Source organism: Schistocerca piceifrons, chromosome 2 (assembly GCF_021461385.2).
Source record: "Schistocerca piceifrons isolate TAMUIC-IGC-003096 chromosome 2, iqSchPice1.1, whole genome shotgun sequence".
NCBI lineage: Eukaryota > Metazoa > Arthropoda > Insecta > Orthoptera > Acrididae > Schistocerca > Schistocerca piceifrons.
In genome coordinates this window covers 887,488,320-887,623,152 of record NC_060139.1, presented here as the reverse complement: position 1 = coordinate 887,623,152, position 134,833 = coordinate 887,488,320, and the positions used below count along the sequence as shown (strand labels likewise).

The 134,833-nt window shown below is 42.4% G+C and overlaps 1 protein-coding gene across 1 annotated transcript; it reads left to right on the top strand.

Annotated features, from left to right (window-relative positions):
* The first annotated feature begins 13,359 nt into the window (after positions 1–13,359).
* On the top strand, positions 13,360–81,365 carry LOC124775967. The gene is made up of 5 exons (XM_047250808.1): positions 13,360–13,397; positions 30,309–30,510; positions 55,756–56,075; positions 63,954–64,164; positions 81,087–81,365. The coding sequence occupies exons 1-5, from the start codon at positions 13,360–13,362 to the stop codon at positions 81,363–81,365; spliced, it is 1,050 nt and encodes a 349-aa protein (XP_047106764.1).
* The last annotated feature ends 53,468 nt before the right edge of the window (positions 81,366–134,833 follow it).

The window sequence follows — 134,833 nt, the reverse complement described above, 5'->3', positions numbered from 1 at the left end:
CTCACAAACTGAGATCTATGGTCCTTTGGCAGTGTAAGAAATTTAAGCTCCTAAGCCAATGCAATAAAAAGATACGACCATATATGTCACATATTTTGATACTCTCAAACTCCTCTTCTAAAGCAATAAAGTTCTTTAGCGTTGACCTAGAATCATAAAATTTGACAGGAAGCAACGTCTCACAGTGGAAATTTTTGTAAAGGCTTCGTCTCTACTGCTGTGGAGGCCGAATTGCCACTGCCGTTACGATGGGCCGAGTTTGTGAGTTCGTGAAACGACTTCTGATGCAGTACGCTCCTAAGACAATTTCTCCTTGCCACTATTACACAGCTGTGCCCAAGAGTCAGGTAACAGCATAGAAGAACGAAGGTTCTACAACAATCCAACAAATTAGTAACAAAGTTACACAAATGAGGTAAAAAGGTTTACTTCTCTTTCTGACTTGTCGAATAATGAAGTCTGCAACACTGCATGTAATATAACACATAAAAGGCCCTCAATGGTCAAGTGCAAATAATTGTAGGTAAATTTCATAGTACATACCAAATGCAATTTACAACTGTCTGTTCACTTCTAAGAGTTCACTAAAGGACGTTCCCTGTCTAAGTGAGCTCTGGAGATGATCTATAACCAAGTGGGCGAGAACTGCTCTACTATCTTTCAAGTAGGCTTCCGTCCGTTCTCGTCCGTCATTGGCGGATTGTAATCTGCCGGGAATTGGCCAAGGCGAAGTCGCTAACTAAATCCTCAGCGCGTCCCGTGGCGCTGGTGGATCTCGCGCAAGTGGCGAGTGTCTATGGCATTCGCACCAGCTCGCATCTTTGCGCCTGTGGTGCTTTTCCCTGGCTGTGTCTTGTTCGGACGACACAGCAGAAGTGAAGCGGGAAATCTGAAAATTATTAATTTGCAATTGTGTCGTATAATTTTTTTTCCAGTTTCTGTCCGTCTGTTTGTGTGCCCGTCTGTTAAGATCGCTTTTCCTCAGGAACGGGTATAGCTGTAGAGGTTAAAATTAATAAGTACCAAGGTATATGGTCCTTTGGCTACATAAATAATTAAGCTTCTAACTCAATGTAATCGAAAGATAGGGCCATATGTGCCACATATTTTGATATTCTCAGACTCACTAATCGACACCTATACATGGCCTGGTGTTCAAGCAGTAAATCGCGCGACTGGAAACAGAGAGATCATGGGATGGAATATTTATCGGTACACGGTACACGCGTGTCTGTTGTTCATGCATTAAAGCCAGCAGATGTGCCTCAGCGCCTCCAGTTTTGTGAATGGCTGTTCGCTGATGTAACAATGAATAGCTTGGACATGGATCTGTTCTTTATGTCTAATAAAGTCTGGTTTCATCTGAGTGCCTATGTCCACTTACAGAATCTCAGGTTCTGGACAGTGAAGAATCCGCATGACTTCCACTCAACACCACTGCAAGATCAGAAGGTGCATGCCGCATTATTGATCCCATCTTCTTTCATCAGACGCTGATTTTGGCACGTGCAACAGACAACATTTTGAAACTATTTGTGGGAGCATTAATGGAGGAGGAAAAGACCTACGGTTACTTCCAACAGGATGGAGCGACTGTCCATACAGCCGGCCAAACCGTGGAGCACATTTACGCGACCTTCACCTGACAGAGTTGTTAGCAGAGCTCAGTCTGGTCGCGACCCTAGCTGGCCAACCAGGTCACCTGATCTGTCAGTGTGCGATTACTTTAAGTGGTTAGCTCTCAAGTCTAAGTTATACTGCAGCAACCCTCATAGTCTTCAAGAACTACAACAGAAGATCTTGATGAGACTACAGCAATTCGAGGTGTCCAGCTTCGGTCCGCCTTCAGCAACTTGCTGACCAGGGCCCAGAAGTGCCAAGAGATGAATGGTGGTCACTTTCAACATATACTGTATTCCCTTTCCTCTGCTCTGTTTCTTTGTACCATGGAACTCTGTATTACGGGCCGCTTTTTATTTGTCCAACCCTGCATTATGCTCGCTACTGCATTCCGGACAGGACTGAAGGTTCTTCGACGTGCTTGACGTATGTCGCAACGCAGAGGAGCCAGAGCGTTTCTCATCCGCCTGAACATTACAGCAGGCAGCAGTCTTACCGAAGCACTTAAGACACCCACGAGACGCCGGTGATCTGGGCACCTGTACACTCGAGTGAGACTCAGGAACAGAACTACACAGTGTCCCAGTTTCGTTAGGACTACTTGTGTAAAATTACAAACTGCAATACTATCTCGTAGCGAGTTGCGGCGTTACGATCCTTGAGACTTCAATAACAGTCTTGTGGAAGACCAGCAGGAATCCTCGTCGTGAATGTGATGGTACGTGTCTGACATTCGTCGGATAAATATCGGTGGAGCAGCGAGGCGGCATCAAGTTTTGTGTAAAGTTTTGTGTTTGTGGTCTAGAATTCATCGAATTTAACCCAAATACCGAGAGGCAGCTACCTGGTAGGCCTTCACGACAACAACCCCAGCCCACATAGTGAATATCGTGCGCGACGTTTTTCCCAGCAAACGGATCACAGTCCTGGACCACACGCCACATGCGTGGGATCTGGGCCCAGCCCACTTCTGATTGTACCGCAGACTCAAGTTGGCTATGAAATGACACCATTAAGATGCAGTTAAGGATATCCAAGAAAACTATACTGCCATATTAAATGCAGTTCCAAAACAGGGCCACAGCGACTGCTTCAAAACACCTTTAAAACAATTTCAGTTGTGTATTGATTCAGCAGGAGACTATTTTGAACAAATACAGTGGTTTTTTGAATATAATCCATGACTTATATTTTCCATAGCCACAGTCTTCATGGAGCTCTCTATGTTCCTCCCTACGAGTCCTAATTTATCGTATCTTATCTTCGTGGTCCTTACGCTCAATATATGTTGGCCGCAGTAGAATCGTTCGGCAGTCAGCTTCAGATCGCGGTTCTCTAAATTTTCTCGAAAGTGTTTCTCGAAAAGAATGTCGCCTTCTGTCCAGAGACACCCATTTGAGTTCCCGCAGCATCTACGTACACTTGCGTGTTGTACGGACCTACGGGTAACAAATATCTAGCAGCCCGTCTGTGAATTGCTTCGTCTTCCTTCAATCCGACCTGGTACGGATTCCAAACACTCGCGCAGTACTCAAGAATAGGTCGCACCAGCGTCATATATGCGATCTGATTTACAGGTGAACTACTCTTCCCCAACCGAAATCGACCATTCGCCTTCCCTACCATAGTTCGCACATGCTCCTTCCACCTCATATTGCTTTACAACGCTACGCCCAGATATTTAAACGGCTTGACTGTGTCAAGCAGGATCCTGGTAATACTGCAACCGAACATTACAGGTTTGATCTTCCTACTAACCCCCATTAACTTACATTTTTCCACATTTATGGCTAACTGCCTTTTGTCACACCAAATGGAAATTTTGTCTAATTCATCTTGTATCTTCCTACAGTCACTCAACTTCGACACCTCACCGTAAACCACGGCATCATCAGCAAATAACCGCAGGTTGCTGCCCACCCTGTCCGCCAAATCGTTTATGCGTATAGAGAACAACAGTGCCCCTGCCACACTTCCCTGGGGCACTCCTGACGATACCCTTGTCTTTAGTGAACATTCGCCGTCGAAGACAACACACTGTGTTCCACTATTTAAAAGTCCTCGAGCCACTCATATCTGTGAACTTATTCCATATGCTCGTACCTTCGTTAACTGCCTGCTATGGGGCACCGTGTCTAATGCTTTCCGGAAATCTAGAAATATGGAGTCTGCCTGCTGCCCGTCGTCAATAGTTCTCAGTATATCACGTGAGAAAAGGGCAAGCGATGTTTTTTTTAAAACCATGCTGATTCGTAGACGTAATCTTCTCAGTCTCAATAAAGTTTATTATACCTGAGCTGAGAATATATTCAAGGACTCTGCAGCAAATAAAAGTTAAGGATACTGGTCTGTAACTTTGCGAGTCCGTTCTCTTACCCTACTTATGGACTGGAGTCACCTGCGCTTTTTTCCCGTCGCTTGGGACCTTGTGCTGGGCGAGAGATTCACTTTAAATGCGAGCTAAATAAGGGGACAATACCGTATAGTGCTATTTGTAATATCTAACTGCGATGTATATATGCAGATGGTGGTGGTTTCGGTACACAAGGTATAAACGGGCAGTGCATTGGTGGAGCTGTCATCTGGACTCATGTGATTCATATGAAAAGGTGTCAAAAAATGGTTCAAATGGCTCTGAGCACTATGGGACTTAACATCTGAGGTCATCACATCAGTCCCCTAGAACTCAGAACTACTTAAACCTAACTAACCTAAGGACATCACACACATCCATGCCCAAGACAGGATTCGAACCTGCGACCGTAGCAGTCGCGCGGTTCCGGACTGAAGCGCCTAGAACCGCTCGGCCACCACGGCCGGCTGAAAAGCTGTGCGATGCGCTTATGGGTGCACGACGGGAATTGACAGACATTCAACGCCGAATGGTAGTTGGATGTAGACGCATGGGACATTCCATTTCGGAAATCGTTAGGAAGTTTAATCTGAGATCCACAGTATCAAGAGAGTGCCGAGAATACCAAATTTCAGGTATTACCTCTCCCGGCGGACAACGTAGTGCCGAACGGCCTTCACTTAGCTACCGAGTGGAATGACGTTTCCGTAGAGTTGTCGGTAATAGGAAACAAGCAACACTTCTTGAAATGACAGCAGAAATCGATGTGGGACGCACGACAAGCGGCGAAATTTTGCGTGTAGCGGCTATGGCAACAGACGACCGACGGGATTGCCTTTGCTAACAGCACGACATCGCCTGCAGGTGCCTCTCCAGGGCTCGTCACCATATCGGTTGAATCCTAGACCTGGAAAACCGTGGCCTGGTCAGATGAACCCCGATTTCGGTGAGCAAGAGCTGTCAGTAGGTTTCGAGTGTGGCGCAGACCTCACGAGGCAATGGACCCAAGTTGTCAACAAGGCAGTGTGCAAGCTGGTGGTGGTTCCATAATGGTGTGGACTGTTTTTACATGGAATGATCTGGCTCCTCTGTTCCAACTGAATCCATCACTGACTGGAAATATTTGTGTTCGGCTACGTGGAGACCATTTGCAGTCATTCATGGACCTCATGTTCTCAAACCACAATGCAATTTTTATGGATTACAATGCGCCATGTCACTGGGCCACAGTTGTTCGCTATTGTTCTGAAGAACATTCTGGATAATTCAAGTGAGATCGTCCGGCGTAAATCCCATCAACATTTATGAGAAAAAATCCTGCACCGGCAACACTTCCGCAATTATGGATGGTTGTAGAGGCAGCACGGGTTAGTACTTCTGCAGGGGACTTCCGACGACTTGTTGGGTTCGTACTGCGTCAAGTTGCTTCTCTATGCTGGGCAAAAGGAAGTCAGGTACGGCATTAGGAGGTATCTCACGACTTTTGTCATCTCAGTGTATTGCATTCAGCTGTACTGTGAAGATGTTTCTTTGGCGGTGTGATCATCAACATGATGTTCAAAAATGATTATACCATCTAAATGAATAACTAAATCTTGTTCTCATTCCTACACAATTTCCTATTAGTGCATGATATTATGCTGCTCAGTGTCTCCACTCTGTGCATGTCCTCAGTCACAGAGGCGAGTTCACTACATTTAATAATTTAGAAATAATCATGGAGAAAGCAAATTGTTTTGCGAATTTAGAAACACTCGATAGTACATACGGTACTCATGATGAAATGATCTTGAAAAAAAATACACTCCTGGAAATGGAAAAAAGAACACATTGACACCGGTGTGTCAGACCCACCATACTTGCTCCGGACACTGCGAGAGGGCTGTACAAGCAATGATCACACGCACGGCACAGCGGACACACCAGGAACCGCGGTGTTGGCCGTCGAATGGCGCTAGCTGCGCAGCATTTGTGCACCGCCGCCGTCAGTGTCAGCCAGTTTGCCGTGGCATACGGAGCTCCATCGCAGTCTTTAACACTGGTAGCATGCCGCGACAGCGTGGACGTGAACCGTATGTGCAGCTGACGGACTTTGAGCGAGGGCGTATAGTGGGCATGCGGGAGGCCGGGTGGACGTACCGCCGAATTGCTCAACACGTGGGGCGTGAGGTCTCCACAGTACATCGATGTTGTCGCCAGTGTGCAGCGGAAGGTGCACGTGCCCGTCGACCTGGGACCGGACCGCAGCGACGCACGGATGCACGCCAAGACCGTAGGATCCTACGCAGTGCCGTAGGGGACCGCACCGCCACTTCCCAGCAAATTAGGGACACTGTTGCTCCTGGGGTATCGGCGAGGACCATTCGCAACCGTCTCCATGAAGCTGGGCTACGGTCCCGCACACCGTTAGGCCGTCTTCCGCTCACGCCCCAACATCGTGCAGCCCGCCTCCAGTGGTGTCGCGACAGGCGTGAATGGAGGGACGAATGGAGACGTGTCGTCTTCAGCGATGAGAGTCGCTTCTGCCTTGGTGCCAATGATGGTCGTATACCTGTTTGGCGCCGTGCAGGTGAGCGCCACAATCAGGACTGCATACGACCGAGGCACACAGGGCCAACGCCCGGCATCATGGTGTGGGGAGCGATCTCCTACACTGGCCGTACACCACTGGTGATCGTCGAGGGGACACTGAATAGTGCACGGTACATCCAAACCGTCATTGAACCCATCGTTCTACCATTCCTAGACCGGCAAGGGAACTTACTGTTCCAACAGGACAATGCACGTCCGCATGTATCCCATGCCACCCAACGTGCTCTAGAAGGTGTAAGTCAACTACCCTGGCCAGCAAGATCTCCGGATCTGTCCCCCATTGAGCATGTTTGGGACTGGATGAAGCGTCGTCTCACGCGGTCTGCACGTCCAGCACGAACGCTGGTCCAACTGAGGCGCCAGGTGGAAATGGCATGGCAAGCCGTTCCACAGGACTACATCCAGCATCTCTACGATCGTCTCCATGGGAGAATAGCAGCCTGCATTGCTGCGAAAGGTGGATATACACTGTACTAGTGCCGACATTGTGCATGCTCTGTTGCCTGTGTCTATGTGCCTGTGGTTCTGTCAGTGTGATCATGTGATGTATCTGACCCCAGGAATGTGTCAATAAAGTTTCCCCTTCCTGGGACAATGAATTCACGGTGTTCTTATTTCAATTTCCAGGAGTGTAGTTTAATAACTATAATTATACAATTATGAAAATGTGATGTTTTTCTTCGTTTCTCGCAAGTCTCTTTTAACAGGTAACCTGTAAACCACTACGGCAGGAATTTACAGACTGTTTCCGATACCTACCGATCAGAACCAGGGTGGCAGGGGATTTAAAACATTATACAGATTGTTTCCTTATACTGATCATGAATTTACGGACTTCACGCCCTCTGCGTGCTGGCACTGACCTGAGATAAGAGATTTACTATCATTGCAATATTCTAGTGGCGCTCGACAGAAGTCTTTTCGCGTCATTGTTTGCTATTGATAAGCGGAAGAGAAATAATACATACAGCAACTTGGCGCACCACTGGTCACAGAACCAGAGCTGAATGTGGAGCAGGCATTCCCCAGATAACGCTATGGATATACTCGCATCTTGCATCATAAAATTACACTGAAGCGCCAAAGAAACTGGTATAGGCGTGGGTATTAAAATACAGAGATATGTAAACAGGAAGAATACGGCGCTGCGGTCGCCAACGCCTGTATGAGACAACAACGTCTGACGCAGTTGTTAGACCAGTTACTGCTGCTACAGTGGCAGGTTATCAAGATTTAAATAAGTTTGAACGTGGTGTTATAGCCGAAGCAAGAGCGATGGGACACAGCATCTCCGAGGTGGCAATGAAGTGGGGAATTTCCCATATGACCATTTCACAAGTGTACCACGAATATCAGGAATCCGGTAAAACATCAAATCTCCGATATCGCTGCGGCCGGTTCAGATCCTGCAAGAACGGGACCAACGACGACTGAAGAGAATCGTCCTGCTTGACAGAAATGCAACCCTTCCGCAAATTGCTGCTGATTTCAATGCTGGGGCATCAACAAGTGTCAGCGTGCGAACTATTCAACGGAACATCATCGATATGGGCTTTCGGAGCCGAAGGTCTACTCGCGTATCCTTGATGACTGCACGACACAATGTTTCACGCTTCGCCTGGGCCCGTCAACACCAACATTGGACTACTGATGACTGGAAACAATGTTGCCTGGTCGGTCGATTCTCGTTTCAATTTGTATCGAGCGGATGGAAGCGTACGGCTATGGAAACAGCCTCATGAATTCATGGACCTGCATGTCAGCAGGGGACTGTTCAAGCTGGGGGAGGCTCTGTGTTAGTGTGGGGCGTGTGCAGTTGGAGTGATACGGGACCCCTGACACGTCTAGATACGACTCTGACAGGTGACACGTACGCAAGCATCCTGTCTGATCACCTGCATCCGTTCATGTCATTGTGCATCCCGATGGACTTGGGCAATTCCAGCAGAACAATGCGACACTCCAAAGGTCCAGAATTGCTACAGAGTGGCCACAGAAACATTTTTCTGAGTTTAAACACTACCGCTGGCCCCCAAATTCCCCACACATGAACATTATTGAACGTATCTGGGATGCCTTTTAACGTGCTGTTCAGAAGAGATCTCCTCCCCTGATACTCTTACGGATTTATGGACAGTCCTGCAGGATTCATGGTGTCATTTCAGATTCATGGTGTCATTTCCGTCTAGCACCACTTCAGACATTAATCGGGTCCATGCCGCCTCGTGTTGCGCTGCTTCTGCTTGCTCGCTGGAGCCCTACACGATATTAGCCAGGTGCGTCAGTTTCTTTGGCTCTTCAGTGTAGAATACACATGCTGCAGCACACGATCAGTAGAACGATCTGGGGACTATAGTAAGTCCTATGGTGATAAAAAGATGCGAAACTGACTGACACGCCGTAAGTTCAAGCCGTTCGACTAAAATTGTCTTCCCGGCCGGAGTGGCCGATCGGTTCTAGGCGCTACAGTCTGGAACCGCGCGACCGCTACGGTCGCAGGTTTGAATCCTGACTCGGGCATGGATGTGGGTGATGTCCTTAGGTTAGTTAGGTTTAAGTAGTTCTAAGTTCTAGGGGACTGATGACCTCAGAAGATAAGTCCCATAGTGCTCAGAGCCATTTTAAAATTGTCTTGGGTTCTATCATTTCAAAAGTGATGATGGAATGATACTCCACTTACAACCTTCAGCCTGTTTCATTGTGGATATATATCACAGACTAGGTGCGTATTTAACACAGAAAAATGAAAGAAAACTATCGTCTTTGTGGTTACTTGAAATGGTTTTGAACATAGCACCAGCCTGCTTCACAACAATGAATGGAAACACAAAATGTATTACAAACTTTGAGGCATGCTTCCAGTTTAGTTTTTCAATAGGTTATAAATTAGAGGTCAATATTTACTATTGCAAAACAGGAAAATATGGGTGATTCAAGTTACACCCTTCTGTGGGATTTCTTGAAACACTTCCGTTTCTGTCGTTACATCAGATGGTAAAACCCTCAGGCTACATCTATATCTGCATGGTTACTCTGCAATTCACACTTAAGAGAATGGCAGAGGATTCATCTAACCATTTTCATACTACATCTCTACCATTCCACTCTCGAATGGCGCGTGGGAAAAAGGAACACCTACATCTTTCCGTTCGAGCTCTGATTTCTCTTACTTTATTATGATGATTATTTCTCCCTGCGTAGGTGGGTGTCAACAAAATATTTTCGCATTCTAAAGAGAAAGTTGGTGATTGAAATTTCGTAAATACACTCCTGGAAATTGAAATAAGAACACCGTGAATTCATTGTCCCAGGAAGGGGAAACTTTATTGACACATTCCTGGGGTCAGATACATCACATGATCACACTGACAGAACCACAGGCACATAGACACAGGCAACAGAGCATGCACAATGTCGGCACTAGTACAGTGTATATCCACCTTTCGCAGCAATGCAGGCTGCTATTCTCCCATGGAGACGATCGTAGAGATGCTGGATGTAGTCCTGTGGAACGGCTTGCCATGCCATTTCCACCTGGCGCCTCAGTTGGACCAGCGTTCGTGCTGGACGTGCAGACCGCGTGAGACGACGCTTCATCCAGTCCCAAACATGCTCAATGGGGGACAGATCCGGAGATCTTGCTGGCCAGGGTAGTTGACTTACACCTTCTACAGCACGTTGGGTGGCACGGGATACATGCGGACGTACATTGTCCTGTTGGAACAGCAAGTTCCCTTGCCGGTCTAGGAATGGTAGAACGATGGGTTCGATGACGGTTTGGATGTACCGTGCACTATTCAGTGTCCCCTCGACGATCACCAGTGGTGTACGGCCAGTGTAGGAGATCGCTCCCCACACCATGATGCCGGGTGTTGGCCCTGTGTGCCTCGGTCGTATGCAGTCCTGATTGTGGCGCTCACCTGCACGGCGCCAAACACGCATACGACCATCATTGGCACCAAGGCAGAAGCGACTCTCATCGCTGAAGACGACACGTCTCCATTCGTCCCTCCATTCACGCCTGTCGCGACACCACTGGAGGCGGGCTGCACGATGTTGGGGCGTGAGAGGAAGACGGCCTAACGGTGTGCGGGACCGTAGCCCAGCTTCATGGAGACGGTTGCGAATGGTCCTCGCCGATACCCCAGGAGCAACAGTGTCCCTAATTTGCTGGGAAGTGGCGGTGCGGTCCCCTACGGCACTGCGTAGGATCCTACGGTCTTGGCGTGCATCCGTGCGTCGCTGCGGTCCGGTCCCAGGTCGACGGGCACGTGCACCTTCCGCCGACCACTGGTGACAACATCGATGTACTGTGGAGACCTCACGCCCCACGTGTTGAGCAATTCGGCGGTACGTCCACCCGGCCTCCCGCATGCCCACTATATGCCCTCGCTCAAAGTCCGTCAACTGCACATACGGTTCACGTCCACGCTGTCGCGGCATGCTACCAGTGTTAAAAACTGCGATGGAGCTCCGTATGCCACGGCAAACTGGCTGACACTGACGGCGGCGGTGCACAAATGCTGCGCAGCTAGCGCCATTCGACGGCCAACACCGCGGTTCCTGGTGTGTTCGCTGTGCCGTGCGTGTGATCATTGCTTGTACAGCCCTCTCGCAGTGTCCGGAGCAAGTATGGTGGGTCTGACACACCGGTGTCAATGTGTTCTTTTTTCCATTTCCAGGAGTGTAGATCTCGCCGCTAAGAAAACCGCCTTTGTTTCAGTGACTGCCATCCCGGCTCGCGTATCATATCGGTGACACTCTCACCCCTACTGCGCGATAACACGAAACTGTCTGCCCTTCTTTGCACTTTTTCGATGTCCTCCGTCAATCCTACCTGGTAAGGATCCTACACCGCGCAGCAAAATTCCAGCAGAGGACGGACAAGTGTAATGTAGCCTGTCACTTTAGTGGGTTTGTCGCATCTTCTAAGTGTTTTGCCAACAAAGCGCAATCTCTGTTCCGTCTTCCCCGCAATATTATCTATTTGGACTTTCCAATTTAAGTTGCTCGTAATTGTAATTCCTGGGTATTTAGTAGAACTGACAGCCATTAGACTTATGCGATTTATCGTACACCCAAAATTTATCGGATTTCTTTTAGTACCCATGTGGATAACCTCGCACTTTTATTTGTGTAGTGCCAATTGCCACTTTTCGCGCCATACAGAAATTCTCTCTAGATGATTTTGTAATTGGAATTGATCGGCTGATGATTTTACTGGACGGTAAATTACAGCATCATCTGCAAACAATCTAAGGGGGCTGCTCAGATTATCACCTAGATCATTTATGCAAATCAGGAACAGCAGAGGGCCTATGATACTACCTTTCGGAACGCCAGATATCACTTCTGTTCTGAAACCACGAATCCAGACACACAACTGAGACGATACTCCATATGCACGCAGTTTGATTGATAGTCGCTTGTGAGGAACGGTATCAAAAGCCTTCTGGATATCTAGGAATATGGAATCGATCTGAGATCCCTTGACGACAGCACTCATTACTTCATGGGAATAAAGTTGCACAAGAACGATATTTTCTGAATCCGCGTTGGTTATGTATCAATAAGTCATTTTCTTCAAGTTTCAAGTAGTAGAGACTTTTTAAGTACCTACAATAATAATTTATCTGTCAAATTATTAATTACTGTACTAGAGAGTTTGAGGAATCTAAGAATGTAGCGAATGGACGCTTTGGTAATTCCGTCACACGTGGTGACAGCTATGGTGCATTAAACTGCTTCATACCGTTGAAGACTGAAGAATGCCTCTGGCCACGAACGTTTTCAAATTTGAGCAACAGACCTGTCTGAAGCTTCTTTCTTTGAACATACAACGCACATTAGGGACATTACAACAAAATCATTCACATTCAGATTGTGAAATTCTGAGAAACTGTATTTTCTGACATTTTTTTTCTCAGTGGTCTTTAAACTCAATTGTAAACTATTATTGTACTGTAGTCGTCAACGCAACGGTGATCATCATCATTGCTGGCCTCAGTTGTCTTTGAGTGAATATGAAATGCAGTTGTTCCAAATTACCCAACTTTAGACATAAACTCATAAAAAAAAAAGAAATCAAAACAAACCAGATAAGATAACAAAGAATTATTAATGTGACATAATGAGCAACAAGGTAGGCTATGCTTATCTTTTCATGTAATTACCAGGTATTTCAAACGTTGGTTCATAGAAAAGAAGTTTTCATATACAAATTCTCAGGTCTAAAATCGTCAGCTACATAAACGATATGTAGAGGATAGTTAACTTCATACATTTTCTCGTTTCTTGCTGAAACTACGTACTTCACCTCAGGTCAGTGTCAGCAGGCACAAGGTGTGAAATCCGTAAATTCATGATCAGTATAAGGAAAGAATCTGTATAATGTTTTAAATACCCTGTCACCGTGATTCTGATCGATAGATGTTGGAAGAAGTTTCTAAATTCGTGCCGTTGCCGTTTACAGATTTTCTGTTAGAACAGACTGCGATAAACAAAGCAAAACATCACATTTTCATAATTTTATAATTTTCGTTTTTAAACGATTTTTTCAAAATCATCAGATCCTATATAGCCTAAGTACTACCGACTGTTTGTGAATACACAAAATAGTCTAGTTTCTCTATGATTATTTCTTAATTGTTGAGTATAATGAACCCGTCACCATGGCCGATGATGCGCACAAGGTAGAAATATCCATGTGACGCTATTGGCAGTCGAGTGGCAATATCAACTGCCTCCTTTCGTTTGTGGATCAGAGTGTTTTAACACGATGGCGCCCAAGCAAGATGGCACACTCAGATAACTTGATACAAGGAATGATAAAGTTTGTAGTAAAAATAAAAGCGAGAGAACTGAATTACAGGCAGTACATTATCACCGAACACAAGAAAATTGTTTTACAGCCCTGCAGGGATGTTCGAATCCTCAGCTGCAAAATTTCAGTTTCCAAGTGGAAGAAACATCGTTTCAATTGGTTCAAATGGCTCTGAGCATTATGGGACCCAACTTCTGAGGTAATCAGTCCCCTAGAACTTAGAAATACTTAAACCTAACTAACCCAAGGACATCACACACATCCATGCCCGAGGCAGGATTCGAGTCTGCGACCGTAGCGGTTGCGCGGTTCCAGACTGTAGAACCTAGAACCGCTCGGCCACCCTGGCTGGCACATCGTTTTCCCAACTCTAAATTATGACTGAGGGAAAAACTATGTTCTTATACTTCGAGAGAAGGTTACATCTTTGAATTTACAATATCGCAAAGTGAGACAAAATAAGGAACGATGGTATAATTAGCTTCCGATCAGTTACATACAAGCAACCTATGAGTTCCCATTTCACTGTCGGCAAGCACACAACCTGATACCTATTCGCAGAATGATCGTAAGTAAGCAGTACCTATCTACTTTCAGCGCGAGAACAAAACTTAATGCAGCAAATAAAATGTAATGGGACCTACCAGTTCTTTACTCACTGTAGTATCTGCATAACAGCATGGACCTCCGTGAGACAAAAGCAACCTTCTCTCAAGAACATGGTTCCAAGTCAAGCACCCGACCCACCCAAAACAGTTTACGGACTCGAAAGTATCATCGTCATCAACAGAATTAGAATCGTGGAATGGTGGATTCTCTTTCAAACATGGAGGAGCGTATGGGCGACAATTCGCAAATGGTTGCCACTGATCGAAAGCAGCTAACTCCAAAGACTTAAAATTGCTACAGGGACCAAGCAAATAGGTTGCTGCAGTGCACATATCGGTTAATCGAAATTGATTATAGCAGTTTCGCACAGACTATATCAAAGACAAACAATGCGATGTACTAGAAACGAGATATAATGGCCAGAAATGAAAGTGCCGAATAAAGAGACAGCTTTCAACTCGAACGCCATGCACTCCATGATGCCTCTAAAGCCGGCTTTGCCTTTCTCTTTCCTTCCCCCACGTGACAATTTTAATATCTCGCCGAAATTCTTCTCGTCCTGGCCCACATCGAACGACTCAGTATATGCTAAATCTGCAAATTTTGTTCACATAACTCCACTGTTTCGTTTCTCATATCTAATCCTAACAAACTGTTGCATGTATACCGAGTCATCCCATCAAACCTACTCTCTTCATCCACTCCCAATGGACTCTGACTGTCTCCCAGACAGTCAAATCTGCATTGATATTTATTCAATCTTTCAGACGTAACATTCCCTACTTTATCCTATTAATATAATCTACATCTATATACTCTGCAAGCCACCGTATTGAGCTTTGTGGAGGGTGCCTTGTGCTACTACTAGCTATTTCCTTTTCTCTTCTACTCGCAAACAGAACGACGTCAAAACGACTATCTGTTTGTCTCCATACAAACCCTAATTTCTCTTGTCTTATCTTTGTGGTCCTTACACGAAATGGATACTGACGTCAATAGAATCATTCTGCAGTCAGCTGGTTCAAGTGGTTCAAATGGCTCTGAGCACTATGGGACTCAACTGCTGTGGTCATCAGTCCCCAAGAACTTAGAACTACTTAAACACCTAAGGACATCACATACACCCATGCCCGAGGCAGGATTCGAACCTGCGACCGTAGCAACAGCGCAGCTCCGGACTGGAGCGCCTAGAACCGCACGGCCACCGCGGCCGGCTCTGCAGTTAGCTCCAAATTCCAGTCCACTAAATTTTCTCAATACTGTTCCGTGAAAACAACTTCGTCTTCCCTCCAGGGATTCCCACTTGCTTTCACGAAGCATCTTCGTAATGTTCACCTGCTGTTCGGATCTACCCATAACAAATCTGGCAGCCTACTGCTGAACTTCTTCGATGGGATCCCAAACACTCGAGCAGTACTAACGAATGGGTCGTTCTACACGGTCTCCTTTAGTAACAAGCCACACTTTTCTAAATTTCTCACAATAAACTGAAGTCGACCATTCGCCTTCCGTACTACCATCCTTATATGCTCACTCCATTTCATATATTTTTGCAACGTTACACCTAGATATATAATCGACATGACTGCGTCAGGCAGTAAAAACTAATACTATGTTCTAAAATAATAGGATTCTTTTTTCTCCTCAGCTGCATTAACTCACATTTGTGCACACTTATAGCAAGCAGTCATTCATCACACCACTTAGAAATTTTGTTCCAGTCATCTTTTATCCTCCTCCCGTCACTCAACTATGACACCCTCCAGTGCACCACGACATCATCAGCAAACAGGAGCATATTGTTGCTCACCCAGTCCGTCGGATCACAGCTCCCCATCTTGATCTCCTTCTAACCTGTACTCCTTTCCTCTTCATACCACAGCCCAGTTTGCATCTTAGCCTCCTAGTCTATTTCTTCTCGAATCTTGCCACTCAATCTACCCCCATAGCTTTAGATTACAACCAACTGGATTTCCTTTGCTTATACCCATACCCTACTTCAGCATATAACGTCTAAATATTCTTTGCTTTTACAGCCATCTCTTAATCAGTTTAAAAAAAACTATGTTAATGTCTCGCCTTTTTAATTACGTTATTTCGATTTTATATATTTGCAATTCATTTAACTGGAGGGTGGAACACTTGTCAAGCTGATAGCTCACCCGTCATCCATATGGGGACAAAGTAATGAAACAGCCAAGACCAGTTCGAGAACATTTTCTCAAACATGTGACATATCACCTTTTGGATATTAATTGTCTTTCTTAGAGCTCTTCGTAATAAATTTAAAAATAAAGTCTGCGTCTAGTCGTCATGGAAATGGGTATTTTTCTTTCAAAAATAAGTACTACAGAGACATTCCTCAGTAACAGAAATAAATTTCTGAATCTTATTCCAGTGCTAAATATTAACAGTAGAAACAATATGCGTAAGGTAGTTCCTGAGATGTAGGAAAGCATTTAGTGAAAACAGAAAAACCTATTGTGTTTTTCTAGGTTTCATAAAAATGTACTTTCTATTACACCAAATGGAAAGAATGACAATAAATTTTCACTTTTTTTAATTTATTAAATATTTTAGTTTAATGATGCGATTTTATAATTCCTTAATTTGGAAATTCCGTTACAAAAACAGAGGGACAGAAATACAAAATTATAATCTAATTTTATATTGAGGACTGGCCTGGTATAAATTTTCATATGTCAAAAACAAATGATGTGAACCCAGATTCATAAGGCACTGTTTAGCTACAGTGTGTTACATGTAAATAACTTAATTTCAGAAAACTGGCAATGAAAGTATTTGAAAATTGAATGATGCTTACAATATCTGTGTTTATACGGCGTCTGTATCATCACATTACAATGCCCTCCAGTCATTCATGCATTTCTGAAGGAACCGACATTGTTGTGACGATTACAGCTGTGGTAATTATCACGAGATTAATTCGCATTTTCAGAGTAACTCGGATTTCCCGCTTATCGCGAGCGACTCCCTCAACAACTTCGGATATCTGAGCACTCCTCCAGAACAGACCCAAAAATTCCATGTCACAGAATCCACTATCCTCACTCCTGCATTTCGTGGTTCCCACACAGGGAGAAAAAAATATTTTATGGTCGTTTTTGCCCGTCGAGGCATGGATAAGTCAATGATGGTTACAATGTCTGTTTTTATACAGTGTCTGTACATTCACATTAGAGTGGAGGAGTGCTCCGATAGCCGAAGTGGTTGCCGGCACGGTAACTCAGCGTGTTCGGTCAGAGGGTTAGCTGCCCTCTGTAATAAAAAAAAAAACTGAGTTAATGGAACATCAACGAACGTAAACGGATGTCTTACGACGTCCGCCCCGAGCAGACGTAACGAACAAAAGCGAACAAGATGAGACTTAAAAAAAAAAAAAAAAAAAAAAGTGGTTAAGGCGACCGCTCGCGATAAGCGGGGTATCTGGGTTGGAGGCCCGGCCTGGTATAAATTTTCATGTGTCAAAAACAAATGATGTGAACCCAGATTCATAAAAATTGGAATCTATTTAGTACATATGAAAACTGATACGCGGTCAAAATTTCAATGTATGCAACTGAAAAGGAAAACACAAATTTCTGTATGGTATGAAAGAGAAATATTCTATTAAAAAAATCTGTGCTGGAGCAGCATTACATTTCTTGGCAAGTCAGGCCTTGAGTGAAATTTGAGTTCAATTAAACAGGTGCTTGATCGAGAAGATGGTTAGACTAACCAGGACACCTCTTGATCTGAAGTCACTCGTGGCTGATAGCCACACATTCGTAACTATCTCAGTAACATTTAGTTTGTGGACCCATTTTCCCTGAACGTTTTTGCTTCTACTATTGTATACTTTCAGTTTTCCCTACCAATTACGATGCATCCCCTACTCAAATTTTGCACTTGAACACCTCTGGCCCTCTTCTCAGCTTGGAATCTCAAGTGGCTGCTTGTGTCACTTGATCATTAAACTGGCAACGGAAACAGCAGTAAAGAAAAAGAAAGGAGAGCACAAAAACTTCTAAGCGTGGACATCAGATTCCTTGTAAATGTGTATCTTGAAGTAGCGAACCTACTTAAGTCACATGAACTGAAAGAATCTTTTTTCACAAACCGCAAATTACAACAGAAATTAGTCCACGTCTTAAACAATAAAAACGATAAGTTCTTGGGCTTATATGTATGCAAAATAACACGTAAAACTTGCTAAAACTATTTTATACGGCAACTTGGCAAGTATTTTCAAATGAGGTACGCTGAACACATCATTGTTACATAACCAATTTACAAAATCAGCAATAGCATCAGACATAAAAAACATTGGACACTCATTCACAAACGTAGAAGATCTTAAGATTCTCTACTATTTTCAAAAATCAAATACAATGGATTTAATGGAGGAGCTTGCGCTTTGCACACTACGAAAAGCGAAGAGAAAAAATCCTCAATGGAAAACCAGACAGTGAATCACTTACCCTTCTCCAATGTCCCTCCTGCATAAGATAGTAAATCAGAAATATGTACATTTCCTTACACATACTCGGGCGTCGACAGCACCGCCTGACTCGCGCAGAGCGCCACCGGCATGCAGAAGCGCGCTGCTCGATCGCTGCTGGAGTACTGATTATTCTTCGTGTTTCACTGCCCCAGTCAATACATATGGGTAAAAAGAATGTCGTACTAAACTAATTTGGGACCGCTCCGTCGAATGGAGACATAAAATTCCGATTTAAGAATCATTTTGTTTGTAACGGGAAACAAACCGACGCTTTCCATCGAAACTGAGCGTCGCTTGAGAGACATAATGGGCAGTGTTTGTTTGGGCTGACTTCAGTTAAACAGTGGCAGAACAAAATTCAAATATCGGTAGAAACACCGGAGAGAATGCGTTTGACAAAACATAGGAGGGACACTCCGTATATATATAAATATATATTCGACTTTTTAGTGGTCAGCAGCTTGATTTGTGATGGCCTGTGCCGGTACTTCCTACCGGTACCTATGACGAAAAACATCAGAACCATAGATTGTGAGATGTAAGACAGAACTTTATTCTTCGCCAGTACAAATGTTGTATTGGCACTTTAAAAATGCGCAGAAAAGCCCTAAGCTAACATTTAAAAGAACCCCTTGAAGGTCAGACTACCGGAACTTCTATCTTTCTTTAGTATACAAATCAAGCAATAACATATATAATGAGGTGACAAAAGTCATGGTGTACCTCCAAATATAGCGTCGGACTCTCTTTTGCCTGGTATAGTGCAGAATTTCGACGTGGCATGGACTCAACAAGTATCCTGCAGAAATGTTGAGCCATGCTGCCTCTCTAGCCGTTCATGATTCCGAAAGTGTTGCCTTTGCATGATTTTCTGCGTGAACTGACCTCTTGATTCACGTTGGGCGATGTGGGTGGCCAAATCAAGCGTTCGTATTGTCCAGAATATTATTCAAAGCAATTGCGAGTAACTGTGGGTCGATGACATGGCGTTTTTGCCATCCATAAAAATGAAGTCCACGAATGACTGGTCTCCAAGTAACCGAACAAACATTTTCAATCAATGGTCGTTTCAATTGCACCAGAAGACCCAGTCCATTCCATGTAAATGTAGTGTCGATAGTTACGATGCCACAACGTAGGTGCACGCTCTCGTAAGTTGGCACTACGAGAGAGGACTAACTACGCCGACCACAGCGCCCTCTGGCCGAAGCTGTGGAGCTCAGCGAGTGCCGTCTTGATTTCAGTCAGTTTCATCAAGAGCAGACCGTCTGGAAACATCGCTTCGACTACGAGTGGGGTAGCTTGCTACTGAGATTTTGATAAGACATGGACTACGGCCTCACACCTACGTGCTCATCCTAGCCAAAGTTATGTATGCATTTATTTACTTGCGTTTTCGACTTTAGTAAAAGGGATGAAGTTACATGCAGTAACGAAGTGCTTCACCTTTCCTGCTCCTACTCGCTTCCTTCACTCTCGGCCTATATTACAGAAGCAGTTCACAGGAGTAGACCCACGCGCCGCCTATCCAGGCGGGATACAAAAGTAAACACAGCCCAAACCATCATGGAGCCACCACCAGCTTGCACAGTGCCTTGTTGACAACTTGGATCCATGGTTTCGTGGGATCTGCGCCACACTTGCACCCTATTATGAGCTCCTACCAACTAAAATAGGGACTCACTGACCAGGTCATGGTTTTCCAGTCGTCTAGCGTCCAACCGAAATGGTCACGATCCCAGGAGAGGCGCTCCAGGCGATATCGTTCTGTTAGCAAAGGCACTCCCGTAGGTTGTTTACTGTCAAAGTCCTTTGACGCCAAATTTCACCGCACTGTGACAACGGATATGTTCGTCGTACGTTCCACATTGATTTCTGCGCTTGTCTTTTATCTCTGACAACTCTACGCTAACTCCTCAGCTCTCGGTCGTTACGTGAAGGCCGTCGCTACACTCCTCTGCTCTCGGTCGTTACGTGAAGGCCCTCGCTCACAGCGCTGTCCGTGGTTAGAGGCAGCCTCAAATTTGGTATTTTCGGCACACTCTTGACGCTATGTATCTCGGAATATTGAATTTCCCAGCGATTTCAAAAATGGGAAGTACAAGTCTGTTAATTCCCGTCTTGCGGCCATGATCAAGTCGGAAATTTTTCCGCATGTATCACCTGAGTGCAAATGACAGCTCTGCCGTTTTATAACTTGTAAACCCGAAACTAGCGCCATCTGTATATGAGCATGTCGCTACCCCATGATTTTATCATCTTAGTGTAATGTAATCAAAAAACACTGTAACACTTCTGACTTGGTACAAACTCTTTGTGAATCCGTGGAGTCAAAATACGTGTGTAGCATGTTTTGATTATTGAAACAAATAGTCTAAGTAATAATTCATGTGTGTGTGTGTGTGTGTGTGAGAGAGAGAGAGAGAGAGAGAGAGAGAGAGAGAGAGAGAGTGTGTGTGTGTGTGTGTGTGTGTGTGTGTGTGTGAGTGAGAGAGAGAGAGAGAGAGAGAGAGAGAGAGAGAGAGAGAGAGAGAATTTTGTGTAATAGAGGTGGCAAAATATCTGTAAGCAGACTAACAAAAATATCATTTCCAATTTTATCAGACTAAAAGGCTCGAAGATTCATTTTGTTCGATTTTCCGATTGCGACATAACCTCAAAGAGTTATGTACAATGCAAGAGAGGCAGAAAATCACGCATGGAAACATTCCCAAAATATTCAATTAAACAAATGCACCTGAAAATGAGAATAAATTCTCCAAACGCGTTGTGCTAAGTATGAAAAAGTAATTGTTGCAGTTTTTCATTATTTAAATAATGAAAGACACACAAGACTTTTAGGCTTTCCTGACAGATCTGTCGCAAATACACTTCTCTCGTCTGCCGCCGGCTGATATTGTGCAAATCCCACAATATTTCGTCGATACAACTGTTTGACATCTTCAGGTGATGGTAGTTACACTGTTTTCACTGCTGCAAGATGCGACTGATGATAATCGCGCGGCGGCGTCGAGCTACAACAGACCGGGATCGGGCAATACGCTTCCGCGGGAAGACGTTCGCAGTTTGAGGAAAGCGGCGTTCGTAGTGCCCCCCGACGGGAGCCGCAGACGAGCCTTCGGTGTGTGCTCTGTGGACACTGTGCTGCCGGACGCTGCTGTGGATGAAAACTGAGTTAAATCTCAGTAGTGAGCAGCGTCGACTCACGAACCGGAACTTCTTTCTTCTGTTTTAAATTAAATGCAGCCAGTGCGGCACTTAATTGAAAATCTGCATCCGTGTTGATCAGATTGTCCGCCGCACGGATATGTGTGGCCTCATTAAGAAAACTCTGAGGGTAAAACTACGGTCTTCCCGTAAAACATGCGATGTCCCGTGTCCAGGCATTGCTCCGCCACCGCTGATTTATCGAGTTGCCCCAGGCGTTTATGACGGTGGTGTTCAATACAACGTTCGAGCACGGCAATAACGCCGTTTCATTTTGACGGTGTGTCTTCAAGAATAGAAAGAATCCTCAAGAGACACCACATCAAGTCTGTTTTCGGCTATCAGCAAAACTGAGGAAGTTGTTATGTTGGTCAAAGACGATTTCGGCCTTAGGAAACATGGCGTAAATAAGGTCCCAATTGTGTGGGACATATTATATAGGGCAGATATGCCGAACCGTGCAAGAACGTTGTGCTGTACACCATCGTCACACACGCTGGGCAACCTGATAAATCAGCAGTAGTGGAACATTGCCTGGATATGGGGCATCGAATTTTTTTTTTGTTTTCTTTTTTTTTCCTTTATTGAGTTTCGATTTCCCCCGAAGGGGGCAGGCTGCCAGTAGCTTAGTACGCCGCTCTTCAGCCTACAAAATTCTTAAAACGGAAGAAGATAATAAACAATAAAAGCAGGCGATAAAAACGGTGACATAAATTGTAAAATGGCGGAAAGTTGCGGAAGTTAAAGCATAAAACAAAGGGTTGGCGATGATAATTAAACACACAGGATGCAGACAGTTAAAATAGTAGACAGACAATTAAAAAAAACATGGCGACAGTCTGGTTTCTGTTCGCATGAGATAAAAAAACACAACTAGTGACAGTATGGAGGCTGTTCACAACACTGACAGGGGGCGCACAACACTGAACACTCACTGGAAACAGCACTATACAGGCGACACGGCGACAAATTAGGGGGGGAGGGAGGGGGAGGACCCGGACCGATGAAGCGGAAAAAAGGGGGGAGGAGAGGAAAGGAAAAAAGGGGGGAGCAGACGGAGTGAGGGGACATAGAAAAATAGGGGGGCTGGGTGGAGGCAAGAAGAAGTGGGAAAGGCGGTGGAGGGGAGAGCAAAAAGGACTCAGGGGAGAGAAGGGAGGCAGACAGGGGGTAGTCGGGGAAAAAACAGGATGGAAGGGGTGAGAGGGAGCCCAGGAAAGGACAGTGAAAGGGAGGAGGGGGGTGAGGATGAAAGTTGATAGGAGGGATAAATGGAGGGAGAGAGGGCATCATCTGGGAGGGGGAGTCGATGGAAACTACTTTGGGAAAGGAGATGAAGGGTGTAGAGGTGAAGGGTAGGAGGGACACAACGGTGAAGGTGTGGCAGAGGTCGGGGGTCGGAGAGGAGAGGAGAGGAGAGGAGAGGAGAGGAGCAACCAGGGTATGAGGGGGATCAAGGAAGCAGGTTGAAGTTTTATCCTCAGTATCATCTATCTGCGAGTCTGTTGTTAAGGAGGCGATATATATCCGTAAGGTGGACACGCTTATCAACAGGGATGCAGGTTTCCAAGTAAGCGCTGCCTGTAATCCAGCCCTGGGTGCCATTAAATTAGAACCGGAGAAACAAGACCTTCCGATTTTTGAGTCGACGCAGCTCACTGTTGAGATTTAATTCAGTTTTTAACCACAGGAGCGTCCGGCAGCACAGTCTTTGCCCACAGCACATATGCAGGAGGCCTTTCTGTGGCTCCCGGCAGGGGGCACTATAAGCACCACTTTCCTCCAACTCCAGCGTCTTTCCGCGCACGCGTATTGCCTGCTCCTGGCCTGATGATGAAGTTCGACACCACCGCCAAGAGATTATCATCAGTCGTGTCTTGCCGCAGTGTCAGCAGCAGTTACTACCACCTGAAGATGTCGAACAGTTGTATCTACAAAATATATGGAGTATCAAAAATAATCATCCGATTTCGCACGTTTATATTTCTGAAACTAATAAATATATACAATGAATTTTGTTTTTTGATGAATGGAAAACTCAAAAAGTTTTTTTCATATTTTTGCATAGGCGTTCAATATGGAACCCCTTGAGATACATGGCATATTTCAATGCGGTATTCAAGTTGTTCCCACACTGCAGCGAGTATGTCTTGAGTTACAGCTGATGTTATGCGATGTCTCAGTTCATTCATTGTTGTTGGTTACGGAGGCACATAAACAGAGTTTTATATAAACGCCCGCAATAAATAGTCAGAGACAGTCAGGTCCGGTGGTCTTGGAGGCCAGTAATGCGAGGCTGAATCATTTGGTCCAGTGCGACCGATCCATATTCAGTAATACTTCGATTTAAAAATTGCCACACTTCCAGATGCCACTGTGGCGGTGCCCCATCCTGTTGGTAAATGAAGTCGTTCGAATCAGTCTCCAACTGTGGGAAAAGAAAGTTCTCAATCATATCGAGATATGAGCTTTATGTAACAGTGTTCTCGGCAAAGAAAAATGGACCATGCACATTCTCCCTTGAAATGCACAAAACACATTATATTTTGGAGAGTCCCTCTCATGTTGTACAACTTCATGTGGTTATTCTGTACCCCAGATTCTCAGATTATGACGATTCACCTTCGTATTTAAATGGATTGTTGCCTCTTCGCTAAACACTAAGCGTAGAGGAAATATATCATCCTCCATCTTTCCAAGGACGAAATTACGGAACTCCACGAGATGTTGCTTGTCACCTTTGTAGCGAACTAAGATTTCTTCTCCTTGCTGTCGAACATGAAATGACGAGCAGATGACTGATGAGATTGCCCCACGTTAGGAACCAATAATTAATTGATTTCAATAATTAAATGAAATCAAACACAAAGGGTACGAAATTAAGGGGTTAATGTATGAATGTAAAAGGTTACTTTTGTGATTAAAACAAAAAGAAATGTATTTATTTTCTTCCTGTTTACACAAACCAAAACAAAATTATAAATCCAAGGACGATTTGACTGGGCGTGCACACGACTCGGTTATTAAGGGGAAGGAGGAGGGTACGAACCGTGTCACCATTATTCGTTATCGTTCGTTGTGTATTGCTGTCGGCGGCAGGCGCTGCGTCGTTTCGGCGCGTCGCCTTGGAGCTGTGTGGCGCGAGTCGACTGTCCCCATGAGCAATCGCGGCTTTGCGGCGAGACCCAGCTATGATCTCCGCGTTATCTGCTCGTTGCCGGTTGCGTGGCCGAAGCTGTGTTATCACGGTGTCGGAAGGCGGATGTTAGCAATGGGTGCAAGAGCACCGATGTCCTCTCGCTTCCGAGATGTCTCCATGACTCTCTCCCTCGCTTTTCCTCCCTCTCTCAGCTCAACTCCTCTTCGCAATACTCTTCCATTCGGCGTTGTCATTTGCGAACAAAATTTTCGATGCAGCCCAATGACAGATCGCCGTTAATTAGCCACGCCTCTCCGAGCGGGGTGGAAATTTCCTGGCGTGGCTGGCGTGTGCCTCGTGAATCGGCATCTTTCTCACGATTTCACATTCTTAAGCTGTCTTCCTGCATTCCGAGGCTGTAGTGAGAGCAGCTAGAACACTTCTTTTTAATCGCCCTCTCTGCGTCCGGCTTGGACAGACTCATGTCTGCCTTTGTCTCAAAATTTGACGGCATCCATGATTTATAAGAAATGTCCTTAGTGTCGGGAAAAGCATCTTCTTATGAATGCTGACTTCTTTCGCACGCTTCCCTGCCCCAATTCCCCGCACTTTGTGTGTGTCCTCGCTGTGCCCTTGGGGTGCTGGAATCGTTGTCACATTCCTGCTTTCCAAGTCAGGTCGGAAGAACTCACATGCTTTCTCGCGTACATTCTTGGCGTTCCATCTACGACTACATCTACATCTACATTTATACTCCGCAAGCCACCCAACGGTGCGTGGCGGAGGACGCTTTACGTGCCACTGTCATTACCTCCCTTTCCTGTTCCAGTAGCGTATGGTTCGCGGGAAGAACGACTGCCGGAAAGCCTCCGTGCGAGCTCGAATCTCTCTGATTTTACACTCGTGATCTCCTCAGGAGGTATAAGTAGGAGGAAGCAATACATTCGATACCTCAACCAGAAACGCACCCTCCCGAAACCTGGACAGCAAGCTACACCGCGATGCAGAGCGCCCTCTCTTGCAGTCTGCCACTTGTGTTTGCTAAACATCTCCGTAACGCTATCACGCTTACCAAATAACCCTGTGACGAAACGCGCCGCTCTTCTTTGGATCTTCTCTATCTCCTCTGTCAACCCGTCCTAGTACGGATCCCACACTGATGAGCAATACTCAAGTATAGGTCGACCGAGTGTTTTGCAAGCCACCTCCTTTGTTGGTGGACTACATTTTCTAAGGACTCTCCCAATGAATTTCAACCCGACACCCGCTTTACCAACAATTAATTTTATGTGATCATTCCACTTCAGATAGTTCCGTACGCATAATCCCAGATATTTTACAGAAGTAACTGCTACCAGAGTTTGTTCCGCTATCATATAATCATACAATAAAGGATCCTTCTTTCTATGTATTCACAATACATTACAATTGTCTATGTTAAGGGTCAGTTTCCAGTCCCTGCACCAAGTGCCTATCCGCTGCAGATCTTCTTGCATTTCGCTGCAAGTTTCTAATGCTGCAACTTCTCTGTGTACTACAGCACTATCCGCGAAAAGCCGCATAGAACTTCCGACACTATCTACTAGGTCATTTATATATATTGTGAAAAGCAATAGTCTTATAACACTCCCCTGTGGCACGCCAGAGGTTACTTTAACGTATGTAGACGTCTCTCCATTGAGAACAACATGCTGTGTTCTGTTTGCTAAAAATTCTTCAATCCAGCCACACAGCTGGTCTGATATTCCGTAGGCTCTTACTTTGTTTATCAGGCGACAGTGCGGTACTGTATCGAAGGCCTTCCGGAAGCCAAGGAAAATGGCATCTACCTGGGAGCCTGTATCTAATATTTTCTGGGTCTCATGAACAAATGAAGCGATTTGGGTCTCACACGATCGCTGTTTCCGGAATCCATGTTGATTCCTACAGAGTAGATTCTGGGTTTCCGGAAATGATATGATACGCGAGCAAGAAGCATGTTCCAAAATTCTACAAGAGACCGACGTCAGAGATACAGGCCTATAGTTCTGCGCATCTGCTCGACGACCCTTCTTGAAAACTGGAACTACCTGTGCTCTTTTCCAATCATTTGGAACCTTCCGTTCCTCTAGAGACTTGCGGTACACGGCTGTTATAAGTGGGGCAAGTTCTTTCGCGTACTCTGTGTTGAATCGAATTGGTATCCCGTCAGGTCCAGTGGACTTTCCTCTGTTGAGTGATTTCAGTTGCTTTTCTATTCCTTGGACACTTACTTCGATGTCAGCCATTTTTTCGTTCGTACGAAGATTTGGAGAAGGAACTGCAGTGCGGTCTTCCTCTGTGAAACAGCTTTGAGAAAAGGTGTTTAGTATTTCAGCTTTATGCGTGTCATCCTCTGTTTCAATGCCATTTTCATCCCGGAGTGTCTGGATATGCTGTTTCGAGCCACTTACTGATTTAACGTAAGACCAGAACTTCCTAGGATTTTCTGTGAAGTCGGTATATAGAATTTTAGTTTCAAATTCACTGAACGCTTCACGCATAGCCCTCCTTACGCTAACTTTGACATTGTTTGGCTTCTGTTTGTCTGAGAGGTTTTGGCTGCGTTTAAACTCGCAGTGAAGCTCTCTTTGCTTTCACAGTAGTTTCCTAACTTTGTTGTTGAACCACAGTGGGTTTTTCCCGTCCCTCAGAGTTTTACTCGGCACGTACCTGGCTAAAACGCATTTTACGATTGCTTTGAACTTTTTCCATAAACACTCAACATTGTCAGTGTCGGAACAGAAATTTTCGTTTTGATCTGTTAGGTAGTCTGACATCTGCCTCTTGTTACTCTTGCTGAACAGATAAACCTTCCTCCCTTTTTTTATATTCCTATTTACTTCCATATTCAGGGATGCTGCAACGACCTTATGATCAGTGATTCCCTGTTCTGCGCTTACAGAGTCGAAAAGTTCGGGTCTGTTTGTTATCAGTAGGTCCAAGATGTTATCTCCTCGAGTCGGTTCTCTGTTTAATTGCTCGAGGTAATTTTCGGATAGTGCACTCAGTATAATTCTAATGGCTGCAGGTGTCCATCAGTTCTCGGCCCGCTTCTCATTCTGAGACAGGCCCTTCGCAACGTGTCCGTCCTCGAGCGAGGCGAGGGCGTCCACCCGGCTTCTCGCTGTAGCTTGCAGAATGTCTGCAGTGTCCTCTCTTCGGGGGCTCGCCCCAGCCTGTCGGTTTCCCTGGCCGTGGTCCGTCGTATTACCCGTTCATGAAGAGCTTGCAGTAACTGAATGTTGTATGGTTTCATGTGTAAACGTCGACGCAACGCATGCCAGACAGTCATCAGGGGCATGTTGAACTGTCGAGCTGCACAGCGAATGGATTTCTGCGAACTCCTTGTGAAACTATGGCGGAAGTGTTCGACGTCTGTGTCAGACACTCGGGGACGGCCCGGCGATTTCCCTTCTCACAAACAACTGTTCCTTGCAATTGTTCATGCCATCGTCTAATGCTCTGTGCTGTAGGAGAATACCCACCATACCTAGTACGAAAGTCACGCTGAACAGTTATTGCTGACCCGCACTGCGCGAAACGTGGAACACACAATGCTTTCTGTTGTCCCGACATCATTTTTACTAGAACTGAAATGGGCGCTCACTGCTGCTGCCTAGTGGTGACCATGTAAAACACGAGAGTTTGCTCTTTCCAACAATACATTGTTCACGCACATGTCTCAAATAACATCTACATTTACATCTACATACATACTCCGCAATCTACCATACGGTGCGTGGCGGAGGGTACCTCGAACAACTAGCATCTTCTCTCCCTGTTCCATTCCCAAACAGAAGGAGGGAAAATGACTGCCTATATGACTCTGTACGAGCCCTAATCTCTCTTATCTTATCTTTGTGGTCTTTCCGCGAAATGTAAGTTGGCGGCAGTAAAATTGTTCTGCAGTGAGCCTCAAATGCTGATTCTCTAAATTTCCTCAGAAGCGATTCACGAAAAGAACGCCTCCTTTCCTCTATAGACTCCCACCCAAGTTACTGAAGCATTTCCGTGACACTCACGTGATGATGAAACCTACCAGTAACAAATCTAGCAGCCCGCCTCTGAATTGCTTCTATGTCCTCCCCCAATCCGAGGTGATAGAGATCCCAAACGCTGGAGCAGTACTCAAGAATACGTCATATTAGTGTTCTATAAGCGGTCTCCTTTACAGATGAACCACACCTTCCCAAAATTCTACCAATGAACTTAAGACGACTATCCGCCTTCCCCACAACTGCCATTACATGCTTGTCCCACTTCATGTCGCTCTGCAATGTTACGCCCAAATATTTAATCGACGTGACTGTGTCAAGCGCTACACTAATGATGGAGTATTCAAACATTACGGGATTCTTTTTCCTATTCATCTACATTAATTTACATTTATCTATATTTAGAGTTAGCTGCCATTCTTTACACCAATCACAAACCCTGTCCAAGTCATCTTGTATCCTTCTGCAGTCACTCAACGACGACACCTTCCCGTACACCACAGCATCATCAGCAAAAAGCCGCACATTACTATCCACCCTATCCAAAAGATCATTTATGTAGATAGAAAACAACAGCGAACCTACCACACTTCCCTGGGGCACTCGTGATGATACCCTCACCTCCGATGAACACTCACCATCGATCACAACGTACTGGGTTCTATTACTTAAGAAGTCTTAGAGCCACTCACATACTTGGGAACCAATCCCATTTGCTCGTACCTTAGTTAGGAGTCTGCAGTGGGGCACCGAGTCAAACGCTTTCCGGAAGTCAAGGAATATGGCATCCGTCTGATACCCTTCATCCATGGTTCGCAAGATATCATGTGAAAAAAGGGCGAGTTTGAGTTTCGCAGGAGCGATGCTTTCTAAAGCTGTGCTGATGCATGGACACCAACTTCTCTGCCTCAAGGAAATTCGTTATATTCAAACTGAGAATATCTTCGAGAGTCCTGCAACAAACCGATGTTAAGGATATTGGTCTGTAATTTTGAGGATCCGTCCTTCTGCCCATCTTATATACAGGCGTCACCTGCGCTTTTTTCCAGTCGCTCGGGACTTTGCGTTGGGCAAGAGATTCGCGATAAATGGAAGCTAAGTAAGGAGCCAATGCAGTAGAGTACTCTCTGTAAAACCGAACTGGAATCCCATCAGGACCTGGCGAATTATTTATTTTCAACCCACTCAGCTGCTTCACAACCTCAGGGATGTCTATCACTATGTCCTCCATACGAGAATCTGTAAGAGACTTTTAAAATCGGAAGATTCTTTTTGATACACCCTGCATTGAGGGATACGCACCATATGATCCCGTGGCAAACCCGAGCAATGTATTTGCATGAATGAGACAGTTGCAGGCTTTCGTAAAACATCGAATACGATGAACGATATCGAGTTCCTTGTTGTGCAGCCGAGATGTAACGCCGCTCTCGCCTGTTGGGCAGGGTGTTCTGGCGGGTGGTGCTGGTGGTGGCGCTGCTGGCGGTCGTCCTGTGGGCCGAGCTGCTGCTGATCGAGCTGTCCCACTCACGGCCGCAGCCCATGATGCTGCCGCCGCTCTACGCGTCTGACTCGGGTGGCGCTACCCAGCGGCCAGTCAGTGGGGACACCAACATCTTCTTCATAGAGCCCACGTGCATCTTCGAGGTGCGTCGCCTCCGATGTCCGTAGGCAAGCTAATTTGTGTTGATTCTTCCATGTTTCCCAACACTGCAGAATATTTATTTATTTATTTAACCTGATCAGATTAGGGTCATCAGGCCCTCTCTTACATCGGACCACTGTTCCATACATTCAGCATTTCGCACATCAGAGTTACATCATGACAATAGTTAAAATAAGAAAATTAGATTTCTCTAGTGACAATATGAATAAAGAGTAATGACTAAGACCTAATAAAGTAAATGCTGGCAGTATTTTTACAACAGGTGCTATACATACAAATAATGATAAAAGCAATAATAATAACAGTAAAAAAATCAAATAATAATGATAAACATGAGAAAAATTGGCAATAGTAATGAAGATTTGTGCAGATGTACATTAATATCTTGGTGTATAAAGTAGATGTTTACTAGTATAGCGAGTTTTGGGGAAGGGAGATTTAAGGAGGGGCAAAGATGGAAGTAATGAGGTGAAGTGCATTCACGTACAGAGGGAGGCATTACTGTTGCTTAAGTTGATACGTCACTAACTGTTATTTGAAGCTGGACATGTAATAAGTTCCTTAACATAACGAGGGAGGTTATTCCAGAGTCGGGTTCCCGCTACTGTAAAGGACTTGGAGAAGGTGACTGAGCGATGCAGTGGAACATAGAGGATTTTATTATGATGGGAACGTGTGTTTCTGTCATGTTGTTCCGACATAAACGTTAAGGACGAGGAGAGATATGAGCGACAGTGTACATTTATAAGGCAGTAGATGAGACAGAGTGTATGGAAATCTCTGCGTTTGTCTGCACGCAGCCAGGACAATTTTGCATATGCTGGTAAAATGTGACCAAAAAGTCGAACGTCAAAGATATATCGGACGCAGGCATTCATAACCAGTTCCAGACGTCGCGAATTTTCCTGAGAGAGGCCTTGTAGGATAATATCGCCGTAGTCAACGATTGGGAGTATAAGCGTTTGTACTAATTTCTTTTTCAGATCGAAAGAGAAGAGATTTTTATACTTTTGTAAGACGTGAAGGGATGGTGATGCTTTTTTGCACACTGCAGTTACGTGCTCTATCCAATTTAGATTTTCATCTATTATTACTCCCAAACTCTTTGCTGAGGGAGAGAAGTTAATGTTTGTTCCAGAGATTTGCGCTTAGGGACATTTACAGTTTCTATTTATGTACAAACATAGATGTCCGTTTCTTCAAAATCTCAAATCTCCGAAAGTTCTTCATGGATTGCTTTGAAATTTTGATGCAACATTGCATTCGAATACGCAAGTGTTTTATATACCTACTGGAACGCCATCTGGTATATATGTAATATGTATGTAATAAAATGGGAAATGTTATGAAACGTAAATGTTGGTTTCTTCAAAATCGTTAGTCTCCAAATGTTCTTAATCGATTGCTTTGACATTCTGGCACAATGTTGAATTCTGATACGGGCGTGTTTTTAGGTACCTAGCTCTTTAAGATATGTTTATTTTTAATACATGTACTTAATAAATATATGTGTGTAGCACGTAAAGGGAAACATTGTTACCGAACATCTCAAAATGCACCTTTCCAATTTACGTCAAATTTTGACAAATTACTGTTATAAACGTTTAGGCACATATAGATTATCCACTTTGTAATATATAAATTTGTATATAAAATGTACACTAGCGTAGCGGTGTGACCGAACAGGAAGTTGTATTTACGGCTCATTGATTTATTATTAGAATACTACTACGAAATCTGAAATTACAATAACAATAAACAAGGCTCAAGTTCAGAGAGAAGGAGGGAAAAGAAGATGCACAGTGGTGTGGAAGGAAATCGACAACGAAAAGAGAAGGAAGAGATGTACAGAGAGAGAGCGCAGGAGGAGATGGAGAGAGAGAGAGAGAGAGACAGAGAGAGAGAGAGAGAGAGAATGGGAGGAGGAGATGGACAGAGAGAGGGTGAGGAGGTGATGGGCAGAGAGAGGTTGAGGAGGTGACGGACAGACAGAGGGGGAAGGAGCAGGAGATAGACAAAGGAAGGAGGAGAGTGAGATGGACAGACACAGGGGAGAGAAGGAGATTAGGATGTATATCTAATTACCATACATATTAGGAACGTGTGCTTTCTCTTTTCTCTTTTTTCAGTTTTAGTATACTGAGCTACAACAAAGAGTGGCCAGGTTCAGCTAATGTATATAAGTAACAATGTAAATATTCATTTCTTCAAAATCGCATATCTCCGAAAGTTCTTCACCGATTGCTTTGAAATTTTGACACAACGTTGCATTCGAATATTATTGTGTTTCTGTATACATATTGGAGCGCCGTGTGATATATAAATACGCGTATACTGTATGTAAAGAGGATACGTTGTTAACAAAAATCTCAGATTCGTTTATTCAAAATATTAAATCTTCGGAGGTTCTTCACCAATTCCTTTGAAATTTTGACACAACGTCGCATTCGGATATGCGCCTGTTTCATATACCAACTGGAACGCCATATGCTATAGAACTATATCTATTAGAGATAAAATAAGTAATAATGTTATATATGTATATATAAATATAATATGGCGTTCTTGTAGGTATATAGAAACATGTGTGTATCCAGTATAACGTTGAATCAAAATTTAAAAGAGATCGGTGAAGAGCTTTCGGAGAATTAAGATTTTGAACTAACGAACATGTGATTGTTTCCAACAATTTACCCCCTTTAAATATTATATACATATTTATGTACAATATGACGCTTCAGTAGGCATATAAAAACATGTGCGTAGTCGGATGCAGTGTTATGTCAAAATTTCAAAGCAATTGGTGAAGAACTTTTTGATACTTAAGATTTTGAACAAACAAATATTTACACCTAAATAAACAAAAATGTAAGTGTTCATGTGTTGAAAATCTTAAACCTCCGAAAATTCTCTACCGATTGCTTCGAAATTTTGACTCAACGTTACGTTCTAATACTTGCGGGTTTTTATATACCTGAATTTCAAAATATATGTGATATATAAATAAATATGTAATGTATCTACATCTACATCTACATGGATACTCTGCAAATCACACTTAAGTGCCTGGCACAGGGTTCATTGTGCCACCTTCACAATTCTCTATTATTCGAATCTCGTATAGCGCGCGGAAAGAACGAACATCTATATCTTTCCGTACGAGCTCTGATTTCCCTTATTTTATCGTGCTGATTGTTTCTCCCTATGTAGGTCGGTGTCAACAAAATATTTTCACATTCAGAGGCGAAAGTTTGTGTTTGGAATTTCGTGAGAAGATTCCGTCGCAACGAAAAACGCCTTTCTTTTAATAATGTACAGCCCAAATCCTGTATCATTTATTGACACTCTCTCCCATATTTCGCGATAATACAAAACGTGCTGCCTTTCTTTGAACTTTTTCGATGTACTCCGTCAGTCCTACCTGCTAAGGGTCCCACACCGCGCAGCAGTATTTTCAAAGAGGACGGGCAAGCGTAGTGTAGGCAGTCTCTTTAGTAGGTCTGTTACATTTTCTAAGTGTCCTGCCAATAAAACGCGGTCTTTGGTTAGCCTTCCCCACAACATTTTCTATGTGTTCCTTTCAATTTAAGTTGTTCGTAATTGTAATACCCAGGTATTTAATCAGAGGCTCGGCTATGTACCAGAGGTCCGCAATCGGTTCTGTCGACCATGCTGCAAATTGTCAGCTCTTCTTTCATCTTGCAAGCAAGTCTGGCAGCCTTTACCACTTCTGTTCGCCGCTCGAAACCAGATAGAATTTCTGATCCAAAGTGACACACATCACTGGTACCGACGCGAGCAACCACCTGCAGCTGGTTGCACCCTGTGCTCTTCATGGCATCTGGGAGGACCATTTACACATCTGGGATGACCCAACCAGGTATGCAAACGGCGTTCGTATTGGTTTTCTTTCCCTTCTTGTCAGCCAAGTCTCTAAGGGGCCCCATAACGCACCTAACGTTGGAGCTCCCAACTATCAATAATCCCACGCTCTGTGATTGCCCGGATCTTGCAGTGTGCGTGTTTTCCTCTGAATCAGGACAGGCGACAGCGTCTGGCTCAGCGACAGTGTCAGCCACAGACAGCACCTGGAACCTGTTTGTCAGACAAACCGGGGAGGCCTTGCGTGCGGCAGCCTGGGAAGTCTTTCGCCGCCTGCTTCGCCCTGGATGGCCTCCCACTCGACCACAGGTGAGGGGACAACCTCAGTGCGAACAGTAACTGGATTGGCCACCGCTGAGGACCGATCGGAGGACTCGGACGTGCTGGACGTCCTTTGGATCCTCACGGCCGGCCCACAACAGTGGTGCCCATCCACTGCAGCCTCAAGCTGTGTAACCGAAGCCATCGCAGCCTGAAGCTGAGAGCGAAGTGTCACACAACAATCGCAGTCCCTGTCCATACTAAAGACCGTGGAAAACTAAACTACGCAGATAACGGAATATCGGCACGTGCTGCGCAACTCTAATGTAGACCCTGACAAAATCGCAGGAACTGTATCTAATAATATGCAGATATTCATAAACCTAACCACCGAAGCACTCGCGTGAAACTAAATAACTCGCCCCCGTCACAAAATCGGTTTACTTTCCGACACAAACGAAAATGCGAGAACTGTGGCTATTAGATATTAAATTTACGCACAGAAACTCAAGAAACTAAACTATTAAAGCGCACAGATGATATAATAAAATTCGCTCCTGGTTAGGAACTCGTAAATGTCACAAAAGCGGTTACTTCCGTGTTGCTGCGTATGTCTCGGTCGGCTACTACTGCCTGACACCTTGTTACCTTAAAGGTCTTAACTGGTTTACTTCAGATTTTTACACAATACACTAATGAACATTCAGATGTACATACGCTATATAGTTTTAATATATAAAGTATGTATTTAACATGTACAGGAGTAAACGTTGTTGCCAAAAACGTCAATAAGTACTCGAACGACTTACTTTACTTTTTTACTCGCAAACGTTCGGACGCAATCGCTATAAAGGGTGTTACCGTAAGAGCCTGCAAAAATTTAGCTGCACATAGAGAATGCTCCACTCAAAAATTTGACATAGGAAACTTGGAGTCGGAGAAGCCAGCTTAAGGAGATAATAGGAATAAAATAACATTTTTGTGTACTTTTTTTTACTTCATTAGTTAACTGTAAAGACCATCACTGACACAATGAATGTACCATTTGTACTGTATCTTACAAAATGTTCTGAAACTGACGGCCATCCACCTCAATTTAAGCATGACATGGGCGAACAAGATTCTGACGCACCCTGACAAATATCCCTGGTGTGTTTCTAATCACATCACAGGCAGCTACAACTCTGGCAAATAACTTCAACTCTGAATCCAAACACAAGTGACTCTAGATATTACCATAGGAAATCATAAGGGGGATTAAGGTCATGTGACCTCGCAGGCCATGGAATAGAACCCTCCCTTCCAATCCGGCGACCAGGAAATACATTGCCGGTACTGCTCCATTCTACTGTACTGTACATCTCTGAATAGCACTGAATAATGAATGGGTTTGTAAATGACTCATAGTATGTCCTACCATGGGACGATGTAGAAACGATATAACAGAGCCAGCTTATGGAGAAGTAAAGTAAACAAAACCTGCATCATGACTTCCAGGTAATAAGGCTCGTTCTCCTTGTTTCCTTGTGGGAAATAAAGAATGTACGTGTAAATAAACAGCACGGTATGTCTAATGTTAGTTGTAAATAAGCTGGAAAACAGTAATGCTAGACAAAGCGATAGATAAGTTCACTTCCATAACTCCTTAAGCTGACTTCTCCGATCTCATGTTCCCTATCTCATAATTGTTCAGTGGAGTATTCTGTATGTCCTGTTACATTTTTGGGCGGTCTTACGAAAACACCCTGTATATTTTTTACCTGGTTTGTAAAAAGTAGGGCTTCAGTACGGTTATCTTCCAAGGGATGGTTTTGAAATTTAGATCTCTTAAAACCCTCTATTAGGGAGAGAGCGCCCCATAAAAAACATTATGCACCAAGTCCAAAGTCACCAAAACAATATAAAAAAATCTGAGGTAAAACCAATAAAATCAACGCATACAAAACTTCCACAGACAACACATAATGTCAAACCTGCGCACTATGCAAGACGCTTATGGACACCAGATAAATAGCTGCTATAATAACAGCACTAAAGCAACTGTGACAATTTTGTTCAACAGAAGCGAAAGTTTCAGTTACGAGCTGTTTGCACACCAAGTGCCAATGTCCCACTAACTAATATTTACATTTTACAACAGTTGAAAAGTATTGTATTGTTCGGTATCGAGATTAACGTTAGGCTCAGGGTTTATTTTTACAGCGTGGTTTTTATCTGATATGTTCGAGACTGGTGGTCACCACAAAAATTTCGAGGATGGTGGTCACATTTTTTTTCTGATATGACTAGAAGGAATTAAAACAGCACGTTGTTGAAGCAATCAATGTTTTCTACGCTTTAACGCAAAAAGAAACCAAACATTAGGCTTAGGAACCTTGTGAAGCAAATTCTGTAACGTGTCCTAAATCTTGGCAGGATAATGGGTGTGCCAAAGAGGACAGGTTCCCTACTTTTTTTTTAAAAGAACTTCCAGTAAGAAAATTAGAGACGTCTAGCTTAGTATGAGCTTGTAGCTTCAACCGAAGAGTGTGGAATCCCTTTCCAGTAATTCGACAACAGTTCTCGAAAGAAATAACTTTCATCTCTATGAAATTAGCAACATGGACGATACGTACATTACTTCAGACCGTAGTCGAGATAGAACCGTTGCTAACTATGAACTAAGGGAAAAAAAAAGATGCTGTGTGTAGAATGTAAGAAGTGGGCTCACTAATTATGCACGCCAAGGCCAAATAACAGTTATACATGTGAGAATTGTGAGAGTGCTCTCGAAAGTGACATTTTTTTCTATGTTTACCTAAATTCTATTTTAGTGTTTAATTTTGTCTTGAGTATCCTTTATCAGTATCGCTGTTTTATTTTTCTATTCTCAATAAACCCTTTTTTTAAACAAATAATTTCTTTCTTTCCCAGCTAAATAACCCAGGACAAAAATCCCAATGTCGAAGCTTGTCATTGTCTGTGACAACCAACCTCGAGTCGGGACACGTTGCCACGAGAATTTATCCAGACAAAACTTCTTCCTTTTGATGCTGCATGGCCGCAGATCCGTGGGGAAAATAAAGGGTGGTTCAAAATTCTTATTACAAGATTGTAGAGAATGAACTTTTGATAAGAAACCCATGTCTGGAAATGTAGCGTTTGGATTTAAAACAAGCTTGAAGATGTGATTACTTTCACAGCTCCCACTTCATGCCAAAAACAGTAATTGAGAAGTGGGCGCCGTCAGTAGTCCCTGCTGTAATTACGACTTCACATAGCATCTTCGACCGACTACAACAACGGCTTTTAGTAATCAGTACGTTCGAAACTAGGCGAGTCGGCTGTAGTATCCGCTGATGCACTGCATTATCGACTTTGAAGAGGATGTCCTTCTCACGTAGAAGAGAATCCAAGGACAAGTACTCGGAACATTGCCCATGCCATGTGATCCTATAGCACCAGGACAGTGCTCATTGCATCCGCTGTGTGATACTGTGAACCAGGAAATTTGAAAGTGATCCGATCATCAAACGGATTTTACATCCCAACGATACATTTGCAGTCGTGGGTTCGTTAGCAAAACTCATCTGCTAAGTCCCCTATACAGCTACTAGCAGTCTGTAACAGGAATATTGAATCGCCCTGAATATCCGTACATATTACTAACTAGCTATTTCCAGCCACGCATGGTTAAAAGGAAAAGAAAGAAAAGAAAAGAGACAGCACACGCTTCTAATATGTATGGGAATTGGATATACGACCTAATATCCTTCTCCTCCTCCCTCTGTTTTTGTTCACCTCTTTCCCCGCTCATCTCTCGCTGCACCTGGTCCTGCCTCCTCTCTCCACCCCTCTCTCTATCCATCGCCTCTGTTAGCTACACTACCTGTAGCATTTGCTAAATCCCACAGGGGTTCAGAGGATATGACGCATCCTCACTGAAAGTACCTAGAGCCATCCTTGCATATACAGGGTGGTCCATTGATCGTGGCCGGGCCAAATATGTCACGAAATAAGCATCAAACGCAAAAACTACAAAGAACGAAACTTGTCTAGCTTGAAGAGGGAAACAAGATGGCGCTACGGTTGGCCCGCTAGATGGCGCTGCTATAGGTCAAACTGGTATCAACTGCGTTTTTTATAAGTAGGAACCCCCGTTTTTAATTACATATTCGTGAAGTATTTAAAGAAATATGAATGTTTTAGTTGGAGCACTTTTTTCGCTTTGTGATAGATAGATGGCGTTGTAAAAGTCAGAAACGTATAAGTACATGGTGTCACGTAACATTCCACCAGTGATTCATTACCCGTGTTAAAATGGACCGTTTACTAATTGCGGAAAAGGTCGATATCGTGTTGATGTATGGCTATTGCGATCAAAATGCCCAACAGGCGTATGCTATGTATGCTGCTCGGTATCCTGGACGACATCATCCAAGTGTCCGGACCGTTCGCCAGATAGTTAGATATTTTAGATCTGGTAGCCACGAACAGACCAGACCTCATCGACGGTGTCAGTGTTGAGACAGGGATTAGTGATCATGATGTTGTCATCACGACTATGGTTACGAAAGTTAAAAAGTCGGTCAAGCAGGCTAGGAGAGTATTCTTACTAGAAAGAGCAGATAAGCAGTTGGTAGCATCCCACTTCCGGTACGATGGACGTGGAAGAATTATGGGCAAATTTTAAACACATTTTAAATCACACATTGGACCAGTATGTGCCGAAAAAGTGGGTTACGGACGGAAAAGACCCACCGTGGTTTAACAGCGCAATGCGGATAATGCTCAGAAAGCAAAGTCAGTTGCACTCGCGGTACAAGAAAGATCGGGAAAATGAGGACAGGCAAAAGTTAGTAGAGATTCGTGCTGCTGTAAAAAGAGCGGTGCACGAAGCATTCAACCACTATCACCGTCATAACTTAGCAAAAGATCTTGCTGAAAACCCAAGGAAATTCTGGTCTTACGTAAAATCGGTAAGCGGGTCGAAGACTTCCATCCAGTCACTCTCTGGTCAGTCTGGTCTGGCAACGGGAGACAGCAAATCGAAAGGTGAAATTTTAAATATAGCATTTGAGAAATCTTACACGCTGGAGGATCGTACAAACAGCCGCCGTTTGAGTCTCGTACAGATTCCCGTATGGAGGACATTATGATAGACATCCCTGGGGTTGTGAAGCAGCTGAATGGGTTGAAAATAAATAAATCGCTAGGTTCTGATGAGATTCCAATTCGGTTTTACATAAAGTACTCTACTGCATTGGCTCCTTACTTAGCGTGCATTTATCGCGAATCTCTTGCCCAACGTAAAGTCCCGAGCGACTGGAAAAAAGCGGAGGTGACGCCTGTTTATAAGAAGGTTAGAAGGACGGATCCTCAAAATTACAGACCAATATCCTTAACATTGGTTTGTTGCAGGATTCTCGAACATATTCTTAGTTCGAATATGATGAAATTCCTTGAGGCAGAGAAGTTGCTGTCCATGCATCAGCACGGCTTTAGAAAGCATCGCTCCTGCGAATCGCAACTCGCCCGTTTTTCACATGATATCTTGCGAACCATGGATGAAGGGTATCAGACGGATGCCATATTCCTTGACTTCCGGAAATCGTTTGACTCGGTGCCCCACTGCAGACTCCTAACTGAGGTAAGAGCATATGGGATTGGTTCCCAAGTATGTGAGTGGCTCGAAGACTTCTTAAGTAATAGAACCCAGTACGTTGTGATCGATGGTGAGTGTTCATCGGAGGTGAGGGTATCATCTGGAGTGCCCCGGGAAGTGTGGTAGGTCCGCTGTTGTTTTCTATCTACATAAATGATCTTTTGGATAGGGTGGATAGCAATGTGCGGCTTTTTGCTGATGATGCTGTGGTGTATGGGAAGGTGTTGTCGTTGAATGACTGTAGGAGGATACAAGATGACTTGGACAGGATTTGTGATTGTGTAAGGAATGGCAGCTAACTCTAAATATAGATAAATGTAAATTAATGTAGATGAATAGGAAAAAGAATCCCGTAATGTTTAAATACTCCATTAGTAGTGTAGCGCTTGACACAGTCACATCGATTAAATATTTGGGCGTAACATTGCAGAGCGATATGAAGTGGGCAAGCATGTAATGGCAGTTGTGGAGAAGGCGGATAGTCGTCTTGTGTTCATTGGTAGAATTTTGAGACGATGTGGTTCATCTGTACAGGAGATCGCTTGTAAAATACTAATATGACCTATTCGTGAGTACTGCTCGAGCGTTTGGGATCCCTATCAAGTCGGATTGGGGGAGGACATAGAAGCAATTCAGTGTCGGGCTGCTAGATTTGTTACTGGTAGCTTTGATCATCACGCGTGTGTTACGGAAATGCTTCAGGAACTCGGGTGGGAGTGTCTAGAGGATACGAGGCGTTCTTTTCGTGAATCGCTTCTGAGGAAATTTAGAGAACCAGCATTTGAGATTGACTGCAGTACAATTTTACTGCCGCCAACTTACATATCGCGGAAAGACCACAAAGATAAGATAAGAGAGATTAGGACTCGTACAGAGGCATTCAGGCAGTCATTTTTCCCTCGTTCTGTCTGGGAGTGGAACAGGGAGAGAAGATGCTAGTTGTGGTACGAGGTACCCTCCGCCACGCACCGTAGGGTGGATTGCGGAGTATGTATGTAGATGTAGATGTATGTAGATGTAGTTACGTTGTTTAAGGAAACAGGAAGTGTTCAGCCACATGTGAAACGTCAATCATGACCTGCAACAAATGATGATGCCCAAGTAGGTGATTTAGCTGCTGTCGCGGCTAATCCGCACATCAGTAGCAGGAAAATTGCGCGAGAATCGGGAATCTCAAAAACGTCGGTGTTGAGAATGCTACATCAACATCAATTGCAGCCGTACCATATTTCTATGCAGAAGGAATTGCCTAGCGACGACTTTGAACGTCGTGTACAGTTCTGACACTGGGCACAAGGGAAATTACGGGATGATGACAGATTTCTTGCACGAGTTCTATTTAGCAACGAAGCGTCATTCACCAACAGCGGTAACGTAAACCGGCAAAATATGCACTACTGGGCAACAGAAAATCCACGATGGCTGCGACAAGTGGAACATCTGCGACCTTGGCAGGTTAATGTAACGGAACAACCGAAATAAAATGTTTAAACGTACCTAAGTTCTGTATTTTAATTTAAAAAAGCTATCTGTTACCAACTGTTCGTCTAAAATTGTTAGCCATGTGTTTGTGACTATTATAGCGCCATCTATCACAAAGCGAAAAAAGTGCTCCAACTAAAACATTCATATTTCTTTACATACTACACGAATATGTAATTAAAAACGGGGGTTCCTATTAAAAAAAAAACACCGTTGATATCCGTTTTACCTATGGCAGCGCCAGCTAGCGGGCGAACCATAGCGCCATCTGGTTTCCCCCTTCAAGCTAGACAAGTTTCGTTCTTTGTAGTTTTTTAGTTTGGCGCTTATTTCGTGAGATATTTGGCCCAGTCACTATCAATGGACCACCCTGTATATAGGGTAATTGACTCAGTGTAATGTAAACAGCGATATTCGTGTCGGGAACAAGCTGACATGGTGTTTGTGTACGGCTATGCGAATAAAAATGGTCGAGAGGTAGCACAGCTGTACGAAAACAAGTACCCTCATGGATACCAACATTTCAAGGCCTTTTGGGATGCTTATGCGATCATGGGTCCTTTCAGACAGACGAATGTAAAGGGAGGCGGCGGCCTGTGTGTGCCCCAGATTTGGAGTACCAGGCTGTACAGGATATTGAGATTATTTCTATCACAAGCTCCAGGCAAGTGGCCTGCCAGCATGTTATAAGCCAAAGTACGATTATGTGCATCCTGAGTGACAACCGCTACTATCCCCATCACCTGCAATCGCACCAAGGCAATTTCAAACATCTTTTGTGACGTGGAATACGACCCAGCTCTGTATGTGCTTTGGGACAATTTGTTGTCGTTACACACTCACACCATCCATTTATGGACAGATGTTCATGAGACGGTTTTTCTTATATTTCCAGTCAGGAATCAGTCCCTGTAGTTTGTTGGTTTTATAAGTGTTCACCCCATATAAATGGTGAAAGGTGTATACACTGTATTTGAAATGTGGTGTCCGTTTTGTCGGACATGTCCGATTTCGGCTCGTGGGCCAAGCCTAAGCCGAGTGCCAAAGGGCTCAGCCTGTTGGCACACTTCCCCCACCACCATGCTGCGCAGAGGGGGAAGAGGGGCAAACTGCGAACACGCTGCATTTAAATGGGGATACATTCATACTGCATACGACTTGTTCTTATGTTTCACGTTTCTCAACAGCACAGATCAGAAACAAAGCAAGTTTACAATATTAATTAATTATTTTTAGCGTAATGAAGACATGGGCAACGGCCTTGCCGCAGTGGTTACTCCGGTTCCCGTTAGATCACCGAAATTAAGCGCTGCCGGACATGGTCTGCACTTGGATGGGTGACCATCCAGGTTGCCATGCGCTCTTGGCATTTTTCGGGGTGCACTCAGCCTCGCGATGCCAATTGAGGAGCTACTCGACCGAATAGTAGCGGCTTCGGTCAAGAATACAATCATAACGACCGGGAGAGCGGTGTGCTGACCCCACGCCCCTCCTATCCGCATCCTCCACTGAGGATGGTCCCGGTAGGCAACTCGTGGCCTGAAGACGGAGTGCTGAGTGCAATGAAGACTTGTTACAATTTTTATCTGGCACAAACCGTCGTCAAACAGCCAGTCACAGACAATTTCACAAAGTTTCACATTCAAGTTACTACGTAGCCGTGATTTATTTAGTTTCATAATCGAAAAATGATCTTTCACACAAATATGTCGATAGGAATATTGTAGTACTTTTGTAGCCTCGTCATGGAGACTTGGAAAATCTACCTGAGAAAAGCAATGTAGACGTCGTGCACAGTTTAACGTAAAAAGATTTGTAATTACAACTGTAATTAACTTGTAGGTAAAGCAGTTACTTCTACAAATGCACAGGGGCGCTTTTAACTTAAAAGGCAACTGGTCTGGAAACCAGATGTAAGATTGACAGTGTCTTCGAAACATTTCTAAAACTTTAGTTGTAATTCTTGCAACACCAGAATGAATTCTTCAAACGTTGTGCTTTCTTTAGCGCTAGTGAGCTTAGGGAGCTGGATCGTCTTCGTCATAATGTGTCCCTTTTACAACGCAATTTTACTTTTAGATACATCCCCATCAAATCGGAAAGAAGTTACCTTGAAATGTCTTACATGGGAAGTGTACAATCAAGTCCACTTAAAATGCAAAGTCTGCTGTACATTCTGGAAGTTCTAAGTTCCGTTCCTGCACTCCTTCTTCCTTCATAAATACGACAAAAGCGAAATTTAAATCGAAAATCATTCCAGGCACGTCCCTTGAATTAACAAACGCACTTTGCAATAGTATATGAAGTCTCCACACTCTTCGTACATTACTATTGAAAGCTGTTGCAACTGAAAATGGAGTAATGGGTGCGACTTCAGAAATTTTACTGTTCGGACCAACTATTTCTTCTAGTGCTCCATATCTGCAAATTTAGCACGAAGTGCTTATTGATGTGCAGAACAATGAATCTCGTCTGTCGATAGTGGTAATTTTTTGCTCTTTTATTGTCCTCTAAAAGTCTAAATTCTTCCTCCATGGTACTATAATGTTGGTTTCGCAGCAAATAAGCAGTCCCCGTCGCTTATGAGAACTGAGAATTCTCTTCTCTCTCTCTTCTGTCATCCCCGTTCATTTTAAAAGACTGTGACAATAAATTGCTAGACTGTCTCTTTTTGTCCAAACAGCCACTGGATCTGTGAACGTCCTTCATACCACGGACAAACAGCGAAGAATAAACAGGTCGCTGACACCACGATTCTGCCGAACTGAGAGAGTTGTGCCGACCGCAAAATGCCGCACCGCAATGCTAAAGGAAATTTCGCGCTGTTCCGGGTACTTCCGAGAAGGACCGAATAAAGCCGAGTGACAAGCCGGGTCTTGACCCGCCCGCGGTCCGCCCACGCCGCACGCGAGAAGTTTGGCACGCCACGGCGAACCCTGGATTAAGGCAGCCGTTCTAGAGGAGCGGAGCATCCGGGTACGAGTCCCATTCCGGCACAAAATTTCAGCTTTCACCACTGATTTATAATACTGCCTGTAGGAAGCTGAAATCCTGTCTCTCGCAATACTGGATCTTTAAGGGCGCTGTACCACAACAGAAAAGACACCATATTTCAGTATGTTGTCACATTACTCAATCCCTGTTCCGTTAGAAGGTGGGACATATTGCCGCTTTCTACGAGTAACTCATAAGCAGTAGACATTATGGTCGGGCCGTTTTTCAGATATATAGTTGATTCGTTATGGATACTTGAATAGTGTTTTCCTTTGCTACATTACGTCAAAAACGGTTCGAATGGCTCTGAGCACTATGAGACTTAACATGTGAGGTCATCAGTCCCCTAGAACTTAAAAGTACTTAAACCTAACTAACCAAAGGACATCACACACATCCATGCCCGAGGCAGGATTCGAACCTGCGACCGTAGCGGTCTTGCGGTTCCAGACTGCAGCGCCTTTAACCGCACGGCCATACATTACGTCAGTTTGTGTGTTGACTATCAGTGGCAGTGCTGTGAAACTTGTCACTGATTGCTCTTCCATGACTGTAGTAATCAATAGCTCAGTTTTATTCTTACTGTGTAGCTCTTGGCTTCTCATACAGTCTCTAATACGGCTCTGTTTGGCTTTATTTCGACTCTAGGCCCTCGTCGACGCTTGTAACATATGGCTGACTGACGTCAAGCACTTTTGAAAGGTAGTTTTAGCGTGGTCACGTTTTCGTACTCTTTCTGACTACCCATGTACAGTAAATGCGCTGCCTTTTAACTTAAGTCGGACATGTACACTTTATGCTGATTTTAGGTATGTTCATTGTTGTCTATATATTTTTTGATCTTATTTGATTTTGTAATATTGGTGGCTTTTCATGGGTCTTGCTGACCTGACATAAGGTTCCTTTTTTAATTTACAATTGCACCTGAAGATGAGGCTGAGGCGCCGAAACAGGATTGTGTAAGATTTCTGTAATAAAAATGTTGTATAACTGTAGCAGAAGTTTCAATTACGAACAATATTATAAAATAGTGGGTGATCTTTGGGATGTAGGCTTCATTGAACAGAGAGCAGAGAATAAGAGTTAATTGTATCAACAAATGAATACTTATCATTGTATCATTTGATTAAGAATTTCCCCATGCATTTTATATCCTGCATTTACTAAATTCAGTCTTCTATACTTTTCTGTGTCTTTCCTACTGCCTTTTTAAGTACAGAAATTACTGTAGCTGTGTTGCATTCTTCAGGTACAGTACAGTTCTTCCAATACACATTAGAAAATGAGGGAAGCAGAATTCTAATATGGTTCCTGCATATTTGGTTAATTCAGTGTTAATGCCATCTAGACCAGTAGCTTTTCTGTATTTTGTTACATTTATGGCTGCTTTTGATTCTTTTATGTCTATTTGGTTTACAGAGTTACTGCCAATTTTTATAGAATAACTTTCTTCGCCGTCGTCATCATATCATAAATTTCTGTGATTGTGTAACCACCGATTTTCTGTTGTTGTATTAATGTTTGCAGTATCTATCTCCCTCTTATTCATATGCTTCATAAGTTTAAGCTTTATATTCTGTCTTCTATGAATGTCATTTTCAATATTAGCAATTAATCTTTCCTAGGATTCACTATGGTATTTTTTTTGTTAAATTCTTTGTTTTATTCCTATTCTGTTTATATGATGCCCAGGCTTCATTTGTTGGTGTTTGTAAATAACCGTTATAAGCATTTGTCTTTCTTTAATACTGTTAGTTATTACTGTATTCCGTATTTTCAGACCCCCTTTCCACTTTGATGCTTTACGTTTCCCTAGTATCTCATTAGCTATTTTCAGCACAGCTGTTTTTAATCTTACCCATTCTTCTCTAGTTACAACCATCTGCAATTCGTGTATGTATTCGCTGATATGAGTTCCTTATGCTTTCTTCCTGTAGAAGATGAGGTTCATATTTCATTCGTATATATTTCATATTTTGGCTTTGTATTACCTTTACATTTGTTTGTTTCCTCCATCTTGACCTTCTTTTAATCTTCGAAGTAACTAGGAAGTGACCAGAGCCTACATGATTACCTCTAAACAGATGAGTACATCGAATTTGAGAGCTTACCTTTTTATTAGCTATTAAATAGTCAATTATTGAGCGTGAGCCTCTTGTGGTCCATTGTATTTGTTTATTTCTGAATAAGGTCTTTGCAATTTTTATCTGATTAAATGTAGAAAAATCTCTTAATGTCTTGCCATTTTCATTTAAAGTTATTTCACCAAATGTGCTTAACTGTATCTGCTATTGGTACCTTTCCAGTTTTTGGATTTAAGTCTCCTAATATTAACATATGGCCACTTTTATTATATTTATTTGCTTTTTTAGCACCTCTTCATGAAACATTTCATAATCCTTGCGTTTTCCTTTTTCAGGTGCGGATACTACTATGATATATAAATGTCTTCTGTCATTTCTGAATGTAGCAATTACTATCCTTTCATTTATGTAGTCGTAAAAATTTATCTCTCTTTTCCATTTTTCATAAATAAGAATGCCTACCTCACTATATGCTCTTTTCGTTTGTACGACTCCACTGTAAACTAATGTATAATTATTTAAATCTTTTGCTCCTCTGTTTCTTCCTTCTTTCTGATATTACATCCACGATTGTAATTATTTGTTTCCAGTTTTCTATAAGCTCTAATTCCTTTGTACTAAAACCTCCTCTTATATTCTACGTACCTACACATAATATGTCTTAAACATCAACATGTTTTCCTTTAGCACGGTCTTGTCGTTGACTTTGAGACTATCCAGCTTATACCGTAGAGACCTATGAGTTATGGTCTTTTTATATAGTGGGTAACCAGCCTATCGCACAACCCCCACCTTGGAGGACCGGGTTTTAAAGCATAGTACATTCTTCTAAGTAGAATGTCAGCCAGGATACAAGAGATGTAGGCCTACCACCCCTTTTCTTCTCTGTTAAATAAACCTCAGCAGAGAGGGTTGCTCCCTCCGCTCTTCGAGTCATTGTAGGAAGCGCCTTCTCCACGTTGCCTTGTCGATCGTTGCAGTCTAAGAGCATATCAAAACAAATGTATTGAATTATGGTATATTTGGTTCCTGTCGGCAATTCTTGATGCTAGAGACAATTTACACAGAACGTAGTTTAGCATGCTCATTACAGTAATGACATTCACAGGAACTACTAGAAAGCGCGACCATTGTCATGTATGCACACAGTTCATCGCCGGACCATTGACTGTCATGTACGTTCAAAGATTCCTGGCATGTCCACAGTGATACCTCCCGGGAGACAGAAATTCTAGCGATGAGGTCTTGTTCTGTTTCCACAACGAATTCATGCAGCAGCTGCTTCATGCGCCCCCTGAGGAAGAAACCCAGACATGTGAGGTCATGTGACCTGCGTGGCCAGGCGACAGGGACACCTCAGCCGAACCATCGATTACCGAAGGTGGTTCTGGGATGATTCCTCACAGAAATACTGAAATGAGCGGGCTCTCCATCGTGATAGAATTATATCCTTTGTCTCACATTCAGAGGTACATCCTCGAACAGTTCTGGCAATTCATGTTCTAGAAAGATGCGATATCTCCGTCCGTCGAGGCGGAATGGAAGAATGTATGGTGCAATGAACCGTCACCAAAAATGCCTGCCCATACACTAACAGCGAATGACCATGAGATCAAGTATCTCGTGGATTCACATGTGCCCAAACATGCGAAATGTGGATATAGAAATAGTCCTCACTAGTACACAAAGCCTCGTCGGTGTCCAGGACCTTGGCAGGAAGTAAGGGATGCAGAGCAGTCTGTTGTAAAAACCGTTGAGTGAACAGCACACACTGGGGAAAATGTTCAGATGCTAGTGCTACCACGCGACGAAGACGGAAAGGATGAAGCGACTGGTCATGGAACACATTCCACTCTAGGCTACATCTGACGCCAAGGATGCGTGCAATACGTTGCGTACTTGTAGATGGAGTGTCTTCAACACGTTGCAGAGTTTCGTCTTCCATTTCGGCAATTCCCGCTGTTCGATTCCGATTTGTGTGACATATATCTACAGCTACATGCACATAGAAACTCCGCAATCCACCGTACCCTGTACCAGCACCAGATATTTCTTTTCCTGTTCCATTCTCAATAGAATGAAGGAAAAACGACTGTCTTTATGCCCCTGTATGAGCCCTAGTTTCTCGTAACTCATTTTCGTGGTCCTTACGCACAATGAATGTTGGAGGCAACAGAATCGTTCTGCAGTCAGCTTCTGAATGATGTTCCTCAAAAAGAACGTCGCCTTCCCTCTAGTGAGTCTCATCTGAGCTCGCGTATACCATCTCCATAACATTCGCTTGTTGTTCAAGCCTCTCAGTAACAAACTTTGCTTCGATGTCTTTTTTTAATGAGATCCTGTACGGATTCCAAACACTTGAGCAATACTCAAGAATAGCTCCTATATGCGGTCTCCTTTACAGGTGAACTACTCTTGCCTAACATTCCCCCAATAAACTGAAGTCGACCATTCGCCTTCCCTACTACATCTGAGAACTCACATGCTCGTTCAACCACATATCGCTTTGCAACGTTACACCCAGATATTTAAACAAATTGACAATGTCAAGCAGGACACTAATAATACTGCAACCGAACATTACATGTTTGATCTTTTTACTCATCAGCATTAACTTACATTTTACCACATTTAGGGCTAGCTGCCATTCACCACATGAACCATAAATTTTGTCTACATCATCTTGTATCCTCCTACAGTCACTCAAGTTCGACATCTTACCGTACGTCACAGCATCATCAGCAAACAACCTCAGATTCCTGACCATCCTGTCCGACAAATCATTTATATACATAGAAAAAAATAGCGGTCCTATTATACTCGTATTTCCCTGGGACACTCCGCACGGTACACTTGTCTCTAATGAACACTCGTCGTCGAGACTTGAGAAATCTTCGAGCCACTCACATATATGTGACCTATTCCACATGCTCGTACCTTCTTTAACAGCCTGAAATGGGACACCGTGTCAAAAGCTTTCCGGAAATCTATAAATACCGAATCTGTCTGTTGCCCTTCATCCGTAGTTTGTAGTGTATCATGTGAGAAGAGGGAGAGCTGAGTTTCGCACGAGCGATGCTTTGTAAAACCATGCTGATTCGTGGATTTAAGCTTCTAGGTCTAAAGAAAATTTATTATATTTGAACTGAGAATATGTTGAAGGATTCTGCAGTAAAACGATGTTAGGTATATAGGTCTGTAATTGTGTGCGTCTGTTCTTTTGCCATTCTTACGTATTGGAGTCACCTGCGCTATTTTTACAGTCGCTTGGGACTTCGTGCTGGGCGAGAGATTCGCTATAGGTGCAAGCTAAGTAAGGGGCCAATGCCGTACAGTGCTCTTTGAAAAACCGAATTGGGATTCCATCTGGACTTGGTGACTTATTTGTTTTCAATATCTTCAGTTGTTTTTCTACGTCAGGGATGCTTGTTACCATGTCGTCCATACAGGAATCTGGTCGACTGTCAAATGACTGTATGTTCGTACGATTCTCCTGCGTGAACGATTTCTTGAATGCGAAATTTAAAACTTCGGCTTTCGTTTTGTTAACTGCCACACCAGACTGGTTAATAAGTGACTGAACGGAAGTCTTAGACCCACTTAGCGATTTTAGATAGAACCAGAATTTTCTCGGATTCTCTGCCTGATCTTTTGCTAAGATAATACGATGGTAGTAGCTGTATGCTTCGTGCACAATACGCCAGTCACTACTCTTAATGAAGTGTGGTATCGTGCTAAAGCTGCATGGGCAGCTGTAATTGTACACGCCATCCAAGCTCTGTTTGACTCAATGCCCAGGCGTATCAAGGCCGTTATTACGGCCAGAGGTGGTCGTTCTGGGAACTGATTTCTCAGGATCTATGCACCCAAATTGCCTGAAAATATAATCACATGTCAGTTCTAGTATAATATATTTGTCCAATGAATACTCGTTTATCATCTGCATTTCTTCTTGGTGTAGCAATTCGAATGACCAGTAGTGTACTATACTCACAATAAGTTAAGTTCGGGTTTTTGTCATCCTTCATGGCGCTGCAGTTTTAATGGTCAGCAGTGTATACTGAATGCTACTTATCTTCTGACAATGCCTCTGCACTAAAAACAATGTGACGGATCCTGTTAGCTATGAAGGCTTCAATGCCGTATTACACCTATTCCGATGTCGCGTATTTCGTTTTTGTAAATGAAGGTGTAGCACTATAACACAGACTCACTGGAAGTCAAGATACCCTAAATTAACCTTGCCACTATTATCTACAACATAAAACATTGACGATCTTGCGATCGAACAGACGATCATTGCCGGCCACTAGACTGTTTTAACGGTCGAAGACAAGCAATGTCTCGGAGAAGGGGCAGTTCTTCCACTTATTCATGATGGAATCGAAAGGGTATACCATCAAGTCGTGTACCGTGTCCTCTGTCAAGTTTATTTAGTAATTTTTCAATTAATTTTTCTATTCCTGGCTCACTTAATTTTACATCTGTCCAATCAACGACCGAAGCTAGGAGCCGCGTGTTGGTGTTCTATACAGGGTGTTAAAAAAGGTCCGCCAAACGTTCAGCAAACATTCCTCACAAACAAACAAAGAAGAGATATTATGTGGACATGTGTCCGGAAACGCTTAATTTCCATGTTAGAGCTCATTTTAGTTTCGTCAGTATGTACTGTACTTCCTCGATTCATCACCAGTTGGCCCATTTGAAGGAGGGTAATGTTGATTTCGGCGCTTGTGTTGACATGCGACTCATTGCTCTACAGTACTAGCATCAAGCACATCAGTACGTAGCATCAACAGGTTAGTGTTCATCACGAACGTGGTTTTGCAGTCAGTGCAATGTTTACAAATGCGGGGTTGGCAGATGCCCATTTGATGTATGGATTAGCACGGGGCAATAGCCGTGGCGCGGTACGTTTGTATCGAGACAGATTTCCAGAACGAAGGTGTCCCGACAGGAAGACGTTCGGAGCAATTGATCGGCGTCTTAGGGAGCACGGAACATTTCAGCCTATGACTCGCGACTGCGGAAGACCTAGAACGACGAGGACACCAGCAATGGACGAGGCAATTCTTCGTGCAGTTGAAGATAACCCTAATGTCAGCGTCAGAGAAGTTGCTGCTGTACAAGGTAACGTTGACCACGTCACTGTATGGAGAGTGCTGCGGGAGAACCAGTTGTTTCCGTACCATGTACAGCCTGCAGGCACTATCAGCAGCTGATTGGCCTCCACGGGTACACTTCTGCGAATGATTCATCCAACAATGTGTCAATCCTCATTTCAGTGCAAATGTTCTCTTTACAGATGAGACTTCAATCCAACGTGATCAAATTGTAAATTTTCACAATCAACATGTGTGTGCTGACGAGAATTCGCACGCAATTGTGCAATAACGTCATCAACACAGATTTTCTGTGAACGTTTGCGCAGGCATTGTTGGTGATGTCTTGATTGGGCCCCATGTTCTTCCACCTACGCTCAATGGAGCACGTTATCATGATTTCACACGGGATACTCTACCTGTGCTGCTAGAACATGTGCCTTTACAAGCACGACAGAACATGTGGTTCATGCACGATGGAGCTCCTGCACATTTCAGTCGAAGTGTTCGTACGGTTCTCAACAACAGATTCGGTGACCGATGGATTGGTAGAGGCGGACCAGTTCCATGGCCTCCACGCTCTACTGACCTCAACCCTCTTGACTTTCATTTATGGAGGCATTTGAAAGTTCTTGTCTACGCAACCCCGGTACCAAATGTAGAGACTCTTCGTGCTCGTATTGTGGACGACTGTGATACAATACGCCATTCTCCAGGGCTGCATCAGTGCATCAGGGATTCCACGCGACGGAGGGTGGATGCATGTATCCTCGCTAACGGAGGACATTTCCTGTAACAAAGTGTTTGAAGTCACGCTGGTACGTTCTGTTGCTGTGTGTTTCCATTCCATGATTAATGTGATTTGAAGAGAAGTAATAAAATGAGCTCTTACATGGAAAGTAAGCGTTTCCGTATAAATGTCCACATAACATATTTTCTTTCTTTGTGTGTGAGGAATTTTTCCTGAAAGTTTGGCCGTACCTTTTTGTAACACCCTGTATAGCAAATTCAGAATGTACAACTTATTAGTTAAGCCTTAATTTATCACATCTGTTTCGATGCCATTATAATGAATGAACACCTGCACAGACGACTACCATCAATTAGCTAGGTTTAGGTGTGATTCAAACTCCATAGTTTTATTTATTTATTTATTTATTTTTACAACTCGACAGGTACTATCTTGTTTTCAGTTTCATAGAACATTTGCTGACTAACTGTCCTTACGTTTGCTTTGACTTTGTTCAGCATTTAGATGTCGCAAGGATTTGCTGAAAAAATGGTTCAAATGATTCTGAGCACCATGGGACTTAACATCTGAGGTCATCAGTCCCCTACAACTTAGAACTACTTAAACCTAACTAAGCTAAGGACATCACACACATCCATGCCCCAGGCGGTAGCGCGGTTCCGGACTGAAGCGCCTAGAACCGCTCGGTCACAAAAGCCAGTCAAGGATATACCTTAGTTTCCATCTGCAATGCAACCCTCGTACAAGGTACCATCAGACCTGTTAATCACGGGTTTCGATGAGTCTCAGATATGTTGTAGAGGACTTGTCCCTAGTATTTGTCTCGCAGATTTTCATGGAACAGACCCTAGTTTCGGAGAAAATCGATGTTAAAGATTTTTCGTACCCCCCACAGCCGGCCGGGGTGGCCGAGCGGTTCTAGGCTCTACAGCCTGGAACAGCGCGACCGCTACGGTCGCAGGTTCGAATCCTGCCTCGGGCATAAATGTGTGTGATGTCGTTAGGTTTAAGCAGTTCTAAGGTCTAGGGGGCTGATGACCTCAGAAGTTAAGTACCATAGTGCTCAGAGCCATGTGAACCATTTTTTACCTCCCACGTCCATAACGTTAGTATCGTTCGACCAAGAGAGCATTGAGCAACGTATACGGTTTATGACTACCATGCCGGACGTATGTGTTCAGATCCTGCCCATTCCAATTTCATCGTATATAATATCATTAACTTGTATGTGTCATGCAAAGTTATTCAAAAATAGTCATTTCTGCCGTACTAATTTCACTAATAAATCAAGCATTACAGTACAGTTTCTTCAAATGTTTATTCCCTCTGTAGTTCGTTGTTCAAATATTTGGTCAGCTCCAAAGGGTTAGCAACGATGGACGAAGCATTAGCCAGTGCAGAAGAATTCCAGGTAAAGATCTCGGTTGTGTAATTAATACCGATCAACCGGATGCCAGTACCAATTGTCGTACAACAGATTCCTTTCGCACCAAGGAGCGAAAGCAGTCCCTGTGCAGGAAAAAAAGAATCGAAAAAGATTAGACATTACTTCACAGCAAAGTATACCATAACGGCATTAGGAACGATAATTTCTTGTATTTTCTCATGTATGCAAGAACCATTCAGGAAATTTGGTGGGACTATTCAACAAAGAGTTTATAAATTAACTAATAAATTTTTAAAAATGTAACTGTGACCTGCACAAAATGATAGGGATTCACGAAAATGCTGTACGAAGCTGCGAAAACCGTCCCTGTGTAGAAGAAAGAGTTGACCAAGATTAGCCATCCCATCGCAGCAGAGTAAGCTATGACGGCATTAGGAAAGATAATCTCTTGTGTTTTTTTATGCGTGCAAATACCATTCGGGAAATTTGGTGGGATTGTTCAAAAAAGAGTTGGCAAATTAACTCACAAATTTAAAAAGAATATAATTGTGTCGTGCACGAAGTCAAGGAGGTTCACGAAAATTATGTACGAAGATTTCTTAAAAAATCTGCCATTCTTCCATACCTGTGCGGTGGGGTGGGTTAATCTCTCGTTATCCTTCAAAAAATTGTACATCTACCTGGATAGGCTTCACATCGTTTGCCCCGTCACTCTGCAATGGTAGATACTGGTTTAGCCGACAAATGCAGTATTGACGAAAATTCGATGAAATATCTACCAAGCAAAGGCCACGTAACTCCATTCCATCGGTAATAGCTGGAAGTTAGATTATCGAGCGTTCGGGATTCTTGCATGAGTCGTTTGAAAAAATGTCAGACATTTCCTTTTAGTTGGTTTATTGTTTTTAAAACAAGAAAATGGCCATCAAGTCCGTATTTAACACCCCGACATCAATCATGTAAGGTAACTGACGGTCTCTGTTACAAATGTCAAACATTTCCTTTCAGTTGGTTTATTGTCTTTAAAACAAGGAAAATGGCTATCAAGTCCGTAATTCATACCCCGACATCAATCACGTAAGGTAACTACGGTCTCTGTTACAAGTTCACACCGAAGAGCAGCCAGAAGATATTTAGTCCGACCTGATATTTTAAACATCTTAACAGCCGCTGACACATGACTACGTGCGAGATGGCACATTCAGTAGTTTAGTAGGTTTCCTGTAAAGAAGTGCTCGTCATAATGTCTCGTTATCTGCGTGAAACATGCCACGCGGAGTTTATGGACGACATAAAATGATCACACTTGAATATCACCTTAAATAAACCACTCACAAGGCTCAAAATTTCAAAAATACTCAAAACTGTAGTGGTTTTTTGCCAATGACAAGAGGACCAATCAAACGCGAAAATTTCTTCATTTTGGTACAAATTTGATCAGCGCGATTTAACATAGGTGTTTACCAGAAGATGGCTTTCGGGCGACTATCTCGACTCATAGATATGAGGCACAAAGCCCTATTCAAGTTTCGAATATTCTATGTATCCCGTCAGTTCCAGTCGCCCTTCCTGTTGGGGTCTTTTTTCTTGATTTTCTACCTCGCAGTCAATTACTTCGACGTCTTCAATTTTGCTACAGGAAGTGCCGTGGTTCGGCCTCGGTACTCTCCAAATGTGCGCCGTGGAATCTGCCATCCGCCACAACTCGGAGTACCACGTGTACGTGCTCCACACGTGTGCGCCTCCTGCAGAAGGCTTCACCGTCCCCGATGGTGCCAAGGCGATATACGCTCCAACAGATTTTTTCTTCAAGGACACTGATCTTGATCCGTCCATCTTAACACTGTACCGCTTCTTTGGTACAGAGTATTCCGTACAGCACGCGAAGGAGGTCCTGAGTCTTGTGACACTCTGGAAGTACGGTGGCATCTATCTTACCTTGGACTACATCATTCAAAGGTGAGCGACTGATGCTTTTATCTTTTCGTAATTTATGTTTTTCGTATTTACTTCAAGTATTCAGTTCTGCCCTTTGCTGTTAGTCTTGGTATATTGTAAGTAGGCTGTTTAGGTTTTTATGTTGGTAACACCACGTAGCGCTCTATATGAAAATCACTGACTGTGCTGTGTGAAGACTGTGGTTGGTTTGCATTGTTGGAGTATATGCTATTGTAGTGTTGGGCAGTTGGCTGTTAACAGCGCGTAGCATTGCGCAGTTGGAGGTGAGCCGGCAGCAGAGGTGGATGTGGGGAGAGAGGTGGCGGAGTTTTGAGAGCGGATGATCTGGACGTGTGTCCATCAGAGAGAGTAAATTTGCAAGACTGGATGTCATGAACTGCTATATATATTATGACTTTTGAACACTATTAAGGTAAATATATTGTTTGTTCTCTATCAAAATCTTTCATTTGCTAACTATGCCTATCAGTAGTTAGTGCCTTCAGTAGTTAGAATCTTTTATTTAGCTGGAGGTAGTGGCGCTCGGTGTATTGCAGTAGTTCGAGTAACGAAGATTTTCGTGAGGTAAGTGATTTGTGAAAGGTATAGGTTAATGTTAGTCAGGGCCATTCTTTTGTAGGGATTATTGAAAGTCAGATTGCGTTGCGCTAAAAATATTGTGTGGCAGTTTAGTGTTGATCAGAATAGGTAAAGAGCGAAATGTCTGAGTACGTTCAGTTCTGCTCAGCTGTTTGAAAATCAAATAATGTAAGAGGTTTATCAGCACAGTCATTCATAAATTTTTCTAAGGGGACGTTTCAATATTCTGCTTTTGCAGGCCTATTGTGAAATACTTTCACTAAACTTGTTACTATAATAAGCAATCAAATATTCAGTTCTCCTCTGTATTGTTAATCTTGTTATGTTCTGCTTTTACAGGTCTATTATGAAATACTTTCACAATATTACGCAATCAGACCCACTTACCACTAGTACCGCCACCGTTTACTCATCAGCAAACACAGTACCGTTACATGAATTCCACTATCAGAGATACTGTAATGATTTTTCTCTTGTAGCTTTCTATTCGTTCGTTTCCGAACCAGGGACCCTTACCTCAAGTTCATACATTTGTCTGTCGTCTACATCCTTGGAAGTGTGTAACAGCATGACGGTATCATCCTGTATGTACAAACATTTACAGGCGTTGGCGCCTGTAGCTTTGACACTATGTAGCGTCGTTGGATGACGTTTCCGGACATGGGTTCCTATCAGTGATCTCTATACATCCTGTATGTGGAAGTCTAGTCTCTGAGTATAGGACTGGAGCAGACACGTGTGCTTTGCATCGTCCGCCATGTTGTAGTTTGGCAAACAAATTTCCATCGGTGTGTGCGTGACAAAGAATTGCAGACTGATTTATTATTTTGAAATTTATGTCGATATGTGATGTAATAGGCTGGTATGGGAGCGGAATCGAAAAGTATTTTCTTTTCTTTTTCTCGTGACATACCCTACCAGCTATGTTGTAATTTGGCAAGAAACGAAGTATGAGTATCTATGACTGGCACAATCAGACAGCTGAAGTTCATCATCCAGGTTGTGTAGAGATCACTGGTTCCTATGTAAAACTTGATCTATCAAGTACCCTCTAGAAGCGTGTAAGATGAATTGTGAAACACCCTGTATAACTGAGTATATTTCTGCGGAGAATTTCTGTACCATCCTACGGAACGCAACCTATAATCAGAAGATTATGTCTCAGTACCAGTTAAAACAAAAGCTGTAGCAGTCTTCATCGCAAAGAAACATTGTAGTGGAAGCAGATGAGCTAAAACGGAAGCAAATAAATGTAAACCAAGTTGTCATTAAAGGATATCCTTTATCACTTGAATTACTTAACTTTTATGCAGATGATACTGTTCATAAGTGAAAAAAAAGCTTGGCTTTGGTGTATAATAAAGAGCTATCAAAGATGGTCTTTCTCTATGCGGATAATGAAATAATTATATCTGTCTCATAAGATGATTTACAGTCCGCGAACTGTATTTAATAAAGAAAAGAAACATTCAGGGTCAATGGCTGACAAGAACAAAAATATTTAGGGGACAAATGAGTGTAACAGGTGTGGGCTTTAAAATAGAAAATGAAATGAGGTGGTGTGGTCGCCCTCAACTACATACCCTCCGACTCAGAGTTGAAATATTAAAAGTTTTGGCTGGTTTCGTTGTCTAGGGACTGGGATACATAGTTGCCGCATTACAGGTCAAATACTGCTGAGTATACAATATGAATACACATATGAATCGAATGGTGGAAAGTTCCTATCACTCGGCAACTGCGAATGTAACGTAGAAATTTATAAATGAAAGATTGCAATTAAATAAAATCTACAGGTACTATCTTAAAGACTTTAAATGATGAGTACGATAGTAGAAGTACTTTCGGGAATGCGGTATATTTCAGCAAAACACTTACTGGTGTCAATGGTCCAGCAATTAAATAAAATATAAGTTGAATAACAGGGAAACAATAGATTCCTACGTCACGTAATTAGTTATGAGCGAGATATTCACTTCTTAACGCATACTACGTCTTCACCGAAGAAACCACGGAAATCTCACACGTTCACAACTCGGCACTCCGAAGTATTTCTATCTCCCACGATCACGAGCAAACCGCTCCACACTTCCAAGCCTTTCCTGCGACCGTGCTTCTGTCGCGTCCAGCACCTCCTGTGTCCTGTGCCGTACTCCCAGAACTCTTCTCTCGCTTCCATCCAGTCTCCCCGTTCACGAGCGCTGTGATTAGCTAGAGTACTCGCGCCATATCTTCAAGACAACGCAACCCCACAAACATAATGAAACACATTCGAAATACTGGATTTACATTTCAATAACTAGAAATTAAATAAATATTCCCACAGCTGGACCATAAACACGCTCTAACACACATTATTAAATACATAAATAAATTAAATAAACATACACTCCTGGAAATTCAAATAAGAACACCGTGAATTCATTGTCCCAGGAAGGGGAAACTTTATTGACACATTCCTGGGGTCAGATACATCACATGATCACACTGACAGAACCACAGGCACATAGACACAGGCAACAGAGCATGCACAATGTCGGCACTAGTACAGTGTATATCCACCTTTCGCAGCAATGCAGGCTGCTATTCTCCCATGGAGACGATCGTAGAGATTCTGGATGTAGTCCTGTGGAACGGCTTGCCATGCCATTTCCACCTGGCGCCTCAGTTGGACCAGCGTTCGTGCTGGACGTGCAGACCGCGTGAGACGACGCTTCATCCAGTCCCAAACATGCTCAATGGGGGACAGATCCGGAGATCTTGCTGGCCAGGGTAGTTGACGTACACCTTCTAGAGCACGTTGGGTGGCACGGGATACATGCGGACGTGCATTGTCCTGTTGGAACAGCAAGTTCCCTTGCCGGTCTAGGAATGGTAGAACGATGGGTTCGATGACGGTTTGGATGTACCGTGCACTATTCAGTGTCCCCTCGACGATCACCAGTGGTGTACGGCCAGTGTAGGAGATCGCTCCCCACACCATGATGCCGGGTGTTGGCCCTGTGTGCCTCGGTCGTATGCAGTCCTGATTGTGGCGCTCACCTGCACGGCGCCAAACACGCATACGACCATCATTGGCACCAAGGCAGAAGCTACTCTCATCGCTGAAGACGACACGTCTCCATTCGTCCCTCCATTCACGCCTGTCGCGACTGGAGGCGGGCTGCACGATGTCGGGGCGTGAGCGGAAGACGGCCTAACGGTGTGCGGGACCGTAGCCCAGCTTCATGGAGACGGTTGCGAATGGTCCTCGCCGATACCCCAGGAGCAACAGTGTCCCTAATTTGCTGGGAAGTGGCGGTGCGGTCCCCTACGGCACTGCGTAGGATCCTACGGTCTTGGCGTGCATCTGTGCGTCGCTGCGGTCCGGTCCCAGGTCGACGGGCACGTGCACCTTCCGCCGACCACTGGCGACAACATCGATGTACTGTGGAGACCTCACGCCCCACGTGTTGAGCAATTCGGCGGTACGTCCACCCGGCCTCCCGCATGCCCACTATACGCCCTCGCTCAAAGTCCGTCAACTGCACATACGGTTCACGTCCACGCTGTCGCGGCATGCTACCAGTGTTAAAGACTGCGATGCAGCTCCGTATGCCACGGCAAACTGGCTGACACTGACGGCGGCGGTGCACAAATGCTGCGCAGCTAGCGCCATTCGACGGCCAACACCGCGGTTCCTGGTGTGTCCGCTGTGCCGTGCGTGTGATCATTGCTTGTACAGCCGTCTCGCAGTGTCCGGAGCAAGTATGGTGGGTCTGACACACCGGTGTCAATGTGTTCTTTTTTCCATTTCCAGGAGTGTATATCAAAGGGATAGAACAGAAGGTAGGCCAGTAGCCTAATGTATCTGTGCTTTCTAAAACACAGTAAATATTTAACCAATTTCTTGATGAATAGTATACATCAGATATAAACAAAGACATAGATGAATAAATATATTTATAAGCATGCTGCTACCGTATTTTCGTGTAGCTGTGGAGTACTTATGGCCTGACGCGATCGATAGTAATCGGCCACTTTGACCTCCAATAACTCATGTATTATTCAAGTTACATGCCTGTAATTTATACCAATTTAGGTTTACACTAACGGATTTCTAAAGACACGTCGATCGACAAAATCGGATGAAGCGTTTAGATCTTGAAAATTCGTTGGTAGGTGTTACTTGCATAATTTACAGTCAGATACTAAACTTTAAACTAATAAAGCTATTGAAAATCTGATTACACCATCAGAATTGCTATGCAAATAATGGTAATGTACCTGTTTCTTTTTGAAGTATTATGATTCCTCTGGCTACTATTAATTTCTATACATACTGTGAAATGTCTGCCATGATGGTTTCAAAAAGTCCACCATCTTCGGCACTCTCGGCATACAAGTCTCTTTCATCAACATAGCGTCGCGAAGGAATTCCCAGGCACGTGCTCGGCCTGGACCATGCTCTGGGGTTCCCTCTCATGTCCGGCTACCGTTCGGCACCACGTGTTTGCTGCTGGGCCTCGGCTTGCCGAGCGGCCCATGCGGCCATGCCAACTCCAAACTTCGAATATTTCCAGGGCTCTACAACTTTCCCGTTACCTCACACAGGTCATTGTTTTTAAATACTTTGTGTTTAGCTCGAGTTTAGATACGTCCAATGACGTTAACTAAAGAAACTATTCTCCAGTTTAAGTGACACAGTTAAAAGCACCATACCTGGAGAAGACAGAGTAGCGTCAATGATAAACTTTTGAACAATTACGGTAGTTCTTACAATGCATTAAGGAGCAGATTGTCAGACACTGACAGAAAAACAAAAACAAAAAATTAACTCATACTGAAAGACTGGCCAATAACAATATAGAGAAATGTAAAGGAGGAAGACATAAAAAATGAAAAAGACCAATTCTGAGTTCCTTGAAGAAAGAACAATCTTAATAAGACTAAAAATTATTAGTAATGGTGATGGTGATGCTATTGATGATGATGACGTTATTGAGGTTACGTTGCCAATTACACAATGGTAACTGTTATGTTACTGTAATTATCATGCTTATCATTTATTAGAGTGTGATGCTTATACCTTGCGCCGAGCACCTTATTGAATAAATAATATACAATTTATTATAGGAAGAGATCATAATAACACATCAAAGTAATTGCCAACAAGTGCAATTCTTATTGAAGCAAAAAGTGAAGAACGGTAAACGTACACAAATTTTTTGAGGTGAGAGTGCGACATTATTTTCTGGTAATAAGATGGTTTTCGTGAGGTGGTACGGAAATTTGCCACGGAAATATACTCAGTCAGAGGAGGTGGTTAGGAACTCTTAAGAAGCCCATGATTGTAAGCTTCTGCATTTTATAGCTGATAGTGTTTGCACTAGTGGGAAACTGGTTTATTTAAACATTAGGAGTTTCTTTTTATCATTCTTGTTATTTCATTTCGCACAACGTGTTTTAACGGTGTCCTGAAACTGAAAAGTACAAATTTCTGACATATGAAGTGAATGTGGATGCACAGTAGCTCGCGTTAGGTATTTTTCAGCTAGAAAATCTGTTAAAATAAAGAGGACTGGTTTACTTACGTTAGATGAAGAATTAAAAAATAAAACAACACAGTTTTAAAATTTATCTTTTCTTTTACCGACGAAGTTGTACATTTATTTTTATGATACGACTAGTTTCGAATTTATTCAGATCGAACAATAAAATAAAGTAAATAACCAAGAATCCGTTATCCACTACTCTATGTTGTTGTTGTGGTCTTCAGTCCTGAGACTGGTCTGATGCAGCTCTCTATGCTACTCTACCCTGTGCAAGCTTCTTCGTCTCCCAGTACCTACTGCAGTCTACATACTTCTGAATCTGCTCAGTGTATTCATCTCTTGGTCTTCCTCTACCACACTGGACTCGCATTCGGTAGGACGACGGTTCAATCCCGCGTCCGGCCATCCTGATTTAGGTTTTCCGTGATTTCCCTAAATCACTCCAGGCAAATGCCGGGATGGTTCCTTTGAAAGGGCACGGCCGACTTCCTTCCCCGTCCTTCCCTAATCCAATGAGACCGATGACCTAGCTGTTTGGTCTCTTCCCACAAACAACCCAACCAAACCCTCCCTTTACGATTTTTACCCTCCACGCTGCCCTCCAATACTAAATAGCTGATCTCTTGATGCCTCAGAACATGTCCTACCAACCGATCCCTTCTTCTAGTGAAGTTGTGCCACAAACTCTTTTTCTCCCCAGCTTTATTCAGTACCTCCTCATTAGTTATCTGATCAACCCATCTAATCTTCAGCATTCTTCTGTAGCACCACATTTCGAAAGCTTCTATTCTCTTCTTGTCCAAACTATTTATCATCCATGTTTCACTTCCATACATGGCTACACCCCATTCAAATACTTTCAGAAACGACTTCCTGACACTTAGATCTATACTCGATGTTAACAAATTTCTCTTCTTCAGAAACACTTTCCTTGCCATTGCCAGTCTACATTTTATATCCTCTCTACTTCGACCATCATCAGTTATTTTGCTTCCCAAACAGCAAAACTCATTTACTACTTTAAGTGTCTCATTTCCTAATCTAATTCCCTCAGCATCACCCGACTTAATTCGACTACATTCCATTATCCTCTACTCCATTACTCTACAACTGGTGAAAATGTATTACAGTTAACTATTGCATTTACCTATGTACCTACGTAAGCTGTATGGAAATGTACATCTGAATACTGTGGCTTGTACCTGCTTGTTGTGATATAAATACACCCTAAGAAAGAAAAGATGCATCACGAAGAATTATCCGAATGGGACGAAAATAGACAGATATAATTTACAATAGTAGCAAAGAAATGATTGCAATTTCAGAAAACCTGAATGATCACTTCAAGTGAAGAGAGAGGAGAAAGAGCTTCACAATATGAGCGAGTGAGTAATGGCACAAACAATTTTCGGCGTGGAAAGTTTTCAAAACACGATATCTCGTAAATGACTCTCACTAGAATCCGCAACGAACACCACTGACGTTCTAGTTTATCCTACTTTTAGTCTGTTAATGACAATAGGCATCATCCCATTAAAAAATTGTATGTTTCCAAAAAAATATACTTTCGAAGTATAGTTACAATGTTAATTGGCTAACAGTGGGAGCCTCCGACTACCCATAGGTTATGTGAAAACCGCACATCAACAGCAGTTTCCATTTACACAGTATTTGCGGTGCGTGTCTTACGTGATACGCCCCGTATATACATGATGTAGAGACTAGTGCTTGGTGCTTGGATAACTGTTGATGGTGATTGCTGCAGGCCGCTTTGGGGGTTGGGGGAGGACTGGATCGCGGCAGCGGGCCCGAAAGAGGTGTCGCTGCGTGCCATGTCCCTGTCTGCGACGCCACTGTCTCCCGGGCAGCAGGTGGCCATCGAGATAGTGCGGCGTCTGCACGTCGACGGCGGCGCTCCAGACGGCGCCGTCGCACTGGTCAACAGCGTGCTCAGCGAACGCTGCGCCTTCGATCAGGTGAGTCACACTCGCAAGCGTTCAAAGTGGGCAATTAGACGAGAAAATATCAAATTCAGGTTCTTTAGACTTTCTTTCCATCTTGTTACGAATGTCAACACATTTACTTGACAGCTCCGGCGGATCGTATTATGGCACATGCACCACGACATGCTAAACAAGCTGTACTTATATAACTTCATGGTGTTTTAAACACAATTTTTCTCTCTCCAAAATAACGTCTCCAGACGGCCATCGTGTCGGTAGTGGGTCAATGTCCGCTCCGTTCCTATTACTTACTTGCCCTGGAAAACGGAATCCACTAACGTTCGCGTTAGGTTATCGAGTGCATGTAATGACATCAGTTTCGCCGTGAGTGACTATAATCCGTGCGGACCTTTTTTTCCAGTCTTCTGACTAGTTTGATGCGGCCCGCCACAAATTCCTCTCCTGTGCTAACCTGTTCATCTCAGAGTAGCATTTGCAGCATACGGCCTCAATTACACTATTGGCTATTAAAATTGCTACACCAAGAGGAAATGCAGATGATTAACGGGTATTCATTGGACAAATATATTATACTATAACTGACATGTGATTACATTTTCACGCAATTTGGGTGCATATATCCGGACAAATCAGTACCCAGAACAACCAACTCTGACCGTAATAACGGCCTTGAGACGCCTGGGCATTGAGTCAAACAGAGCTTGGATGGCGTGTACAGGTACAGCTGCCCATGCAGCTTCTACAGTGTACCACAGTTCATCAAGAGGCGTATTGTGACGAGCCAGTTGATCGGCCACCATTGACGAGACGTTTGTAGTTGGTGAGAGATCTGGAGAATGTGCTGGCCAGGGCAGCAGTCGAACATTTTCTGTATCCAGAAAGGCCCTTAAAGGACATGCAACATGCGGTCGTGCATTATCCTGCTGAAATGTAGGGTTTCGCAGGGATAGAATGAAGGATAGAGCCACGGGTCGTAACATATTTGAAATGTAACGTCCACTGTTCGAAGTGCCGTCAATGCGAACAAGAGGTGACCGAGACGTGTATCCAATGGCACCTCATACCATCACGCCGGGTGATACGCCAGTATGGCGATGACGAATACACGCTTCCAATGTGCGTTCACCGCGATGTCGCCAAACACGGATGCGACCATGATGATGCTGTAAGCAGAACCTGGATTCATCCGAAAACATGACGTTTTGCCATTAGTGCACCCATGTTCGATCTTGAGTACACCATCGCAGGCGCTCCTGTCTGTGCTGCAGCGTCAAGGGTAACCGCAGCCACGGTCTCCGGGCTGATAGTCTATGCTGCTGAAAACGTCGTCGAACTGTTCGTGCAGATGGTTGTTGTCTTGCAAACGTCCCCATCTGTTGACCCAGGGATCGAGACGTGGCTGCACGATCCGTTACAGCCATGCGGATAAGGTGCCTGTCATCTCGACTGCTAGTGATAAGAGGCCGTTGGGATCCAGCACGGCGTTCCGTATTACCCTCCCGAAGCCACCGATTCCATATTCTGCTAACAGTCATTGGATCTCGACCAACGCGAGCAGCAATGTCGTGATACGATAAACCTTTATCAAAGTCGGAAACGTGATGGTACGCATTTCTCCTCCTTACACGAGGCATCAAACAACGTTTCACCGGGCAACGCCGGTCAACTGCTGTTTGTGTATGAGAAAGCGGTAGGAAAATTTCTTCATGTCAGCACGTTGTGGGCGTCACCACCGGTGCCAACCTTGAGTGAATGCTCTGAAAAGCTAATCATTTGCGTATCACAACACCTTCTTCCCGTCGGTTAAATTTCAAGTCTGTAGCGCTTCATCTTCGTGGTGCAGCAATTTTAATGTCCAGTAGTGTATTTGCTGGATGTATTCCAATCTCTGTCTTCCTCTACAGTTTTTGCCCTCTACAGTTCCTGTGGTACCATGAAAGTCATTCCCAGATGTCTTAACAGATGTCCTATCGTTCTGTCCCTTCTCGTTATCAGTGTTTTCCACATATTCCTTTCCTCTCCGATTCTACGTAGAACCTCCTCATTCCTTACCTTATCAGTCTACCTGATTTTCAACATTCGTTTGTAGCACCACATCTCAAACGCTTCTATTCTCTTCTGTTCCGGTTTTCCCACAGTCCATGTTTCACTACCATGCTTACTCCAGACGTACGTTCTCAGAAATTTCTTTCTCAAATTCAGGCTGATATTTGATGTTAGTAGACTTCTGTCGGTCAGGAATGCCTTTTTTGCCATAGCTAGTCTGCTGTTGATGTCTCTCCGTCCGTCATTGGTTATTTCACTGCCTAGGTAGCAGAATTATTTCACTTCATCTACTTTGTGACCATCAATTTTGATATTAGGTTTATCGCTGTTTCCATTTCTACTACTTCTCATTACCTTCGTCTTTCTTTTATTTATTCTCAGTCCATACTGTGTACTCATTAGAGCTGTTCATTCCATTCTGCAGATCATGTAATTCTTCTTCACTTCCACTCAGGATAGCAATATCATCAGTGAATCGTATCACTGGTATCATTTCACCTTGAATTTTAATTCCACTCCTCAACCTTTCTTTTATTTCCATTATTGTTTCCTCGATGTACAGATTGAACAGTAGGGGCGAAAGGCTGCACCCTTGTCTTACACCATTTTTAATTCGAGCACTTTGTTCTTGGTCGTCCACTCTTATTATTCCCTTTTGGCTATGGTTCAAATGGCTCTGAGCACTATGGGACTCAACTGCTGAGGTCATTAGTCCCCTAGAACTTAGAACTAGTTAAACCTAACTAACCTAAGGACATCACAAACATCCATGCCCGAGGCAGGATTCGAACCTGCGACCGTAGCGGTCTTGCGGTTCCAGACTGCAGCGCCTTTAACCGCACGGCCACTTTGGCCGGCTCCCTTTTGGCTGTTGTACATATTGTATATGAGCCGTCCCTCCCTATAGCTTACCCCTACTTTTTCCAGAATTTCGAACATCTTGTACCATTTTACATTGTCTAACGCTTTTTCCAGTTCGACATATCCTATGAACGTGTCTTGATTTTTCTTTAGTCTTGGTTCAAATGGCTCTAAGCACTATGGGACTTAACATCTCAGATCATCAGTGCCCTAGAACTTAGAACTACGTAAACCTAACTAACCTAAGGACATCACACACATCCATGCCCGAGGCAGGATTCGAACCTGCGACCGTAGCGGTCGCGCAGTTCCACACTGAAGGCCAAGGAGGTAATGACTGCGTGACATACCAACTGTTCCTGAGCGGGAAATTCAAAGAACCGGAAATGGATCCTGAACCATTGTGCAATCCGCTGGCGAACATTACAGGAAGCCACAGAGTAAATACAAACGCGCAAATACCACGTCGGCAGTCGAAGAAGGTGAAACACTGTCCAGGAAGAAAACTATTACACTCGAGCCCACTGATAAAATGGATTATAAGATTATCTGTCATCTTTGTAAGAAACGGAAACTTCCATTGAAGAGAAAGCGAGATGCAGAAGAAGCCAAAATTTTTTGGTCCAAAGTGAAGAACGAGAAGAGACATAGCGACACAAACCGAAAACGTGACTAACCATATGGACAAGGGCGACGAAAAGATGGACAATACAAAGACCACTAGTAAGAATAATGGAGAGAATGAGTGGAGGTTCTAGGAGAGGCTAAGAAGAAAGGAAAGAAGGAACGGACAGCATGCCTACCTCCAGACAAGCAAGAGTTAAAGGTCATACTATCAAATTCAGAAAAAGTTGAAAGTGCAATAAATGCAAGGTGTGACAGCACGCAACAAGCTGTAGTAGCGAGTGTCACAGCACATAGCAGCTACAGAGTATAACAAACACTAGAGGCTGCATCGCCTACGCAGACGATCTGTTAATTATACTATCTGCTGACATAAGGGCTGAATTACAGGAAAACAGTACGGTAATTCTTGAAAGACGAAGCAACTGGTGCGTAGAATACTAACGATAGCAGCGCACAAAACAGTTTATATATGTTACTAAAAGGAGCATTTTCAAGAATAAAAATAATCCCACAAAGACCTATTTGTGAAAAGAAAAGAAGTATATAGGTACCTTGGAATTAACATCGACGAAAAGCAAAAGTTCAATGCACGTGTAGAAATTGTCTGCCAGAGAGGCATTAAAATTATACATAAAATAGCAACAACTATACTCCTGCTTCTCACAGGTGCATATAGAACAACACCGACTGAGGCGTTGCTAGTGATATCAGGCTTGCTATCTCTAGATCTACCAGTAAGGAAGACAAGTGCACAATATTGTTTCAAAAAGCGCGGTTATGATAAGATAAGGAGATACTGGGCACAAGATCCTTATCGAATAAGGAAATAAAGGCATACATTAAGAGAGAATGGCAAAAAATCTGGGAAAGGCCAGGAACAGCCAGGAGAACCTACGAGTACTTTCCTGACGTGATATAAAGAACAAGAATGACATATTTCCTTCCGACCAGGGAAGCTATACACTACCCGTCGGGACATGGTCCGTATCCCTACTAATTACTAAAAATGGAACATTGCACCACAGACACTTGTGAATGTGGAGCAATTGATACTCCGGATCACATCGTCTGGAAATGTGCCGTTAGACAAGATGTTACAGACCAGCACAGGAAAGCATGTGGAAATGCAACATTCTGTAATCTAACTAGGAATGAGGAACGATGGCGTAAACAGAACTCGCTTTCAGCTAAGGTATCAGCTTTATTTTATACAGATAATAGACTAAAAGAAAAAATAAACTTTGTGTTCTGCCTTACGGCAGGTTTTGTCATGGGGGAAGCCTCGTCAGAGAGGTCCACCACATGAACGTCTAGGGAAGTGATTCCAGTGGCGGTTTCCCGTTGCCTTCCACTGATGATGGTGAAATGATAATGAGGACAACATAACACCCAGTCCATGAGCGAAGAAAATCTCCCACCCAGCCAGGGATCGAGCCCGGGCTCCTTGGTGAGACAGACCGCCGCGCTGACCACCCAGCTATCGGGGCGGACAGACTAAAAGAAAATAGGAAATAAATACATAAATAAATTTCAAAATAGCCTTACTCTTTTCAACATTCCATCATTTACAACGTATGTAAAATACAAGACAAAATTGGTATAAAAATATGAAAATATGTTATATTTTATCACTGATTATAGACATAGTGTAATGAGTGTAGTATGGTTTTCTAGCTTACCAGTGTTATGACAGTCATGTAAAATTGTCCAGTATACAGGGTGTTACAAAAAGGTACGGACAAACTTTCAGGAAACATTGCTCACACACAAAGAAAGAAAATATGTTATGTGGACATGTGTCCAGAAACGCTTACTTTCCATGTTAGAGCTCATTTTATTACTTCTCTTCAAATCACATTAATCATGGAATAGAAACACACAGCAACAGAACGTACCAGCGTGACTTCAAACACTTTGTTACAGGAAATGTTCGAAATGTCCTCCGTTAGTGAGGATACATGCATCCACCCTCCGTCGCATGGAATCCCTGATGCGCTGATGCAGCCCTGGAGAATGGCGTATTGTATCACAGCCGTCCACAATACGAGCACGAAGAGACTCTACATTTGGTACCGGGGTTGCGTAGACAAGAGCTTTCAAATGTCCCCATAAATGAAAGTCAAGAGGGTTGAGGTCAGGAGAGCGTGGAGGCCATGGAATTGGTCCGCCTCTACCAATCCATCGGTCACCGAATCTGTTGTTGAGAAGCGTACGAACACTTCGACTGAAATGTGCAGGAGCTCCATCGTGCATGAACCACATGTTCTGTCGTACTTGTAAAGGCACATGTTCTAGCAGCACAGGTAGAGTATCCCGTATGAAATCATAATAACGTGCTCCATTGAGAGTAGGTGGAAGAACATGGGGCCCAATCAAGACATCACCAACAATGCCTGCTCAAACGTTCACAGAAAATCTGTGTTGATGACGTGATTGCACAATTGCGTGCGAATTCTCGTCAGCCCACACATGTTGATTGTGAAAATTTACAATTTGATCACGTTGGAATGAAGCCTCATCTGTAAAGAGAACATTTGCACTGAAATGAGGATTGACACATTGTTGGATGAACCATTCGCAGAAGTGTACCCGTGGAGGCCAATCAGCTGCACGGCTATTGCCCCGTGCTAATCCATACATCAAATGGGCATCTGCCAACTCCGCATTTGTAAACATTCCACTGACTGCAAAACCACGTTCGTGATGAACACTAACCTGTTGATGCTACGTACTGATGTGCTTGATGCTAGTACTGTGGAGCAATGAGTCGCATGTCAACACAAGCACCGAAGCCAACATTACCTTCCTTCAATTGGGCCAACTGGCGGTGAATCGAGGAAGTACAGTACATAATGACGAAACTAAAATGAGCTCCACATAACATCTTTTCTTTATTTGTGTGTGAGGAATGTTTCCTGAAAGTTAGGCCGTACCTTTTTTTAACACGCTGTATACATCGTCTACATTCTCAATCACGAGACAAGTGCATACTGCTACCAAGGAATTGGAAGCAAAGTGGACTTAATAGCTAGGTGGCGGTGTATACATGGTACATGCTGCATTTGTTTGTTCACAAATATATTTTTATCATTACATCGTCTATAACTATTTCGTCAGTAAAGAAGCCAACGGCGTTGACAAATTAATAACACAGGTTTCCAACCTATCATCGAAGTTAAGTAATGTTCTGTGAGGTTACCAATCGGATGGATGACCCTTTGGGCAAAACTGGTTCCCATTGGTTTTAAGGAGACACTAGTCGCCGAAGGAGCGTCCAACTGAAAGACTTGCACCAGGCCGAGGTGCCACACGACACCACCTTCTTTATCAGTAAACAATTCACGGAAATAACTTCACAATGTTTTACAAAATGGTATTCCTTACAAAACAATACGTAACAGATCTTTTGCATGGTCGAAAATAATACATTGGAAGAGGCTGCTGAATGGCATACATGAGGGTGTCAGTTTATACACTGCTAAGTTGCCGAAAATTGTTTGTTAACAGGTAGTTTACCGCATGCACGATAGTTACACTTAGCGGCCGCTTTCAGTGTTTTATTTTCGATCACTCAGAAGATCCGTTACGTATTTTGTAAAACATTGCAAAGTGATTTCCATGAATTGTTTACCCATGAAATTGTTTTATACGGTGTAACGATAAAAATGTAGTCGTGAACAAACAATTGCAGTGTATACCACGTATCCAGCGCCAACTAACAACAGTAAGAAACTGAATTCTACAGTAACGCGCGAAATTATAATTTTGTTTTGTTTTGAGAAGCTTTCAGAATCTGTATAGCTTCTGCAAAATCAAGAACCCTCGTACAACGCATTATTTGCAGACAAGTAAATTGTTCTTTGTATCTTTCTTTGCGTGCACAATGCCAGAGATAAGAGTAATACAGTTGCGCTGGTGTAGCATGTAAAATTAGATGATTTCGTTGTAAACAAACCCTGTCTTAGTGTTACGGTGCACGTAAGACTACCACAGTATGAGACGTAAGGTCGTTAATTCGTTGTTGACAGCCGGGAGTAAGCCACGCCACTCAGTTTTTAGTTCTTTCCCGCAAGAGGATGGCGGAAACTTTGGGAATTCTTCTTCTTTCGTGCCTTGAATTATGTTTTTATGATCTGAGCCAGTTTATTGATAGATTTGCAGAGGCGGGAGTGTACAGTTCTTACGTGGCAATGAGAAGTCTATAGTCCTGACCTACGATAGATCAAGAACTTATGACTGTAAATATGCAGGCTCGATCTTTGGCAACTGCGAGTAATGATTGCGATAAATCAGTACTTCTTGGGCCACGCGGGATTAGCCGAGCGGTCTAGGGCGCTGCAGTCATGGACTGTGCGGCAGGTCCTGGCGGAGGTTCGAGTCCTCCCTCGGGCATGGGTGTGTGTGTTTGTCCTTAGGATAATTTAGGTTAAGTAGTGTGTAAGCTTAGGGACTGATGACCTTAGCAGTTAAGTCCCATAAGATTTCACACACAATTACTTAGTACTTCTTGGCATAAACTCTAGAGTAGTATTCTATGCCGACTCCAGCATACTTTGCACGTAATCTTTATTGAGTCTTGAGATACAATTGACGATAAGAGAAAGTGGTGGTGCAGCTTCCCAACTTGGCAAGGGCAAACATATGACATGACAAGCTTTTTCTTTTAGCAATGACGCAATCGTCTTGATGTGAAAAGTCACACCTTCCTCTACCCTCCCATCCCCTCCTATCTCCTCCCCAGTCAAAATCAGTATCGTAACAAAACGAGATAGCCAATCATAGTGGAGTATTTTAGCGGTCATAAAAGTGAGGCAGCCTAACACATTGTAGCCACAGACCAGCCATCTTACCCATGCCAATAAAATTGTGTAAAGGGAATAACTTACAGTATTACCACAGCTAAGATACATCAGCAAACACACACACACACACACTCACACACACACACACACACACACACACACACATATACATATACACACGCAGACACCATGTTTACGCCATGTAATAATGGGTTAAGTAGTGGTACTGCGCACGCAAAGCTCGATCTCCGTGCCATACAGTGTGCAAGGCACAAGGATAACTGAAAGTAAATATGTTCCTCATCTAAACTGTTCTGTGAAGTTTGTCAAGAGTCAGCAATACTCATTGCAGGTCGAAAATGTCTTCAAAAAATAAGTCAGCAAAACAAAAAATGCAGTATTTACATCAAGTGTCACAACATTACTTTCCACACACACACACACACACACACACACACACACATAAGTCGTTTATCATAATATATAAATATAATTACAGATCTCTCTGTCCGTGAGCAGAAACTTGAAATTAGCATCAGAATGAAATTTCTCAAAATATGTAAGTCTCTGAGCAAAAGCGACATGTAGCACTACTGGACTACAGTATTTAAAAAAGAAACACAAACATGGCTTGTGTATTGGCACTGATGATAAAAGGTATAGGTTAAGCAGCAATTGCTGACTATCAAAGTTTGATCATTGTATCTCACTTTACAACTACAATGGATTAACAAATTAAATATTTGACCATCTAATTTGTCTGTATTACGTATTAAAATATACAAGCTCACTTATTGGCAGCACTGTAAAAAGGTTATGTTAGCTGATAAAATTTATATGTACTTAGATTTTTGTACCACGTATTAAATTCATCAAAATAAATAAAAATTAATTCTACAATATTGAAAAACATAGATGAGCACTTTTCCTGATCTAAGTTAAAGCTTAAAACACATTTGTTGATGGTGAGTATTATGTTATTTCCAAGTCTAACTAAATTCGTTAAAAAATGTGTCCTAAACCGATATCAAACTCAACCAAATGTTATAATCACATCCATGCTATGGTATTAACGTCCTCTTCAAAACGTTTGTCATCTTCTTCTGTCACTCAGTAGAAACTCCATGGCACTTTGGTGCAACAGAATGCTGAACTGGAGCATTACATTCCTCATAGGTAAGAAAGGAGAGTTGCAATGCTTTCAACTACCAACATTCAAAATCATTTAAACATTATAACAACTCCGTGACACGGTATTATCTTACACTACAAAACGTTTGTCATTTTCTACTGGTAATTCTAAATCATTCCATCACACAGCAGGAACTAAACGACACTTCAGTGGGAAAACATATTGAACAGTAGAAATATACATTCGTAAGGGTACGAAACAAGGGTTACTATGTTTCCAGTTACCCACTTCCAAAATCAATGAAACATTATAGTGACTCCATGCTGGGGTATTAACTTTATCTTGCAGCAAAGAATCGTTTGTAATCTCTTGCTCATAATGCTAACTTATCCTATTGCACAGTGGAAACAACAATGCCAATGCGGCAAGGCAGTGATAGTCAAAAAGGCGATAAAATTGAACAGTGTTCTAACACCAGAAGCTTGACAGTTGGTGTCATTTACAGGGGTCAGTTAATGTGGAGTGTCAGCTACTGGGGCTGTCAGCTATCTGGGTGTCAGTTGTTGGGTCGTATCCTCATACATCGTCATGTTACAGCAAAATTCAGATACTGGATCTTAAAACTGGGAACGGAATGGACCAGTATTTCATTCACACCGACCGTTAACACGACACGGAACAGAACAGATTGGAATGGAACATAATTGAGCGGATCAGAATGGAATGGAGTGGGTTGGAACGGAACAGTACAGGTGACTTATTGACCAAGAATTTTACATTCATTTAAATCAGCTCCTGAATTGAGTCTTATGTGCAAATTGGGAAGTCTTGGTGTCCATCCTGTTTAGGTGACTGGGGAAATTTCTATGATGGATGATGGACCTAGGTGCCATCTAGCTTGTGGATAACACGTAAACATCATCTGCGGGCTGGGGAGTGGGGAGTGCGGGGAGGAGGGGTGGGTGGAGGGAGAGAGGAGTGACTGATGGCAGATTAGAGTACTGTTGGCCACTCTTCCATTGTGTTTCTTACAAAAACTGTATTTCCGTGTGCTATATACACTGTCTTTAGCTCAGGACTGTGGTCAGATGCACTGAAATCGGGGATAAGGAAGCGCTCCTTGAGGTATATGTAATTCGTTTCAGGTTTTAGTTGTCTTCCATAACGCTCTGGAATCCAGAGAAAGTTCATCGACTTTCCTTACCTCTATAGCTGAAATGTCTTCTGCATTATATTTATAAGATGGATGTTGTATTATCTCCACACTGCTTGGGTGGGGGCATCAGACTATAATTTTGGCGAATCCAGTGTGGTCAAGAACTTGTTGAAACCAAGTGGTCTGACGAATTGGAGAGCTTGGATGATAACCACTGCACCTGTGGCAAGTTCTGAGGGAACGATTACTCCTGTCAACTGCTAAGTAAGGTATGTCCTCAACGAGAGTTGTCTTAATTAGTTACATATTACATGGGGGAGAGATCCGGCGACATAGCTGACCAAGGTAGGATTTGGCAAGCACAGAGACAAGCGTAGACACTCTCGTCGTCTGCGGGCTGGCGTTATCTCTACGTATGTTAAGTCCAGGATAGCTTACCATAAGGGGCAACAAAATGTGGCACAGAATATCGTCGACATATCGCTGTGATGTAAGGGTGCCACGGATGACAAACAATGGGGCCTTCCTGTGGAAAGAAATGGCACCTCAGAGCACCACTCCTGGTTATCGCGCCGTATGGTGGCTGACAGTCAGGTTGGTATCCCTCAACTGTTGGGCGCTTATCTAGACATGTCTTTACATAAAAATATCATGATGACGAAGAATGAATAAGTTTGCAAAATATTAAATTCATTGGTATTTAAATATGGTTGCATGCCAGGTATACTCTATAAAAGAATTTAAAAAAAGCTGTATCACTAAATAGTTACCCGAATAGGACGTAAATTGGTAGATGTTATGTACATGTACAGAAAAACAAATTGATTACAATTTCAGAAAAATTGGATGATTAATTCAAGAGAAACAGCTTCAAAAATTGAGCAAATCAATAATGCGTTGGTCCACCTCTGACCCTTATGCAAGCAGTAATTCGGCTTCGAATTAATCGATAGAGTTTTTGGATGTTCTCCTGAGGGATATCGCGCCAAATTCCGTCCAACTGGGTCGTCAAAGTTCCGAGATGGTGGGAGTGCTCCAAACGTTCCCGATGGGGGAGAGATCCGGCGACATAGCTGACCAAGGTAGGATTTGGCAAGCACAGAGGCAAGCGTAGACACTCTCGTCGTCTGCGGGCTGGCGTTATCTCTCTGTATGTTAAGTCCAGGATAGCTTACCATAAGGGGCAACAAAATGTGGCACAGAATATCGTCGACATATCGCTGCGATGTAAGGGTGCCACGGATGACAAACAATGGGGCCTTCCTGTGGAAAGAAATGGCACCTCAGAGCACCACTCCTGGTTATCGAGCCGTATGGTGGGTGACAGTCAGGTTGGTATCCCTCAACTGTTGGGCGCTTATCTAGACATGTCTTCGTTGGCCGTTGGGCTCAGTATAAAGTGGGAGTCGTCGCTGAAGACGACTCTGCTCCAGTCAACGGGATTCCCATCTGGAGACGCCTCAGACAGCGATGGGATACGAACCTGACTGTCGCCCACCATACGACTTGACAACCAGGTGTGATGGCCTGTGATGCCATTTCTTTTCGTAGAAGGACTCTTTTGGTTGTTACTCGCTGTCCCCATACAGCTCAACAGTCGACGATATTCTATGCCAAGTTTTGTTGCCCTCCTGGGCTTACATTTCAGCAAGATAACGCCCATCCACACATCCCGGGAGTTCTAATTCTCACCTCCATACTTACCAAACCCTACCTTGAGCAGCAAGGTCGCAGATCTACCCCTTCCTCCCCCCCCTCCCCTCCCCCAATTGTGAACGTTTGAAGCACTATGGGCAGGGCCCTCGGTCCATAGTTGGATTTTGATGATCTAGCGCGCCAATTGGACAGAATTTGGCACGATGTCCCTCAGGAGGACATCCAGTAACTCTATCAACCAATGACAAACCGAATAACTGCTTGCATAAGGGCCAGAGGCTGCCCAGGGCGTTAATGACTAGTTCAGTATGTGAAGCTCTTTTTCTTGAATAAATCATTAATTTTTTCTGAAACTGTAATAATTTGTTTATCTGTACAAGTACATCACATCTATCGATTTCCGACCCATTAGGATAATTACTTCGTGGTGCGTCGTTTTTTCTTTTTGTCTTACAAGGAATTCTTTGAGTGCGGAGTCGCAAGTTTAGTTTTTAATAAGGCTTGTCTGAAAATGGTGTTTTAACAATAATGTCAGGAAAAATATTAACTGCTAATGACTCACCAAGTGTGTGAGGAGAGCGACAGAAAATGAGTGTCCAGGAGGTGTAGAAATCAAACTCCAGTGGGAGGTATGTACTACACTTCACATAACAGACGTCGTCGATATTCAAGAGATGTTGAAAACAAACTATTAGTTTGCACCAAAAACTCCGAATGGAAAATGGCGCGCCATAGTGATCATAAACGCTCGCACCATCAAGATCGAAGGCAAACTTCTTGGGAGTTACAACGATGCAGGACGTTCAGTTAGGTATCTACTCTTAAAGAATACATATAGAATGATGTTGGTGTAGGCGGGGTGATGAGAACTGATCTAATGTGATGGTATGCGACCGAATGCGATACAGTCTGTCGTGGAGCCTATCGTGAAACTGCATACCCTGTAAGGGTGGCTGCAGACAATGAGATAACATGTTTTGTAGGCACGGAAAAGCAAACATCCAAAGGCTGAATTTGTTCAGGGGTTCCAGGTGGAATGAATTGCAATGTCACACACTTTTCAGGAGGGATACTTTGCTCTAAAGGAATATAATTTGTATACGCAGACCATGAATCAAACAAAAGCAAGTTATTTTGACCAGAGATTGGCCAGAAGCAGTCCTCATGCCATAGTTGTAGTTCTCTTAGCCCTTTTTCCCACTCTTGCTTGCTGTGGCGTAATTATTATCTACTTCCCTTGCAAGATGACGCACACAAGAAAGAATCATAGGGGACAGAGCACCTTCAACTTCTCGCATCACAATAAATAAATAACTTTCCAGCCAGTTTACCATGCAGATTAACAGTCGGAATAATTGTATAAGTATTCCTTAAGGGGCTGATGTTAGTTGATCTTCATGTAACTCTCTTGGTACCTTTAATTTCCAGGGTTTCTTTCATATGCATTTCATTTTCAAATTCACATTGATCGGAGTTGAAAACAAATTCCTTACTGAACGATGGGATAAATTTGTTTATCTAAAACAACGGCATACAACCGAATGCGATGCAGTCTGTCGTGGAGCGTATCGTGAAACTGATTACCCTTTTAAGGCGTGACTGCAGACAGATACAAATATATACTATCGATAAGAAATGATTTCAGTTAGCAAGGAGCGATTAGTGAGGTAACATCATCATGGCGAAACGTTAGGCTTCATCTAAACAGTAAATATCATGTAAGCATAGTCAGTGTTCTTGGATATAACTATAGTGTACTGTGGGTCTACATTTAACTCATTTTGTTTCTTATTTCCACACCATGTTGCAACCACTGAACAGGGTAGAAATAACTGCTCGATACATCATCAGTCTGGTGCAAAGTGTTCGATCTTTATTTAGAAAGACCCGTTATAGCACACATACAAAAGCAAAATGGACAGCAAGTATTTTGTTCTCCGCATACTTTTCCGATAATCAGTTAATTAATAATATATTTCCTAGATGGAGAAAGTGGTCTACTTGTTCCAAAGGTGTGTTAGAAACATAGATACTGATATCCAGAAAGACAGCTTCAAGAACTGGATGTGCTGATACTTTTCTTTTTGGGATGTTGATGAGGCCAAACCGTTCATACGTACTGTAGAAAAAATTTACAAATAGCTGTAGCTGCTCGGGCGTATCAGCGAGAGAAGCGCAGTCGTCTGCATACTGCAGTTCAGACTTGTGAACCTCTTAGAATGGGGTGTAGACTGATTAGACAGTCCTCTGTCAAATCTGTATTTAATTTCTACACCTCCATTGCTTACAGACGATGTCTCAGAAAGCATGACTGCTAGTTTCAGGGCAAAGAACGTTGATGCGGATGTTGGTGTGAGAACACAACCTTGTTTGAGTCTTTTAGTTCAAATGGTTCAAATGGCTCTGAGCACTATGGGACTTAACTGCTAAGGTCATCAGTCCCCTAGAACTTAGAACTACTTAAACCTAGCTAACCTAAGGACATCACACACATCCATGCCCGAGGCAGGATTCGAACCTGCGACCGTAGCGGTCGCGCGGCTCCAGACTGTAGCGCCTAGAACCGCTCGGTCACTCAGGCCGGCAACGTTTTAGTGATACGCGATTTATCAGATTTTTCATCCTGGTATTGAACTTGCTCAGGCATGTCATCAAGCAGAATTTGAATAAGCCCAACAGAGTGTCCAGGGCAGCCGAACAGTGTAAGAACCTACACATAGCCTTCTCTAGATCATAGAACACAAATAGTAAAGGCTTGTGTTGGTCCCTGTACTTCTATCCTAATTGTCTCGCACAGAAGATCATATCAATAGCGATACTCGAAGGGTGAAATTCGCAGTGAGGTTCGGGAAGTACAGTCTCGGAATGAGTCCGGAGGCTATTAATAAGAATTCGAGTAAAAGTTTTACCAGCTACGGAGAGCAAACATATGCCACTGCAATTACCATAGATGCTCTGGTTTCCTTTTCTAATGTTGGTGACAGTTGTTAAGATCATCATGTTAGCTAGTACCTTACGAGTTTCCCGCATTAGAAGGGACAGGGAGAACGGTTTTTAGAGGCAAGCCGCTGTTTTTAATGATCTCCATAGTGATGTTGTCAAATCCGGGTGCCATTCTTGGTTTCATAGTATCTAGAGCCTTGCTAAATTCATTAACTGTCGGAGGAACTGCCATCCAAGATTGTACTGGATGTTGTGCGATGTGTTTGAAGAAGTTGTTCAAAAATGTTCAAATGTGTGTGAATTCCTAAGGGACCAAACTGCTTAGGTTATCGGTCCCTAGACTTACACACTACTTAAACTAACTAAAGCTAACCTATGCTAAGAACAACACACACGCCCATGCCCGATGGAGGACTCGAACTTCCGGCGGGAGGGGCCGCGCAGTCCGTGACAAGACGCCTCGAACCGCGCGGCCGCTCATCGCGGTGAAGAAGTCGTCATCGTCAGAAGAGTTACGGTTTAACAGTGAGCTGAAGTGCTCTTTCCAGAGTCTAACGATGTCCTGACCGTCTGCGAGGATGGCCATACTGTCGGCAGCCATGCATCCCTTTTTCTTCCAGCGTCAAAACTCCGCAAGTCCCTGGGATCTCATAGACTTTGAAATTCTTTAGCCTTTTGTTGTCATCAGTTGTCCTTGAGTGTTCTTATTTTAGTCTCGTATTTCTACCTGAGCCATTGAAATTATGTTTTCTTTTCCATGGAGGACAGATCCTGAGCAACATACAGGTAAGCATCCCTCTTGACACTTACGCATTTCTTAACCAGTTCATTACTGACATCGTGTTGTTTAAGAAGGGCTGAAGGATGTGTCACGATGTCTGGTAATCACTTGCGACACTGAGTTTGGGGTCTACTTCTACATAATAGACAGATGGAAATGAGGGGACAAATTAGGGCATATATCAACAGGTAATTGTTTTCAGAAATATCTATATAGTAACTTTTCTTATAGATTTGACCAGTACTACTTTCTGTAGGCATGTCTGACACATTTTTTTTATGCAGCTCCTATTTTTGTTGGGTAATCCATCGGCTCATCTGAAAATCTGTTCAAAAACATAACAGTGTGCCATTCAAGTAAACAAAAGGAAGCAGGAGCAAAATGCACACCGATCATTGCTGTTCTGCTAACTTAGATTCTCCATAGATGAGTAGTGTTTCTACCTTCTCTTCGTTGGTGTAAATTGTACGCAAACAAACCTTCAACTGGCGACGATCAGTATGCATTTTCCTTATGTTTCCATTAGTTTGCTGTCAATACAGTAAGTGAACGAGCTGCATTATCCTGGATAGCTGCACTATGTGCTAATAGAGGAGAGTCAAAGTCATTTTTGTGTTACGTATTTAATGACGTCATGTTTCCTTGAACGAAAATATAGGATGCTATTTAAAAAATGACGCACTGTTATTCAGATCTTCGTAACGAACGAAGTGAAAAGACAATCATGTTGGTTAATGTCCCACTGGTAGCTAAACAACATTTGCTTGATACATTTTAGTTTTGTTTCTGGAAGAGAAGTTGTTTAGGGTGTATGAGATAAATGGAACACGTTATATATATTTTTGTCATTATTTCTTAAAGTGCCCATCGTATTGTTCCGCCAGCACCGTTAGTGGTGTGGTCACTGAGATGAAAGTTTTGGTGTTGCAGACTGATGTCAGCGTGGAGGACTGCAGAGGCATCTCGATACTACCTGGGGAGCTGCTTCTGCCGGTACCTGCAGACCTGTGGCAGAACCTGTACATGGAGGACCTTGCTGAAGACATGCTTTCGCTTGTCCGTGATGCGTACGGCGTATGCTTTTACCACGAGATGAACGAGGATCTGTTTCCCAGTCCCAACTCGGCCTACGGTCGGCTTGGCCAATGGAATTGTCCTTCAATCTTCTTCGGCTCCACAGGGAATGATTCGTCCAAACGCCGACGGTGACGAGGCGTCGGACCACAGTCCACTATCTCTAAGACAGAACACTGCCATCAGTTCTGTACATAGGACACATTTAACAGTCATTTGGAAGGTTAAAACTGCTGTTTCTTACTCATGATCTTACAAAGTGACGTTTCCCGGCTGTGGTGCTATGAGGGTCTGTATTTATTTCACATTGCGCCAGTTGTTTCTCGTGGGAGTGAACGTGAAATTTTCCAACTTATTATCTCTGGCTGTGAGTTTAATAATTTCGTATCCCCAGAAAAAAATAAAATTAAATGTATTAACTTAGTAATTAGCACTTTAGGTCAGTCTGTGCGAGTGAAACCAGTGTTATCATTCCTTACTCTTTCGCCTTTATTTCTTGAAAAGCACTTCAGTGGCGTCAAATACACAGTGTGAACAGCAGTTCCACTGAACAACTTTTAGAGATGGTAGTATGGACCAAAACAAGAAAAAAAGTGTCCAGTAAACATGGGCTCCGAAGCACGTACCTTGAGAGCTATCAGCACTTATTCATCTTCGCTACTCCGAAATACGTCTCTTCTGCTGAACAAGTGCTCGTAGCTCTGAGGGTATGAATTTTAATGGCCGTTTTTAAGAGACATTTTTTCTTGTTTTGGTCAATACTATCTCCACCAAAAAAAAAAATGGAAAGCAAAGAGCGTGCTGTAGAACAAATGTATTTCACAGTATTAAAGACGACCAAGGGCTCATAGCTCTTAAGGCTTACATTTGAGAACCTATGTTTACTACGCATTTTTTTCCTTGTTTTGATCCTTCTACCAGCTCTAAAAGTTCGTTGGTGGAGCTGTGGTTCACCCAGTATACAAATAAGTGTTAAGGAAAAACTAATAAAAAACGAAAAATTAAAAATACGGGTCACATGCATACATACCTAACCAATACGGAAGCATATACCAGTTCACACACACACACACACGCAACAAACACAAACAGTTACACGACACACAGACCGCAGATACCACAAACACACATTCGACAGCTGGCAACAGCATTTAATGATTGGAAACAAGTTCAATACTTGATAACAAAATTCGAAACAAAACATAAATAAAAGGTATGTTCATATTCTCATTGCCATGTTAGTGATAATGTGAAAGACTTTGGATTGTTATCACAGAGTAATACGTCAAAAAATGCCAGAACGGTTTTTAACCTTGAAGTAGAGTGTTTAAAACGGAAAACAAAATAGTGTTGACTTATTTTTTTAATTATTTCTTATCGTATATTTTAGGCCACTGATGGTGCATTTTAAGAAATAAACGCGAAACGATGATAAAATTAGTTTATTCAGTTGCACATAGACGGACCTAACGTGATCATTATCAGCATAACGTTATACACAGCTGAGGAGGACAGTTCAATAAAAGTTAACGATGTCGGACTTAAATTTTTTTTTCTGGATACGAATTATCAAAAAAATATCACTAACTATTACTTGCCATAAAAGAGAGAGAAAAAGATGACGGAGCAGGTCAAGTGGTACAATCGGCATTATCACTTGTTTCCAGCGAACAGAAATACGACTAACAGTTCAGAGAACTCAGTGAGTTTAAGAGACTGGATTCGTATTCGGAGTAAACGGCCTTGTAATCCCACGCATTGATTCTTATTTCATTTCTTCTTTGTTGTCGTTGTCGCTGTTGTTGCTGTCTTGGGGACTGATTCGATTCAGCTCTTCGTGTTAGTCTATCAATTACAAACTTCTTCATTTCTGCATCACTATTGCAATCTCCATTCACCTGAACATGTTTACTGCAGTGAAGCTTTAGTCATAGCTCTTTGAAGTTCACCACCCCCCCCACCCCCCACCCCCTCCTTCTGCCCTCCCGTCCAACATACACTTCTCTACACCACCAATGTGTAGTATCAGCTGACCTCTTCTACTAATGAAGATGTGCCATAAATTATTTCCCCTAATTCGATTTCGTACCTCTTCATTAGTCATCCAAATTACCCATCTGTAGCACCATATTTCAAGAGTTCCTATTCTCGTCTCGATAGCACTGGTCGTCATACAACAAGGATAGCAATAGAGAATGCCCTGATGTCGCACGTCCTCTCGTGAAAATTTCTCTTTCATTAAAACCTACGATGTAACTGGTATGACATGCAACGTTAATTGCCAATAAGCAAAAGTAATCTACATAATGAAGTTACGAAAAGTGTATGTACTTCTTAACTCGTGGATATAGTAGAAGAATTTTCAGAAATAAAACTGTAATGATAATGAGATTCTTAACGCCGCAAAGAAGTTTGATCTCAGAAATGAAACTGGAAAATGTATCCAACTGGTAAACAGCAGGAGGCTCTCAGCGGCAGTTCAGTTATATAAAGACGCTTAGATTAACCTCGAAGTTCAACAAAATTCTTAATGTTTAAGTCGGTACTTCTAGTGATTACATGGTGTAAAAGAAATACATAAGCTATGCAAAATTTTAGACTGTTTGGAGAAGATGAAAGGGAACACTTTTAATCTGACAAAAATTGTAGAGGTGCACCTTTTCGGAGCTAGGAGTCCATAAAGGTTTTGAAGCTAGTGAAGTGCAGAAACGGTGTTCAAACTGCCGTATGATGAATATTGTTTTAGATATTTTGCTGTAAACGTCGTCCTCTTACACTAATACACAACTGGCATCTGGTTGCTAATGATTGTCTGACACGATCAGAACAACCAAGTGTTTCACGAATAATACCTGTAGCTTAACCGAAACGGAGAACCAGCTCTTCTGGAATGTGTACTGGTGTCTCGTACACCCAACAATTCCTCTCTCTGCTTACAGAGAAAGCCACAGGAATGAGGTCGGGAGGGGGTGGAGGCTACGGTACTGGCCCACCCCTCCCAATCCGACAATTGGGGAAACATTGCCTAAATGTTCTCCTGACATCAAAGGCTAAATGTGGTGGTATCTCATCATGCTGGAACCATAATAGTTGTCTGACAGCTAGCGGGGCACTCTCCAACAAACTGGTTGTACTTCACGGAGAGAGATACAGTAACATTCTCCACCGTGCGTGCTAGGCTGAAGATACGGCCTAATCAGGTGGTCGTGAACAACACTAGCCCAAAAACTTATGGAAAATCTCTGTTGATGGTGGAATACACGAGTTGCCTTACGATTTTCCAACTCCAAATGATAATATAGTGGCAGTTGAACAGTCCTTCCTTTATGAAGTCAGTCTCGACAGTAGACAAAACAACGTTTGTAAATCACTGATGTTTACAGATCGATGCAGATACCATTGGCAGAATTCCACACACTGGAGAAAGTCATCAGCTGATAGGATCTCGTGCAGGACATTTGACACGTTTTCTTCGGAGACACTTAGTTGCTTGGCTATGTCTCGTGTGCTAGCGCAGAGGGTGGCCTCAGTTCGCGGTAACGCAACTTCCTCAAACGGAAGCTTCCTCGTACAATGCGAGGTGTTTCTGTTTCCCGTCTGTCGGGTGTAAGGCGTCCTGGTTCGTGAAGATGGCCATCAAACATTTAAAATATAACCTTCTCCATGGAAATCGTTGTGCATGCAGGTGCCTGGCTGCTTGACTCTTCTATCGTGCCTTTCCATAAATGAGGTGCATGTAATCTAACGCAGTTAGAATATAATAATCCACCAAGAACCCGTAGACACCGTTAGAAACTCCCATGTAAACGCAACATAATATGAACAACAATAACGCGATTTTTTTATCCAGGGACATAGTCACTGCCAGTAATAATAAAAACTCAACCTCCTATCAGTAAGATGCAATTGTGCTGCAGATTGGATTTCAATGTCAGCGTCTTGCATACGGAATAAGCAAAGCAAGTCCAGCGTAAAACTCTTCAAGGGCCCCTAGCAAGGAAACAGTGTACCTGTCACATTTGTGTCACGTAACAAATATCTCCTCTAACAACTCTACAAATTTGTGTACACGGTTTCTTTACATTCCTTGTAGGGAAGATAAATAGTGGATACTAAATGAACCATATAGTACAAGAAATACAGAAATAGCATTCCTTACTGTCAAAAGTAGAATCGTAATGGAATCATTCCTGGTGGAAAATCGTGGCTGATCGAAATGAAATATTTCTTCCCAAGTTCTTATGCGCAAAGCACTACGGAAGATAATGGATGGAACTGAGAAATAATTACAAGCAACCGAATCTTAATGCAAAGTGTGAGCCAATGTCCGTAAGTTAGTGTTTATCAACGGCTAATACAACGGATGTAGATTCTTGTTACCTGCACTGATCGCGTTTCATGGGAGACTGACTCTTTCTTAAATTTGCGTCCTCAGAGGAAGCAGTAAACAAGTTACACTAACTTCAAGAGTTTCGCTATATAAATCTGGACTTAAACCAAAATGTATTCGTTTCATTCATAACTAAATAACTGATTGAAGGCAAATAACTGGTATTATGTGTTAAGATAAATAATTAGAGCAAAATGCAGAGAAGGTCTGCTAAATAAAATACGTAGTACTGTTCCCATTTTCTTTTTTCGGACAGATTGCGTGTGAGACTTGACACTACTACGGTTTAGGAAGTCGATAGATCAATGAATTCGAATGTGCGTGTGGAAAGTCGGACGGCTACCCGGAATTGTAGGTTATTCACTTCAGAATTTCAGAAACTCGGCAGGCTCGTAATATTAAAATTATTAAGCAATAGCTAATTCGCGCTAGACTCCGTTGTTATTTGGTGACTTACAAAAACGTTAGCGATATTTTTTTTAATGTTGACCTCATATGCATTTAATTAAGGTTCACAATCATTCAAGTTTTATTTAATCACATGTCTTAGTCGTTATTTTCTAGTGAAACTGCCTTTATTTTACAAGAGTTACTATGTACTTAGATCAAAATAAGTTACGAAAAACAAAAAAATATAAATATTGTTACTTGCTCTCTATATATGTGCTAAGGAAACCAATCCAGTAACGATTTGCTTATTTATAATTATTAACTACGTTACTAGCAAAACCACGACAAGCTTTTCTACATGTTATGTTGTTCCTATGACTGTTGAGATCAAACTTACTGTTATTTATGTGCTTGTGCTACATTTTTCGTTTATTAAATCTTTTTACATTAAAATAGTCTTTGAATGGGATAACTGCGTGAATTTCTCTAATGTACAATTAAGTTCCAGATAGATTTAGCCCACATTTTTATTTCTTCATCTATCCTCAGAATTAGTGAAGCCGTGAACGACAAAAGGCACAAAATTGAAACTGGACCAACTGAAACATCTCGCTCAATCACTTAAGCGTGTAAATTATTCTGAAATATTTAACTGAAATAAACTATCTCTGATGATTACTGTCTCTACAGCAACAAAAAATTTGTATCCTGCTTGTATCTTGTCTTGTCACGTTAGTGCTGCAGCGCTTGGGTGTCATATAGGGGGCAAATTAATCTTGCTTTCTGGTCTTACATACCAAAACAGTACTATTAAGTTCGGATATTGAGTCACCATACTAAAAATACTTTATATTATTGTGTGTTTTTTACTGCTGTATCACTCTGATAGTGTGGTAACTTAACAGGGTGGGTTTCGGAAATTGTCTCAAATACTCATATTTCTAATTACTTCTGCAGCATTTAACACATAAAATTACAAGCTGCACAGTCAGTGTGTAAAGAGTGGATTTTTTTTTTTTTGCATCTCTTGCGTTATAATTAAAATGGTAAACCTCACCAGAAAGGCATGGTGACCGTAAGCTAATATTACACAAAATGTTAACGTAACTTTTTACCTTGAAGATTTCACCCTAAAATTATCGGTTACTTAGGCACATGTTTTTGGCGTAAGAATAACAGAGGTTAAAAGCGCTTTTCGCTATGGTGAAAATGTGTCGCCTGAATACATTCTAAAACATGCACTACGAACGAAATATACGTTAACGGAACGTACAACCACTTTCAAGGCAGCGTTACCACGGAACAAAAACCTGCAAAGATCAGCGATGTTTGGAACACAATAATATCGTCTAACCAGTTATCTGGTTTTCAAGGTCGGATCTATGTAAGACGAGGTCGTCTCTGATGCTGAGTAGTGAACACGCCTACTTGGTCCTCGAGGACGTTGCCATCTGTTGACAAGGAGTCAGCTATGGCTGAAAGAACAGTATCTGTTAAACTAGGCTGGCTCTTATATGACACTTCCTAAAATTTTCGACAATTTCTACTCAGTTTGGTTCCATTCCATGTGGAACCCAGAGTGTAAAACTCGAGTTGAGTAGCGTAAGGACGGATTGATGGTACGAGTACATTGGAGGTATCTACGAGAGGGAGGACATGTTTGATGACGTGATAGAAGAAGAAAAGAGAGTCTATATGGAAGATACAGAGGAGCCAAGATTAGAGTCAGAGATTGCTATCAAATATCGCAGATGGATAGATATGTAGATAACATTCCTTAGGAATTATCAAAATCGCAACCAAACGACTATTTTAAGGTTTCCAGTTAATTTTTGTTATACAATGAAAGTGATATTTGTACACTTTTTTTTTGTTACGCCACAGAGGTTCTGAGTACAAGCAATGTGATCGTTGGGTGTCAGTAGCATTGTCGTTACTTGCGTAGCATTCAGTGAGAAGCAAGTTCGAGAGTTGGGTGTTGGTCACGCTTCTAAGCGTCTGGAGATGACTAGCAGAACAGGGATGTGTAAATGTAGAGGACGTTGCTTTTTGGAAGTACAATTTTTGAAGACTAATTTGAGAAGTGTGAAGATATTCAGGTAATGTTATCGCTGCATAATTTATGATGTGTTAGAAAGAGGCAAATTTTCAATATGATTTTTCTTTATTGGTTCAGGTCAGTTAGTTTGATTATCGAGAAGAGATAATGCAAAGTTATCTACTCACAAGGCTTGCACTCAGAGTTATAATTTCACTACTCCTTTAATACTTCAGTAAAGTAATGGCTGACCAATTTTAACAAGAAATGAATAATGTAAAAATTATTGTAATTGTTATAATTCACAAAAAAATATTTTTAATACTAGTCTCTTCTATATCATTAAATAAATTCAGTTTCTGCCACTATCTTGTTTCGAAAGTTGCAGAGCACAATTTCTCAGAACACAAAGCACGATTTGGTTAGCATGGGTGCTTCCTGATGTACTGCACTTGGGCGAATCTTTTTGTTTTCTTAAGCTGGTTCGCTGCTGCGCTGCATTTTATTTTTCACCGCTTTCGAGCAGTAACGTGTTTCCGTTGCCCCAAGGCCAGTCATCAAAATCTGTTAGGGACAGCTTAACACCACAGTTAAGAGACGGTAACAACGTTCACAATGACGCACTGTTTTTCAAAATTATCTTCGGGCTCAGGTTAGGTAAACTTCAGTTCAGATTTCATTTCTTATGCAGATATTCATTTTCTTACAGTGCAGTGTCGCATTCGGGTGAGTACTATCTAATGTCTGGAATTTTATACTGCATACGTAAATTTACAGTGCATTTTAATAGAAGCATTTTGGACAGTTGTCCTTTCGAAGTTCAGCTTGTAATTTCATGCAGAGTTCTTACTCTATTAGGTCATGTGCTGGAATCGCAAGACGCGTTCTGTGAAATCATGCATATAGCACTGTTAACTGCACTTAATAGAAGGGAATTTCACAGAATAGCATATTTTTTGTACAGTTTTAGGATTTTTGATGATTGTGTTAAAGTTAATTGCAATAAAGGCTGCACAATTTATGGTGAACTCGGCGACTCTTTTTATCAAGATGGCGTTTATGTAAGTGTACTATCTGCATTGTTCAGATTCAAATTACAACACAGGCAGACACAAAAGTAAAGAATAAGAAACCAGTTCTCATACACAAAAAATAAACAAAACAGTTACACTATTCGATTGGTGTGTAGAATATATGAGACTAGAGTCATACCATCAGACTTTCGGAAAAATACATCCACACAATCCTGAAGATTGCAAGGGAGAATAAATGGGAGAACAATCAACTTAACATCTCATGCATCCAAACCGGTGACGAATAGTTCACATGAGAATGGAAAAGAAAATCATGAATCTGTTACATAATGATCAGCTTGGTTATAAGAAACGTAAAGGCATCATTTAGACCATTCTACCATTTCTGTTGATAATGGAAGCAAGAAATAGGAAAATCCAAAATATCGCAATAGGTTTATCCACTTAGGAAAAAACCTTTGACAATGTAAAATGGTGAAAGATGAACGAAATTCTGAGAAAAACTGGAGTAAATAAGTAAGGCTGGGTTTAAAGTACCGTAGACAGAGGTGTAATTAGAGATGGAGCACAAGCTCGAATTGTGCAAGGATAGGAAAGGAAAGGAAATCGGCAGTGCCCTTACAAAGCAAATATCCCGGTATTTGCCTGGAACGATTTAGGAAAATCACGGAAAACCCGACTCGGGATGGCCAGACAGAGGTTTGAACTATTGCCCTCTCGAATGCGAGTCTGTTGTGCTAACTGCTGCACCATCTCACTTAGTCGAAGTAAACAATAAGGAATGCATAATATACAGGGTGTAAATTTTAAGCTGGCAAGCCAGAATAAGTCGAAAAATAAGCTTCACACGAAAATATGTGTAGAATCTAAAGTTGATTATTATCGAGGGGGACATCTGATGATGCTAAAATTAGCCAGCCACCCCAGTCCCCTAGGCGTGGGGCGGGAGGGAACTTTAAAATTTCAAATGGGAACCCCCATTTTTTATTGCAGAATTAGATTCTACATAAAAACTACGTACATTTTGTCTTAAACATTTATTTTGATTCTTGGTACTTGGCGCTGTAATTCAACAAAATCCATGTTCTCATTTTTGCGTGGAAAATGGTTACGGATAAATAAAAAATACGTATTTACTTCGCAAATTCAGCTAATGAGTTCACTCGTTAGTAAGTAGCATGTTTGGTTAGTTAGTTAGCGAGTCAGATGATTTGTTTGATAGTAAAAAGTTGTGTGGCCTCATGACCACGAAACAAACAAAACTTATTCGAATCTGCGGGAAAAAATATTTGAGTCAACATTTGTAAAACTCTAATTCTTCTCTTCCAAACCCCACCCTATGGGGAGAGAGGGAGAGTTTTAGTTTTAGCGAATCAAAATTTACGAAGTAAATAAGTATTTTTTATTTATCCGTAACCATTTTCCACTAAAAAATGAGAACATGGATTTTCTTGAATTACAGCGCCAACTACCAAGAATCGCAACAAATGTTTGAGACAAAATGTACGTAGTTTTTTTATGTAGAATCTGATTCTGCAATAATTAATGGGGGTTCCCATTTGAAATTTTAAAGTTGCCTCCCGCCCCACCCCCAGGGGGCTGGGGTGGCGGGCTAATTTTAGCGCCAGCAGACGTCCCCCTCGAAAATAATCATTTCTGGATTCTACATAATTTTTCGTGTGAAGCTTATTTTTCGAGTTATTCTGGTTTGTCAACTTAAAATTTACACCCTGTATAAAATGTACAAGAACTAAGAGGGTGAAATAAGAATGGAAAACCAAGAAGGAAGTGGTCGCATTAAAATGTGTGTGAAGTGGTCACGGGGTGTAGGGCCTCTTCTGTTTGGGATTGGGTCGCAGTGGTGGGTGTTGGCGAGAGAGAAGGCCGTTGTTAGCTTAGACAAACAACATCAAAAGTCGAAACATATTATTCACACTCATGCTAGTACACTCGCAGTATCTTGGGGAGGTGGCAGTCACACTCCCTTGCAACACATGGCGAGGCCGGCAAGCGGCGGCGGCGGCGTCCACTTGGGCAACAATGTAAAAAATTTACAAATTTTTCTCCTTGGGTACTAGGCAACTTGAATCGCAAGGTTCAGAGGCTATGAGTTCTTTCTTTAGGTTTAGCCCCTCGATTACAAATTTGATTGTCCTGTTTCGTCCTTTACAACAAGTCGACTATATTTTCCACTCAAACTTAGAACAGATAGGATGTTCCCCATGAAATTTTTCAACACAGCTCGCTACAGCTACCATTACCTTGGAATCTCTCCATATGTTGCTTAATCTTAACCACAGGCCACATGCACTACATAATAGTACTTCACGACGTCATAAAATGCAAGGGAATAAATTTATTTACATTATTCATGTTGCAGTTTCCACACACAAAACCATGTTCACGTCTTTCATTTCCATTACCCGTCACTCATACACGAGTGGCGATCCAGTCCATTGGGGACTGTACTACCAGGGGGTCAACTGCCCACCTCAGATAGGTGGAGGCTATTAGAGTGCTACACACTCAAGGTCACGGCCAAATGATGATGTTTTTGTGGATAACGCTGCACATGCTGTATCACCTGCTCCACCGAAATACGTCCTCCAAATACGCCCTCCTTGGGTCGTTATAAGCTGGTTCAGGAAGAGGATTAAGTCTGGTGTCAAGGTGTTATTGAGATAGGTCAAATTTTGAACCGAAAACACTCACATCAGCTTTTCTGGCCAGTACAGATGTGACTGCGTTATGTTCGCTCTGGTTCCCTCCATCAATGAATGACATGTGGGCTGTTGGTCCCATTACATTACAAGGTGTCCAGTGAATTAATAACACACTGCCATGCAATACCAGTCTATTCATCCCTGTGAGTCTATGCAGTTTATAGCAATATGCTATCACTTCTAAGATATGAAAATGGCATATATACAGTGTAGCCCCACTAGCTGGAAGTAAGATTGAAACTCCAAGATGTCACACACACGACTCTGACATCTATTTTGCTTAGGTGAACTGAACTTCACATATTCCTGAGTCAATATGAATTTCTTGAGTCGGGCGAGTTTTAATCCTGCCCTCTGACAGTGCTCGAGTTCCATCGCTGCCATTATCATATGTCTACCTCCTAGTACAATATTAGCATGATATCTCTTGTCCTGAACTGTACACACTTCCACAGAGCCCCTCTCCTTAATGGGCAAGTGTGAATGTGTGAATGGTGAGTCCTCACTCGCAACCATGAATCGAACCAGCACACATGGTCGTACTTTCTCCATTCTAATTTCTACTCTCGGTTCTGCAAAGAGCTTCAACTCAAGTGGCAACTCTTGCGCTTTCCATAACCCAACCAGGTACTGTTCTGGTGCTAAGAGTGTTGGTCTAAGATGTCTTTGTATGGAATGGTGAACAGTTTCTTTCTAAGTCACAATCACCACTTGTGCATCCCAAATACTATCGGCCAACGATTGTAGCAGTCTTTCGACTGGGCCCTTGTGTCCAATACATCCACTAGAATCTGTATAATTCCTAGATCCCTATTCACGCTGTCAGCTGATGACTTCAGGTATGCCATTACCTCAGTCGTCAATTTCCGTAATGCTCGCATGTTGTACAGCACCTCCTTTCCCAATCTTGTCAGCTGCACGGTATGTCATACCACCACTGCTTTTTAACTTTTGCCATTTCCTTCACTCTTTCCATAGTACTGTTTAACTCTCTAATTTCGATTTCATCTGCAGTCCTGAACTCTATTTTCAATTTCTTTCTCCCAGGATCAGGATCCAACCAATCTCTTTGTATTTCTGCAAGGTACGTGGCATCACGTCCATTGCTTGCTGCATTTGCTCCCATAAGCGTTTCTATGATTTGTTAAACCTATGGCAATCCATCCAAAATTATTTGAATCCACATTTTTTCGCGTGACACTGCAGTCCTACAAACTTACCCTCCAATGAACTCCCACACACTGAAAACAAGTATCAGCACCCATTGATGACTAGTGAGAACTATATCCTTTTGCCTGGTATATAGCAACTTGAGAATAGAGAGCCACCATTAGTTTCTCTTGCCCCTTTGGAAATGTCAGTTGTCACCCGACAGTCTTCTTATACCTTCATTTCTCATATTCTCTAGACAAAAACTATCATAATCATGCCACTCATAAATTAATTCTCCAAGTCCTGTTCATTGTATCATGCTGCTTCCAATAATCACACCATCCACATCTTCATTCTATCTAACTTTGTAATTACACTACAACATAACACAATATATCCACACCATTACTCCTCTTTATACGACATTTTTCACACAGATCGCACAACATCTTCAATGTCACCCTTTTTGTCACATCTTTTGTCCTTTCTCTTCGCTGTTGGATGTTTTTTCCAAATGGCACTGAATCTGGAGCACCTTGAAATGTTATAAGTGTCTGACATGAACTATCATTGTTGTAGCTGGCAAGTGGATCTTGACACTGAATGGTGATATTGTCTCTATCACTTAGTATGGCCCCTGGTACCTTGTCATGACCTTTGCTTTACCCTTACAGGTATAAGGGCTTGGCAACAATAATCATTATCCTACCCAATACGCAGTGTCTTCCCTGTGTGCTTCCCCATTACTCTTGCTGCTCTAGGGATTTGGTATTTGCTTTCTGCATACACCTCAACACTACTGTTACTGTCTTGGCGAAATTGCGAACTGGGTCCCCATCCGTACAAATCTTTGGTCTAATCACATAAAATGTTGATGCAATCTTTTTATTGTACACCAGATCAGTATGGGATAGCCCAGTACCACTGTGAACCCTCGAGTTGTAAGCTTCCATGTCAGGTATTTATACCAGTCATTGTGGTGAGACTTTGCATAGAAACTCAGTATGTTACCAATTGTATGATGCACATGTCTATTTTACCATTAGTTTCCAGTTTGTTGCTCTTATATTTCGAATCCACAGTGTAGTGTGCGTACTGTAAGACCTTCGGTACACACACCATCAGATTATTTGACTTGTCGCTCTAACGAAGTAGGCGAGTGTCAGCAATATGTCTCGTGGTCTTATCGTGGCGTGTTTATCTTCTGCCGTTAGGTCAGACGATAGAAATGCCACTTGCACGCTTAGAGTAGCAGATTGACGATGACCAACTTTAAACAGAACTTGATTAATTTTTACACACATTTATTAAAATAATAATAAACATAAACATTACTTAACTTGATTCTGGATGCTATTTACAATTGACAATCTGAAGTTCCTTTGGTCTTGGTACGTTAATCTTATTCTCACATATCTCTGATACTTGACAAAGTGTCTATACATTTATCTGCTTGGCTATGTATAGGAATACGATAATCTTATTAGGCGCAGACTGAAACTTGACTATAGACTAATGCAGACCAATGCAGACTAATGCAGACTGACTAATCGGAGGTCTGTACACTCGTTATAATACCTCGCGCGTTCTTGTATCACTGCGCGAGTGTGATCCGCGAAGAGAAAAGGTTCTACGTTAGCAGCAATCTCATTGGCTGCGTTACATATTAATACGCGGATCGGCGGAAGCAGAATTTTGTCCGTCTCTATGACAGCGCCATCTCGTAGTGCGGAGACGGACAAGCGCTGCGCCTGCGCTGTTGTGCTTAGTGCTCCAGTGGGAAAGTTGTGCACGCGCTGACTACGCGGAACTATGTACACAACACAGAGTAAATGACACAACTGTTTCAAATCCAACATGAAATTTGTGAATGTGGCTATGATTACCATCCCAGGTATATAAACCTTGGGGAACCAGTTGTTGGCCATGTCTGCACCACTGTAACTGCTTGTTGATTTTGGAGAGTGATCATTTCCACAAAAGGTGAAAACGGGTCAACAATTGTTAAAACAAAGAAATTTCCTACTGGTGTCCAGTTAATGGACCTAGGACGTCAATCCCCATCATTTCAAATGATTTTAGCCGGCCGGTGTGGCCGTGCGGTTCTAGGCGCTTCAGTCTGGAACCGCGTGACCGCTAGGGTCGCAGGTTCGAATCCTGCCTCGGGCATGGATGTGTGTGATGTCCTTAGGTTAGTTAGGTTTAAGTGGTTCTAAGTTCTAGGGGACTGATGACCACAGATGTTAAGTCCCATAGTGCTCAGAGCCATTTGAACCATTTGAATCAAATGGTTTTGTTGCTTTTTGTACCATTTGTAATGGTACGGGCTCTAACGCATGTCTACTCTCTGTGCATACTGTACACAATTTTTTACTTATTGGCCCATGTTTCCATTCCTGCCTTTCCACCAGCACCGTTCTGATACTCTCCAGTTTGATGCCCTCCAACCTCCATGCCAGAGTGTATTGCGGTCTGTTCTCATTAACATTTTCTCCCTGAGCTTAGCTTGTACCGCTATACATGGCCCTTAAAAAGTTGTCTTATAGAGCAGGCCATCACACATGCTGAACCACAGCTGCATTACGTGTGGCTTGCAAGTGGTATCAGCTGTTTCAGCTGTTTGCTACTCAACAAGGCCATCACCCTGTTCCTGTACCACTACTTTCTGCGGAAACCAACTGCAGCTCGGCCTCAACACTCACCTCGTGAGCCTGCTAGAACAGACCTCCAACCTCAATAACCACATTACAGATCCTAATCAGCCAGTAGTCTGAATTTTTTCCCATAGAAATAGCACTGAAAATACATAATTCTACGTATGAAGCTGAGAATTTCCTTCTCTTTCCTGGAATAGTTGTTTCTGCCTTATTCAGTTATCAGAAAGTGTAGGACACAAGATGTTCTCCATCTTTTACCACCCAACTCAAAACATACCCAAACGCCTGACTTGAAGCGTCACGTGACACCAAAAATTCCTTCTGATATACTGGGAAAATCAACACTGGGCTCAATCTGAGAGCTTTTTTCAACCTCCCGGTGGTGGCTCGGTCCTGCCTCATCCATTCGAATTTCATTGTTTCTTTCAGTAGTTGTTTGAGTGGCTGTCCAGTATCTGTGAACCCATTCATAAATTTCCTGTAATAATTGGAGAGACCTAAAACGATTGTAGCTCCTTTCTGGATTCAGGAGGTAGAAAATCCTGAATTGTACGTATTAATCTTCGATTTGTCCTTAGTCCTTATTTACTTATTACATGCCCTAAGTAAACAACTTCCTCCAAGAAAAAACATACTCTTCTCTTCTTAATGTAAGATGCATGGCACATAATCTTTTAAAAGTCTCTCTCAACCCTTGTAGAAGCTCCCTCATATCACTCAAGAACACAATTATATCACAAAAAAGACAGGATACACTAGGCACTGTCAAGTACAGCACTTGTAGCTGATGGCATCCACTCATTATGTATGTGGTAGAGAAGTATCAACACTGTCCAAATTTATCGTTGGGCTCTGTGATATGGGGTTTGGGGTATGCATCGGTTATTGTCTTACTATTAAGATGACAATAGTTACAGACGACCGTGACAGCTGCTCCACATCAACTAGTGCTCTCCTCTACTATTACATCACGTAGCTGTTGGTCAATGAAATCTTTCATAAGTGTTTGTAAGATGCTGAGGTACATGATACAATTTGTGGTATACCGTTGCCTCATTTTCTGTTGGAATTCAGTGTTGTGCTATGGGCGCTGCTGGCAGTGGATTCCGTGGATGAAATAAATCATCAAGATCTACTAGTAATTTCTCCGTTTCCAGTCTTTCCAGTTGCCCTGCCTTGTAACATAATGCAGTTTTACTGGTAGCCTGCATTTGACCATGGTCCATATACGACGTGGTCCAGTCATCTTCCTCCAGGTTGACCAGATTCGCTACTAACAATCCCTTCGTTAGTTTTACCAAATCGGCGCCAAAATTGTCTATATTCACGGGTACCGTTTTCCTGCTGTCTCTCCCTTATGCCCGTAGAATATTTCTTCTTATAAAACAATGTGATGTATCCAGTGCATTATTCTCTTCTAGTGGCTCTGTTGTGCTCAACACATCAACAGGTAACTGAAATTCTATACTTACCCAAAGCGTCTTCCCAGTGCCCTTTGGCACCATATCATTCCAATCAAGCCTTAGTATTTTTATATGCAGTTTAACTGAGTTACCTCTTACGATAGACGAAACTTGTGACAGTAGTCCACTAGCGACAGTTTCCCCTAGCTGCAACGTTGTTCCTTTTTGTTCCACCGTAGATTGTCAAAGGTCGGTTTTGGCATGATGTTTTAACAGAAAGTCTATCCCAGGATCAAATAGTAACCAGGCTCACCTGAGGCACGACCTCCACACACTTCTCAAACTGAAGAGCCTCAACTTGAAAATTTAATAACACTGACTTGACATCATTGTCTCCCATCCCACACAACATACAGAATGGTGAGTTTAATTGCTTCCAATCTACGAGGTTCGGACTTGCCATTGACGTATGTGTCTTTGTACTAAACAAAGACTAATGTTTTCTGCCATTCTCCATTCCTATTTTACCTCATTCCACTTCTGTAACGGGAACGCCGTTCCACGAACTTGGGCTTCCCTTTTGTGTTTAACCTTAGTCCACTTTCCCGTTCCATGTTCCCACCATTACTCTACATTCCCATTGATGAATTCCACCCGCATCATTCTTACCTAGTTGAGGCTGCCTACTTCCCTCCGCACATTCCATGATAGTACACACCTATAACACTTCACAGCAGTGGAAAACACTGCTCGAATGTCCTGTACACCTGTTGGTATATCAATTTTTTCAAACTGTAGTTAATCTGACAGCAGCGTACTGGTCTTTCGGTGTACCCGTCCACACCTGTCTAGAGATATTGGTGACAAGCTCCTCAGGAACGCCTGAAGTGACCTGTGTTCGGCTTCTTGGAATATAATCTTATTTTCGTCGTCGTTCTCCCCGTTTGAGCATTACTCTTATGTATTCTGTGACAAAAAGATTCCACCGATTCAGTGTATCTCTTTGTCACACTACTTGACTGCATACGGGAAAATCTCGCGCTATTTTGTTTTTTATGTCGCTTTAGGAGGCCTTCCTTTAACTGTTTAAACGCCTGCGCGTGTTTTGACCCCTCAGAACACGTAGTAAACGTTTTTGCATCACGAAGCAACCGTAATTTTGTTATTTGCAGTAACTGATCATCTGAACAACCTCTCATCTTTCCCTATGATTCCAGGTCATCCAAAAAAAAAAAAAGACATTATATTTTCAACTGACTTACCAAAAATGGAGTAATTAGGTTGGTGTAAGTTGGATTAGTATCTGAGGATCAGACTGTCCTACAAATATAACTGCTCATCCTTAACCGCAGTTTGCTTGGCGTGTTGAAATGCATGTTGCTATAAGTGTGTTCATCAACTGTCATTCTTTGTTTGAGTTTCGAACATCCTTCTTGTGGTGATATTTGAAGTCCCACTTGGTTTTTTGTCTTTTTCTTTGTGCATTTGCCGTCGCTTGGGGTTCAGCAGAGATCAGTGCAGACTGCCTGCCACACTCGCGAGTCCAAACGACAGTTAAATTTACCAGCAAATTCATACCTAATAAGCTAAACTGTGGAACGTGTGAGACGTTCGGGGTCCAGCAGTAATTAGTGCAATCTGCCTGCCACACTCGCGAACTCAGAGCACGATTAATTCCACCAGCAAATTAGTACCTTGTGAAATTATCACACCACGGAATGATACAGAAAAAGCAGAACAATATCTCTGCTACGTGCATAAGCAGGACAATTTTAATTTATCAATAAGAAAAATTAATAAAAATATTTATATAAACCGGAAACAGCAATTATCTTCCACTGGTTAATCAATAATATTCCAAGTAGTGGTACCTGTGTAGGTCTGGAACGCCGAAACAGTGAACGCACAATTCATAGATATAAAACCACTTGATTACATTTGTTTTAAATTGAGGGACGGTGACCTCATCAAAGTAGATATAGGACAGCTCGAGTGAAAATAATGATTAAAACAAATATCAATTTATTGATTCAGATTATTTTGATTCATACATCAAGTGTTGGCAAATACAATTTCTTTTTTCAACCAATTAAAATCACTGAGCATGAAGTACAACGATGAATCCGAATTAATTAAAAACTAACTTCGCAATTAACATTCGAAAGCAGAAGGCATGTGAAAGCTGTTTGGAACACTGTTAACTTCTTGACCAAGCTTCTTATCAGAGTTTCGGCAGGTCAAAAATGCACAAAACTGGCGAAGCTTAGAACACGATCTTCGTAATACAAATTCTGAACCAAATAGCAACAACACAAGTTGCGGAAAGCACTCGCAAGTTAAGAGCTGCGCATACTACAAGTAGCTCAAACCCTATCCCTGACATTTACTCGTAATAGCAACAAGAAGCGCCCGGTTCGACCGGACAACACCCGTAACCTTAGCGAAAGCGACTTCGCTTCGCGGTGCCAGGCAGGACCGCCCAGCAACCTGTCTGCTACCCGGCGCCTTTCCAACTCGATTTCCTCTGCTCTCATACATGTAGAGAGCCAGTACCCGGGTTTGTTATCATGACAAGCGTGAATATCCTTCTCCACACCATCCCGCAGGGAAGGCCCTCCTTAGGCTTCCAGCCCGCGCCCACTGCACTCCAGCGGACCAACCAAAAGTTCGAAATGGAGGCGCTCTGCTTCCTCACTGGCTGCACGTTTACTGTGCGAAAAGTCGCTCGTTTCCCGCTCTGTGTGCGAAAATATGGTGTGGCTTACCCTCTGCTATGCTTCCAGGAAACGCCCAACTGTGTTTTTCAAGGTCTTAAGGAGCCACCAGAAGAACAGCCCAGCACTCAGCAGAAAGGTAACTAGCGGTACAAGCGGCCAGAGAACAGCCCTCTCGGCCGGCTGTCTCAAGTGGCTTAGCCTGCCCGTGTGAAAAATTCTGAGAACATCTCCAGACGCCGCTATTCAAGCGCACGAAGCCTCAAACATGTGGCTGGCCATTTGACTTTCGTCCCACCAGCAGGAAATTTTAGCGAACACAGAATTTATCCTACATCTGCCCTGCCTTACGCTCAGGAAGTTCCGGGCAACACAACACACAATGCAACTATTAAAGGTCGCACGGCGTCATGTGACGAATCAGTATCGTCACAACATATGAAATGCTGCATTTTTTAAGGTTATGATGACTGTTGTTTAAGCGTTAGAAAGCTGAGTGTCAAACACGGAAAATCTAATATTTGCAACAATTTGTTCTCTTTTTATAATGATAAGATGGATATGGAAAAGGTCATAGAATGAGGATACTCCTCGTAACATTTGTGTCATTTCAAGCAGTTTCGATTTAACGTGAATTATTCGCCATATTCAGCAGGCAAAATTCAAAAGTTGGGGGCAGAGGAAGGTATGATATTTAGGGTTTAACGTTATGTGGACAAGAAGGTCGTTCCTAAAGCAGCTTGGTGAAATCGGGGCAGATCTAAATCAGTATGGTCAGACAGTGATTTGCATCACTCTAATTTAAGGCAACGAAAATCAGTCGGTGACCATGTATGCATCTTTCTTCGAATGTTATTAGTTGTCTCATCGAGCATACCTTTCGAATATCTTGACTGGTGGCGATGTCTGACGCCTTTACGTTAACTGCATTTCAAACAATTATGGGTTGAGGGCTAACAAAAAACACCCGAACCAATGGCAGGTGAGAGTCGAAAACAATAATGTTACGCATCTCGTGGCATAAAGAAAGTTTTGTCTTCTACGAACTGCATCTAGAGGTATGTCCACCACCGTTGGCCTTTGCTGTCAACAATTCAGACGCTTTGCGGTCGCAGTATAAGAAAAATGAACATGAAGACTGCATCAGATATTGCCACAGCACTCCTCTGGTCCCACCAAAAGAGCTTCTGATCGTGTGTTCTCGAATGTTTACCTTTTAAGCTCTTTATCGGACAATCACCAGAAACAATCTTGGTTTGGCGACGTCTTATAACTCCAAACTAACAAGATTCTACAGCCATGAATTCGAAAAATTATCAGAGGATTGTCACAATGATTTAGATTATGTGGTCGAATATAAAGTTCAACATTAATTTCTCTCGTGTTTTCTTGTTTTACTCAATTGACGAGTGCAAAACGCTATAAAATACTACTACAAATGAAGCAAAACATAATGACAAACTTACAGTGACAGTCTATTTCTATAATAAAAGTATCCGTAATACGCGGCTGGGCAAATGACGTCGAATTAGCAATCAGTTATGCACTTTTGGCCTCCAAACGATCGGTGTCTACATTCTGTCTATAATCGTACTGAAGTACCTGTAACATTACAGGACTACCGAGAAAGTTCGGAAATGTAGTAGTGGCAATAAGCACATAACGAAACCCACATAACAAATAATCTGCTGCCGAAATGTAGTCAGCAAAATTTATGTATTCAAAGAAAACTAAGAATTACCTTGGCGGAAGAAGAAAAAAGCTAGCACTAACAGCAGTGCAGCTCTGCAAGGCACTAAGCTTTAGATCCACAATTATGTCACAAAAGAGGTAAAAATTTCGTCTGTAGTGATAGAAGAACCGCCATATAATGCAACCTGCACTCTGAAGTACGAATGCCACCACACTAGTGGATAATAGCCAGTGTTCCCTCATTACCCCAGTGATGGCTAAGGCGTATAATTGGCAACATAAAAGACGAGATTATTTGTAATTTCTGCTTTGAACTTGCGAAGAAATTAAGCCTGTGAATGACTGTAGCGTGAACTGTATTCCAGCCTCTGTTAACTTGTAACAATTAGAGCATAACCGCTGCTATCGCTTTGTCAGTAAAAGCTAAGCGAACAGCTATTCAGTCTACAACAATCAAATGAACGCAAAATGTTATTTACTCCTAATGATTAGAACATAATTGCTGGTATTTTGCCAGTAAAAGCTAAATGCAACTGGTGAACGGGTTCGTCAACATGCAGTACGTTTAAGACAGAGAAAAACGAAAGTAATCAAACTCAGCTTGGGGTGAAGTTTATATGAAGTGGCTCGCAGCTGCCGATGTTTGTTCTTAATTTAATGCCTGGTGGTTTCACACTAGCGTAGTCTCTAGGCCAGGGATCGTCAAACATTTTTGCTGAAGAGCCAATACTAACATTGTGAAGCGCCACATCGAGCCGCAAGTATATCGATCCTATTACACAGGTCTGCAAAAAAAAAATATTTTTTGAAAGTTGTTTGAAATTCGGTAATTGACATTTATGTACTTTTCAGCGCTGATTTCAAAAATGCAATCCTTTTTTTATGTCACGTCAGGTTTTCTCACAAAAGAGGGAGTAGTTTTGGGTATAATAACAAAATTTAAGCAATTTATCACATTTTTCCAACGTTATAAAACTTTATTTTATTTATAAATCATGTTCTAAACTACGTTTCCAGTACACATCCATTTTTCTTTAAGCTCATAAGTCCTTATAATAACGCTTTCGCCTTCTGTCAAATCTTCTTTTATTGCGTTTTCGGCTGTGGACTCTTTCAGGATCGTCAATTTTTAGCATCCAGCAGTTGTCCGCCATCGTGCTAATGTTCCATCTTCCTTGACATATTCTTTCCATTTCTTTGATATCGTGATGGAATCTTTAGCCCTGCTCTTTTCTTACATCAAGGTTTGCAGGGAAGTAGTCAAGATGTGAGTGGAGAAAATGAACTTTAATGCTCATGTTACAGCTCAGCTTCTTAAAGTTGTCGAGCATGTCTGGGACGATTGTCTTGTAGTCTGGATCTCTTTTGTTTCCAAGGAAACCGGTAACAACTAATTTAAAAGATGTCCATGCTGCCTTTTCTTTTGTTTTCATTTTGTCCACAAGGTTGGGATCTGTCATTAGTTTTTTAACGTCTGGTCCGACAAAGATTCCTTTCTTCAGCTTTGCCTCGGATCAACCAGGAAACTGTCCACAGAGATATCTGAAACGCCGGCCTTGGTGGTCGAGCGGTTCTAGGCACTTCACTCCGGAACCACGCGGCTGCTACGGTCACAGGCTCGAATCCTGCCTCGGGCATGGATGTGTGTTATGTCCTTAGGTTTAAGTAGTTCTAAGTCTAGGGGACTGATGCCCTCAGACGTTAAGTCCCATAGTGCTTAGAGCCATTTGAACAATATCTGAAACACTCCCCGTCTTTTGGCAATGCCTTAACAAATTGTTTCATCAGCCCCAACTTAAGATGAAGTGGTGGAAGCAACATCATTTTGGGATCCACAAGGCTTTTCCTCTCAACATTTAACCCTACCTGTAAGGTTATTGTCAAGGGCCAAGCTTTTTTTATGTAGTGTTGCTTTCTATCTCTACTGTCCCATTCACAGAGAAAGCAAGGGAACTTTGTATGGACACTTTATTGACCAAACAGCATTGAAACCATTTTTAAATCACCACATAGTGTATAGTTACCACAAATGTAGCAGAAGAAATCTGGCGAGTTTATACATTCTCCAATTGTCCATAAAACAACGTCACAACACAGGAAAACAGAAAACAGTCACTACTTTAAAGCACTAGTAACAACAACACGTGAATAGCACAGAGTGAAGAGGTACTGTGAACTGAAGGACAATAGCAGAAGCTCACTGCCTGGCGATGGAGGGGGGGGGGGGGGGAGTTGCATCGCGACAGACAGGAACTGACATGAAAATACTGCTGGTTTCTCCTAATTACTCTTTATTTTACGTATATCTAGAATAAAAACGGCTAAATAACAGTTTATACAGATCCTAAAAACCAAAATTCAAACTCACTAGAGTGATGAAATATCGAAAAAAGCTAAAACTAGACAAGCAGTTTGTGAAATAAATGTACGTGATGGAATTTGTTCACTATTTTCCCTGAAATCAACGTCGAAAACACTATAAAATCGGTTAATAAATATGAAACAATTTTTATGTCGCAGACCTGTGTTATTAACTATATATGACAATAACCGCTTCGCTGGGGTTTAAGTTGATTGTCAAAAGTTTCATAAATGTAATAGTCGACAAAAAAACTTCAGTGATAGAACTTTTCGTTTCGTTTTTTTATACGGACAAATATCTTAATATAAAGTACTTACATTAAATTACATTCGTATGTACTATATTTGATATTTGGTTATGAGCGCATACATATAAATATTTTCTGCTTACCACAAGTGAAAATGCAGCATACAGCTGACCCTTTGAGAAACAGCATTCCTTCAAATTAACTCCAACGTAGTGAAATGTTTGGCACTGAGCGTTATTGATTGTCATACTATGAACTAATTTCACAGAAAATTGTAATCTTTTTAAAGACAATGTCATATGATTTGAGATCAGTGAGATTCTTGATATGAACATAGATTTTCGTTTTTGTTTACCAATTAAAGTTATTGATTCAATAATACTGTGAAGTAACTGTTTGGCACTGAGTCTTGTGCCATTACATACCTTGGGCATTACTGGTCATCCAATTTTCAGTTTCAGTGCATGAAGAGGCATACCGGACGGATTTAAGGAGCTTAAAAATTTGTTTGGAAAGTTGGCACTTTCTTCTTGATCCGTTTTTGTATGTATAGATTGATATATTGTTTCTGCTCCTGAAATCATCTTCTGTATTTGCTGATTTATTTGTTGCAGTACGTTATACGTTGGTGTTAAAATTGTTCGCTCATACTACCAATCTTTATTAAGGTTGTTCCTTTCTATCGATGGATACACTTTACCAATAAGTTGTTCCTCGTCTTCTACCACATTGGGTAATTCTTGAGTAAAAAAAAAAAGAAGCTTATCAGAGTACACATCGCGAGGGTAAGTATAAATCTAAGTTTCAAAACATTTTCTGCAAATATACGAGATTTTGGAACTGCTGTCAATTTCTGCACGCGTATTTTCCTTCAAAGATAGCTTTCAATCTTGTCCCAAAATATTAATCTCTTTAAACTTCCGTTTATTTCATCTGTTGGAGTTGGGTTTGGAATTGCCGGTAATGTTTGCCGAAAGTCGCCTCATAGTAGCAACAAAACTCCTCCCAGTAATCTGTTGTTTTTCCAAAGATCTTTTAATGTTGTATCGAGTGCTTCAAGACTTTGTATGGGTTGTAGTACATTCGTTCCATATAATCATTCTGTATTGCGTTGATAGTTTACCACGCGCCGAAGGCCCCGTTATTTCACAGACTGGAAACTATAGGCAGAGGTTACATCACGCAATTTCTGCTGGCACCGCCAGTCTTAATTACGTTGGCATTACAATTTTTGCCATCCTCGACCACCGACTTCCATCCACCGCGATCAAAACACCATAGTACACAATGCGAGACTTTAGGCTAAACGCCATTGGCCTGCAGTGAATACTTCTGGCTACAAAGTGAAATATACGGATAAACGTCTCATAGACGATACCATTCCGAACACTTCGTCTCGTCTGTTCTCTGATTCGTGTTTACACCACCCACAGCGAATCCAAAGCTGTGGCACTGTAACTGCCTGATGAAATGTTGTGTTGTCTGTGTGAGCGGATGATTAATTGATTAATAATTGTAATTGTACTTATTTAAGTAAGTTATGCAATATGAGTGTTTTGAATGTCGTTTCTCTTCTTCTCATTGCGTTCAATTACAACAGCCTTAATTTAATTTCATATTCCTTGCTACAGATATGTACCGCGTTTGAAGACGACCGTCAATATAATGTGCATTCATGAATCCATGTTATTTCCAGTTGAAAATTGTACCATAGTAACTGATAGGTACGATGCACACAAGCCCATGAGTTGTCAACACTGGACGAAAAACAAGAAAACATCCCTCGTATCTCATTCCCCAACCCTCCAACTTTCCGCATGCCTACCATAATTCTTCCACTACATTTTTAATTCAGCCACCGGCCTTGACGCAATGGTAACACCGGTTCCCGTCGGATCACTGAAGTTAAGCGCTGTTGGGTTTGGCTAGCACTTGCATGGGTCACCGTCCGGGGATGCCGAGAGCTGTTGGCAAGTGGGGCGTGCTCAAACCTTGTGAGGCCATTGGAGGAGCTCCTTGATTAAGAAGTAGCGCCATCGGTCACGAAAATAGACTGCGACCTGGACAGCGGCGTGCTGACCCTATGCCCCTTCGTATCCGCATCCGGTGACGCCTCCGGACTGAGGATGATCCGGCGGCCAGTCGGTGCCGTTGGGCCTTCAATGTTTGTTTGGACGGTGTTTTTTTTTACATTATTTTTGATTCGACGAATGCGTCAGGTACAGCCAACAGCTGAAAATGGTATTTATTCTTTACTGGTTTATAAGTTATCTCTTTCAGACGCTATTAAACAATGGCACCTGTTACAAATGAAAAATAATGTATATTCGAGATCGATAAAGGGCAAATACATAGCATTCGACCGAGCGAGGTGGCGCAGTGGCTAGCACACTGGACTCGCATTCGGGAGGACGACGGTTCAATCCCGCGTCCGGCACCCTGATTTAGGTTTTCCGTCATTTCCCTAAATCTCCTCAGGTAAATGTCAAGATGATTCCTTTGAAAGGGCACGGCCAACTTCTTTCTCCGTCCTTCCGTAGTCCGATGAGACCGATGACCTCGCTATCTGGTCTCCCCCAAAATAACCCAACCCATAGCATTCGAAACAGTTGGCTGTACCTGACTCTTTCGGCGAATGAATTACTGTGTGGTTGCTGCCAATGATCAACCACGTTTTTGGTATTACCATCGTCCAATAAAGGGAATAAGAACTTTAAACTGCTTGTGTCGGTTTGGCAGATGTTGCATGTGGAGGGATGTAGTCACGGAAGTCGAGTACTGATGCGCGCCGTTTTGATTCTGAATTTTTAGTGATGTGTAGATTCTAAACCCTTTTCCGGAAGTAATTGTTAAAATAATATTACTATCTCTGTAAGTATTTTTGTTTATTACTGAGCAGGAAAACTACATTCTTAAGTAGCATTTAATGTTAGTTAACGATTTTCGATTCGTGTGCTAGTTCAAGGTCCATATTACGATAAAATAGGCTGAGAATCGTGAGCTGCAAGAATAGTTAATTCTGGCCGCATGCGGACCGCAGGCTGCAATTTGACAACCACTACTCTAGCCTATCAGACAATCCACATGCGAATTATCAAGATGCAATTGTTAGAAGAAGCTTCTAGGTTAAACAGCACTCTGCTTGAGCTTGAGTGTGACTTATTGTTAGTTGGTGATGGTAATTTTAGTTTAATTCCATCTGATGACAGAGAATGTTGTGTTTCCTGGTATGACCAAGACAGACTTCGGTCAGAACTGAGTGCAGACACGTGCACTCCCCTTCACTGTGGTACGGGATTGTCACTTCTTAGCAACTTGTCGCTCAATACAGTAATTCGTTCCTTACTAAAGTTATTGTTTTAATTCGATAGGTAACCTGAATGACAAATCTTATCCTCTGATACGCAACTAAACTGATGGTCACTTCACATGTTCTGTACGTTACAAACAGATAAATAATCAGTTCGCGGCCATGCGTCTTTCGATGTCCTGCATGAACGTTCCCAAGAATATAAATACTTCCCATTGACAAATCACTTTGGAAGCGTTACCTCGACAAGATAGCACCTTTTTGCAAAAAACCTTAAAACAGCTGCTGGAAGCCGAGATGCTGGCTGCTCTTCAGTGTTTTGTAATAGTAAACACAAATTATACTTACTAACTGAATGCTTCATTCTAAAACTTTTAGACACGAGCTTTCACCTTTGACAAATTTTTTGTGATAAGGGGCGTACAGTAAGTAACGCAACACATTTTTTCGGCCAAATTCGGTTGGAAAAAATGTAGAAAAGCGAGAGGTTGAGAGGAGCGGTGTGCGTGCCAGCCACAAGCTGTGATTTACAAGAGATTATCAACGGATGTGCAGGGACATCAGCTATTGTCATAAGAAGAACTAATATTATTGAATTATTTTTTTGAGAAACTCAAGACTACTGAAAGTATGTTTGCGCAGTGCTAGTTGTAAGATTATTATAAAAAGTAAGTCCCATTTGAACGTTTGTAAAATCATTTCATTCAGAATATAATTAATTTTTGCCAGCAATATTGCATTACTGATTATAATCCACCCCAAAAACCATCATCGTAAAACTTTGCAAAATTTTATTGTTGTCAAGAAAAAGTTTAACTATGAATTACATAACGTCAGTCAAATTAATTAAAGAATAACGTCAGCTTTGCTATTAAAGAATAACGTCAGCTTTGGTAATAAATACAGCCACTTATTATGACAGCCCACCAGCAGCTAATAGAGTATAATAATACAGAGTAAATATATTCATGTCGCAGTTCGATGTAGCAGCCAGATGCCGATCCAGTAACAGTTAAAAAGGTAAGGAACAGTTTCGGATTATTGCAGGTAACGACTGAGGGCCACGACGACGACACATTCTATGTATCGTCGAAATAATCAGAAAATCACTTTTAATAAGCAGCATTTAAATTTGTATGCGAAGATTGAGAAAGAGAATTAATTTCAAAGGGAAGATTTCATTTGTTACTATTAAGCAAGAGTTAGAAATCCTAAGGGAAGATTTCATAGGTTATTGTAGAAGGGAAAGTTGCGTAACAAATGAGATATAGACGAGACGGGAAGGTTTCAAGCTTCACTGCATTGTTCTTCGTCATCCACCTTACTGCTCGGATCTCGAACCTTCCGACCTCCGTCTGTACCCCGCGAGTAGTACTAAAAAGCGTGTGTGAAATCTTATGGGACTTAACTGCTAAGGTCACCAGTCCCTAAGCTTACACACTACTTAACCTAAATTATCCTAAGGACAAACACACACACCCATGCCGAGAAGTAGTATGTGGATGATGGGGAGGTTATTAATGCAGCAAGAAGTTCGCTCCGACTTCGACCAATGGAGTCGTACCATGAGGGCATAAAGGCCCTCCTTGTAAGGTGGCGTAAGGCCGACGCATTGAACAGGGATTATCTTTAAAAATAGGATTTTGCAGCCAAAAGAGTGGGGAATAGTATGATGTGTAGGAATCCCCAATAAAACGAATCTGCTTTCAGAAAAAAAAGGAATGTGTTGGTTACTTACTGAACGCCCTTCGAACAATTACATCTTCACTGAAATCGGAAAAGGAGGTCTCGGTGGAGTTTTATTTGTAGTTTTACAGAAGGACGATAAAAACTAAGTGACTGATCAGATAAGAAATGAGTAGTTTCTGTACGTAATCGGCGACGAAAGGAACACATGGAGAAGATTAATTAGAGGAAGTGACAGGATGACTGGATGCATGTTAAGAGGTCAGAGAATAAATTTCCTTGGTACTAGAGACAATGGTAGAGGGCATACGCAGTAAAGGAAGTCAGAGATTGGATTACATGCATCAGAAAATTGAGAGCTTAGGTTGCAGGTGATAATCTGAGAAGGAAGGGATGTCGCAGGACGGGAAATCGTGGTGGCAACATCAAATCATCGACAAGACTGATACCAAAAATCTTCGTTATAGAAGTGTGGATATATTGTTGTTCTTGAAGACTTCAATCCCAAGAATGGTTTGATACAGCTCTCCAAGTTAATCAACCCCGCGTATCCTCTCCATTTCTAAATAATTACTACCGAGCGAGGTGGCACAGTGATTAGCACACTGTACTCGCATTCTGGAGGACGACGGTTCAATCATACTGATTTAGTTTTTCCGTAATTTCCCGAAATCGCTCCAGGCAAATGCCAGGATGGATCCTTTGAAAGGGCACGGCCGACTTCTTTCCCTGCTCCGATGAGACCGATGATCTCGCTGTTTGGTCTCTTTCTCGAAACAACCCAACCCAACCCTCTAAATTACTACAACCTACTTCCACTATGACATTCTTATTCTTTTCAAGCCATGGTCTTCCTCCTATGCCATTCGACCTCTCTTCCAAACTTTTAGCCGTTGCTGACAGATTTAGGATGTCATCGGCGAACCGCAAAATTTTTATTTCTTCTCCATTAACATTAATGCCATTTGTTAACTTACTCAGTGCGTAGATTGAATAATCACTCCAACTTCCTACTGCTCCCTCCTCCATTTAATTTCCTTTGACTGCAGTCTGGTTTCTATACTAGTTGATAACTAATAACTTTTCGATCCCTTTATGTTACCTCTGCTACTAACAGAATTTCAAAATTTGTTCCATCCATTATCGTCAAAATCTTTTTCAAAATCTACAAATAGAGAAACGTAAGTTAGCCTTCCCTGAACCTATCTTGCAAGTTGCGTTGCTCAGCTTCTACAAATTTTTTCATTTCTCTGTGAATAATTCATGTAAGTACCGTGTAACCATGGCTTATTGAATTGGTACTTCCGTAATATTTGCATATGCCGGTAACTACGTCCCTAGGAATTTAAATTATTACGTTTTTATGTGAAGTATGAGAGTATTTCGCCTGTATCATATATCTTGCATACCAGGTGGACTAGTTTTGACTTGGTATTTTCTCCTAAGGATCTCAATAATTTTGAGGGAATTTTGTCCTCGTTCTATCTTAGGTGTTTCTGTTCCTGTCAGATTCCTATCATAGTATTGTCTCCCTCATCTCACTTCGTCTTCTCGTCCTATAAGATCATTCCACTCCGAGGCACTGGTATAATAACCATGGTAATGTTATAGAGAGAATTTAGTCATAGTTGCAATAAATATGTATTTATTAGTTCTTCATTTGTGAAGCGTTTCGCCTGTATTGAAAGGCGTTGTCGAGGAATCCCCATAGCGCTTATGACTTTATACGTAGTTTATATGGCGTAATATTTTAATTAACCGTATATTGCTTATTGTTGCGAGCAAAACAGATAAAATGCGATTCTCACTATTAGTTTCTGCAGTTGAAAATATTTTAACTTTGTGCACCTTGATATATTACGTGGGGATTCGCACAACACTAAAAGATTTCCTGCTGTGCACGTATGATCTTTAATTTGATAACTATTTTTGTATAACCCTGATCTGGCTTGTTAGAAATGGAACACGGTATCATTACTGTAACTAATTATGAAATTAAACATATCCTTCGCTAGTTTTATCTCTGAAATGCACTGAAAATTACTCTTGTTATACGTACAAAAGTTACAGTATGCTATGATCGCTAAACGTAAAAGCTGCAGTGGATCTTCTGATATATGAACACTACTGACTGCCACGACTAACACGAGAGCATGAGACTAAAAATGAAATTTGGTTTCTGTATTATTATACAGAACATGTTTCATCACAGCAGTCTTTGATATCACACAAGTAAAATTTTATTGCACTGATTTACTTAAATTATTTACGTCATTGATATTGTAATAAGTTACCCATGTCCACCTGAAAATGACATAATAAAATTCACCATACACCTCTGAGGTCTCAGGGAAGCTGAAAGAAATAATTTTAATATGAAGTTACCTGCCCGCTTAATTGCGGGAAAACTGCTCCCGCGATCTCTGCACAGTTCTGCGTCATGAAAAATTTCTGCCTGTTTTCCCTACATAGTAGGCAGGACAACTGGGGCATGATACTTTGTGCACTCCGTTTCGAAAAATCAGTCATTGCACAACATATGTTGGAAACTAAACATGTCATCAACAGTCTAGAAAACAATTTGGTAATACTACATAACGAAGAACGAAGCCAATGGTTAGACACTAAGTCTGTGACAACAACTGGAGATATACCTTCACAAAATCAAAAGACCAGAATCTATGTTAAATGAACAAACAGATTTCGCAAGCCATAGTTATTTCAGTACTTTTAAAGACCTATTTTAAAGTTATTTCTTCCATAAGTCAATTGTTTAATAGTTATATCTTTAGCACTACGAATAAATTCATCTTTGACAACACCATGTACAAAAAAAAAAACAAAAAAAAATTGTGAAGTGTTTATAAACATGTGCGTACAAACGTGCCTCTTGGATGAAGTGAAATGTATTAAAACGATGGAGAAAGGAATGTTTGCCGGTGTTAAAACGTTAAATATGCTTTCCTTGGATTATGTGGTAAGTTTACACTGTTCCTTTTCCACTATTTTGCACATATTTTCCGCGTTCGAATTACGAAATTCATAACACAACATTAAACCTTTTCGTGACAGGAATATGTATTTCACCTCATTCAAGAGAAGAAATAAAACATGTATTAAAACAAATTACACCTGACGATGGACCCACAGGCTCCGAAATGTATCGTGTAGTTAAAATTGTGAGTGAAGGCGTTTAAGCTGCAAAATATGGATAAAATTAAATTAAGAGTTTTTGTTTATGGCCATTATTTTTGTACTGGGTTTTGTAATTTTCATAGATTGTCTGAATATGCTTTTCAATACAGGCGTAAAGGGTGGCAAATAGAGAACTAATAAATTCATCTTTGTTGCATACCACCGAAGTATCTATTCTATTCCTAAGTTCATTTCCAGTGTGTAGCCTTTATATACGTATTCTATCCTCCTTTCAGATTTCCCTTCTTTGTTTACTACTGGCCTGCGATATGAGTTTCTGATATTCATACATCTATCATACATCCACGTCTCTTCTCTACAAAGGTCTCTTTAAATTTATTGTATGCAGCGTGTATCTTTCCCGTGGTCACGAGGACTTCTACAGCCTTTTATTCTGCTCGGCAACCTACCGCGTAGCCATAGGGCACTTTGTATCGATCCCATTTCTGGATGTCTGTATTCTCTTTTCCTTTGATTAGTTTTATACTTTTTATTTCGTCAATTACATTGAATAAGTCGCATGTTGTCCATGGGTTTTGTTAAACTGTAATTAACGCTGCTGTCAGTGTTAATCCTCTCTGTAACATTTCATTAACAAAGAAGTTTGGTTCGAACAGATAATTAGATCGGGTAACATAAGAATAAGTTATCCAACAACGAAGATGGAGAGCCTGTGTAGTATATGTGGTTCTTTGGTGTTGGTACAACTGCCATACGGCTGACCAGTTTCTTACTTGTCGGAGATTACGTATGGGGTTATAATGGTGCAACCAATGCTCTCTGTTGGACTACAGTTGGCGAATATGCTTTCCAGTAGGCATGCAATACGCTTAAGAAAGTAAATAATTACATGATTTTGTATATTGTATGTATGTATAAAGCAAATTGTCAGCAATGACATCGCAGCTAGTACGTATTTGCGTTACGTTTCAATTGACATTTTAGTTGTTAAGTCGACCATAAGCGTTGAAACTAATGGAGATGACAAGCAGAATCAAGCTTTCACCTTCGAGAAAACCTCCATCAAACCGCCATTATAACAGCTGTAGCCTTCGTAGCGCCTGACAGCGCCGGTGGACGTGATAGGTCCAAAAACAGTTGGGCTCTTTGACCTCAAGCGCTTTGTAACAGATGGTGTGAGCAGGATCCCTCTAGTCTGTCCCGCCAGCACAGAAATGCTGTTAGTACTAGTCCAGATGATCAGAGGTTTTCGTCTTCAAAAATGGTTCAAATGGCTCTGAGCACTATGGGACTTAACATCTGCGGTCATCAGTCCCCTAGAACTTAGAACTACTTAAACCTAACTAACCTAAGGACATCACACACATCCATGCCCGAGGCAGGATTCGAACCTGCGACCGTAGCGGTCGCGCGATTCCGGACTGAGCGCCTTAACCGCGGGACCACCGCGGCCGGCTTTTCGTCTTAATGAAGCTTCTGACAGTCAGCAAGAAAAGGAAAAAATTGTCTGGATCTTAGTGCATCAACGAGGACTACAGTGACACAATGGCCTGATGTGCATACAGACATAAAATGGTTCAGATACCGAGCAATTAAATACACTCCTGGAAATGGAAAAAAGAACACATTGACACCGGTGTGTCAGACCCACCATACTTGCTCCGGACACTGCGAGACGGCTGTACAAGCAATGATCACACGCACGGCACAGCGGACACACCAGGAACCGCGGTGTTGTGCCGTCGAATGGCGCTAGCTGCGCAGCATTTGTGCACCGCCGCCGTCAGTGTCAGCCAGTTTGCCGTGGCATACGGAGCTCCATCGCAGTCTTTAACTCTGGTAGCATGCCGCGACAGCGTGGACGTGAACCGTATGTGCAGTTGACGGACTTTGAGCGAGGGCGTATAGTGGGCATGCGGGAGGCCGGGTGGACGTACCGCCGAATTGCTCAACACGTGGGGCGTGAGGTCTCCACAGTACATCGATGTTGTCGCCAGTGGTCGGCGGAAGGTGCACGTGCCCGTCGACCTGGGACCGGACCGCAGCGACGCACGGATGCACGCCAAGACCGTAGGATCCTACGCAGTGCCGTAGGGGACCGCACCGCCACTTCCCAGCAAATTAGGGACACTGTTGCTCCTGGGGTACCGGCGAGGACCATTCGCAACCGTTTCCATGAAGCTGGGCTACGGTCCTGCACACCGTTAGGCCGTCTTCTGCTCACGCCCCAACATCGTACAGCCCGCCTCCAGTGGTGTCGCGACAGGCGTGAATGGAGGGACGAATGGAGACGTGTCGTCTTCAGCGATGAGAGTCGCTTCTGCCTTGGTGCCAATGATGGTCGTATGCGTGTTTGGCGCCGTGCAGGTGAGCGCCACAATCAGGACTGCATACGACCGAGGCACATAGGGCCAACACCCAGCATCATGGTGTGGGGAGCGATCTCCTACACTGGCCGTACACCACTGGTGATCGTCGAGGGGACACTGAATAGTGCACGGTACATCCAAACCGTCATCGAACCCATCGTTCTACCATTCCTAGACCGGCAAGGGAACTTGCTGTTCCAACAGGACAATGCACGTCCGCATGTATCCTGTGCGACCCAACGTGCTCTAGAAGGTGTAAGTCAACTACCCTGGCCAGCAAGATCTCCGGATCTGTCCCCCATTGAGCATGTTTGGGACTGGATGAAGCGTCGTCTCACGCGGTCTGCACGTCCAGCACGAACGCTGGTCCAACTGAGGCGCCAGGTGGAAATGGCATGGCAAGCCGTTCCACAGGACTACATCCAGCATCTCTACGATCGTCTCCATGGGAGAATAGCAGCCTGCATTGCTGCGAAAGGTGGATATACACTGTACTAGTGCCGACATTGTGCATGCTCTGTTGCCTGTGTCTATGTGCCTGTGGTTCTGTCAGTGTGATCATGTGATGTATCTGACCCCAGGAATGTGTCAATAAAGTTTCCCCTTCCTGGGACTATGAATTCACGGTGTTCTTATTTCAATTTCCAGGAGTGTATGTTTACAGATTTTGTCTTATCCTTGTGATTATCAGCTCCTTAGTGACCCACCGAACGTCCTTTGGAAATGTCTGACGAACACATTCGAACTGTGGCATCACAACTCTTATTGGTAGGAAAAATGAAATTGGAGATCAGTTACTAAATCCGTTTACAAACTACACTTCAAGTCAATCAAAAATGAGCGCATTAGGATAAAACTTGTTATTACTGTCTGTTATGTTCGTGGACGACCGTTTTTCTTTGCCTGTTTTCTGATAGAAGAGTGTGGACTTCATTGTCAAACCATTTTTGCTTGAAATTCACCTTTTGTTGATACGTACCTCCTGCGCATAACCACAAGCTTGACTTGTCGGCGGTTGCCTTCGTGGATTTCCGTTATTACAAGATGGTCGTTGCTCGACTTCCAGGTAGGTACCCACCACTACAGCAAGTTCACATGCCCGACATGACACTGTATATACCTAGCTAATATCGTACAAAGCGGTAGCGCCCCCGAGTCGGTAGCGCTTCACGAGCCACAGTCAGTACCGCAAGGGCACTGTGCAGGAGCCTGCTGCACGCGTCACTGAAGTAAATTCTCATTTAGGACTGAAACTGGACGTCCAGTATATTTTCTTACCTTAGCTGCTAGAGAAGTGTCAGTGCCAGTGCATGTAGAACTACCTTGCATGTCCTGTAGTGGCACCGGAGCTCTTAGTGAAGCAGGTCGTAGCGCCGTCAGAAGCAGACTCGCGAGGCTCGTGGGACAACGGCGCAGCAGACATAGATGTGAGCTAACATAGAGGGCAATGGCCCTCTATCGGCGCTGTCGGCCAAAATCGTTTAGCATGTGGGTACAGAAGCGGCAGTTGTAAAAGTTTCTTACCTCGATTTCTGGAAAAGTTTGCGTTTGCGGACCCCATACCTCATGATGAAAAATGCTCTAATTACAATTATCTATCGATCGCGCCAATTTTGAGTCGATAGCTCGTCATAACCTTTAGGGGTGATTTTCTCAAAATTTGCGGGGACGTTGACCCAAAATATCTTAGAGTCTGTCGTTTTAGGTTGTACACAAGCGACCTGCCAAATCTGAGCCGAATCGGTCGGCCGTGTCTGAGGCCTTTCCCCTTGTCAGCCTCGTGATACCAATTGAGGAGCTACTCGACCGAATAGTAGCGGCTCCGGTCAGAGAAAACCATCGTCACGGCCGGGAGAGCGGTGTGCTGACCACACGCCCCTCCTATCCACATCCTCCACTGAGGATGACACGGCGGTCGAATGGTCCCGATGGGCCATTTGTGGCCTGAAGACGGAGTGCTTTTGCCACAGTTCAGAAGTTCATGTGAGCTTTAGGGTGGATTAATAACGTTACATTGGCACCAAATTGCACAAGAATTCCGATCAACTCTACTGTGGGCGTGTGACACCACGTACTCAAATTTCACCCCTTCTTTGCCACCTCTTGATGGAGGTCAGAATCGCAAAACACAGCGTTGAAATCATGCGGTTTTCTTATGGGTGGCCGACAAACATTTCAGACACATCGGCGCTCAGAATCGACACGAAAAGGCCTCAGGGGGTGCCATAAAGGACATCAATGAAACCATTCCTTCCCCTGGGCCGTTGATTTCCATATATTTCGTTGTCGAAAACGACTGTTTGCTGTGTGATTAGAAATAGGGCAACGTTCGTGACACCGTTAGATATCGCTGCTGATCCCTGGGCATTTCAACCATAAGGACAACGTACGGCTGTAACAGCACTGAACGTGATCTGATCCTTTTGGAGTGCAGTTCGAGAGCAAATTTTTCTCTTGTGTACAGCATGGAATCACTAGGGACCGTTACGAAGGAGCAAATGTGTTTTATCATGTGCGTAAATAAAACAGTAAAGGGTCTCTCTAGTTCGGCAGAACCTTCGTTACCACCTACGCATGTTTGTTGAACATTTTAAAAATGTACCTGTCGGAAACTTCGACACCAGTTAAGTCTTGCATCTGCTTTAGCGCCTGAAGGTAGGCAAACGCATCTACGGGGTGTCGAAAGGGATCCCTAACTCCCCGGCGTGAGAGCAGTGTCGAAGTTCCTGACAGGTACATTTCTAACGTGCTCAACAGAGGTGCATGGGTGGCTCAGAGTGTGTTACCGAACTAGCAGTCTTAGAGGAATCCTTTGATGCAGGGCGCGAAACAGAAGCGCAGAAAACACATAAAACCCCTTTACTGCTTCCTATCACGTTCAAACTTCGTCTAATGGTTTTGAATGGTCACTAATGGTCCTACCCTGTATATTAGGCGTTCAAACTTCGTCTAATGGTTTTGAATGGTCACTAATGGTCCTACCCTGTATATTAGAGTAAAAATTGCGGTCGCAGTACGCTCCGAAGGGGTCTGATCACTTTAATGGGTTTGTAGCCCCACGAACTCTTTAGGGTAGGTTTGAAACGCCCAGGAGGTGGCAGGAATGTGTAAAATCTCCTTCTGTGTGACTTGCGTTTACTGACAGAGATAAAAAAATTGTCGCTGCTTAGTGAGAGAAAAATAATGTAATAATTTTAAGAAGTAGGTGCGCCTGCAATTTGAGAATGATACTGATGGAATCTTTAGTCACAGCACATAAAAGGGATTAATATTTACGAGGGAGGTACGAACGGGTTATTTCATGGTGCCTTATTTCATGATTATGGTTAGTTTTCGATCTAAAAAAAACCCTGTCTTGCTGTTATAGTTTCTCAGTAGCATCAGGATCTTTTCATGAAAGAATTTTTGTACATTCATTAATACATGGCATTAATCATGAGACACATACATACACTTATCACTAAATACATATATGTATATATATCAATAGACAATGAAAGAAAACACATAAAACAGTTATTATTTTCGTGACCACTGCACATTCTGCCCCACGCTTTTGGGCGCCAATTTCGCTGTCTGCTTGTTATTGCTCACGTAACAACTAATATATTGATAAATGGATGAGATTAATATGTTGCTACGAAAAGATCCCTGAAATACTATTTAGGGATGCTGTGCTGTGACTTTCTTTGGATCATTATTTTTCAGCGAAACGAAATATATTATGTTCTTGTTATTCTGGATCTGCCTTTCTATAAAGGGAACATTGTTTCGTTACTGTAATTCGCTATAAAGTTCAACATATCTTTCTTACTTTACAGTTATTGAAAAGGTTACTGAAAATTATTTCGTTATCAATACTGATATTATAGTACGCAATGTTTGTTCATCACCAAAATTTTGCAGTCGATTTTAGTTAACAGTAAAACACCAATAAGTACCACGACTAACACGAGAACATGAGACTATTATCAGAGAAAAAATGTTTTTACTATAATGTTTGCCAGACCAGAACTATGCACAGCAAGATTTCTTTTATGTCATGAAGGTAAATTATCCTTTTGCACTGTTAATAATATAATATCATCCGCAGCCCGCGTCCACCTGTAAAACACATCATAAAATCTGCTGCTCTGCCATGCAATTCCAAAAGCTGAAAGATATAATTTTAGTTCACTATTACCTGTGCGCTTCTCTGCGGTATGATTGATTTTATTTAATGCAGTTTGAGTTCGCCGCGGCTGAGGCTCGTTCGTTCGTAGCGCAGCTCTGCACCACGAATAACATTTAATTAGCTGAAAAGTCTTAAAAGGATGGGATAAAATACCAGGCAAGCTTATTACAAAACATAATGCAAGGCCGGCTTAGTGGCCGTGCGGTTCTAGGCGCTACAGTCTGGAGCCGAGCGACAGCTACGGTCGCAGGTTCGCATCCTGCCTCGGGCATGGATGTGTGTGATGTCCTTAGGTTAGTTAGGTTTAATTAGTTGTAAGTTCTAGGCGACTGATGACCTCAGAAGTTAAGTCTCATAGTGCTCAGAGCCATTTGAGCCATAATGCAAGTTTTCACTAAGTAACTCTATTCAAAGCATTTAGACAGTATAAATTCTTACACACCTTTACAAATCTATGTCTAATGGCGTCCTTCTCTCAATCTTGACAAAAGAATGCTACACAAGCATACAATATAACGTCACAGGCAATTCCTACTCACGTAACTCCAAAAAGACGACAGAGATATTAATTCTCGGTCACTACTATTTATACTCGGTTTGATATATTTTCATCTTTGTTTGATATTTAATAAGTACCGTCTGTGGCGGTTTCAGTACTCGCCGACACAGTTATTATCTTTAAAAAAATCGGTACGTAATTCTACACAAGTATAAAACATGACACATAATGGTTTCTCTTTATTACATAAAGTTCACACAATCATTGTCCACGCAATTACAATCATCGAGTTCAATTATTCTTTTCTTTTTTTTTTACCAAATATGTTTTGCCAGGAGACGTTACAGCAGGAGGCAGAGGGCTGATGAGCTGATCCGGAGAAAACTATTAGTGCTTTTATGTTTTGACCTGAAATTGGTAGCTTAAAGCTCTTGAAAATGGTGAGAAATACACGCTTAACTTTTACGTACCGCACTAGCGGCCGTTTTTACACAATCCAAGCCAGCCAGGAATTAATGTACTTTCACTTACCTCCTTTTACAGCCTCCAATAACAGCTAAACTACTTTCCCTTCTCTAAAAAAAAAAAAAAAAAAAAAAAAAAAAAAAAAAAAGTGACTGGGGACAATAATAATAATTGTTTATACTGATGTCTTCACTTGAATGGTTACTGTTAAAAAATGAACGAACATACTCCAATACGCCCAAGCTCTGTTCAGCGCTAAAAAGGTAAAGACAGAATAATGTGACAAAACAAGATCAACTTATCTACTGTTTTTCTACTGAGACCATCGAAATTATTTATTGTAACGCTTCACACGGCGTCGAAAACGTGGTCCTGTTGCTCTTTGCACTGCAAATGGCCGTTTTCGACAGCGAAATGTGTGAGAATCAACGCACCAAGGGAAGGGATAATTTATTTTCTCCCTCTATGCCACCTCCTGGGGCCTTTTCTTGTCGATTTTGAGCAGCTGTGTGTCTGGAAGGCTTACTTCGGCCACCAAAAGACAACTGCGTGGTTTTAACGCTGGTGTCGCGATTCTGATGTTCACTGCAGAGACGTCAAAAGAAGGGGTGACATGTGGATAAGAGGGTGTGTGAAACTATTTGTGTTTAGAGGTAGCCTGCCCGGTCATTAACATAGACCCTATAACATGAACAGCAGGGTTCCCTATAGTGAATGCGTGGCGATACTGCTATGAGCCGTGCTCACTCCCAACTATGCATTTTCGTGAACTTTGCTGTCAATCTGTATTTGGTTTCCCGCCCTTGTTGCGGTTACGTCGAGGTTCTTCTTCCTTCTACGTGTGGCAGGAGCAATGTGTATCGATATTTGCACCGTGTACCACCTTTGGTTTTGATCATATAGTTTCCGGCTAGGGGGCCTGCAGCGACTCGGTCGGATGCTGCGCACTAGGGAAGTTATCTCCGCGCGCTGCGGTCGACTAGGTCCGCTGGTGGTCCCTGCGCAGTGTCGGAGCGTGTGGAGCTGTTCAGTCGCTACGAGCTTCGTGGTTCACCGACCCAGGACGTCAAAGTTGAGTAGTGGTTTCAGCTACCCAAGCCACGTCCATTCATGTTGTGTGGCTCGTTTCAGTGGTTCGCTGTTGGGGAGGTTTTCCTGTGAGCAACACTGAGTGTTTCTATTGCTGAAATTTAGCCTCCATGCGGTGCAATTAACTATATTGGTTGACTGCAAGTGCACCAGCGGAATTTTCTGCCCTGTGGCCGTTAGTGTTTTGGTTACCTGCCCTGGCCACTAACGTAATTTCAGGCAGCGTCCTTTCCTCACCTTTTGTCGCTGTCCAACATGCTGCGTTGTTTTGACAGCTAATACACATTTCATTGTGGATAATCACGTTCGTAACTTTTGTGTTTGAGTTCTCATGTACCGATTGGTGGCAACAAGTCGTTTTGTCTGTCGGTCCGTGGCTGTCCCCTGGTTGGGTTCTGAGGGATCAAGTGTCTTTGAGCTCACCACCTGTCTCACCTAAGTGAACGAGGGCAGACCGACCTCCTTGGGGCTTATGAGTGTCGTTTTCTTTATTGTCCTTCGCACTAGTGTTTAATTGTCTGTTCATAATCTATCATAGCCAATGATTTAAAAAATTCTTCCTTTCACTGGATTTTGTGTATTTTTGAATTTTGGAAAATCAATTGTGGGCCTTGTAACGTTCCCTGGCAAAACACACACTATTAATAAACTAAAATTTAATTGTACTATATACGCCGCTATGAAGCAATTTGTATATACTGTAATTATTTAACAAAAAATATTATTTAATTTTGTATCGTTATTATTGTAATATTTACTGTAGTAATATTATCGATGTATTTATGATTGTAATATTTCTATACTCATGATCTAATTACGAAATGTGTCAATATCTGCGATAACAAAAATGTAAAATACAGCCGCAGACTGCAAAGAGACATTAACGGTTGATAGTAATATAAATAGGAATACATAGTGTGCATTCTTTGTCTTCTTCCTCGAGAGCTGAGAGAGAGAGGAACCTGTGACGTAGCATTTTATGAATGGGTAGACTTCATTTGTCTGTATCCAGATGTAGCCTCCATTAGAGGAGAAATTACAAACTAATGTAAGTTGAATTATTGTTGTGGTCTAAATACATTATAATTTATCAAAAGTGTGTATTACTAATGTAAATTAGCTTGCCCATGTCATGTATAATATTTGTTTAAAGAATTTTCAGCATTTTTAGCAATTATCGCTGGCGTTGCTGGGCTGTGCCGCGACCGAACGATTTGCAGCGGCGGCACATTTAAAAAATTGTTCCGCTAAGAAAAATTAACCAAACCCCTAAAACGGGAGCAGATAAAAATTATCAGTGAATTAAGTAAATGTTTTTCTTTTACAGCGATCCTGAGACTGACGGAATTTATTACTAGTTTCACATTTGTGCATTCATAGGCGGATAGCTAACGTTGAAATTTAACAATTTGTTGGTTCTTTCAAATAACTTAAATGTATAGTGAAGTGTGTTTTATCAATGATAATTAAACGTCGGCTTGGCAATATTTAACCATTTTCTGCTAACGCCGGGAAAGAATTCTGTAAATATTAAAAAAAACCACTGCATTTAGAAAATGTGTGCCAAGGCCGAATTATGTAAAAGATATAATTCTCAACTAAATATTCTTAATCAGTTAATATGAATTTATCAGCATGAGAGGATTGACTAAGTTCACGTAATTTTAAATGTACTTCATTCTGTCTAAATGAATTTTTATTACCGCACGTAAATAAGAGGTTCTACAACAAAGTTCGTACAGAAAGAAAGAAAGACAAATTAACTAAAAACAAATTTAAAAAAGGTAACTATTTTTTTAAATTTAATCTAATTTCATTAAATTGGCGCCCAACGTGGGGCTCGAATATGCAGTGGCCACAAAATACCCATGAGATAACTAGGGAATTATTGTAGTCGAACTTTGTTGGAGATCAATTAATATTTTTTTCATGTATTGTATGTATTGCCTAACCAATATTGTGTGGTAATACCTGTATATGATTATTTGCATGAGAGTACTAAATACCCAGAGGCAAGCTGAAGAAGAGAGCTTATTATATCAAAAAATTAATTACCTACGACAATACCAGGGGGCAGCAGCACCCAAGATAGATCACCAAAAGGTAAAGCTACAGTGTAGTTGTCCTGTGGGTAGTAAAGTAGCCTTAGTGCAGTGTTCTCGGATCATTTGTGGTGTGCTTGTTGTTAGTGTTCTTTTTTTAAAAAATAACAGGACGTTTGAGTAGTTAGTCATCGTAGTATATAATAAGTGTGTTTCAACAAATGACCATTTCTTGTGTGATTATGTCAGTGAAACCTGAGTGTTAGGATATTTAGTTCAGATTTTGTTTCTTTTGTTGACTATGGTTGGATTGCGTAGTCAGAAAGATATAAACATGGATAATGAACAACAGTTAGCAAGCAGTGATACCGAGTTAGAAAGTGGGGCACAAAGTAATGTTAGTGGCGTAGTTCAGGAAGTACAATGTGAGAATCTGGGGGCAGAAGGGCAAGAAATGTTGCCACTGCCAGCCAGTGATTCAGTTGATAGTAGAAATACTGTACCACCCACAAGCACTAGACACGGACCAGAGAGTGGTGAGGTGTCAGAAGTGCAATTATTAAGAGTTATGTTCGAGCGCATGCTCAATTTCCAAGCTACGTTTGTGCATGAACAAGCAAAGCGTGACCAGAGATTGGTAGCTGAATTTGCACGTATGCAAGCAGAACGCGAAAGAGAACGTGATGCTAAACAAGCAGAGCGTGATCGACGCCAGCATGAGAGAGACTTGCAGTTAATGCAATCTTTGGAAGCTATGCAAAGTGAGATTGGCTAACAGAATGGAACAATTAGAAATTGACACAAGTCAAGCAATTGAGCAGAAAATGTCCGAACAAGTGCACAAAATTGAAAACCAATTTTAAAAAAAAATAGACGAGAAGGTGCACGCCGCGATTGAAGCCAAAGACGTGGGCTCCAATGCGGAAGTGCAGGACCTAAAAAGGGCGGTGCACACTGACATTCCGCTGTGCACAAAATTGAAAACCAATTTTTAAAAAAAATAGACGAGAAGGTGCACGCCGCGATTGAAGCCAAAGACGTGGGCTCCAATGCGGAAGTGCAGGACCTAAAAAGGGCGGTGCACACTGACATTCCGCTGTGGCAGCGGAATGTCAACCGTCATCTTGCGGAACTGGAAAGCAGCTTGTTGCACGGCGACGGAGAGGCGTGTGTCACGCCAGCCAGGTCCAACAATGATAGGCATATAAATACAGCAGTGAAAAATTGCGACTGCGAGACAGAACAGGCAACCAATGTTAGCGAAACAAACAAATGTCACTCCAAAATAGTGATTGAAGAAAGCCTGATTAGAAACCGACAGTTTCAGGTCTTTACAACGGAGAAGAAATCTATTCACCCTGTAGTATTTATCAAGGGATTTAGAAACATTTTGCCTAGCGTTTGGAGTCATACACAGAAAATACAGTTCGTTATGTCTTACATACAAGGAGATGCTGCATTATGGGCAACCGAAGCATCTGACAGTTGCGACACATATGACCAATTTGAAAAGACATTCTTGGCCAAATATTGGTCAACATGTATTCAGGAGAGATTACGGAAAGAGGTATATAATCTAGAGCCGTATTCTCCTCGATTAGGCAATTTGCGAAAATATTTTGAGAAATACATTAATAAGACCCGTTACTGGGACGAGCAGATTTCATCCCGGGATTTGATCAGACTTTTGAAATCACACTTGCCGATATACGTAAAGGAAAAACTTATACACGTACCGGAGAACGACATGGAACATTTCTTGTCTGTTCTGGACTCAATTGACCTGATTCAGGAGGATGTTAAGGCAGCCCCTGAACAGGCTAGAAGTAACGGAAACGGTTACAGAAATGGTCGAAATAACACGCCTCCACCAAATAATGGAAACGGCGGAGGTAACAATAGGAGACAAGATTATGTACAAAACGGGAATAGAGGCAGAGACCGGAACGGCAATAGTCCGCCGGTGAATAATGACCGGAAAAGGAGGTCTGATGACCGATATGAAACAGGCCCACCAAGCAATAGTAGATGGAAAAATGCCAGGGGGCCATGGAACGCTAATACCTATAACGATGCAAACCGAACTTGGCCACAGAACCAGAGGCCCAGTCCGGACCGGCAAAACAGTGAAAGATATGACAATAACCGACCGCCACCACAAAATGCGCCAATTGCGCAACCGTGGCGGCCGATGCAACACAACTTACACATAGTGGAGGTCAGCGACACAGAGCAGCCGCACCCATCCACCAGTAATAATCCAACAAACTAGATTCAGCCGAGATAAGCTCTCCATCGGCGGCTGAGGTTTGGAGTGAGAGCAGCCCGACACAGAATAAAACATCGGAAATCTGTATCCTCAGGTATAATGACGGGGTACAGATGGGACATGAATTAATAACTGAACCACCCACGTGCATAAAGGAGCACAAAGACAAAGTACAAGCGATAATAGAGATCAAAATTAACAACATTGATGTGCAAGCAATCGTAGATACAGGTGCTACTGTCAGTGTCATGAGTATGGACTTATTCAGAGTACTGGGGAAAGAAAAGCGTATGATAACTTTTCCTGTGAACAATTGCAAAGTCACTGGAGCCATTAGTGCACAGCGACAAATAATTAAACTCCAAGTGCGGGTAGATATGTATATAGGGGGAGAAGCCATAGCGTGCTCGTTCCTGGTAGTAAAGGGTTTAAAGGTAGCCTGCATTTTGGGGGTAGATTTTTTGAGATAAAGGGACGCAGTAATCGACCTTTCTCGTGGAAAATTAAGTTTGATGAACGCGGGTAGGAGGATAGAATTGTCCATGCTCAGATCTGAAGAGGTACCTGTGCCTAATTGTAACGCTATTAACATAAAATGTGGGAATCAGTGGATACTACATTTAGACAATCATTCTCTAGGACAAAATCTCTATTATCAAGATGTACAAACTGATCAATTAAAAGCAAATGTGGACGCTCTTGTGAACAAAGTATCACAGTCCGAAAATTTGAACTCAATGCAACAGCAGGATTTGGTACAGTTATTATCTAACTATGCAAATGTATTTTCAGAACGACCAGGAATTGTTAAGGGGTATCAATACAATATCGAGGTGAAGCATCACAAAACCTACTGTCGAGCCTCATACTCCATTCCTTAGTCTAAGAAGGAAATAGTATCTATCTCTTAGCAGATCCCCACTCAGGGAGAGTACGGGGACTGTATCCGCGTAATGATGTGAAAATATTCCTACAGTAAATGACTAATAGTCATATGTGTTATGTGTAAAAAAAGGGACACCATTCTTTTGAAAATGAATGAACATTAATGGTGTGTGATCTGTAGAGATAATGTACTAGTGTAGTAGTATTTAGTTATAAGAATATGATTGACTTTCTCTTTTGTTTATGAATATTTGTGTTATGTCTTCTTTTTAATTAGCGTTAGCTTAAACATGATCTAAATGTCTGCACAGATAACCTGATTAGTGCAATTATTTATAGTTTTAAATTGTGACAGAGATCAGTCAGGAGGAACAGTTTAGTAGTGGTTAGTTTGTGTACTGCACAATATTCTATATGTGTGTCAAACTTGAAAAATTTCTTGGCACAATCTTTTCTTCTATTATATATATATATATATATATATATATATATAGCTGTCAAATTGACAGATTCGAACGCAGAATAATATCAATAATATGAATATGAGACCCTGAGAACTCAGTGTTATCAAAGAGAATAATGCACCCAGCAGTGACCCGAGGGCACCATGGGAGGCAAACTTATTGCAAATTTAAGTAACGCAAAGTTACGCACAAAGAAGCTTCAATTGAAGCATGTGCAGATCCAATCAGTTACAGCCTACAGAGACTACACTGTAGTTACGTAGGACCTTGCAAGTAAAGTGAGACATAATTTCAAAGGAGTTATTGAACAACATGCCTGAATCCGGCTGGAATGCACAAATAAAATCTGCTCGAACATAAATATAGATGATTTTTGGGCAAACTAATACGAAATTTTAATATTTGTTACCATGTACGCAATTATCACACACCTTGGTAAAGAGCGAACAAAGAAGTTACGAATGTGCTGTTACAAAAAATTGCACAACGGACATTGTAAATGAAAAATCTTCAACAAAAGTGTAGCATTGTGTGGCAGAGACAGACAGTGACTGTTAAACCTGCAGCAATACGTCACGAGGTTGTTTTGAACAAGCAATAAGAAACTGTATCATCGCCGTGTGTGCAAGTGGACAAGGAACTAGCACGACACGAACAGTGAGCCGATAACAGACGGTGGACCAAGTTAGTGTCAAACTATAACTCTTTGTGTGTCAAGGGACGCCAGAAAAGCGCATTGACTACAGAGATACATTTTGTCCTAATGGGAAAACTTGCGTGTGACTAATGACAAGTCATGACATGGTGAAAAAATATTGTGTGCCCATAAAACGTGTTACTGTGACAACGAAACATTGTGCAAACCAGACTAGTGAAGGCCTACTGAATAATAACTGCCAATAACTGTATGCGTTCTTTCCCACAGCAGGAAAAATGCCCATAAGGATAGTACACTGTTTGTGAACTTGTTGCATGTTTGCTGGAGCACTGCAAGAAAATGTCACACGGGCGAGCTGATATACAACGCGCATCCGGCTACCTCAGACATGCAGCGGCCGCAGCAACCCGTAGCAGACCAGACAGCCACACGCCTCTCCGCGCCGTAGCTGTCAACACCGGGGGCGGTGACCTACACGGAGCAGACACGCCTCGCCGAGCGCCGCTCAACAATCACTTCGCACCGCTCACCAACTACAGCATTATTGACATATTCCAAAATATTTACACAAACGCATAACATGTTAATGAACTCGATTTTTGATAAACAGTGAACATGTATTGTGTATACCCGTAAATTGACAAGAGAAAATGAACACTAACAAGATTTGTAACACGTAGGTAGTGGGAACATTATGAAAAGTGACGTTGTGCTAAATGATTTCAAAAAACTAAGTCATATGTCCTAGGACAACGACCTTGCAGTATATCGCAAAAATAATAATTACGAGTTGTAAATCACACACAACAAACTTTCGTTGAACTGTATGTGACTGTGATATTATGTAACCATTGATGACAAACTGCTAAATCAATTCAAAAGAATGACTGTTAAAGAGACAAGATTAATCATGAACCAACTGGGATGGCTGGGCTCCGGCGCAGTTTTGCCCAGGTTTCCTGTCTTCCTTCGCCCAAATGGGGGAGCCATGAACATATATAACCCTGGGACTAATTAAAAGAGCCATTCCATAAGAAATGCAGAATTGTAAAGAACGTTACTGGCACCATTGTGTCAAAGTATAGAAACTCTTCGCCAAATGCTGCCAGGGGGCAATGTAACGTTCCCTGGCAAAACACACACTATTAATAAACTAAAATTTAATTGTACTATATACGCCGCTATGAAGCAATTTGTATATACTGTAATTATTTAACAAAAAATATTATTTAATTTTGTATCGTTATTATTGTAATATTTACTGTGGTAATATTATCGATGTATTTATGATTGTAATATTTCTATACTCATGATCTAATTACGAAATGTGTCAATATCTGCGATAACAAAAATGTAAAATACAGCCGCAGTTTGCAAAGAGACATTAACGGTTGATAGTGATGTAAATGGGAATACATAGTGTGCATTCTTTGTCTTCTTCCTCGAGAGCTGAGAGAGAGAGAGGAACCTGTGACGTAGCATTTTATGAATGGGTAGACTTAATTTGTCTGTATCTAGATGTAACCGCCAATAGAGGAGAAATTACAAACTAATATAAGTTGAATTATTGTTGTGGTCTAAATACATTATAATTTATCAAAAGTGTGTATTACTAATGTAAATTAGCTTGCCCATGTCATCTATAACATTTGTTTAAAGAATTTTCAGCATTTTTAGCAATTATCGCTGGTGTTGCTGGGCTGTGCCGCGACCGAACGATTTGCAGCGGCGGCACATTTAAAAAATTGTTCCGCTAAGAAAAATTAACCAAACCCGTAAATCGGGAGCAGATAAAAATTAGCAGTGAATTAAGTAAATGTTTTTCTTTTACAGCGATCCTGAGACTGACGGAATTTATTACTAGTTTCACATTTGTGCATTCATAGGCGGATAGTTAACGTTGAAATTTAACAATTTATTGGTTCTTTCAAGTAACTTAAATGTATAGTGAAGTGTGTTTTATCAATGATAATTAAACGTCGGCTTGGCAATATTTAATCATTTTCTGCTAATAGAGACAGTCTTGTGTTCCATAGCTAATGTCGGGAAAGGATTCTGTAAATATTAAAAAAAAAAAAAAAACCCCACTGCATTTAGAAAATGTGTGCCAAGGCCGAATTATGTAAAAGATGTAATTCTCAACTAAATATTCTTAATCAGTTAATATGAATTTATCAGCATGAGAGGGTTGACTAAGTTCACGTAATTTTAAATGTACTTAATTCTGTCTAAATGAATTTTTATTACCACAAGTAAATAAGAGGTTCTACAACAAAGTTCGTACAGAAAGAAAGAAAGGCAAATAAACTAAAACAAATTTAAAAAAGGTAACTATTTTTTTAATTTAATCTAATTTCATTAAAGCCTTCAACTACTTAAATTCTTATTCTCAAAGAAAAAAAAAAAAAAAAACCGTTGCGGCCTTCTTCCTTTGAAAGGTTATGGTAATTTATTTTAAAATCTTAAATATTTTATTGTGGGCCTTCAGCCGTTTGTATGGCATCTTGTTTTTGTGTTTTTGTTTGTCTATTCAACCTTGCCTTAAGGCTCTCAGACTTGCTTTATCTTGTTGCCTCATGTTTTCCTATTTGGAGGCCTTCAGCCGTGAAATAATTGCCTTTTTGAAAGTCGTAGTTCTAAAGGTTGGTTCGGTTATGTGCCGTTTTGGTTTAAAAGTGTTATTAAATTTCAATAAATAATAATTTTGACTGAACCTGACCGACACCTCATTTGGCCCTTTGCACAATCCTAATCACCTGTTCTACCCCGTGACTTTAGCTGGCGCTTCATACTACATCTTCCGATTATTCTTCAGTCAAGATATAATGTTGTGCTCTCTATTCCAATAAACTGTCAATCTATTTACAAGTTTTTTTAGATACCCCAAAACCAGTGTTGGCATGGTAAAGAGTCAAATAAACTTTGAAACACTTTTTCGAGATTACAGGTTGGGTAACGTGTGACTGACTTTTTCGGAATCCATGCAGATCGGCGTGGAGGAGGTAACTCTATTTGGTTCTAGAAAAGATGGATGTCAATGGTGTTAGACGGTAGTTATATGGATCACCTCTTCTACCTTTCTTGGAGAAGGGTGTAGTATGTGCTTTCTCGCAACTACTGGGCACGATTCTTCTTTTTGTTGAATACTGCTGCGAACGAAAGGCAAGAGGGCTCATTGCATAAGAGAGCCAGTTGCCGTATCACACTGTCACGGTGACATCTGGAGTGGCCGCACCACAACAGACCTGCTTTGGTGATTGCAGGAGGGCTATTTTGTCTTTCAAGGTCCGATTGGTCATGAAATTAAAGCAACAATAAAAATCCGATGAAGCTTTGTGCAGATAAGTTGCACAGTGTCTTTAGTATTCCCATCGCGAGCGTCATGTCCCACTTTTCTGTTCTGAACGCACAGTGAGCACGTAAGGATACCTAAAACAATAGAGCTCCTGTCAAGTGTGAAGTGCGTGCTGTCATTCGATTTCTTCACGCTGAGGGCTTCCATTTGATTTCATGCTGTCTACATAACGTAACTGTCATGAGTGACAGCGAAGTACAGCAGTGGTGCATGAATTTTGAAGCAGGATGTACAAATGTTCATGATGCAAGTGGTCGTGAAAGGAAGCGAGTGTCAACTGAAGATCTTGTTCAGCGAGTGGATGAGGCCATTCACGAAAATCGCGTGCGAAGGGCAATTCAGAACAAGCGAAAAGGGATGTTGTCATCAGTCAATGCATGGCCGCACGCTACAACTGCAGCAAAGAAGCTCCTCTAGCGTTTCCGATGGGAAGTGCTTCGTCGCCCACTATACAGACCTGACTTGACTCCGTCTGATTTTCATCTCTTTGCTCACATGTACCGCTGCCGATGAGGGCAGCATTTTGGCGCAGACAACGAGCTGCAGACCAGTCTGGAGAATTAGCGGTAAGAAGAAGTGGCTGCTGTGGTGTCACCGCCAGACACCACACTTGCTAGGGGGTAGCTTTAAATCGGCCGCGGTCCATTAGTACATGTCGGACCCGCGTGTCGCCACTGTCAGTGATCGCAGACCGGGCGCTACCACACGGCAGGTCTCGAGAGACTTACTGGTACTCGCCCCAGTTGTACAGCCGACGTTGCTAGCCATGGTTCACTGAGAATTACGCTCTCAATTGCCGAGACGAGAGTTAGCATAGCCTTCAGCTAAGTCAATTGCTACGACCTAGCAAGGCGCCATTTAGCCTTTGCTATGTATCTAATGACGCATATACTGTATCAACAAGACCAATTTTCACCAATTGTGGATTAAAGTTAAGTATTCCAGCAGCTACGTACTTTTCTTTATAGCATTCATTACGTATCCTGTTTCAGACCTCACGCCAGCCTGCGTGAGTTTAAGCGCGTGCCTTTCGGTTACCCGTCACTGTGGACTGGCTGTCTTGTCAGTCCACAACAGCTGCCTTCTGTGACGAGGTACTGGAAAGTTAGTATCACGCTATGACAAATTGGCCGTACAATCAGACCAGTGATCGAATCGGCGAGCCATCAAGTTGGCATCCATTGTAGTGTGGACTTCTGCTATGAGGCCTCCACTATTCAACACTCATCCTGGCAGGACCACCTGCCAGTTGGTCCAGCCACAGCTCTGATGGCCGTTCCAGCCAATGAGGCACTGGGCGCTTGCCAGCGCTATAAGCCACCAGCTAGAAGCAGATCCATATTTCGTAAGCGGATGTCTCTCTCCGTGCAGGCAGCCAGCCAACGTCACCTATGGCCACCACGACCGTCCGTGCGACCTCATTCTGGAGCTGATCCAGCACCGCCGTCTCCATGGGTGTGCAAACGTCGCGAGGTTTCGTCGCCGCCATGTTGAGCTAGACGTAGCGATAGCAGGCTAATTCATCTGTACACATTGAACAGGTCTTCGATAAAAATATGAAAACATTCCGAGAAATGCATGCCTGAAAATAACTGCAGGTGCTGGACAAGCTTACAGGTTCTTCTACTGTGTTGACTACGAGCAGCACTTGAGCAATATCCTCAACACGTTGCAAGTGCTAGTCGTGGTCAGAACATGGACAAACTGGTGCAGCTTGTATAATGGTTGCTTCCATAACCAAGGTAGCCGAAGTGTTTGGTGTTTCAAGAAGCATGTTATCGATGTTTGTATTGCATATAGGGAAAGTCGGAAAACATCATCTGCCAAGTCAAAATTCGGACAAAAGTGAGTGTTGACTCGTCATGACACGTTCATTGAAGATGACTGCTGCAAACATCCCTGCAGAGCTAAATGTAAATTTGTGGCTAAAGTATCAGCAGTTTCTTTGAATGGTTTCATTCTACTTACGTGAACAGCAGATGTTTCCTTTGGTAGCTGCAACTTAACATTTACCGGTGGCGTCCTTCCAATGATTTTTTATGGATTATGATATTCAGTAAACAATTTTTTGGTTTTGCTTTTTGGTGTATATGAGTTGGTTAACAGTACCCACTGACCAACTTTGTGGCAGTTTCCCTATATGTTGTTCTGTCTTTTCCTGAGGTTCTAAAGCTTTATGTTGGCTCATTTTGCCTTTGCCAAACCTCACGTGAAGATTTTGCAAGTTCTGTTACTGACTCGCTGTTTGCTCCGAGCTTGGATTTTGTTAAAAGGAGATGACAGTTTTCTACCATATACCATGGTGAAAGATTGTTACTAAAATAGTGTAAAATTTAGAACTGTACTCCGATATTATGAACACATGGTATTTGTGCCAGTAGTCGCGTTGGCTGTTAACATAATGACTCAACATTTCGGAAATGGTTTTGTGAACCCTTCCTGTTCGTCCATTTGTTTGCGCTTGGAAAGGACTTGTTCTTAATTTGGGAATGCGAAGTAACCGACACAATTGTTTCGTTGACTCTGGTATGAAGTTTTACCGTGGTCCGCTACTGTGGTATCTGGTACTTCAAACATGATGATCCTATTATTTACTATGGCATGTTAGTTTATTGGTCTGGGATTGCTACCGTTTCGATGTATTGAGAAGTTATCTACTATTGTTATTTTGTACTGATTCCTGCATGGATTTAATTAAATGGCCTTAAGACGTACAATCCAAGAATTTCAAATGGGTTGTTCGCTTCTGGCACTCGTTATAAATGAACTTTTGATGCTAAGATCAGCCCTTTGTGTGCTATGTATACAATTTTTTACGTACTCTTCCACATCGCGTTTCCTGTCTTTCCAACAGTATTTTTTGGCCCATGGTTTCTTCGCGGTTACCTTCTTTGTACCTATGTTTTTCTTTCCAACCTCTGTCATTGCTCTTTTTTAGTGATGTCCATTCTTCTTCAACTGTACTGCTTACTGAACTATTCACTTCACTGACCCCTACTATATCTAGATTGAGCCTTTGTATTTCCCTTTTCAGATTTTCTAGTTTCCCTACTAAATTCAAGCTTATGACATTCCACGTCCCGACTCGTAGAACGTAATCCTTTCGTTGATTATTCGATGTTTTTCTCATGTTTACCTTCCCATTGGCAGTTCCCTCCCGGAGATCCAAATGGAGGACTATTCCTGAATCTTTTGCCAATGGAGAGAACATCACTACACTTTTTCAATTACAGGTCACATGTCCTGTGGATACACATTATGTGTGTTTAATGCAGTAGTTTCCATTGCCTTCTGCATATTCATGCCACTGATCATTACTGATTATTCCGCATTTGGGGGCAATTTTCCACCCCTATGACAAGTGTGTGCCCTGAAAATCTGTCCGTTCCTCCGCCCTCTTTGACAAGGCCGTTGGCAGAATGAGGGTGACTTCTTATGCCGGAAGTCTTCGGTCACCAGTGCTGATTATTAATCAAAATTTAAGCAGTGGCCTGATTCGAACCACGGGCTGAGGACGTTTTGATTACTAATCAGAAACGCTACCCCTAAAACACAGGTAGAAGCAAGATGCTAGTAAGAAATCAAGCAGCACACCTCTGAATTGTTTCGATGTCTTCCTTAAATCTGACCGGTGGGGATACCAAACACTGAAGCAGTACTCAAGAATGGGTTGCACTAGGTTTCTACACTCCTGGAAATGGAAAAAAGAACACATTGACACCGGTGTGTCAGACCCACCATACTTTCTCCGGACACTGCGAGAGGGCTATACAAGCAATGATCACACGCACGGCACAGCGGACACACCAGGAACAGCGGTGTTGGCCGTCGAATGGCGCTAGCTGCGCAGCATTTGTGCACAGCCGCCGTCAGCCAGTTTGCCGTGGCATACGGAGCTCCACCGCAGTCTTTAACACTGGTAGCATGCCGCGACAGCGTGGACGTGAACCGTATGTGCAGTTGACGGACTTTGAGCGAGGGCGTATAGTGGGCATGCGGGAGGCCGGATGGACGTACCGCCGAATTGCTCAACACGTGGGGCGTGAGGTCTCCACAGTACATCGATGTTGTCGCCAGTGGTCGGCGGAAGGTGCACGTGCCCGTCGACCTGGGACCGGACCGCAGCGACGCACGGATGCACGCCAAGACCGTAGGATCCTACGCAGTGCCGTAGGGGACCGCACCGCCACTTCCCAGCAAATTAGGGACACTGTTGCTCCTGGGGTATCGGCGAGGACCATTCGTAACCGTCTCCATGAAGCTGGGCTACGGTCCCGCACACCGTTAGGCCGTCTTCCGCTCATGCCCCAACATCGTGCAGCCCGCCTCCAGTGGTGCCGCGACAGGCGTGAATGGAGGGACGAATGGAGACGTGTCGTC

What these genes read in the sequence shown, in the direction of transcription:
- LOC124775967 (XM_047250808.1), top strand. Translation starts at nt 13,360, where the DNA reads ATGGCACACTCAGATAACTTGATACAAGGAATGATAAA. An exon ending in TTGATACAAGGAATGATAAA is followed by an intron (nt 13,398 to 30,308) that starts GTTTGTAGTAAA and finishes CCTGTTGGGCAG; the next exon opens with GGTGTTCTGGCGGGTGGTGC. An exon ending in AGCCCACGTGCATCTTCGAG is followed by an intron (nt 30,511 to 55,755) that starts GTGCGTCGCCTC and finishes ATTTTGCTACAG; the next exon opens with GAAGTGCCGTGGTTCGGCCT.